This window comes from Botryllus schlosseri, chromosome 11 (assembly GCF_051294905.1).
Source record: "Botryllus schlosseri isolate E-star chromosome 11, Bs_hap1, whole genome shotgun sequence".
NCBI lineage: Eukaryota > Metazoa > Chordata > Ascidiacea > Stolidobranchia > Styelidae > Botryllus > Botryllus schlosseri.
Genome location: NC_137246.1, coordinates 19,695,366 through 19,820,485, shown reverse-complemented (window position 1 = coordinate 19,820,485; position 125,120 = coordinate 19,695,366). Strand labels below are relative to the sequence as shown.

Below are 125,120 nucleotides of genomic sequence, written 5' to 3'. Positions count from 1 at the left end.
GATTTGAACCTCCATCATCTAACCAAACTACTGAGAGTCGTTGTCAATTTACATGACGTTCACTGATTACATACTAGAACTATTTGTGCAGCGCACACGATCAGAGAAATTGGACATTTTTCCATTGCCATTCGTCAAAGTAAATGTCGTCACAATAATCAGTCACTAAAAGACCATATACTTGTATGTGATTGAATCGCCGACAATTAACTCGGTAAATCAAACCCCTGAGAAATTTCACTCAGTCATTGGATAGGAAACAGCGTCGCTTAATCGGTGTGAGTCGTTATTTCTAAATACTAATCATATCTGTCCAGCCAAGAACAATTTTCACTCACTTGGGTAACGAAACCAGTGTCCAATATCAATACAAGATATTTTCGTCACACAAAAATAATCAACTTCACTCGATATTCCCGTACTACGAAACTGTACAAAGGTTACATGCTTTTTTATGACATGGAATCAATACCGATCGAAGTAACCGTATTGGAGATAACTTTTAAACAAACACACTCTACGTGGTTAACATTCTCGTCGATTCTATTGTGATTAATGTATACTTCATGTGATCTGGATTCATTTCGATATGGCTAAACATTCAACCTCGACGGATACGAATTGTCACACACTCAAGTAATATCATACCAAATAGTTATTTACAAGACACAGAAATTTGTTTTGGTCGTTTCGACTTTATTACTGGAGATACTCATCACTTCGCTTAATACAAACTAGATTTAAACTCCATCGAACCTTTGGTGTCTATCGTTTTGCTGGATACGAATTATGTTAGTCTAAGAGTACACAATTTTCACTATCTTGGGTTATGAACTCAGTGTGTTAGCGATCATTCAATATTTTGTAGTATCAACTAGCTACTTCGTAGGATACGAATGATCATCCTCACAACTCTTACAAAAGTACGAAGGATATTTACATCACACAAAGTAATCGACTTTACTCGATATCCTCACACTACGAAACTGAATGGTTATGGTTTGACTCTACAAACTGTTCTGATGTCACAAGAACTTTTTCATACGAATGGATACGTATCTAAATATTCAAATAATCCAACACACGACTATAGCACTTACAGAAATATCATAGTTCTTGTAACAAAGTTGTCTAAGTATAATGTTTATCGTAAGTCCTACATAGCCATGATATCCGTCCGAGTTTGACTTTTAGAAAACATTATACCGACATCGCGACATCTTTCAAAATTAAAACCACGGTGACTGCTTCAGAGACCTACCAATGAAATTGCAGTATTACAGTTACTTCCACAAAAGAGTATGTATTCGACTTACTTACCACAAATCTAACGCACAAAACAATTTACTTTACTAACGAGAAGCACCGAGCCTCACATCAAAACAACTAGAAAGTGGAACTATATTAAAAAACGTCGCTAACCTTTGTGCACCAGCTGTAAATCACACAAGCAACATGTTTCAAGATTCTGGTTATTGAAAAACGTTAAAGTGTTTCTCCTGCACCAAGTCGTTATGTTGACGAAAGCGTATATTGTAATACCATGATCGATTTGCATTCGTTGGTCACAAACTGTCACTACTCTAAATAATTATTTTTCACTCAAACACAAAAGCATACTTGTCGCCAATCGTTTTCATCAAGCACGAGTTCAAGAAGCTTACTTACTACGACATGAATTGTTATTTTTATGTTGTGTAAATAGGTAATAAGTTATTTTAGTAACACTACATCAACATCATCGAGTTGTGCGAATAGATTTACATGTGGTTTTAATCGAAGTACACAGCACGGTCTAATGTAGATTCATCTCTATTGTACAGCAACTCGGTAATCGAAATGCATTAACATTTAAACAACGATCTTGGTTCGTCACGCGAAAAATATCTTTACTGTCGCAACACTCTGATACTCTACACAAGATGTGTAAATCCTTTTCACACTCATAACAATACACTAACGGGATACCGACGTCAAGCAACAACGTTTAACAACATCACTGACACTGAACATACGATACCTACCCAAGTAAAAATATCATTTTCACCAGGAGGTCAGCCGTTACTTGTGTACAATTACCATTTCCCTTTGGAGATTTATCGTTTACCCCAGTGTAACAAAACCATTTTCACTTGGAAATATATGTTTTCCCTCAACAACAATCCTTTTTCACTTGGAAATATATTTTTTCCCTGGGTAACAAACCCCTTTTCACTTGGAAATATATTTTTGTCCTGGATAACAAACCTTTTTCACTTGGAAATATATTTTTTCTCTTGGTAACAAACCTTTTTCACTTGGAAATATATTTTTTCTCTGGGTAACAAACCTTTTTCACTTGGGAATATATTTTTTCCCCGAGCAACAAACCATTTTCCCTGAGCAACAAACCCTTTTCTCCCCAGGCAACAAACCCTTTTCGTTTGGAAAACTATCATTTACCTGAGTACCAATACCATTTTCGTTTTGAAAACTGACAACTACACCGGTCAATTTGATATTTTTTGTATATTGTTACAGCAGACAGTGACAAAATATACACCAACAACGACTCCGATACATTTGTGTAATCAAATATTCACTTGCTCTGATGCATCCCATCAAAATCATTGGTTACTCACATACAATAACAATGTGCTGTTGTACATCGACATGTATGTTTTCGGAATTGGCGAATAAAGGGGTTTCTGATATGTCCGTGATGTCCGGGTTCGTGCTTTGGATTTTCCAGAGTCAAAATGTCTGAATAAAACACCTCCTTGACGATGGTTGGTATGTGGATAACGGTGTTCGGAAAACGGTTGGATTTATGTCGCCCATCGCGATAACAACTCCAGGTCGAGTTTTCCTCCCACATGTTTACTATATTGTGTCTTTATTGGTCAATGTATGTCTCGACATTCAGTTTGAAATCGGAAACCCTGATAAAGTACGTAACCGGATCCGGATATCAACTGTGAATCGATAAACCAATGAACAATATTCAAAGTAAACATGTTACACCCTGTGTTTCCACGACAAAATACCATCCAGACATACGTCGCGCTTGTTTGCCCACACCAGTATACGCGTAAATGGAGGTGTGTGACATTGCATGCAATGTGTTGGTATACAAACATCGATCCACAGACATTATCATAGCCGGTAATTTTGATGTAGATCGAATGTCACTCGATAACAACGGTATACCAATAAGCCACATTGCAATGACTCTGAGTCCGCGCTATGACATCGATATTTCGACACCGTTCACTGATTTACTCGATGGTGTTATCGTGTTGTAACATTACAAGATAGTCATGGCCCTATCTCCGGACAGATCACCCAGACCAATTGGATACATCGGTCAATATCCGTCGTGTTGTCGACACCGAAGTTTTCTGCTGAGACTACAGCGTTTGATCTAGGTGAACTATCGAAGTACGGTGCTCGAAATGATTGCGATCAGTCTTTCAGTCACGATCAATGGATGTCGCTACTCCCACATAACGACTCCAGATAAATATCGTGCAAATGTCGGACTGATATTGTGATCCAATAAGGTATGTTTCTGTGGAATGAAGACTGCAATCGTACACCACAATAGAACACTACCTCGTGATTTCACACGCAATCATAAAACACACTTTCGTAAGGGTCTAGCTCGTCCGGCGACATTTCGAAACGGTCATCGCTACAAGAGATCGGGTTGGTCTCGTCATATCGGTAGCATTTTGACACTGTCATCACCACAAGGCTATTGAGGTCGATTCTGTTGGTCATATCGAAGAACATGTCAATCCGTTTTAGAATGTACCGTTTTTCAACTCCCCACACTATAGTGTTACGACACAGACAAGAAGCGTCGGTGGAAATGATAAAACACGGAAGGCATACTTTGGTGTTATTTGATATGGATTTTACACCAGACGAACCTCACATTCGAGCGATGTATTGGAATGGCGATTGTATTATTGATGTCCAGGGAAAAGAAATGTATCGATTTATCGGTTTCGTACATATCCAACAAAAACCAGGGTATATGATTGTGCATGGTTCGCATATTTGACTGTGATCACAATATTGGTATGTACTGTACAGTTCACTTTCACTATCGTGCGAATACCCATGTTACGGTTTCTATGTTTGTGTGTCTGTATGTCATGCTTCAGATTGACTCAGAGTCATTGCAATGTGGCTTATTGGTATACCGTTGTTATCGAGTGACATTCGATCTACATCAAAATTACCGGCTATGATAATGTCTGTGGATCGATGTTTGTATACCAACACATTGCATGCAATGTCACACACCTCCATTTACGCGTATACTGGTGTGGGCAAACAAGCGCGACGTATGTCTGGATGGTATTTTGTCGTGGAAACACAGGGTGTAACATGTTTACTTTGAATATTGTTCATTGGTTTATCGATTCACAGTTGATATCCGGATCCGGTTACGTACTTTATCAGGGTTTCCGATTTCAAACTGAATGTCGAGACATACATTGACCAATAAAGACACAATATAGTAAACATGTGGGAGGAAAACTCGACCTGGAGTTGTTATCGCGATGGGCGACATAAATCCAACCGTTTTCCGAACACCGTTATCCACATACCAACCATCGTCAAGGAGGTGTTTTATTCAGACATTTTGACTCTGGAAAATCCAAAGCACGAACCCGGACATCACGGACATATCAGAAACCCCTTTATTCGCCAATTCCGAAAACATACATGTCGATGTACAACAGCACATTGTTATTGTATGTGAGTAACCAATGATTTTGATGGGATGCATCAGAGCAAGTGAATATTTGATTACACAAATGTATCGGAGTCGTTGTTGGTGTATATTTTGTCACTGTCTGCTGTAACAATATACAAAAAATATCAAATTGACCGGTGTAGTTGTCAGTTTTCAAAACGAAAATGGTATTGGTACTCAGGTAAATGATAGTTTTCCAAACGAAAAGGGTTTGTTGCCTGGGGAGAAAAGGGTTTGTTGCTCAGGGAAAATGGTTTGTTGCTCGGGGAAAAAATATATTCCCAAGTGAAAAAGGTTTGTTACCCAGAGAAAAAATATATTTCCAAGTGAAAAAGGTTTGTTACCAAGAGAAAAAATATATTTCCAAGTGAAAAAGGTTTGTTATCCAGGACAAAAATATATTTCCAAGTGAAAAGGGGTTTGTTACCCAGGGAAAAAATATATTTCCAAGTGAAAAAGGATTGTTGTTGAGGGAAAACATATATTTCCAAGTGAAAATGGTTTTGTTACACTGGGGTAAACGATAAATCTCCAAAGGGAAATGGTAATTGTACACAAGTAACGGCTGACCTCCTGGTGAAAATGATATTTTTACTTGGGTAGGTATCGTATGTTCAGTGTCAGTGATGTTGTTAAACGTTGTTGCTTGACGTCGGTATCCCGTTAGTGTATTGTTATGAGTGTGAAAAGGATTTACACATCTTGTGTAGAGTATCAGAGTGTTGCGACAGTAAAGATATTTTTCGCGTGACGAACCAAGATCGTTGTTTAAATGTTAATGCATTTCGATTACCGAGTTGCTGTACAATAGAGATGAATCTACATTAGACCGTGCTGTGTACTTCGATTAAAACCACATGTAAATCTATTCGCACAACTCGATGATGTTGATGTAGTGTTACTAAAATAACTTATTACCTATTTACACAACATAAAAATAACAATTCATGTCGTAGTAAGTAAGCTTCTTGAACTCGTGCTTGATGAAAACGATTGGCGACAAGTATGCTTTTGTGTTTGAGTGAAAAATAATTATTTAGAGTAGTGACAGTTTGTGACCAACGAATGCAAATCGATCATGGTATTACAATATACGCTTTCGTCAACATAACGACTTGGTGCAGGAGAAACACTTTAACGTTTTTCAATAACCAGAATCTTGAAACATGTTGCTTGTGTGATTTACAGCTGGTGCACAAAGGTTAGCGACGTTTTTTAATATAGTTCCACTTTCTAGTTGTTTTGATGTGAGGCTCGGTGCTTCTCGTTAGTAAAGTAAATTGTTTTGTGCGTTAGATTTGTGGTAAGTAAGTCGAATACATACTCTTTTGTGGAAGTAACTGTAATACTGCAATTTCATTGGTAGGTCTCTGAAGCAGTCACCGTGGTTTTAATTTTGAAAGATGTCGCGATGTCGGTATAATGTTTTCTAAAAGTCAAACTCGGACGGATATCATGGCTATGTAGGACTTACGATAAACATTATACTTAGACAACTTTGTTACAAGAACTATGATATTTCTGTAAGTGCTATAGTCGTGTGTTGGATTATTTGAATATTTAGATACGTATCCATTCGTATGAAAAAGTTCTTGTGACATCAGAACAGTTTGTAGAGTCAAACCATAACCATTCAGTTTCGTAGTGTGAGGATATCGAGTAAAGTCGATTACTTTGTGTGATGTAAATATCCTTCGTACTTTTGTAAGAGTTGTGAGGATGATCATTCGTATCCTACGAAGTAGCTAGTTGATACTACAAAATATTGAATGATCGCTAACACACTGAGTTCATAACCCAAGATAGTGAAAATTGTGTACTCTTAGACTAACATAATTCGTATCCAGCAAAACGATAGACACCAAAGGTTCGATGGAGTTTAAATCTAGTTTGTATTAAGCGAAGTGATGAGTATCTCCAGTAATAAAGTCGAAACGACCAAAACAAATTTCTGTGTCTTGTAAATAACTATTTGGTATGATATTACTTGAGTGTGTGACAATTCGTATCCGTCGAGGTTGAATGTTTAGCCATATCGAAATGAATCCAGATCACATGAAGTATACATTAATCACAATAGAATCGACGAGAATGTTAACCACGTAGAGTGTGTTTGTTTAAAAGTTATCTCCAATACGGTTACTTCGATCGGTATTGATTCCATGTCATAAAAAAGCATGTAACCTTTGTACAGTTTCGTAGTACGGGAATATCGAGTGAAGTTGATTATTTTTGTGTGACGAAAATATCTTGTATTGATATTGGACACTGGTTTCGTTACCCAAGTGAGTGAAAATTGTTCTTGGCTGGACAGATATGATTAGTATTTAGAAATAACGACTCACACCGATTAAGCGACGCTGTTTCCTATCCAATGACTGAGTGAAATTTCTCAGGGGTTTGATTTACCGAGTTAATTGTCGGCGATTCAATCACATACAAGTATATGGTCTTTTAGTGACTGATTATTGTGACGACATTTACTTTGACGAATGGCAATGGAAAAATGTCCAATTTCTCTGATCGTGTGCGCTGCACAAATAGTTCTAGTATGTAATCAGTGAACGTCATGTAAATTGACAACGACTCTCAGTAGTTTGGTTAGATGATGGAGGTTCAAATCGATATCGCTACTACGAACAGCAATACAAACACATTTTGTAGATTTCAGTGTAGCGCACATTTCGATTTTATTAATGCTGAGAGGTTTCTGTATTACTCAAGTATAGTTGAATAGGTGGTGCCTAGCAAACATATTCCAATTTACTTTTGTAATGATCAAAGTGAGTGTGAAATGATGCGAACGGATTAAGCATTAATCAAATGGTGGTATGTCAATTCACCTAGTGTGATATCTTGACACCAGGTAATGCGCGAAAGTGTTTCAATTCTCACCGACAATAAAGTATTGCCCCGGTTATTGTTCAACAAAGGAAATTGTTGTTTCATCTTTAGTCTTGTTTAATGCAGACATTTGTAAAATATTTCCTGATATCCACAATACTCTGCGTGGTTTGTACCAAGGCTGAATAATTTTCCAATCGAGAACATTTTAGACACACATAGTTTACAACTCAATATGTTAATAACAATGGTACTGAAAAGTTTGTTGCTGTCACAATAATCTTTACCACAACGCCGGGTCTAATTAACGCAAATAATTTAATAGTCAAGTCATGATCAACTATTACATATGTCAAATCAATGTGTCAATCCTTATGTTTACATCATGATAATTTTCAATATAACACCTGCGTTCGATTGTGAGAAATGAATTCTCAACATGTTGGGCAGACTTTCAAATCTCGCATACTCAAACATATTATGTTAATCTCAAGTCGCGGGCACCGAGAAGTAATTACTTTTATCTTACAAAATATACTGCATAGTAATTACTTTGTCTTACAGAATAGTAACGACTTTTCAAGTTGAATAAAAAAGACATGTAGGGATATGAATACAACCAGGCTTGTTATGGATTTTAGGTTTTAGTGCTTGTATGGATTCGTGTATGTTTGGCTGTTTTTCATATTGATACTGTTGAGTTGGTCGGTTAACGGATTTACTTGACAATGTTTTCGTGGTTGATTCTTTTAATATGGTAAGATGGTCAGATGTCGAGACGTAATACTATTTCCGTGAACTCAATTACAACAAAACATAACCAGCATTCAAATAATCCGTAAGCTACAAGTGGATTTAAAACTTGATGCTGTTTTGTGGTTAACTCAAGTCAGTGGTCATATTTGTGTTGATTTCAGGAATGATCATGACGAGTTGGTCGGGTAAATTAGTGGTAGTAACTATGACCGTACAGAGTTGCTGACATTCAAACATCTTTTACGCTGTAATATACGGATTTTATTGTGATAAATTATTTCTCAGTTATTGTTCAGACATTCAAATCTCGTATACTCAAAATATAATATGTTTATGTCAAGTCATTTATGTGTCGATTAGTAAATAGCTTACTTTGTCTTCAGAATAGTAACGACCTTTACAATTGAATAAAAAAGACCGATCATACGAATACAACCAGGATGAATTAATTCAAATTTGTGGGTTGCAGCGATATAATCAAGTAAGTGAAAACTAGATTTTGAACACTTGTTAATGTTGTAAATAATTCTTTTGAGTATGGTAAGATGTTAAAATGTCGCTTTGACAAACGAAAAGTCGGATCGCGAATAGAGTTGCAATGTTCCATTACTTGTTTCAAATCAATGTGCGTATAATATCAATATGGGACTGTGGGAAAGTTGATAGTCATGTTTGTCAATCCTATTTCAATTCACACTACACCAAAGTCAAAATATTTCGTTTCGGATTATCTCAATTTACCTATAGAACATCTCGCGAATGGATTCCGACACCGTACTATAATTAGATCGCTATGTCTGATGCATTATCGCGTCACCGACGTAGGATTTTACAATTATTTCACACCTTTTCGAATAAGCGTCAACTTCGCAAAGGATTAGGGTGGGATCAGAAATAAGTGAGAATTTGTCGGTATTCGAATCATAGTCTGTGACGGCTCTGTTATTCGTTACTTATTAAATCTTACGAGTGAAATCAAGCTCTGTCCCAAACTGCTTACGAAAATTTCACCGCGTGAGTGATCGATATGCCTGTAACATCAAGTCGCGTATGTCTGAGGCATTATCTTGTCAGCGATCGCAGGGTTTGCAAACTATTTCACACCTATTTGGAGTGTTAATATGTGAACGCGGCTATTGTTGGTATTGGAATCGCCGTCTACGCCGGCTCCGTGGTAAACTAATTACCAAGCGACTGATTCCTAGATTTAGCAAACTATTTCACACCCTTTTTGGTGAAAGTACGACATACCGCTAGCATTCTATCAACGAAAGTACGAATCATCGCCGCGCCCATAAGAATAACGATATATCGAAGTCGCATTCACCGCAAACGTTGGGATTAACTCGAATCGGTCATATTTAATAATTTGTAATATACACATTAACTAAGAATCCATCACGTGACTATTTACTATTCCTGATACTTCTTCAACACAGCGCGAGAGTTGACTATACCCGAAAGGGCGAATCACGGCCGCACCCATAAGAACACATGGCGAATCACCAGAGAACACGTAAGAATGCATGACAGGCGAATCACCGCCACAGCCTATATCCACAACGTTAGTTCACTACCAAACAATCCATGGCAGGTCATCGCCGCGGCGTATACCCGAAAGGGTGGTGTCACCAGAGATCCCTATACCCGTAACGTTATCAGACAGGTCATCGACACAACGTATACCTGAAAGAGTGGTATCACCAACGATACGACAGGTCATCAGCGATAGGGACTCGAAAAGGGTGGAGTCACCAACACGAGTTTTCACGGCAGGTCATGAGCGAGCCCTATACCCGAAAGGGTGGGGTCACCAGAGATCCCATAAGAACACATGGCAGGTCACCAGCGGAAGGGGGGGGGGTCAAAAGGGTGGGGTCACCAACACGAGTTTCGCGGCAGGTCACCAGCGGGCCCATAAGAACCCCATAGCCCGTCACGACCGATCTACTATACTACTAGCCACTCCATATTTTTTATTCAAAGTATTTTATTCGTATTAGTTTTAGGTTGCTTTCAAAAGCACTACTTTTACTCGTACACTGGAGTAGATTTTTACGTCGCTACTCCAACTTCTACCACTTGAGCAGCTTTCATGACTATGCTTTGACAACCTCTGGGTGTATAAGCGAACTATAATGCCCTAGAAATTGTCCCACGCAACCGCTCTATTTTAGATGTAGCCTAATAAATACAACTATTACTCGATTGCTTATCCTCATAAGAAAAAATATTTTGCAAGTGCCCGATGTCATATATAAACGTGATGAAGTTGGGTTACCACATTTTGGAATCAGGGAAAGGAGGACACTTTTTCAAACTTTTCAAACTTTGAATACCGGAGGAAAATTTTGAAAAAATGGTACATTTTTCCCACTTCGTGATCGCAAAATAAAAAAAAAGTTAAGCTTTCCGGCTCAGCTCCCGAAATAGCCGCCGGAGCGTTACTTCAGTGCTGATTTACTGTATATCAATCGAATTTGCCCTACATTTCTCAAAAATGAGGACAAAATCTCAAAAAGGAGGACATTTAGGCGTCCTCTGAGGACATTTTCAAAAACCTGAAAAAGGAGGACAAATCATCATAAAGGAGGACGTATGGTAAGCCTAGATTAAGTTTGTTTCATTGACACAGCAACAGTGGCGCTTCTCGCCTATCAAAGTCATGAGCGATTGAGCGCCACACCAGTAAAATGTGTAATGTTCATCTAGCGGGAGACTTTTCACACTCGCACTCTTTCACAATAAGTCTTACTCGTTTTTCATGCCCCCGTATCTTCGTCTCTACTTCCGGATTTTTGACTCGGCTCACTTTCGCTCTGGGCTCGGCTCTGGGCCAGAAATTAGGCTGGGGTTCGAAGTTCGAACTTACTTCCACTGGTGTCGTGACCAACTGCCCCACTCGCTTCGCCACTTTAAACGTGATAGTGAATCTATTAGCGAGATGCACATTTGTTATATTTGTTTATCGTTACCTGTGTTGTTATAAAACCTATTCGTGGTGCGTTTGTCATCTGTACGAATTTGTCGTGTGCGAAATACCTGTAGAATCCTGTGTACACTAATCATTACGTACGTGGATGCGAAAGACCTAATCGGTCATAAGCGCTACTATCCTAATAATAATAATCTGTATGAATTCATTGATTTATTAGGCCAAGCGAAGAAGGTGTGTATTCGAACAGACATAGATATAAAACTGATGCGTTCATTGATCATAATCGATCCACCACAACAAAATTATGTCATGCCAGGCGAGACGTGCAACGTTTGCAGGATGTAGCAATTATCCGTTCTCAATATAAATGATCCCCTCAGTCAACAGTATACTACACAAGTTAGAAATAGTTCGAATAAGAAGAGACTAGCAGACTGAACGATCGTATTGTTATCGGCATCCATCGATTCGATCAGCAATCAAACTGCATGGTCTCTATCGCAAACGCGCGGTATCTCGTTTTCTCGTGGGTTCTATCGATTAAAACACTTTCAGATACTAATGCATTTTGCATTTACATAAAGTTATTTGAAATGTCAATGCGTGGGTATTTGAAAGTCTCGGTCCAACTATTCTTGGTCCTTTTCAAGGTGGCAATCTGCAATATTTATTGGTTCTTTTAGCAAAGTAACAGCAGCAACCCAGCCATAAATGTTACGCGAATGGTGTGATATATACTGAACAGGTGCGTCAACACTAATTTCCCCTCTGCAAGTTTTGATTTCCTGTAGAATTGTAGATGGTGCCTAATCAGAATTCGTAAGTTTGTAATCGAGTTTATTTTGGGTAATGATATAAATGTGGAGCAGCGTATATAGGCTATTGCCATAGGCTATCGACAAGTATTCTATATACTTTCCCTCAGGATTGTAACCAAGTCACAAGGCGCCGAGTCACAGGTCAATCTCATTTTTATAGTTTTGACTCGAGTCAAGTCGAGTCATCAATTCACCACCGAATCAAGTCTAATTCCAAGTCAGCGATTACAAGGTCGAGTCCGAGTCATGGTATTATGACTGCTCAGTTTCCAGTTAAAGTCTTGTTAAACCACCCTTTTATAACTCATTTTGGTGATATCGAATGGTTCGCATCTAATTTCCTCACTTTTAGCAGTTGCCGGTCGCATTTTCAAGTACAGGTAACAATAAACGAAATCCCGATAGTGTGGTTACTTTACTATTCTTCGGAATTACAATGAAACGTAGGTCTTGGTCGTCTGAGTGTCGAGTCAAATGACTCGAGTCCAAGTCGAGTCATAACACAGATTGACACGAATCATTTCCATATTTTGAGGAAATGACTCGAATCAATTCGAGTCTTCAGAAAATCGTTACTCGAGTCGGACTCGAGTCGAGTCATGACTCGAGTCATTACAACCCTGCTTTCCCTATAGGAATAAAAAGCTAGCTCACACATGCTTATACTCTCAGACGATTAATTAATTGTTTAGTTACGGTTTGGGGAATATTCTGGATGAAGATAGATGCATCGTGTGATATCGCCTGTTGCATTGCAGTTCGCTAAATTACGATGCAGGATATTTATGAAAAATTATGTTGCAGCATCCACAATACCTGTAAGTACAGCCGATATTCATTCTTGCATTTTTAACATATTATTTCAATTAATTATCATATGTCATATGAAAGTCATGAAATAGAGTTGAATCTTCTTTGATGACAAATGAGCTTGATTAATAGCAGTTACTGGTAATTTTTTGCAAATGCACATCATACTCCAGTTAGCCCTATATATATCTGGACCTTAAAACTATAATGAGCTCTTACATCCACGTGTCTTTCACTGTTCTTCTAATTTGGTGTCCCTGCTTACCATCTAAAGATTGATAGCTGCAGCTTGTATTACTCAACTGTGACAAGAGCTCACTGTTTATCCATCGCTTTATTGAAACATCTTCGCCATTCATTCTCAGGGGCTGATCGATGATGGTAATCATGACAAGCCACAATATCATGGTTTCAAGACGGATTACATTAATAAGTTGGAGTTTTTGGAGCCAGATGTAAAAAAGGGCATTCCAGTGTATCGTGTCCTTAATAGAGATGGAAAATTGATTGATGAATCTCAAGATCCGAAGGTTTGTATTCATTATATTTCTCAACTGCATCGAATATTTAAATGACTTCTTTACCCCGGAAACAAAAGCGCACAAGTGCGACACACGCGCGTCCTCGTCGTCCAATTATCATATGATCGACCTAAAAGATCATCGGTCTATCAAATATGGAACAGTATCCGACAGTCGACGGGCATGTCCACTGTCCAGTTGTTCACATTCAAATCGCAATACAAGCAATTTCTACTAAATGAATACTAGACCTACGGTTGCATTTAAAACAAAAATCAATTTAAAACAAACATGTTTAAAACAAGACCCTAATTTAAAACATGTTTTTTTTTTAGCCATGACGCCACGAATATTCGATTGTGACGTCATAGTGAATTGGCATTACCAATTGAAAATATAGGGTAAATGTTGCTCGTTTGACGAAATATCTGTACTATTGATGTTGAACCGACTATTTTAAGGGTTTCAACCATCCCATATCGATATACGTCGGCTATATCGGGTTGTAATTGTCCGCATGCTCATACAACAAGTTTTATGGAACGTATTTACACAATTCTGGCATTATTTTACAACTTGAAAAAAACCATTTTTTTAAAGGCCTTTGTTCAAAACACTGTTTAAAACATGTTTCAAACAAATTGTTTTAAAACACCGTTTGTTTTAAATGCAACCCTATAACTAGACCGTCCTCAAGATTACCGGACCATGATCAGACCAATCGATCTCGCCTTCCGTGACATGCCATCTCATTTTTGGCGCTTGCTTTTTTATACTGTCTTCTTTTACTTGTCATCCAGTCTGCATGCCTCCTCTTTACATCGCCTAGGCCAAGGTGGGTGTCTGATTTCAAACATTACTCCAAGTCGATTCGACACCTTCCTATCTTTTCATTGTATCGCAATTTTTGTGGTGTATCGAACTGATGAAAATTGCTAGTAAACTGAACCGAATACTCTACAATGGTTTCCAACGTGGGCGATATCGCCCCCGGTAGGCGATTTTGAAAAACAAGAGCGCAAAAATACCAAATGAGGCGATTGGGAGGCGATACGGGGCGGAAATGTTAGATATCTTAAGATATCTTAGATATCTACACGGCCAAAAAAACGCACGATGAGACAGCTTATTCTGCATATGACGCGGAGGTTGACTAAAAAAAGGTCAAATCAACGGAAAACTACTTGGAAAAATGACCCTTTTTCCAATAGTCATGTTCAATATATTGACATGGAGCTGATCCATCACATATTGTCGTGGATAAAAATACAACATTTCAGCTACTAGCTAGATTACACTTTCGAGTGGGAGTCGGCGTGGCCCAGCGCCATCAACCAAGGTTTGTTTGTTTTTATTCACAACATTGGCGCTTATCGCCTAGATGGTTATTTGCGCCCAGCCCATGAATTGCATTAATCTTCTGCGTTCTTGCTTCGTTTTTCTGGTCTTTAGCTGCCATCTTTCCAGAGTTCGGCTCTCTCTTCTTCTGGGCTTTTCGAGGCGCTGTATTTACAGCGGGATCGGCGATGAGGAGCCCAGATAAACCTCCGACACATAGAAACCTGGCAGAGCCGAGGCTCGAACCATCAACCATCGATGTCGTGACTGCAGTGTTTAACCAACTGCGCCACTCGCTTCCCAATCAACCAAGGTGAATCCGGTTGGTTTCAGCAGTAGCACGGAGGTTTATCTGGATTCCCTTTTACAACGACTTACATAAAGGCCCACGGAAAGACCCGATAAGTCTTTTAAGAAAGCAAATGCAAAATAGCGATAAATGCCGGCCGGCTGACCGACCGACAGCCGAAAAATTTCAAGATTGAACACTTGTTAGGCTACTATGGGCAATAGATCGAGGTGGATGTTGGATTAAAACAGTTTTCGATCGACTCGTGTCATCGTGACAAAAAGACTTGATTAACTCAGACTCGGTTTTCAGAAATGAGGATTGACTCGCGACATTAGGGAATTTTCCGAGTCCATTTCAAGTCGACTAAATCGATGTAAAATGTACAATTACATGTAGGTACATATAGGGCAGGGGCGGCCAACCCGTGGCCCGCGGAAGGTTTTGAGTGGCGCGCGAGGTACATCTCGAAATTAGTTACAATAAAAAAAAATTATGCAGGTAATTTATTGTGAAATTGCAAGGCCTGCTTGCAAGGGATCTTGATTACTTAAATATCAGTTCCGACGCATTGGCGTCGACAAGGGCCAGACACATTTTCGTAGATCTTCGTATATGTCCAATTGCCAATTAATTTTTGAAAGGTTCTGTGTGAACACTGAACACGAACGTGAACCTCATGACGTCACGTGACGTCATATTGCTAATTCCAACCCTATCTTTCAATGAAGTGATAGCCTAATGTACACGATACCTAGTGACGACTCGGGCCACACAATGCCGAAATACATATTGGTGTTTTAAACGTCGCTGAGGGCGGAGATAATTAAGTGTGCTGATCCGGGAGAATGCTAACCGTGTGATTAAATACTGCTAATCGCGACGCATGAAGGTGAAGAGGGTTACGCGCGACGGTTAGTCGCGGTGTCCCGAGTTTTCAATCAAGTGGCGTTATCTGTTGCATCATAATGCGGAAATGCGTTATATATTGGCTGCTAGTTGGTGAATAAAACTAGAGATCCCACAATCTCCATAATGAAATAGCAGCCTGCTGACGACGATACTGCCACTGTGATAGGTAGAATTATCATCGTCGCGAAATGAAAGTCGTGTCCAATTCGTACGGTACAGCTAAGAAACGGATATCGCTTTGCAATGGTGGGTAGTCCTACATAATTCGGTGATTGTTGTTTAGTGAAGCCATAACCTAGGAGCAGGGCCGTAACAGCACTTCGTCAGCCCCCCCCCAAAACGTTGGCCGTGGGCCCCCCATAGGGTGGTAAACCTAACTTCTGGGGGGCTTCGCCCCCCAGACCCCCCTTTGGCTGTCCGCTTTTTGACGCTATTTCACATCTGCATTGGGGGACCGTTTGGTGAATCAGCTTTTCCCGCCTAGACGCGCGAAGCGCGAAAAATTTCAGTAAATCATGATTGAATCAGGCAATATGATCGGGAATTACATATATATTGCTATCAATTTTGATCCTCTCCCTGCTCACGTAATCAGATTTACCGGTAGAGCTGAGCGAGGTATGTTTTAAAACGTAGGACCGCCCAATAATAATTAGACAACTTCGGGAGTATACCCATTGGCAGGAACGAAACAGCACTTCGTCAGCCTCGCCCCCCCACAAAAACTTGGGTTTGGGGGTCTCATAGGGTGATAAACCGACCCCCTCATCACAGTGTTCGCTTTTGCCACGAAATTAGCTGCACTGTTTAGTGAGCCAGCTCGAAGCGCGAAAATTTTCGATAATTCATGATACAATCGGTCAATAAGATCGGGAATTGCTAATATATTGCTATCAATATCTTGTCCTCTCTGCTCACGTTATCAGATTTACCTGAAACTGTAGGGCCCGTAAATAATAATTAAACATCTTCGGACGGACCCGTTGGTATGACTTCGTTACATGATTTTATTTCGTGACCTCCTGTCTGCTATATCAAAAATATAGAATCGCTCAACCGTACTAAACTGAAAGACGCACACGATTTCAAATTGGTATTTCTTCACAGGCATATATTTTTTTCCTGCTGGATGGTATTTGTCTTCTGAGGTTCAGATTGCCAAGACAGGAAGCAACATATGGCGCCAGTCATTTAGGCGCCTATGGACAATTAAACCTATTGTTTTGTATATATAACGAAGTTTTCGGTCTGCGTAAGGGCAGTCTGTTTCGGCCAAGCTTTTCGTGCTGCCGATCGTTCTGGCACACTTCTTGGAGTCGCATGTAATAAGTCCTAAATCGTTATATATCTTGGTGCGTAGTGGCGTATTAATGGCCAACGCCGATATGTCCATTTCTATAAATCTTGCGTGTTTTTTCTTGGGGGAAGAGTACCAAATAATCAAGATATTTGGCAACTTTAAATCGCGCGCAGCGCGAAAAATTTTCGAAAATATTGCATAAATTTTCAAAAAATACTCTATAATTTATGCTAATTCACGAAATAATTTGGGGCCCCCTTCGAGCTCGGCCCCCCCCCAATTGGGGGGTTTGGGGTGCGGCAGTTACGGTGCTGCCTAGGAGACAATCGGCACGGTAATTATCGGGAATAATTAGACGTAGGAATGGTACGCAGTTTATATACATAACTAGAAATCTATAGTTGTTCCAGTTTGTTAAATCATGAGATTAACACTAACTTTATGCGCCGCGATCAACCGGTTTCCTTAATCCTGGGTTGATAAATCCTGACGAACGCGCTAATCGACTTTATTGCTAATCCAACTTTATTATCTTCGCCCTAAATGTATCAACTGAGGCAATTAAAGGATATAATACTCCCATAAAATAAATATTTTCCGTCGCTTTGCCAACAATTTCGACGAGGACTTACCAGGGAACATAAACTTACGCCTTAACGGTCGAGACCAGACCGGACAATGTATTCGGCGTCTGAGTATCGCTACATTGATATTGAGCTGAGTGTAAAATAGGTTTCTATACTTGCTACAAATATTACCCCATTAAGAAGTTATACACTATACAGCAGTGGCCAACACTTCAATCGCACGGATTTGGTTTTAATGATGCAGTAAAGATACGAAGTCAAGATTGACCCCGTACGCCTGCTAGATTTTTTTCATCAGAAAACGATATCAATTTCATTGATTGGCTGAATAAGCATCATTCGCTGACTACGTATTTTGCTCATGATGTTTTTGATTGCGGGCCAAACTCACAACAGAGAGTCACAAACGGAAACCTGGATATTTCGAGCAAACTTTTGTAACAAAGCAAGTAAAACATTTGAGATGGTCAAGGTGCATGCTCGTTTAGTGTTGATTTTTAATGCTGCCAGCGCCATGCATGGAGTGGCCCGCAGTTGAAATGCAATAAATATGAACCAAAGATGTTGTAATGAAGTGAAAATTGTAATATATGAAAAAGGTTCACTGTGTAGAACCTACCAAGGTTCTGTTGTGAACGCGAACCTCTAAATTTCCGAGGTTCACACACAGAACGCGAACGTGAACCTCGCGTTCACACCATCCCTATTGGTAACCCTTCCTGAAAATTAAAAAATACGACCATTTACAGATTTGAGTCTGACTATATTCGCAATTATGAGAGAACTTGTCGTTAAACATACGACTCCGCGTCTGCACTCGCAGAAAGATCGTCGGGGATGAAAGCATTGTACAAAATGATATACGCATCTTCGATATTTATATGTCCATTTGTCCAAGGGCCGATCAATCATGTCCTTTCCCAGCGGCGTACAGAGGCGACTCGCAACATATGCAAGTGACATAATCATTGACCGAATTCAATTATCTTTGTAATTTTTTCGCGCATCGCGCGGTTATGACAGTGATGTATGTACGTCGTACATTGACTTTTCGTGACATAATTGTTATCGATTTTGATGCGTAGTGACAGAAGTCTTGTTTTTACCGTCGCCTAACCAGGTTCGCTCCTATCGTACGGAAAAAAAGGTCATCAGTATCCATGTAATACAAGAAAACGCATGGCTCTATCAAGTATGCCGGACCCACATTGCGGAACAGCATCTCGCCTCGCCGGCTATCCGACAGTCGTCGAGCATGTTCACATTTAAGTCGAAAACAAGCAATTTCTTCTAAATGAATACTAGTCAGCCTTCAGGATCACCGGACCACAACCTAACATCGATCTCGCCTTTCGCCACATACCACCTCATTTTGTCGCTTGCATTTTAGATTCTCTGCTTTACTTTTCATTCAGTGTGCACTGTGCACTCCTCTTCTTCACTTTGCGTAGGCCAAGGTGTGTATCTGATCCCAAAGACTACTCCAAGTCGTTTTGACATGTTTTTATCTTTTCATTGTATCGCAGTTTTGTGGTGTTTTGAAATGATGAAAATATTATTAAAAACTGATTGATGTGGCCCGTACAATGGTGCGTAAATCTCATGTGGCCCTTTGGCCCAAAAGGTTGGCCGCTCCTAATATAGGGTAACATTAGAGGTGGTCGCGGCCCTGAGTAGCCTATCACACGCATCTAATACATCGTGCTGGTGCACAAAATGAATTGTGCTTCAGCCGCAATGTTAAAAGAGCAAAATCAATAAAACATGATTTCCAAACAAAACGAAAAGATTGTAATGGCTATTTAGGCCTACTTCAAACACGTTTTGACTTTTGCTGTTCCGTTTTCCGAGACTAGTTCAGAAACGTGAAGCTTCGATAGTTTTGATTCGAGTCAAGTCGAGTCACGACCGAGTAAAGTCTAAGTCAGGGTTCAAACGTTCGAGTCCGAGTTCTCCAAGACATGGTGTTCACTGCATTTTCGAGTTCAATCCTGTTCATAACCCTTTTTTTTACAACTCGATCTGTTTGGGTGAAATTGAATGACTCGTATTCATTATATGGTAATTTTCCTAACTTAACACAGTTTCTGGTCATATTTTACAAGCACTAGTAGGCCCGACTGACTGACGAAATACCAATAGGATATTATCATACTATTCTTTGAAGTTACAACGAGATACGTCTTGGCCGTCCTAGAGTGTCGAGTCATATGACTCGGTCAAGTCATGCGCAATGACCGAGTACAAGTCCAGTCAATACACAAATTGCCTCGAGTCGAGTCGAGTCATTTTACCATATTTTAGAAAATGACTCCAGTCAAGTCGAGTCACCAAAAAATCGCGACTCGAGTCATTACAACTATGGATTAGAGCTTGTTGTCGTAGACTGGTAGCAATTTATAACAGCGGTTCGCAAAGTGTGGTTCGGGAAGGGTATGAATTAGAGTCGCAACCGCGTCTGAGAGATCGTTTAACGGGTAAAATCGGGCAGTCGAACAAAAAACTTATGAAAGTCCTGATCCAAACCACACTAACATTTCGCACGCCCGGGAGACACGTTGTATACTTTGTTTTGTAAAATCAATCGCCACTTTCGATGATTTAGGAGTCCGTGAGCTTGAAAATTTTCTGCAATCGAGTTCATGACTAGAAAACGGGCTGACGAAACCATTGATCTAAGCATAGTGCGCACGCAGAGAGTCATGCAATAAAAATACAATGAAAGAGAAATTTCAGTGACATCAACCGTACTGAATCAATGACATTTTGCAAAGAATCATGTCTCATAAAACTGCGTAGCTTGCACCTGGTTTTCTGCCCCTTTATTTCATATATGCCCGTCCCAGGCCCAATAACAGCTTAGCTTAGCCTACTAATATTAGATATGCGCATTGCGCATGCGCACTTCTTTCGATGTGAGGATTGGGTCGCGAAATGGTAATAAAACTCAGATTTGGGTCGCCATCTAAAACTTTCTCATGCCTTTAGCTCAATATCCGTTACTCGATTCAGAATATTCAGCGACTCATTAGTCATTATGTGCTTCAATCGTCTCGCAAAATACAACCTAATGACTTGAATAGAATAGTAATGTGGAATGACTCGATATGATTTGTGTTTCGAAGGCAGTACTGGGTTGAAAGACCGCGTGGTCCTACGACCACCTTCTGTCCGTTCATCATTACATCGCATTGCGTTTGGTGTATCGCAGTATGCATTGCTTATGTTATGTGGATGGAAAATAATAGACCCAGCCGATTGATTGATTGATTGATTCCAGCCTCGACAATATATTTTTACCATGTTGGGCTACATAGTAATAACTGCTAATACATAGGCCTATTACCATTTTTGATTATCATTCATATTTCCTTTCATCAAATATGTTGCAGCTTGACACAGACACTCTGCTAAGGATGTACAGAAGTATGACAATGCTCGAAGTAATGGATGAAATCTTGTACGACGCTCAGAGTCAGGGTAGAATTAGCTTCTACATGACAAATTATGGTGAAGAAGGTACGCATATAGGAAGTGCTGCAGCACTGGATGATAGAGATCTCGTATTTGGACAGTACCGTGAAGCAGGTAAGAAATATTGTAGCCTACTCGTCTTTCGAGATAATTATAAATATTTGAAAGGAACCATCAATCATATCGGGTCTCCCAGTCTATACCGTGCAAATTATAGTGAGGAAAAAATTTAAAAAATGTATACTATTGGACGTGAATGTTTGTGGACATTGCCTTTACTATATTTCATGGTTGACGAATAAAAGAACTCTCTCTCTCTCTCTCTCTCTCTCAATCTTTGAATTAGGATTTTCTATACGTAGGTGTGCTTATGTGGAGGGGTTTTCAGTTGTCTGAATTTATGGACCAGTGTTACTCAAATGCGAATGATCCCGCAAAAGGAAGACAGTTGCCAGTGCATTATGGTTCAAAAGATTTGAACTATTACACCATTAGTTCTACCATAGCTACTCAAATGCCCCAGGTAAGGCATCCATTTACCCATAGATCTGTTTAGCACCAATCTTTGACCACAGGCCTCAGGTGCTGCATACGCTCTGAAGCTTAGCGATGATCCAGACAGGTGTGTTATCTGCTACTTTGGCGATGGGGCTGCTTCTGAAGGTGATGCTCATGCGGCTTTGAATTTTGCTGCCACTCTTGATGCACCATGTATTTTCTTTTGGTGAGTCTGGTGTTTTCAGTTTTCATGCAGTCATTGCATTTCACAATTGGAAATATGTTTCACCATGCTTATAATAAGTTGAAAATTGGCACCGGAATAGATAATGTCAATAGTTTTCAATGGTGGATTTTGCTACATTACAGCAGGGGGCATGGTCAAACTAGTCAGCATTGAAAAGCAGTTACTAAAAGTGAATTTGGTCGAAGAGTTGCATACTTTTAGCCGGTATTAGGTTGCCACTTTTGAAATTCTAGTGTGCGTCTTCGCGACTATCGCAATATATGACCAATGCCACTACAAATATAAAGGTGCAATTTTCGGAAATATATTTAGTTGTAGTTACAGGGGTACTTTCAACCATATGTCATGAAAATTTCTCTCAATAAAATGATGCAAGTATATCGCAAAACTATACTTTCTACTTTGAAAAATCCAAAATGTAAAAAGTAAGTATTTTTGCCTAAAATCTATGAAGTGGATGCAAGTAAGTAGGACATGTAGGGGAAAAATCTGCTTGAGTTGCTCGAAATCCTTCATTGCTGACCATCTCTGCATATTTAGCCCTTCCAAAATACTACTTGGCCTGTAATTTCCTAATTACAAGACTGGCATCATAGCCTTGCTATTCTATGATTTAATAATAGTCCTTTCCTATTTGTCATCGATATTTTCTGTAGCTGATAAGATAAGTTTTGTTAATGAATCTGCATGATGTCAAATATCGTTTGTAATCTTGCGATCACGTATGTTAATATCCATTAGCTACTCGTTGTGACGGAAATGCTCCAATACCTTTTACTCACACAGGTATTAACAATACTTACAATATGCAACTACCGTCTTGGGCAGGGCGGTCAACATACGGCCAGGTATCAGTATTAAAAAATTAAACGCCGCATCAGTTAGCAAGTACCTCAGAACTGTTGAAGAAAAGGATAGATCATCAGATGTTCAAAACCGGTTTATGTTTACATCCCGAGGCTTGGAATCGTAATGAAACCTGTATCAAGATCGCTGCCGGCTCGTCTATCCACATTGAGTACTGGGGGGGGGGGGGCAAAATAACCCCAATGCCCTCCATTTATTGCGTGACATTTCACGGGATGCTTTTTAAGGAAGTGTTGTTGACGGTCTTGCTTCTGCGCACTCTTCTGTTGGTTTTCATATTTTTTTTTTGGGGGGGGGGGGGGTATTCACGGTGTTTGTCGACTACTATGGTCATTTACATTATTCTTCTTATTTTCCGATACTGCCGACTTATAGCACGGCCCACCTCTAGGCTTTTGTAAGACACCGCTGACGCGGATGAGGTGGCGAGGATGAGCCTAGGTAAACCTCCAACACTTAGGTATCGGAATTCGGAAGTCGACCTCGGTCGGACTCGAACCCGCACCCATTGGTGTTGCAACTGCGCTATCTCGCCACTCATAAATTTTGTAAAATCTGCCTTTGGAACTCAACGGACCATTTTGCCCCAGCAAAATTGTACTAATGTGCCTCACCCACTTCTTCAGAGCAAAATTCCCCATAAAATCTAAATATCGCAATAAGCTACTGCACCTAGAATAACATAGGAGTGCGAATACAAAAGGCTCTGACTAAGTTGTGTCCAAATTACAAGATCAACAAACGAGACATACCCAACCCACCGAAAACCAGAGGTGGTTAGTAACGAAGTACTTCTACTTTTTCGAAGTACTCATGTAGTTTTCCTCTGCTTCTGGTACTCACTCAAGTAGATATGATTTTCGCTACTTCTACTTTTACTTCCTAATATTTTGTGATCTACTCACTTACTTTTCGCTATTTTCAGTTTGTCAAGTAGAAATAGTCTAACCCCCCAATAAGAAAGATAGCCTGAGGAATTTCAGGGCTGTTTCACGGAATACCAACATTTAATTTTCATAAAAGTCAAGTAAATCTCAGAACTTTCGTTGCGCTTCGCGCACAGTATAGTTACGTTATGACAAATTTTCACGAAAGTATCGGTGAATATAATTTAGGTAGCGGGTTGCGTGGTTCTGTTCCCACCGCATTGTCGCCCATGTGAAATAATTCATCGCAGTATATATGGCCATTTTGGCCAATCATGTGTGAAACTGATGTTTCGCAATCCAGCATTTACTTATCATATCGTAATCTAGCAGTCCATGGCGTGTAATAATCTAGAAAGTGGACTTTGATATTTTTTAGCTTTAGACCTGTTTAAGCATACCACCTTGAAACTTTCTGGAGTAAAGACATGAAATTCATTCTCCGCTTTTAGAAGTAGTATTTATATTTCACTTTTAATTTCCAGTATCATACTTTGAGTTCTAATTAGTACCAGTTCTTTTGTCTGGAGAACATACATGTTGAAGGATACAAGCAAGTGTAGTAATGCATTCGATTTCCGGAAATAAAGCTGCACAATATGGCATTTTTACTATCCAGCATATTTTTTATCGCGCAAAGTGTTTACACCGTATCCGAAACAACTTCTCTGTATTGCTCTTCGACTAGACTAGGGGCCTTATAATATGGGGGAGGGCGCCATACCATGATATTTTCTAAAACGGGTTGTTCGAGTAAACAGAGGATTAGAGTCGCATTTCCATATCAATACTATTATTTCATCTCATAATGCGGACAAATGCTTATGCTGTCGAAAATTGGATACCTCCTGGTATGCATCAATATGAATCAAGCTCTGCACCTTTCGCATAGCTTAATTTGCAGCTTTTGACAATCTATGCGAACGAATCACGCTCGTTTTCACAACTACTTACTTACTTGAGTAGATTTAAAGTCAGTCAATTCTACTTCTACTTTAAGTAGTTTTAGGTGGCTTATGGAAGAAGTACTTCCACTCGTACTGGAGTCGAATTTTTCGTCGCTACTTCTACTTCTACTTGAGTAGCTTTCTTGGCTTCTTTGACAACCTCTGCCGAAAACACAATCGAAAGGTAGCGATGTAGCCTAAATTTACGCAGGTTAGCAGCATTAGGCAACTCGTCAATTTCTCACAAAGGCAGCGAACCTGGCGAAATCAAACTGCATCAGGATTGCGGCTGATATGACACTACTAAATCATCGAAGTGAAATGTCGGGTTTTAAAAATATTCACGATGTACCATCGTGCCCGTATATCCATTGTGCCCCACATTGCCCTAATTCTCTAACAGATGCCAGCGTAGGGTCAAAATATCAGAATAGTTCCGGATAATGAACGGAAGTACAATGATGTGGCAGTTTACTCTATAGTAATGGCATAGTAACGCCATTATCTCAGGCATGCGCAATATGCATAAATATCAGAGATAAGCGGATTCGGAATTTCTATGTCCTAATCCAATCAAAATCCGAAGCTGCTAATCCGAAACCAAATCCTAATCCAGGACTTTTGTTTATTCAAATCCATATCCAATCCTAATCCGATTCTAATTTGAAAAAAGAATGCTACTTTATGCAAGGGATGAATTAGAAATTATTCTTTCACAACCAAAAATTCTCTCTATTCAAGATAACTTAGCATAGGGCTGCACCTTTCATGTCCATTGGCACCGAGTGTGTAGTGTGGTGTAGTGTGTGGTGTAGTGTAGTGTACCATAAGTACATTATTAACTTATCTTAATAAAGTTTGTCGCCATGCGCCACACAACATATCAATCTCCCAGAAAATCGGTAAATCCAATCCAAATCTTAATCCGTTCAGAAAAAATCTCCAATTCTAATCCAATCCAAATCTGACAAAATTTCATAAATCCGTTTATTTCAAATCTATATTCTAATCCAGGGGTTCTCAACTTTCCTTGCATAACGGCCGCATCTTAACAGAGAGAGAGAGAGAGATGATATTCTCTTTCGTCGGCACCAGTGCTTTTCAACCTTTTTGAGCTCCGTTCGCACTTTTTTTGTAAAATAAATTTCATTCGCACAAACTAATCGAAAATTGTTATAACAAAGAGAAGATGAAGATAAGCCTACTTAACAATATGTTGTTCAGATGTGCAACAAATTGGCTGCTATGTAGCTTAAGCTACCAAGTGTCTCATTAAAAAGGCAACTTTTTTTTTGCTCGTTTTGCTTTCAATTATTTCATTAAAACCCTTCCCGGCCAAATAATGTTGTTGGGAATTTGTGTTACAAGAACGTCTACTAGTGCTTGGATGGCCAGGTCTTAAAATCTGTTCTGCACTCCTATCCAAAATATAGCGTATTTTTCGCGAGTGAAAAATGCTTGCGGGCGGAAATCGTTTTTGAGAGCTGACACAAAGGTTCCGCGAGGCTCCAGTTTGTAGAAAGAATGAAAAACACACATGTTTCTGTTGAGGCTTTTGCCTTATGTCTTTGAGACATAAGGTGCAAAACGATCAAGGAGAGTAGGCACAATAGAGCTCGCTACCTGATGATATGTTGCTCCAACTTCTGTCTCGCAAGTTTATGAGAAGAGCAAATAACTCACGATACTTTGTCTTTTACTCTACTCTATCTAACTTGAGAATTCATGACAGTTTAATAACGGCAAAGCAGCTTTTAGACTACCACCAAAATCTGAGTTTTTGTGGCATCTCGCGACCCGAACCTCACCCATGAAAAGGAATTTATTTTTAATATTACAGTAGTATGCTACGACTTTACGGGCATGTATGACATAAAGAACGCGCACACCACAATTCTACCCAACACAGCTCTACAAAAGATGCATGACGCACGCTATTCCAAATTAGGGCGATTTAAATTCCTCTGCGTATCGCAGTTGTACTGCTGTCTACTCAGATTGCAAGAACGCGACTATTCCGTGCCGACAACGGAGCATCATATCCAGTTCATCTCAAAACGTTTGGCCATCCAGCATCGGTCATTTTTTAGCCGAGGTTTTGCTGCCGCTTATGGTTTTGGCACCGCATTTTATCAGCGGTTTGTTCGCCAATACTTTACGTCTTCATGTGCCCCGACGCAAAAGGGGTTGGCCTCGAAATGAATGAGTCTCATAGGTCTGATCTCGCTCGTTGCACACCCCTACACTAGTTCATCCCAACGGTCTTCGACCATGTTTTCAAGAAAAAAACAGTCGAACAAATCTTATCATGAATTCTCATGATAAAGCCATATTTAATGCGTGTCTCGCTTATTGGCTACAGTACCCAACACAGTGATCTTGGATATGTAAAAACGATCGCAGGATTTTTTGCAATAAATTCAAAAAATATTACATAGATATTAACAGATAGCTCTGGAGCCGTGTCGACCCAAAATGATACCCTCTGCGGTCCATTCTTTAATAACCCTTAAAGGGGTAAAGATTTGCGTTACAGCAACTTGCCAATGTCAGTCTGTAATGATGGTATTTACTACTACCCTCGTGCATCGCGCTAATCGAACAGTTATTACGAAAATATGATGACTGTTTAGCGAAAGAAAGCAGAAAGTCAATTTGATGTCATTTTTCCAGCCTGTCACAGGCTCAGACGGGCTGATATATACTGTATGACTGCCACTATAGAGATTGTAGAGATCTTTATACTGCCACACCAGCTTCCAAACCCGGCTTTTGGTTACGTAATAAATTTAATTTTATTTCTAATATTAATTCACTTCGGCTTATGAGAGCTACGATTAGTGGTGCACCGTGTTAAGTTTTTACAATTGTGTCGCAACTACAAATGTTACACTGATCTTAAATTTCCTATTAGGTTTATTTGAATTATTCCACGTTAGAAAAGTTAACAATTAATCACGATTTTCATTCGCACTTGATCCGGATTTTCATTCGCACTATTCGCACCACCTTCGTCATTCGCACTGAAATTTTTTTCATTCGCACTAATGCGAACCGTCACACAGGTTGAAAAGCACTGGTCTGCACCATCGAGATGCTTTGACGACGGAGTTGCGATACGGCCATGAGGTCCTAGTCTGCGCCCCCGTTTATTTTCTCCTCCATGCTATCCGTGATTGCTGAGCGCCTAGCAGGATAGCTGCGGATACCAATTTTCGAGTCTTAGGTATGACCCGGCCGGGGATCGAACCCACGACCTACCGCACGAGAAGCCGGACGCATAACCATTACACTATCTCGCAGCAAAAATCGCTACGGGCCGCAGGACATTGTTACCGTATATTTGTGGACTACACTTATATTTAGGCTAATATAGCCTATTTACCAGTCGTATATGGTAATTTAGTACATTTGTATGCATTCTACAGCATTAATGGACAGCGTTCGTAAGCTTTCAGTTGCTGTTTCTAGTGAGATTATGTCATCTTCTGACGGAACAAGTTAATCCCTTCATGAAGCGTGCATTGCATTCGTTCCCAAGTCGGTATGTGCAGTGTGCCCCTTCAAACCCTTGTACCAGAGAACTAAACTCTCTCTTTCAATGCGTGAGCGAGCAAGTATAAAATTACGGTAACTTTTTCGTTACAGAGTCCATTGTCACTTTGAGCTCCAAGTGATATGAGAAGACGTCTCATGTTCGGGGTAATTTTTGAGCAAACCAATCAACCCTTCTCCTTTCCTTCCATGGCTGATGCCCTGCACCAATAGTTTCAGTAGTCAGCTTTGTCAAGTTGATGTTGTTTGCTAGTCCCCTCCCCCCACGTGTGCCCGGCCAGCATTACGTCTACAAATATATCCATTCCGATAGAATACTCCAATACAATTAACGTTGCAATGTCCGTGGATTTTGTCCAATGCTATAGGTTAAAGCAGTGTTGGGATGACTCGAGTCATGACTTGACTCGAGTCAGACTCGAGTCAACTTTTTCGTATGACTTGACTTGACTCGAGTCACTTTGGAAAAATGACTTGACTTGACTTGACTCGAGGCTTTAAAAATGCGCATTGACTCGTGACTCGGAGCAAAATTTACGAGTCAATTTCAAGTCATCAAGTAAACGGTGTCGAATAAATCACTGTATCTTGTGTAGGCCTATGTTCGGATTGTTCGAGATCAGTGTTGGGATGACTCGAGTCATGACTTGACTCGAGTCAGACTCGAGTCACCTTTTTCGTATGACTTGACTTGACTCGAGTCACTTTGCTAAAATGACTCGACTTGACTTGACTTGGCGTGTAGAAAATGTGGATTGACTCGTGACTCGGAGCAAATTTCACGAGTCAATTTCAAGTCATCAAGTAATTGGTGTCGATAAAAATCACGGTATCTTGCATATGGTCGGATTGTACGCGAAACGTGGTGTAACCCGTGAGAGTTACCAATCATTCATTGATCTCGCGTTTTCCTGAGCCTCCATTGTTCTCTCACAAATAAGTTGACCGCAAACGAAGTAATCGAAGCTTACACCTTACGGTATTGTAAACCATTATAGTGTAGTAATTTAATAGTAAAATGTATATTTCTGTTGTCTGTTCTTACCTGAACCCAACCTCTTGTTCTATTGAAATTGAATTCGAATATAGTTTATATAGTCCTCAGCCATTGGCGTAGGCTCGAATTGTATCATATCAATTTGTAAATGGGTAATGTATTGCCTCTTATCAATTCGTTTCTCTATTCTTTATTTTGGCTGGTAACTATAAACTGTGGCGATGCGATTACTTTTAGTTTAGCAGTTCTACGTTCATGTGAGCAATACAGCGCCTTCTTGCGTGTATCTTGAACTCTATATTCGTTCATTGCTTCAGAATCAATGACCACGCAATCTGTATTCCAGAGAGCTAGCAAAATGCAATGACGTAATAATGCCTCATACATCGAAAAGGCAACTTGACTTGAATCGTGACTTGACGCGTGACTTGACTTGACTTGACTCGACTTGACTCGAGTCACCTCCAAAAATCGAGTGACTTGACTTGACTCGAGTCACCTTCGAAAATCAATTGACTTGACTTGACTCGAGTCAAAATGTGCAATGACTCGAAATGACTCGTGACTCGAAGGTAGTGACTTGATCCCAACACTGGGTTAAAGTAGTCTACGCGGCAACGTGTTTCAAAACATGCGACAAAAGATCAACTAACATTGCTGTTACTCTACTTGTCACGGTTGAATCAGACAACTGCAGCTTCGAAATTTGTTAGGTGAAGTTGTCCTTGCTGCTAAATTCCGGAAACAGCGGAGATTCGCACAGTAAAGTAACGTTTTGTTGAAAACACACATTTTCTAGCAGAATTCATGGATTTAGCGATATACCAAGCAATTTTGAACCATGCGTCTTTAACGTCGTCGGCTATCTCGACAATGCCTCAAAATATGGATTGCTGGGCATGAGACCTAGCTAGCAACGCTTTTTCTAAGATCAGGTGATATGTATAACTCCAGCTGGAACTGTCCGAAGACCTATTCAAAACAATAAGAATCTAAACTCGACCATATATCAAGAAACCAGAAGACATTGAAGAATGAGAATAAATCAAACGAAACAGAGACGGTGCGATAAGAGATAAATTAATATGTAACAACACTGTGCCGGTAGTAATTGCGATCATATTGAAAGATCTCGTGGGCCGCAGAACAAGCGTCTGCGGGCCGCGGGTTGAGAACCCCTGTCCTAATCCATGCTCATTGCTCATCTCTGATAAATATTTTGTTACAGTAGAAACAATGGATACGCCATATTTACGCCAACCTGCGACCAATACAGAGGGGACGGAATCAGCGCTAGGGGACCTGGCTATGGCATAATTACCGTGAGGGTTGACGGTAATGATGTTATTGCAGTATATAACGCCACCAAGAAGGCAAGACAAATTGCTATCGAAGAAAGCCGACCCGTCTTGATCGAGGCTATGACTTACAGGTGAACTTGGTGCATGTCAACTAAAATAAGTGGTTCTGATGAAGATGCTTTCATAATATGGAAATACAACGGAATTGATCAATTCTGTATTGTCCGGCTATAATTTGAAGGATATCTATTTATCCAAGTCTTGCTTTATCTTATAATACTTATATTGAAGCAGTGTTGGGATCAAGTCACTACCTTCGAGTAACGAGTCATCTCGAGTCATTGCACATTTTGGCTCGAGTCAAGTCAAGTCAATCGATTTTTGAAGGTGACTCAAGTCAAGTCAAGTCACTCGTTTTTTGGATGTGACTCGAGTCAAGTCAAGTCAAGTCAAGTCGAGTCACGAGTCAAGTCACAATTCAAGTCAAATTGAATTTTTGAAGTATCAGTGACGATTCAAAGTCATTACATTTTGCTAGCTGATGTGTGAAAGACAGAATAATTTGCCATTTATCTTACATCAAATAACTAATATAAAGTTCAATATGCATGCAAGAAGGCGTCTATCACGCACACGTAGAACCGCAAATAAAATACGCGACTAACTATATAGCTATGCTCCAGTCTGTTTTTATATCAGCCAATAGGATCGAAGTGGTTCTCAACCTTTTCGGCTTCGCGGACCCTTTTTGACCGTCACGGACACTCGCGGACCCCCTCAAGTTTTAGTTCAATTTTAGCTCTATTATGGTGTAACCTTCATCTGTCTTGTGCAAATATGAACTGTGGGCTTGTGATAAACGGCAAAATAATGGTTTTCTTGAAGATAACATCATACTATTTATGTAGAAATTGGTGGACTTTTATTATTTCAAAGCTAATTTTGCTGCTGTATTTCCTGAAGTACGTTGTCGTGTCTTGAAAATCCGCGTCTTCGTTTTGATATGAACGAGGAGTGCCGAAAATCATTTCCGCAAAGAATGATGGAGGTTAATGCAATATTAACGCATAACGCTTTCGACGATACTTTTGGTGTGATCGCACCATTCATGGCACCAAAATGAAGAAACACATATTTTATGAACATATCACGTCCAGCATCTAGCGCAGGGACGGGCAACAAACGGCCCGCGATGGCATTTTGATCGGCCCGCAGAGAGTTTCTACCGTCAAAGTAACATCCTAATATAAAAGTATAGACAAATTTTATGCTCCAAAGAATGGATCCAAATTCTCCAACCGGAGAAACACTGTCATGAAACGACTTGTTCTGTTCGGGTTTAGATATTTATTTACGAGCAAACATTTTCGACCATGAACAATCGAACATTAAGACAAGGCTGCATACCAATATAACTGGTGATATGAATTTCAGGGTTGGAGCGTAATGCTTTGATAGCAACAAAACACTCCTTGTTCATCAAAAAACCAGCCTTGTCGATAGGGCATCCGCAATAAGAATGCGCCAAATCTGATAGCCGAGCTTTAAGAGCAGGTATATCATTGTCCCATTTATGACGAGTGTCAGTCAAAAATATTCGGGTTCATTTCCATATGAATATACTATTGAATTGTATATTAAAGTTCTGTACCTCCAAGAAGCTGTTCCTGCATTTGGGACAATTTATGGAAATACTTCGGAAATTTTTATTTCAAACGACTGTTCGCAACTAATTTGATGAGACTGACAACTTCAAATCGAGAAGGTTTCGCAGACATTACGAAGTCAACCTGATTGACGTTACTATCTCCATATTTTTATTTTTTCCACAAACCCCAACAAAACGTCTCTATACAGCAATATGTTTGTAATTTGTATCAGCAGGTTATTGGAAAACTGGCAATGAAGATGAGTTTCCTCACTACGGTAGTTTATGTCAGACGATTATGATGATGATATTAGTCATGAGGTTTTACAAGTTGTGGCGCGAATCTGCCTCATGCTTTCTCAAATTAAAAAATAAAATAAAAATTAGGTTATTAACCATTTTCAAAATTTTGAGGTCTCGCGGACCCCCTGAAATTGCTTCGCGGACCCCTAGGGGTCCGCGGACCCCCGGTTGAGAACCGCTGGAATAGATAGAAGCCTCGAGAAGTTGTAACAAATTGCTATTGATTTGAATCATACAAGAGGGTTGGTAAAGGTGATCACTGTGCAATGTTAGCACTGAGCCGTCTAAGAAACATAGGTACGGTAATTGGTATTGTTTTCTTCTTCTACTACTACTACTATGACGACGACAACGTAACCTGTGAACATTTCGTTTGTGGTCAATATATTTGTGATGCAATAATAGAGCATCATTCAAACGTACATTCAGTGAATGCGCGGTTACTCTCACGAGTGACACAGGCGTATCGCGAACAATACGAGCATACACAAAATACAGTGATTTGATTGATACCGTTTATACTTGATGACTTGAAAGTGACTCGTAAATTTTGCTCCGAGTCACGAGTCAATCCGCATTTTTGAAGCGCCGAGTCAAGTCAAGTCAAGTCAAGTCATTTTTGCAAAGTGACTCGAGTCAAGTCAAGTCATACGAAAAAGTTGACTCGAGTCATCCCAACACTGTATTGAAGTGTTGAATCTACTGAAAAGCAAGTCAGAGTGAAACTTGTTTTTTTGGGTATTCATGGTGTTTGTCGACTACTATGGTCATTTACACCAGGCCGATATTCTTCTTATTTTCCGTAGCTGCCGACTTATACCACGGCTTTTGTAAGACACCGCTGACGCGGATGAGGTGGCGAGGAGGAGCCTAGGTAAACCTCCAACACTTAGGTATCGGAATTCGGAAGTCGACCTCGGTCGGACTCGAACCCGCAGCCTGCAGCCGCGGATTATACCACTGCGCTATCTCGCCACCCAAGAGAGTGAGACTTCGTCACCCTTCAATTTCGCCGGGCTAGGCAATTCCGTAAGGTGTTGCATCACATCTGACCTAATTCGAGAACGCGGGCAGTTTCGTGTCCCAGTGAGGCAAATCGATTGCGAGTTATTCCCAGCCTTTCGAGGGTGTTTCTGACGCGGTCATATTCTGTTACGCGCGTTATATTAATATAGTAACGACCGGGCGAATTCGAACGAAAATCACACATCTATAAATAATAATAATCAGAGGTGGTCAAAGTATAGTCAAACAAGCTACTCAAATAGAAGTAGCGACTCAGAAATCTAAAACTATACGAGTATAAGCAGTGATTATCGAAGCAGTCCGAAACTACTTCAAGTGGGAGTAGAATCTACTGTCTTCGATAAGCAGTTTTGAATAGCAGTCATAAATACGATGGCTCATGAAAACTGACATATGAGGACGGATGGCTGAAGTTTGTACATATTTTCAACAGCATAAGGACTCATCCATCATGCGATACATATGATAGCTTTGTTTGTTTGTTTTGGGGTATTCATGGTGTTTGTCGACTACTATGGTCATTTACACCAGGCCGATATGCTTTTTATTTTCCGTAACTGCCGACTTATAGCACGGCCCACCTCTAGGCTTTTGTAAGACACCGCTGACGCGGGTGAGATGACGAGGAGGAGCCTAAGTAAACCTGCAACACTTAGGTATCGAAATTCGGAAGTCGACCTCGGTCGGACTCGAACGCGCACCCATTGATGTTGTAGCCGCGGATTATACCACTGCACTATCTCGACGCTTCATATGATAGACTTGCAATAGAACAGTGGTATAAAAAGACGATGAGCTATGCGGATAAGTTATATAGGATACGATTACCTCTTTGTGCGATCAGGAAGGCAAATGTAAATAGCGTAGATCATATAATTCCAAATGCATTTCCGAGATCTATTTACTTACAAAAATTAATTTAAACAAACATGTTTAAAACAAAGCCCTTGTTTAAAACGTGATTATTATTGTATTTTTTATTTTCTATTTTTTAAAGCCACAACGTCACGAATATTCAATTGTGACGTCCTTGTGGATTGACATTGATAATTGAAAATATAGGGTAAATATAGCTCCTTTGACGAAATATCTGTACTATAGCTGTTGAACCGACTATTTTGTGGGTTCCTCCAACCATCCCATATCGATAAACGTCGGCTATATCGGGTGGTAATTGTCCGTAGGCTCGAATACAACATATTTTTTGAAAAGTATTTACACAAATATTAATTTTACAACTTGAAAAAATATTTCAAAAATCTCAAAGGCCTTTGTTTAAAACACTGTTTAAAACATATTTTAAACAACCATTTGTTTTAAATGCAGCCCAGATGCGACTGTGTAGTAGACGATTATGTAACCTGAATTTGCGCACATGAACCACGCAACCGTTGCATAAAGTATATTGATCGAGATTTTCGTGGAAACAGATTGGTCAAAGGTCACTCTACATTTCGCGTGAAGCATGAAAATTCTGGACTGTACGGCGTGTACGCATTAACAGTCCCTGAATATATCCGTCAAGGTCTCATTCTCTCTCTTATTGGAAGAGCATATATCATATATACTTGACAAACTGTAACTAGCGAAAAGTAAGTTATAGTCAGTCACAAAAATTGACGAAGTATAAGTATGGCGGAAATAAGTATTTAATTGAGTAAGTACTGCAAGTAGGGGAGAACTACTTGAGTTTGAGTACTTCGGAAAATTAGAATCACTTCGTTACTGACCACTATACTGCCCCTAATAATGTATTTTTCCCAATAAATTTGAAGAGTTGGACACCATAGTACGAGCCATGATGGCAACGCTTATCGGACGCCCGATGAGGTCAATTACTGGCAGAACGCCCTTTCGCCGATCGACCGATTCCGACTTTACATCAATAACACGGGGATATGGGACAGTGCCGAAGATGAAGAATGGAAAAAGACAAGCAAGGGGAAGGTGAGTGCATGCATTAAGCGCTTGTTGGCTTTGTCATGCTCTTGCATACCCACTTTTTTCTTTGCATTCTCTACTGCATTTTGCGTTGTGTGTATTGCCGATGCAGCTAAACACGATTCTGATTATATACGTTGCTATTTCCAGAGGTAGTGAAGGTATAGTCAATGTTGGTATACTCAGATAGAATTAATGCCGTATCCTTCTGCTCGACTAGAAGTATAAGCTTCGGTTTTTCAAAGCATGTACCAGTAGGCCTTCTATACCAAGTAGACGAAGAAAACGGAAGCTAGCTTTCATATCCTGTTACAGGTAATGGAAGCCTTTACTAACGCCGAAAAGCGTTTGAAGCCTTCGCCCACGCATTTATTTACGGACGTCTACCACGATGTCCCGACGCATTTGCAGTCACAACTCAACGAACTGAAGGAACACGTGAAAAAATATTCGCAGCACTACCCACTGAGCAGCCACGAGCCATTTTGTTAATGCAGAGGGGCTGCCGCAGGCTATATTGATGGTCAAAGACTCAAAGTAGTATAGAATATGGTCTGGTTGACCAGTGACCACAATATTGCCGGCAATGAACAAGCCTACTTCGTTTTGGGAATATTATACCTGTACGTACGCCTCTCCAATGCTGATGCATGATGTTATGTACTGTAATTATAGGCCTACAACTCTTTCTTGTTATTGCTTGAGCGTGTCGATTCAACAACGCATACATGTACTTTTATTATATATACGTGTTGTGAATATAAATTGAAACATGACGCATAACGCAACCTACTTTTCACTACATCTTCGCGAAAGTCTTCCGGTGCAATAATTTACCCCCTTCCCACCGTGTCATAGACCATAGTAGCCCTATATGTGGATTTAAAATGTGTCAACACCTCGTTTAATACATATCCGCAACGTATCGGGTTTGCTGTGGATTAACATGATGTAAACCCAATTTTCCCTACTTATTCACGAACGGTCTTTCGGTGCAATAATGTTACCCCTTCCCCTCTGGCACAGAACAAAGTAAGTGTAGGCCATTTCGAAGAAATAAAGACAAATGGACAATATTCGACATGAACACGGCGATCAACTCGTTTCAAAGTGTATCGGGATTGGAGCTGATTAACGTTTTTAAATATAAAGGCAAATGATGAAAACCCACTCTTGGCAACATTTTAGCCAAACTAGGTATTTCGGTGCAAATATGTACCCATTCTCATCAGGCTAAAGCAGGGATATATCACTGGGATACAGATCAAAAGTAGGCCTGCGCGTATTTCGAATAGATGGACAATTGGACACGATATGGTTAATCCAAATGGTGTCGGGTTCGGTGCTGGTCGACGGGTTGAAGATGTAAATTGAACCAACTTTTAAACTGCGTCTTTCGGTACAATGGTTTAACCCCGTCAGTAGGCTACCAATGTTCCCGAGTTTTGAAAGTAGATTGCTGACAGTTTTTGCATATCTGCAGGTTCAAATTTACATTCGTATGACTACTGAGACTGATTTTGAGGGGTTGCAGCAGTGTTGGGATCAAGTCATTATAACCTTCGAGTCACGAGTCATTTCGAGTCATTGCACATTTTGACTCGAGTCAAGTCAAGTCAGGTCAATCGATTTTCTAAGGTGACTCGAGTGAAGTCAAGTCACTCGAATCTTGGAGGTGACTCGAGTCAAGTCAAGTCACGAGACAAGTCACAATTCAAGTCAAGTTGCCTTTTCGAAGTATATGATTCATGCTTACGTCATTGCATTTTGCTAGCTGTCTGAAATACAGATTGAGTGTTTTTGACTCTGGACCTGCGTGAACGAATATTAGAGTTAAATATAAATGCAACATATGGCGCTTTATTGCTCACATATACGTAGAAATGCTTAACTACGTAAGTAATTGGATAGCCTCGGATTATAGTTACCCTGCAAAACCGTGCGATACGGTTGATCTCATCTGTACCTTTACGTACCAAACTATCGCCTTACTACCGTAAGCACCGAATTTTGCAAGTTGACGACCTATATCGCTTCGAAGTATCAAAAGTCATTCACAAATATTTTTCCAATAGTTTGCCTCCTGTGTTTGATGACTTTTTCATGCCTGCAAAAAATGTCCACTCCCATTACATGAGATCCTCGTCTAAAGGAAATATCTACTTACCCCCACCCAATAGCAACTTAACTAAGAGGTCCATCGACTAGGCCTACTCGGGACCTATCATCTGGAATGCATTACCACCACATATCCGTGAATTGCCCTATAATAGATTCAAAAAAGCCCTACTTGATCACCTCTTATCGTTACACTAACACTGTTGCCCTACCTCGCCCAAACATTGCTTCATTGATCATTTGCTACCATCGTTTAATTTTTCTTCTATTTTTTTTTCAACTACTGTAACATTTTTTACAGCCAGACTGTTTAGAGTCAAGTGTACCTGTTTGATGATGGTGTGATCAGACTAGATGACCCTCACGGTCTTATCGATCATTCCTATCTAATACCGAATACTGTGCATGCATATCTTCTGTACCACCACCACTGCCGTGTGTTATGTATTTTGGTTTGATGAAAAATAAAGACTCTCTCTATCTCTCTCACCAGTCTGCGCCAATGGTTGAGGACTATATAAACCATGTTGGAATCCAATTTCATTAAAACAAGAGGTTTGGTTAAGTTAAGAACAGAGAAAAGAAATATACATTTTGCTATTAGATTACTTTACTATATAGTTTACGCCAACGTTAGCCGTGCGCTTCGATCACTTCGTTTGCGATCAATTTATTTGTGAGAGTACAATGGAGGCTCAGTAAAACGCACGGTCAATGGACATTGAATGATTGGTCGCTCTCGCGGGTTAACACCAACGTTTTACGTACAATCCGAACATAAGATACAATGATTTTTATCGACATCGATTGCTTGATGACTCGAAATTGACTCGTGAATTTTGCTCCGAGTCACGAGTTAATCCACATTTCTGATACGCCGAGTCAAGTCAAGTCATACGAAAAAAGTGACTCGAGTCAGCCCAACACTGGGTTCCAGGACCATGAATTGTGATGAACGGATCCCCGGTTAATTCGGCACTTTAGATGTAGGATATGTATTTTAATATATTCGGATTAGGGGCCGCCAAGCTCCGAATTTACTGGGAACCATCGGCCTCCCATAAAGGCCGTGAATAGGTCTGGGCGAGATAGTGTAATGGTGATGTGTCCGGCTTCTCGATATGTAGGTCGTGGATTCGATATACGGCCGGGTCATACGGGTCATACTCGAAAATTGGTGTCCGCACCTATCTTGCTCAGCAACTACAGATAGCTTGGAGGAGGAAAAGTACAGGGGTGCAGACTAGATAACCTTACGGTCGTATCGCATCTCCGTCGTCAAAGCACCTCAATGGTGAAGGCGAAAAATAATATCATATCTCTCTCTCTCTCCCTCTAGTACTCAGCTTACCGAATTTATAGGTGGGCCACATTTTCAAAAGGGAAATTTGGTCGCTGACCAATTCAATTCATTGTTAACAATTCCATCATTTCAATACACCAAAACACTGCGATATAATGAAAGATAAGAAGGTGTCGAAACTACTTGGAGTAGTCTTCGAAACCCACCTATCCTATAGCCTAGGCCAGTGCTTTTCAACCTGTGTGACGGTTCGCACTTGTGCGAATGAAAAAATTTGCAGTGCGAATGACGAACATGGTGCGAACGGTGCGAATGAAAATCCCGGATGAGTGCGAATGACGAAGGTGGTGCGAACGGTGCGAATAAAAATCGCGGATGAGTGCGAATGAAAATCGTGAATAATAATTGCTTTTCAAATAAACATAATACGAAATTCAAGGGCAGTGTAACTTTAGTTGTTGCGACGCAATTGTAAAAACTTGTTTAACTTACGACGCACCACTACTCCACTAGTCGTAGCTCTCACAAGCTGTAGTCAATTGATATTTTCGCACTATAATTATTACGTAACCAAAACCCTGGTTTGGAAGCTGGTGAAGTGACAGACATATATAGCAGCCCGTCAGAGGCTGGAAAAATGACGGTAAATTAACTTTCTGCTTATACTTTCGCTAAACAATCATCAATACTTCCGTAATACCTGTTCGATTAATGCTAGGCACAAGGACATTAGTAAATACTATCATTACAGCCTGCCATTTGCAAGTTACAGTAACGCAAAGTTTACCCTTTCAGGGGTTATTAAAGTATAGACCGCAAAGGGTATAATTTTGGGTCGACACGGTGCCAGGACTATCTGTCTGCTCGGCGTAGCCAGCCGAAAAAAGGGGAGGGTGGTTGAAGCAAAAGGGCGGGTTCGATTTTTACCGAATTTAGTAATATACAGGGCCGTAACAGCACTTCGTCAGTCCTCCAAAACGTTGGTCCTGGGCCCCCATATGGTGATAAACCGAACTTCAGTGAGCCAGCGCTAAGCGCGAAAATTCTCGATATTTCATGATAAAATCGGTCAATAAGATCGGGAATTGCATATATATATTGCTATCAATGTCTTGTCCTCTCTGCTCACGTAATGAGTTTTTTTGAGATAATTTTTTCCTGCAAGATAGTATTTGTCTTGTGTGTTTGTCTCGCTGCGATCGTTCTGGCACACTTATTGGAGTCGCATGTTTCACGGCCTGAAACGTTATATGTCTTTGTGCTTCGTGCCGCGGTAATGGCCAACGCCGATATGCCCATTTCTATAAATCTTGCGTATTTTTTCTTGGGGGAAGAGCAGCCAATAATTAAGATATTTGGCGACTTGAAATTGCGCCTAGCGCGAAATATTTTTGAAAAGATTACATACATTGAGTTTCGGGTGCGGCAGTTACGGCCCTGGTAATTTAGCATCAATTCATTAGGGTTAAGTACATGCGTAAATAACGATTATACAACATCCTCGCGTTGACGATTATACGCGTATGATAAGCTTGTCGACGAGTCCGAAAGAGCTGTTAATTAGCGACTTCCTGATCCGTCGTGAACAATTGAATACCCGCGCTTATCAAGGCATCGAACAATAAAATACGCACACTGACCAATGCGTCTTACGTAGCCCCGGCCAAAGTATGGTAGGCCCAAGACGTGGTAGTTAGGCTAGCGATATCTTTCGTATACTAGGCCTATTGCAGATGCAGATTGCAGATTGTGCAGGCCAGCGATGATTTCGTGGGCACCAAGCCAATGAAGATGCGATTGTGTGGACCAGCGATGATATCGTGCACACACGGCCAATTGCAGATGCGATTATTCAAGCCAGTGGAACTAGGCTTGTTGGAGACGCGATAAATCAGGCTAGCAACGATTGCCGAGCGCGCGGCAATCAATGAACTGATCTCGCAATTATTTCAGCGGGAGATCGTGTCACTCGTGTCACGTTACATTTGCAGTGCAATGCGCAATGACGAAAACTAGCTAGTTGGTAACACGCCTTCCGTTATTTGGCCGCGCGCAACACTGATAATTCGACTTATCGAATTGCAACCGAGTATTAGGGTCTGAAGGGCCATTTCAAAAGGATGGGGTTTCACGTTTAAGGAGGGGGCTTCGCGTGTCTAAAGGGAGAATAGCACATTCAGAACAACGTCGACGATATTTTTAAACAGAAATGAATTTCAGTACTGGGCGTTCTTCTGAAAACAGATCCCGGGCCGCAAAAGATGATATCGCGGGCCGCATGCGACCCGCGGGCCGCGTGTTAGTGACCCCTGCTTTAAGACCTGACCATCCAAGCACTAGTTAACTAGTAGAAGGGTTTTAGTGAAATAGCTGAAATCAAAACGAGCGAAAATAGTAGCATTTTTCATGAGACACTTGATAGCTTAAGATACATAGTAGCCAATTTGCTGCACATCTGAGCAAATAAATGTTGTATGTTCATCTTCTTTTTGTATATCTATATTCGGTTAGTTTGTGCGAATGAAATTTATTTTACAAAAAAAGTGCGAATGAAGCTCAAAAAGGTTGAAAAGCACTGGCCTAGGCGATGTAAAACGGAGGCATGCTCACTGAATGAAAAGAAAAAGAAGATAATATTAATGGAGAGGCGACAAACATAGGTGGCATGTGTCGGAAGGCGAGATCGATATGTCAGGTCGTGGTCCGTTAAACTAGAGCAGAGGTCTCAAACACGCGGCCCGCGAGTTCATTCTGCGCGGCCCGCGTCGGCATTTGGATTTTGTAATATTCGGCAATATTTAACCGTCCTAAAACCACTCCAAAAACCGGAAACTATACTCAATTAACGTCAGTATCACATCACCTTCAAAACTTGGCCTGCATTGGAAGATCAACTATTACGTCACATTACCTGTTTATAATGGTAAAACTTGACCCGTTGATGATTTGCGACTGAAAATTGTGATTTGAACTTATGCATTACCTTTTGTAGAATTAGCCTATCGAGCTCGGACTGAATGGGTGATAAAATAAAAATGACTCGAGTTGAGTCGGGTTAAACGTTACAATCAAATAAGGACTTGTGACTCGTATTGCGAGCGTAGCGTATTTAACTAGCTAAGTAGGCCGGTATGAAGGCCGATATTTTATATATAAAAAAATTCAAAAATATTGGAAATTCAATGCGCCGTGTTTCAATCTCAAGAAATCGGCGACTCAAACGACGATACGTGACAGATTTATCATCATTGGTATATTAGCAATTTTATCAGTTCAATACACCACAGAAATGCGATACAATGAAAGATAGGAAGGTGTCGAAGCGATACTTGGAGTAGTCTATGAAATCGGACACCCACCTTGGCCTAGGCGATGTAAAGAGGAGGCATGCACAGTTGCACACTGAATGAAAAGTAAAGAAGATAGTATAGAAAAAGGCAAGCGACAAAAATGGGGTGGCATGTCATGGAAGGCGAGATCGATAGGTCAGTCGTGGTCCGGTAATCTTGAGGATGGACTAGTATTCATAGTAGTAATTGCTTGCATTTCGACTTGAATATGGACATGCTCGTCGACTGTCGGATAGCCGGTGGGATACTGTTCCACACATCAGGTCCGGCATATTTGATGGAGCGATGATCTTTTCGGTCGATCATATGATATTTAGACCAGTGGTTCTCAACCTTTTTCACCTCGCGGACCGGTAAAATTTCAAAAGATATTTGGCGGACCTTGAAACCTTAAAAAATTGAAATCAACACCAAATGTAATGTATCCAGCCGATTTTCTGCAAGTATGGTACTAGAGCAGGGGTGGCCAACCTTTTTGCTATTCACGGCCGCATTTCGATTACTTATACGGCCTACGGCTGCATCCAGGACATAGTCGCAATGAACTAACTGGACACCATACCCATTTTAAAGTGTGCACGTCCAAGTCCATGTCACTTACTGGGGAACAACAGACTAATCTACTTTTTCATGTAGTCTTACAATAGTCATCGAAATCGCGACATAGTGGTAATGTTATGAATAACAACGGGGATCGGTTATGGTCGCGCCATGCGCGGAAATGTTTTCAGATTCACGAATGAATTTCGTCATTAAAATTCGTAGTTTCACATATTACTATGAAATATTGATCCTTTCTCAACCAAAGTGATCAGATCCATCGGTAGAGTTGATGGAGGGGGTGTTTTCGAAAATTTAGAGCAAATGGATGCATCTTTGGGTGGACCAATTGTTAATATAGTTACTTTGGGCCGTGTTGTCATTTCGTGAGGAGCGCATGATTCCAGATTGTTATTTCTATATGGGGTGCATCATTTTCCTCCGCTCTTCCCATCTGTACTGTGGGGCTCAGATTGCAACCGGCCCTACGACTAAAATCGAAAAATGAAGTCGTACTGAATCGCGCGTAGCGCGATGAAAATTTAAATATCAAATAAAATATCTCAAAAGTTCGAGAGTAAATTCGTAAATTCAATTTTCATGTTTACGGCCGCCGACACATGCTAATTTAAGTGCGTGTCCACGGCCGCGCAAATTTCCTTCTATACGACGGCAGGTTGGCCACCCCTGTACTAGAGAGTGAAATTGTGAGGATTTTGTTCGTAATTAAATATGTTTATGATGGTATTCATTTGATTTTACGGTAGTGTCTGTTGAGTGCTGAGTCGAGGTAAAATTGACTTGCCCCGATAAACATGGCTAATTTTGAGCCACCGGCCGTGCATGAACCGACCGGGCAAATTGGAATAACATTCTTATTTCTGACAATATCCAGAGATGAAGCGTTTTGGAGTAGAACCAAGCACCTTGTCGAGCTATCTTGCTGATTTCCCACTACTACCAGACGTAGCCTGTTACGAGTCCAATGCCCTGCAAGAGAACGCCTGATTACAGCGATACCTGGCAACCCACAAAATTAATGAATCGAGAACGAATGATCGTTCGTATGGATTGCGCGGTTAGCGAGTCAGCTCTTAGTTAGCGAGTCGCTCACATCTCGTCACCGGAGACAGCTTGAACTTTAAGTCAAATCGAACATGTTTCCGGGCCTAATTTACCTCACTAAGTTCTGCATCAGTTTAAAATTTGACGTTTCATTTATTTTTTCAATGGACAAGCCTTCAACATCTTGCATCTTGAAATTAAGGTATGAAATCTAAATATACCTCGCGGACCGGCGGTTGAGAGCCACTGATTTAGACGACGTGAACGTTACCCTTGGAGGACGAGTTTACTGAGTGAGCATGCAGAGAAACTATATGCTTCCTGCATAACAATCTACATCTACTGGACTAATCTGCAACTCTGCATCACGTTTATCTTTCTGAGTCTAACTCTACTTCAAATGTCCATAGCTGCAAAATTATAACGCGACGGCTTTAACGATGTCGTGATGCATTTATACGATCACACATTTATACGACACACTATACCAAGTAGGCTAACAATAATAATTTTATTCAAATATATAAAAAGGTATTTTTTTTCGTGCTGGGCGTGAATTCACAATAGTAAATCACATTTTCATGATGTATATGAAATGCTAGTCTACAAGGCCTCGTTAAATAGCGCCTATTCGGAAATACATTGAATACCGCTATTATTACCGCCATCAAAATCCAGGAAATTGACCCGCGATCACATTTGAGACCTCTGAACTAGAGGGTGGACTAGTATTTATTCAGTAGAGGTTGTTTGCATTTCGACTCGAATGTGGGCATGCTCGACGACTGTTGGATAGCCGGTGATACACTGGTCTATACAGAGGTGGTCAGTAACGAAGTACTTCTACTTTTTCGAAGTACTCAAGTAGTTTTCCTCTACTTCTGGTACTTACTCAAGTAGATCTGATTTTCGCTACTTCTACTTCTACTTCATAATATTTTGTGATCTACTTACTTACTTTTCGCTATTTTCAGTTTGTCAAGTAGAAATAGTTCAATCTTCCAATCACGAAGAGAGCCTGAGAAATTTCGGGGATGTTTTCACAGAGCATCAACATTTAATTTTCATAAAAGTTGAGTAAAGCCCAGAATTTTCGTCGCGCTTCGCGCGCAGTGGATACGGAGTCACCAGTATGATTTCACGAAAGTATCGATGAATATAATTTAGGTAGCGGGTTGGTGTGATTCCGTTCACACAGGGATATCTAGAACTAGATATTCCTGCGTTCACACCACATTGTCGCCCTTCGCCCATATGAAATAATTCATCACAGTATATATGGCTCATCATATCGTTTTAAACTGATGTTTCGCAATCTATCATTTACTTGTCATGTCGTAATCTAGCATGTCCATGGCACGTCCTAACCTGGAAAAGTGGACTCTGACTTTTTTGTTAGTTTTAGTACTGTTTTAGCATAACGCCTTTGAAACTTTCTGGACTGAAGGCAATGAAAAACGTGTTCCGCTTTTAGAAGTAGTATTTATGTTTTATTTTCAATTCCCAGTATCACATACTTTGAGTTATGATTAATATCAGTTCTTTTGTCTGGATAAAATACATGTTGAAGTATAAAAGCAAGTGAAGTAATGCCTTTAATTTCCGGAAATAAAACTGCACAATATGGCATTTTTACGGTCCCCCATATTTTTATTAACGTCTTTTAATCGCGCAAAGTGTTTACACCGTATCCTATACAACTTCTCCGTATTGCTCTTCGACTAAACTACGGACCTTATAATATGGGAGATGGCGCCATACCATGCTATTTTCTAAAACGTGCTGTTCGAGAAAACGGACGATAAGTATCGCATTTCCATAATAATACTATCATTTCCATCCTATGATGTGGACGAATGCTTATGCTATCGAAAATTGGATACCTGCTGGTATGCATCAATATGAATCAAGCTCGTCACCTTTCGCATAGCTCAATTTGCACCTTTTTACAATCCATGTGAGCGAATTAAGATCGTTTTCACAACTACTTACTTACTTGAGTACTTTTAAAGTCAGTACTTGAGTAGATTTTTTCGTCGCTACTTCTACTTCTACTTGAGTAGCTTTCTTGACTACTTTGACCACCTCTGAGCCTTCGATGAGTTGCAGCAGCATTTAATCTCATCAAAACTTCCAGCATTTTGAGTTGAGTCGGACACTTGTAAACCAGTCAACACACAATGATATCTAAATTATATTCTAAAAAGATATGGTGGAACGCCCCGCGCCCTCTCACGTTTCATAGCCTACACATTGTAAGATGTTAAATCATTATGGTACATCGCCCATATCTGTATATCACGTGACTTACACCTTTCTTCTCGTACCACGTGACTTCCCTGTTTCAGCCCGTGCATTTGAATTATACGCGAGACTCATTTGCGATATCCTACGGCAGGGGTTCTCAACTTCCCTTGTACAACGGGCCGCATTTTTACAAATAAAGACGCTGCGGGCCGCAGAATATTATTATCATGTATTTGTGGGCTACTATTAAATTTAGGCTACTATAGCCTATTTACCAGTCGTATAATGGCATTTAGTACATTTTCATGCATTCTAAAGCATCAATGGACAGCGTTCGTAAGTTTACATTGGCTGTTTTTTTTTGGTGAGAATATGTATCTTCCAGCGGCGCAAGTAAATCCCCATATGGAGCCTGCATTGCATTCGTTTCTAAGTAGGTATATGCACCGCAAACCCTTCCAACTGAGAACTGAACTCCATGTTTCAATGCGTGAGTGAGCATTGAGCAAGTATGAAATAACGGTCACTCCTTCGTTACAGAGGCCATTATCATGAATTTCAGCTCTCAGTGATATGAGAAGAAGTCTGTTGTTCGGGGTCATTTCTGAGCAAACCATTCAACCCTTCCCCATTCCTTCCATGGCTGATGGAGCCCTGCACCAATAATGATGATGAGTCAGCTTTGTAAATTTGTTGTTTTTCGAATTTCCTCTGCAAATATGTCTAAAATGCACCCAGATAATTAGCTATGCCATGTCTGTGGAGTCGGCGGATTCGTCCAATGCTAGGCTAAAGTAGTCTACGCGGCAACATGGTTCAGAAAATGCGATAAAAGATCGACTGGCATTGCTGTTACTCTTCTTGTCACGGTTGAATCAGACAACTGTAGCTGCGAAATTTGTCAGGTCATGTTGGCCTCGCTACTAAGTTCTGGAAACACCGAATATTCGCACAGTATGTTGAAGTCTTATTGAAATCACACCCTCTCTACCAGATTTCTTGGGTTTAGCGATATTCTAAGCAATTTTGAAAGATGCGGCTGTAGCGTCGCTGCCAATTTTAACAATGCCCGACATATGGATTGCCGGGCTTGCCACCAAGCTAGCTTCGTTTTTTCTAAGATCAGGCGATATGTGAAACTCCAGAAGGAACATGCGTAGGCTAGTATCATTTCAAGCTTCGACACTTCGGTACGACAACTGTTCTTTGACAAATATGACACATCGATTTTCCATTTATATCTGGGAAAACAAATTCATTGCTCGACGCAGAGTTACAAACCCAGCTTTCGACGTTCTCGTTTCTAGTACTTGTTTCTGCTCAAACCATTCACGGTGTGTTTTTAAAAGTGTTCTACGCAGCGGGATTCTCTTGAAGCAGAGTGCAGCCGAATACCGATTCAAAAGAATAACAATCTAAACTTCAGCCTAGGCCTATATCAAGAAACCAGAACACATCAAAGAATGAGTAATCAAACGAAACAGACAGTGCGATAAGAAAGCTAAGTAGCTAAATTAATATGTAACAATTCTGTGCCAGTATAGTAATTGCTTCCGTAATGAAAGATGTCGCGGGCCGCAAAATAAACGTCTGCGGGCCGCATGCGGCCCGCGGGTTGAGAACCCCTGTCCTACTGTATATTCCATACATATTCGACCAATATATCTATCTGAGGAAATACTGTCGTTGCATTCACGTTAAAGTTGTCAGATCAAGGACTAACGCAAGGAACGTGCGTCTACCACTGCGAGCTAAAGTAATATCTACCCTGCCACACACTACGTGGAAATCAGGTTACCAGAGGACACACGCCTTCTTTAATACATCTACATGATTAGGGTTGCATTTAAAACAAAAATGTTTGAAACAATAAGGCCGTTGTTTAAAGCCATGAATATTCAATAGTGACGTCATAGTGGACTGACATTGACAATTGAAATTTTAGGGTAACATAGCTTCATTGACGAAATATCAACCTACTATAGCTGTTGAACCGACCATTTGAGGGTTGCAATAATCCAATCCAATATCGTATGGGTCGGCAATATCCCGTGGGAATTGTCCGTAGGCTCATAAAACATCATTTTGGAAAGTATTTACACAATTATGGCATGATATCACAACTTGAAACAACACAATTTTGTTTATTTTAAAAAGGTCTTTGTTTGAAACATGTTTTGAAAGAAGTGTTTTAAACAGCCATTTGTTTTAAATGCAACCCTATACAGCAGGGGTTCTCAACCCGCAGACGCTTATTCTGCGGCCCGCGAGATCTTCAATATGATCGCAATTACTACTGGCACAATCTTATTACATATTAATTTAGCTACTTGAGCTCTCTTATCGCACCGTCTCTGTTTCGTTTGATTTATTCTCATTCTTCAATGTGTTCTGGTGTCTTGATATATGGTCGAGTTTAGATTCTTGTTTTGAATAAGTCTTCGGACAGTTCCATCTGGAGTTATACATATCACCTCATCATCATCATTTCATCATCATCACCTGATCTTACAAAAAAGCGTTGCTAGCTAGGTCTCATGCCCAGCAATCCATATTTTGAGGCATTGTTGAGATTGCCGACGACGTTAAAGACGCATGGTTCAAAATTGCTTGGTATATCGCTAAACCCATGAAATCTGCTAGAAAAAGTGTGTTTTCAACAAAACGTTACTATGCTGTGCGAATCTCCGCTGTTTCCGGAATTTAGCAGCAAGGACAACTTCACCTAACAAATTTCGAAGCTGCAGTTGTCTGATTCAACCGTGACCAGAGTAACAGCAATGTTAGTTGATCTTTCGACGCATGTTTTGAAACACGTTGCCGCGTAGACTACTTCAACCTAGCATTGGACAATATCCACGGACATTGCAACGCTAATTGTATTGGAGTATTCTATCGGAGTGGATATATTTGTAGACGTGATGCGGGCCCCGGGCAAACGTGGGGGAGGGGACTAGCAAACAATATCAACTTGACAAAGCTGACTTCTGTAACTATTGGTGCAAGACATCAGCCATGGAAGGAAAGGAGAAGGGTTGATTGGTTTGCTCAGAAATTACCTCGAACATGAGTCTTCTTCTCATATCACTGAGAGCTCAAAGTGACAATGGCCTCTGTAACGAAAAAGTTACCGTAATTTTATACTTGCTCGCTCACGCATTGAAACAGAGTTCAGTTCTCTGGTGCAAGGGTTTGAAGGTGCACACTGCACATACCGACTTGGGACCGAATGAAATGCACGCTTCAGAAGGGATTTACTTGTTCCGTCGGAAGATGACATAATCTCAGTATAGAAACAGCAACTGAAAGCTTACGAACGCTGTCCATTAATGCTGTAGAATGCATACAAATGCACTAAATGCCCATATACGACCGGTAAATAGGCTATATTAGCCTAAATATAAGAGTAGTCCACAAATATACGGTAATAATGTTCTGCGGCCCGCAGCGGTTTTTGCTGTTAAGATGCGGGCCGTTCTGCAAGGAAAGTTGAGAACCCCTGCTATACAGGATGCTCTGAGAGGTTGTATATACGACATAATCATGAATTTGCTTCAGTATAACTTGATCCTGGGTGACCCTGAACCCAAGCCGGTTACCTGCCATATCCTGCACTTCACATCAAAGTCCTCGCGCTACTCATATGAAAACAAATTGTTACTCTTACAATAGGGTTACCATATTTTGGAAATCTAAAAAGAGGACACTTTTTCAGAATTTTCAGACTTGCAAAACCGGAAGAGAACTCTGTGGTCGGTTGACTAAAAAAAAGGTCAACTTTCCGCTCAGCTCCCGAAATACCCGCCAGAGCGTCGCTTCGGTGCTGATCTACGGCATCTCAGTCGGATTTTGCTATATATAATATATGGCCAAAACTCTCAAAAAAGAGGACAAAATCTCAAAAAATAGGACAAAAGGGCGTCCTCCGGGGACACTTTCAAAAAAGAGGACAAATCCTCTAAAAGAGGACGCATGATAGCCCTATCTTACAAATCATGCATGGCTTTATGTTTTGTATTAAATCAGTAGCAAATACACAAAAAATTGAAATAAGAAGTAAAAAAGCACTTGGCAAGACCGCAACGAAAAATGAAGAACATGGTAAATGGAAGTCGGTGGCCCAACAATATGCTGCATAAGCAGAAGAAACTGTATTGGGGTCCACCTTGGCCCCCTTTTTGTTACCGTACTAACCATGTTGCTGTGTATTTAGCAGCAGAGAAGTCACACGCTCATAGCTGCACCCGATGATACTGACTGCTGAGGGACCCATTTGATAGTTTTCACTTAATCATTCAATTGAGCCAGAGCAGTAGTATGAACGGGCTCTCGGAGCTGGAGCTAATTTATGATGCAAGAGAAATCCAAAGCAATTAGACCTTTGCGCCTACTCCAAAGCCCTGATGATGACAGGCTTGCTTTCGCATTCTTCTTTATCATCATCCTATAACATGAATGCGTAGATTACTACAATTAATGAGTATAGTGACATAGTCATCTTGAGTCATATTCACCAAGATTTCAGACCCTCTTTCAAAAGCAGAAAGATCAGTCAAAGACAAATTTTACCATTCGCACTGAAGTTATTATGAAGTCAAAGTGTGAAACCAGAGCGTGTTCAATAAGGCTTGCTTTAATCGTATGCGTTTTTCATGCCATTGATGTCAAAAAGTAGTGCTGCGAGAAATGGATTTCAAAACCTAGTTAGGACATGGGGTGAAGATTGTTCTTTATTAATATGTTGATAGTTGGTTGTGAGAGGCTGGTGTGCTAGCTCATTCCATTATACAGCGTTTCGAAGATGAATCGGTAGCCACAAGTCACTTAAGGGCAGGCCACACGTACAATATTCACTAGCGACGCCACTCGCGACAATCTCACTTTTTCACTAAGACGAGTGTTACGTCAACATGGGGTGGGGAAAGGTTAAATGAGTAGGCTACCGTACGTCTTTATGGGAGCGAGAAACTGCGCCGGTACGGTACTTATTACAAGGCTTCAACATTCGGCATCTTTCGAAAGGGTATTCTATCGTACAAGATATGTTAGCCGACCGGATGATACGGTAGAAGTTGAAGACAACAATAAAATGCTATATGCAGTATGCACATTGCACAGTGCACACACAGTCCAAGGCATTACTGACAGCTATTTGTAGAGGCAATACTTTCATTGGCAGTGGCATTCAATAAATGAACACTTATTTCAGCAGTAGGCCTATAATGCGGTATCATAGTGATTTATTTATCTGCGATTGGCTTGGTGTTGGTAGGTTGCGGAGAACTTTGTAGGGCACAACAGCTGCTTGATGAACGAAGTGACCACGATAATCAAATCGGAAAATCGGCGTAATATAATATCCAGTAGCCCTGATCCCTTCATATCAAGCATGGGTTGGGTAACAGTGATAGTTTTCAACAGATTTTGTTATCTCCTCGTCCATCATTGCACGGCCCGTGTCGTTATCGTTTTATATACCTTGTGTTCTAATTTAAACATTAGAATTCTTGTGGTTGCAAGAACCAACATTTGCACCTATTTGAATATCATAAGATTCGTTTTTATTATTACAAATGCCATACAAGTCTATATGCTACAATGTATAACATACTAGGCAAGCTCCGTACACGGCGGAGGTCTCCGAACAACTGACTGATTCATATTTCACAATAATTTTTTTCTCGGCTGTGACGTAATACTGTCACAACAAGATTCACTAGCGATGTCGCGAGTGAAACGCATCGGTAGCGACTTCACTAGTGACCTCGCTAGCGAAGGAGTGGAGCAAAGAAAGAAACGAAGTCGCTAGCGAATTTCGGTACCGTGCGGCCTGCCTATAACAGTCCAGATTATATAATAAAGCATCAAACTTGACAAAATTACCTTGCGAGATCCAATCACAGTTAGATATCGTGCTACGTGATCTTTAATTTTTTGATCTGGATGCTCAATGCCAGGATGAGCCAATCTGCATGCTCCTGGAAGGAGAATATAATTAGAAGATATGTCCAGTGATGGTATTACAAGGCTTCTTAAAAATATTGTTAGACACTCTTGGAGGTACAGCACTTCAATGTACAATTGAATAATATATTCATATCGAAATAAACCTGAATATTTCCGGCTGAAACTCGTCAGTCACTGGTAGTGATCTCAAAAGAACTTGTATGTCTGCAGTCATATCACCAAATATGACATCGCCACAATATGTTAGAATAATTGAGTCGAACAGATAGCTTGAGCTCAACGTGCTATATTTAGATACACACAAACTCCTTCTGTTGACACAAACTGGACCTGGGTTGGTGGCAGGGTTGTAATGACTCGAGTCATGACTCGACTCGAGTCAGACTCGAGTCACGTTTTTTTTGTGACTCGACTTGACTCGAGTCATTTTCTTGAAATGTGAAAATGACTCGACTTGTACTCGAGTCATTACGCATGACTCGACCCAAGTCAATGACTCGGCTTATTTTATATGACTTGAGGATGAATAAATTTGCGAATCGTAATGGCTAGTTCAACACAGCTGACGAATTCTGCCGACATCGCTATTTGTCACCACTGCTTTCGTTGCACTCGTCTGATATCAGATATACCGCCCCAAAAACAACGGACAATGGTACCATAGTGTCCTATATTATAGATAACTAACCTACGTAGGTTAGTTATCTATACCTATATGGTGTCGACACAACCAAATCTCACGTCTCAGAAATTGATTCACGTCACAATTTCGATTTGGCTACAGGCAATTTGAAGGTCATTTTTGACCGGCTTGGCGAGCATTGCATATGGTAAAACAAGTATCAATCGAAAGCTGACTCTGCACTGATTACGAAAATATAAATGTTATTCCGCTCGTGGCCCTGGAACCCCCACAATCAGCCTCGAATTTTTCATTGTTATGGAGATCGGCATTGGGACGCAATAATGCTGTCTGGCTCTATTGCTCTTGAGCTACTCTCTCGTTTCGCCAGACAGCATTGTTGCGTCCCAATGCCAATCAGGGTAGTACCAACTACCAACCCTGCTCTCCCTCTCACTCTACAACCATGCAATTAGGCACACTATCACTGTCAATTACTTGCGCGCATTAGTGGAAGCATTGAAAAATTCTATTTTAAAGCGTTTTGCAGGAGTGTTTGTAAATGTGAACATGATCACAACTGATGAGTCTTTGGATTGGCCTATCAGTAGGCTAATCCCAATCCGTTTGGTGAAACCATCTTCTTCACATCATGCGTGTTCGATCCGAAATTTGCTTTCCATTAGCTTATGGATCTAAATTGCTCAGAACAATCCCGAATTGCACTGCGGCAGAAAATAATCGAGTTGATGATGACTGAGGCTGACACTCATTCATACAGGATCACCAGCCAAGGTACAAAATAATCCGAGGAAGAGGTACTAGATCCTCCGCAATCAAAGTATTTAAGACTTTTCAATTATACAAGCAAACAATCGAAGCAAAGTTCAATTAGAGCCAACGCAATGACTCAGATAGTCAAGTACTTGGAAGAGACTGATACACGTGTGTAGATTTGATGATGATAGATCTGTAGATTTGAAAGCGATGATTCTTTGCATTTTTGGGCGACTCGAAAGAATGAGTATCCTATGCTCTTCAGTGCGGTTCAAAAATGCTTATCAATTCCTGCATCTAGTGCACCATGTGGAACGTGTATTCAGTAGAGGTGGATTTATTCTAAGGCCATGCCGCTCTAATATATCTGAGGATCTCCTTTCCACTTTGGTATTTTTAAATTGTAACTTATCATTGATGTGATCTGCTGTCTGTGAAAACACACAATACCCTCTGTCTATTTGAGGTTTTGTTAGGTATGTGCATTGTGCACGTGAGTAATAATGAATGGCTAATGCTGCGTGATGTTTGTAGAATAGGACTGTTCAAAAGTAACTTCTTTTTTATTTTAATCGGTGGCTACTTGATGAAATTGTTACGTTGCTTAAAGAGAACATTGAATCTGGCTCAATTTTAAAAAGTAGAATCAATGATATGATAGGAGAAAATTTTGGATTTGAAAATAAATGAAGTCTTTTTAGTGAGAAATTCTTTCATATAATATAATTACATACTAGTAGTAAGCCGACTATTTTTCATGTCCAAAATATTCTACTCTAATAACTTCATTTCTTCTAGTTGGAATTTGCTATGAATCATATTTTTACACAATGTAACAATATCATGAGATAGCCGGTAAAATTCGAAAATCTCTATTTGTAATTAATCTAAAATTTTCTTTCATAGGATTGCTTTCTACTGGTTGGAATTGAGCCAAATTTGATTTTTTTAGGCAATCTAACAATTTTAAGAAGTAGCCGGAAAACTTGAAAAATGTTTTTGAACAGCCCCATTGTACAATTATTTCTCCCATGCTGTAACTGCGATGAAGTCTGTAATGCAATTGGGAAAACCTTAAGTAATATCAAAAGGTATCTGTTTTTTGTCACTGCACAATGCACACAGCTGCATGCACCCTTTTACAGCATTCTGGCTTGGTGTAAAGACCTCTACATAAGCATGCATCTGTTGATTCTCTATCAGCTGGTATCTTGACGTGAGCTCGTTGGTTCTCTATCAGCAATTTATGAGCTATCGTCGACGTGCTTATCATAAAAACTGAATGCTTGAATTGGTGATGTATCAGACTGACAAGACAGATATTTGATTTTACGTTCTAACTTAGTGAAGTTATCTGTAGCATCGGTAAATGAGGCCAGGACCTGTCCGTTAACTGCCTAAATAAACACGTCCCAAAACTCTGATAGGAACAAAATGAGCATGTTTGGCAAGCTAGGAATTCGATATCACCCAAGCAGGATTGAAAACATGAGCTGAACATGACTTCAATACTGTGACTTGGACTCGACTCGAGTCATAACACTATGACTCGGACTTGACCCTTTAAACGGTGACTTGGACTCGGACTCGAGTCGGTGATGAATTGAAAATGACTCGACTTGACTCGAGTCAAAACCACAAAAGTAAGATTGACTCGTGACTCGTAACCATGTGACTTGGTTACAACCCTGGTTGGTGGATATTGCTGAAAGTAGACGACAAGGTAAATAGGTGAAAGAACGAACAGCCTCTCACGACGACACGAAATCTGTCGTCTCGATAATTTTTTCGCATAAATATAATTATACATCAAGTGTAATTTGCCAATGGCAGCTAGTTCATAGGCGTTGCCAGTTCTGATTCAAGCTTCAGGCGGGTGTTTAGCCACTCCGAGTATAATCAATTAGAACAGATCTTGTAGAATGCCATTCCCAAGAAGATCGATTCGTCGCAGCCCAACAGTATCATAAATGAATTATTCTCTTGCCGAACGAACACATGCTACCGGTTGAGAAAAAAACACACTACGCGTTGGGATTGCAAACATTCCGGTTGTCCTTTTGCAGATTTTTTTGATATGACAATAAGGGGGGCGCTAAATATTTTACTGTCATCAAGGAGGGAGGGGGTGTCTAAAAAAGTTTGAGCACCGCTGGGGTAGATGGATGTAGACAACCTTAGTTCGTTCCATAGGCTCCGACTATTGTGCGTTGATTGCGTTTATTTCCGCTCGATAGATAGGATGATGACGTGTTCAGGGCAAACCTAATCAAGTAAGACTATACGGAAAATGTTGTTAGTAACTTACGTCTTATAGTCTTGTAGAGAGTCAAATTATGGAAACTCATTTTCTGGCCATTCTTGCTCTTTTGACCCTTAAGGCTGTAGAACTTCCATACTTTATTCATGGCTATGCGGGTCATGATATTTCTGACTGTTTGTGGCAATTGTGCACCTGCAACCCCCTTTAAAGCAGATACCTGTAACAATTGTAAATAAGTGATATGCAATACAGATCATGTTGGCTCACTTTAGTGGTTTGTGCCCAGAATGAACGATAACTTTTGACGTGCCTTCTAGGTAAAACCTAACTAACACCGTAATTATAGAAATTAAACATGGAACGGCAACGACCGATTTTGCAGCTTCGTTCCGCTTCGCTGAGGCTGAAGTGGAGAATTGTTTTGCGTAAGCGACTGTAGGATTTTTGGCAACCCAAAAGCTATCTTCCCGAGCGCAGAGATTACTGAATCTGGTCTTGATCGAAAGCTACTGTTGCACCGATTCCGAAAATATAAATTAAGATATTGATCAGGCACTGATCCACCTAGAATCTGTCCTCCAAGTCTCAAATATCGGCATTGTTCAGAACAATCGGGTAACCGCAACACAATGGTCATAACAATGACCCGTTGCGACTCTCTGATTGTTCGAACAATGCCGATATTTCAGACTTGGACTAGGTGGATCAGTGCCTGATCATTATTTTAATTTATATTTTCGGAATCGGTGCAACAGTAGCTTTCGATCAAGACCAGATTCAATAATTTCTGCGCACGGGAAGATAGCTTTTGGATTGCCAGAAATCCTACAGTCGCCTACGCAAAACAATTCTCCACTCCAGCCTCGGCGAAGCCGAACGAAGCTGCAAAATCGGTCGTTGTCGTTCCATGTATAATTTCTATACCGTAACGCTAGCACTTACCAAGCTTGAATATAGGACTCGACTCCTGATACTTGATTCAGAATCAAGTTGAATCAAGTCACTCAGGTACTCGATTTTGTGGAGGCAAAAAGTGCAGAGTTTCATGGAAAAATTGACCAAAACCTACTTATTCACATAAGTGAACAGGCCAATTGGAAACCGTCATATGTGGTGAATATAATAGTTACAGAGAAACCTGATTCAAATATCTGTGGGAACACTGCTACATCACTTCCGACTCAAAAGGTCCCCGGCCTCATCGTGAGAAACTCGAATCTGCCGTTTCACTTAAATATGTTTGCATTCCTAAAAATGCATATAGTACGTAGGGTTGACACCAGTATACAACTAAAACAAAGGAGCATAGAAATATGCCAACTTATATCATCATATCACAATTTAATTTATTATTGTGTATATAGGCTTGATAATATAGGCTAAGCCTTCAAATGAAAAACAAGGGCATGAGTTAATATTTTTAAATAATTTGACTGGTGCGGCCCACGAATTATCTGAAGTTTAAATCCGGCCCGCTAGGCAAGTTCAGTTTGACGCCCCCTGCTCTAATCATTCCATCACACATGAATTCTCAGTAAGTGTAGACAATCTCAAAAAACTTCCTTGATGTTGGCGGCACCCCTAATCTACAATGTCAAGCGATTTGTTCAGATGAGGAAAGAAACATACCAGATCAGACTTCTTGCAATCGCTGTCGTTCAGCTCTTTTTCGAGGTGCTGCAGCTGTGATATGGTTTCACATGGGTCTTCAATAATATCTTCCAGCAAGATTGAGCCACTACTATGGTGTCTTTCGGAGTCATTGTTGATATGTCCTTGCTCTTGCATCGGATTCAGAAACTGGTTCAGCAGTAGCCGAATCTCATTCAGCTGCAACTTCATGTCTTTAAGCAGTGAACAGGTACAGTGACAAATGTGTACGGCTGAACTAGAAGATTTGTCGTGCTTTGCTGGGGATGATGTACGAGGAGCAGCTAAAAAAGAATTGGATTAGAAGCAATCCATTTTGACCATATGCGATAAGCTTACGGTTACTCTGTAATAGGCTGCCACATTGGTGACCGTCAGAACTTAGAAGTTTAACGTTGCTTTCAAATGAAGGAACATCTTAAATACGGAGTGACTCTATTACTCATATTCTGGAACGAATCAAAGCGCTAGGAACTTACTGCCTGGGGTAGCTTCCTGCGACTGGCTTCTACATTCAATGTTGGGATCTTGCTGAACACTCTCCTCACTTAGTGATGGCAAACTTGCATTGCCATCATCATGAGATGACCGCAATCTTGGCATAGCCGTTCCTTGTTTCTGCATACTTTGATTACATTTCTTCTTCGCAGGAGAGGCACCATCTAGAAAGCATAAAAATTTTGCGTGTGTATATTCTGTGTATAACATACCAATCACAGTAAAAGGTGATACCTTGACCATTAGTCTTGTTGTGCGGACGTTTTCGCTTGGGCTGTTCTGCCGCGTCTCGAGACACGGAAGAGAGCGAGCCACTAGTCTCCGCAATTTGTAACATATTATTATAAGCCACACTCCATTCATCTGAAACAGACAGATAATATAGATCAGGGCTTCTCAAACTGGGATCCAAGGCATGGACATCTTAGGTGTCTGCAAACTAATTTTAGGGGGTTTGTGTAAAGGCAATATGTCATCCAGAAATTACAAAAACAGATTTATCCTTTGAGAATGACGTCCGCGAGTGCGACAGTGACTACCTTGTCTAGTCATCAGATATCATATTGGAGTAGCCTAAATACAGTTAAGCTTGATATATTGAACTTCCAGTCATCAGCTTCTGAAATTTTGGGGGTATGCGCAACTGTCCACAAAACTTCAAAGGGTCCGCGATCAAAAAAGTTCAAGAACCCGTGATATAGATTGGCTTATTAAAATGATGTGATATACTCCTCAAAATCATTGAGAACATCCAAGCCAAAATTTGATACCAGGACTTTTCAAGTGCAGCATGGTGGTCACATTGAGCAGGGTTGGTTCGATTATGTTTTCAATAAGAACAGTCTCATGTTCACAATAAGAATGAGACTGTTCGTATTGTGAACATGAGACTGTTCTTATTGTGAACATGACTGTTCTTATTGTGAACATGAGACTGTTCTTATTTTGAACAAAACTGTTATTGTGAACATATCACTGTCCTTATTGTGAACATGAGGCCAACCTTATTTTAAATATCACTGAACTTATTGTGAAATGGCAACACAGTACGATCATACCTCAGACATCATGTCGGGGGTGTCTCCGCACTGCGTTGCCAATCAGAAATTGTGTTCGGACATCATGTCTGGGGGCCCGGGCTGTGTTCAGACATCATGTCTGGGGTGTGTTCAGAAAATCATGTCTGGGGTGTCTCCGGACTGCGTTGACACTCGTACATCGTGTGTGGGGTGTGGCGTGTTCGGACATCATTTCCGTGGAGTGTTTGCACATCGTGTCTGGGGGGTGTTCAGACATCATGTCTGGGGTGTGTTCTGACTGTGTTGCCAATCGGACATTAGGTCTGGGGCGTGTTCAGACTATGTTGCCACTCGGACATCATGTCTGAGGGATATGTTGGTGCTGCGACTGACGTTATTGTGAATATAACGACTGTTCTTATTGTGAAAGGAAAGCACATAGTTTATTTTTGTCCTTGATGTTTTTTGCGGCATATAAACCGACTCATGATACACATACACACGATCTGTGCATATGCATACCATGAGTGCATGATGTGCATATGCAGCTGGACAAGGAACTGCAGATATAGCCTTTGTGGCTTTCTAGGTCATGCACCACCCCTCCATGCTATCCCAGTAATGCATGAGCGCCAAGCAGGAAAGTCGTGGATACCAGTGTCACTAATCAGGTCTTTGGTCTGACCCGGCCGGGGATCGGACCCACGACCTACCGATCAAGAAGCCGGACGCTTCACCATTACGCTATCTTGTCGGCAAGAACATGAGACTGTTCTTATTTTGAACAAAACTGTTCTTATTGTGAACATAATCAAAGCAACCCTGTAGGTCACATTGACACTCGGAGGGCCGAGGGGGGAGTTAGTTTTTTCTGTTGCTTCCCTGCCAGACAACAATGGCGGCGAAGACTTAGAAATCATTTCAAGGCTGTTTCTGCATCTCCCTCGTCCATTTGCATATGCACATTATAGGCTACACACATGATATGCAAATACAAATAATATTGTGTGAGTGTGCATTATTATGACATTGCTAGGCCACTAGGGTCGATGTAAATGCCGCTATGCAAGATTCATCAAGGGCGAAATGCATGTGTCTTATTCCGGGTCTGGTCTACTTTCCTACCCACAAAGAAAAGTGGGCACTTCTTCAATGGCAGTCAGAGATCGTAAAGTATTCACCATGATCACCAACGAATGTTTTCCATGAACACGAACAAAAATTTATAAACGTCAAAATATATTGTTTTTGCGTTTGGAGAGGGTTTGGGTCAAAGTTGGGTTTAGGGTATCCCAAGATTAGGGTTGGAGTATTAGGATGGGAGGGGGGATATTAGGGTTGTGGGAGGGAAGATATTAGGGTTGTGGGAGGGGGATATTAGGGTTGGGGTTAGGGGGATATTAGGGTTACGGGAGGGGGATATTAGGGTTGGGGTTAGGTGGATATCAGGGTCGCGGAAGGGGGGATATTAGGGTTGCGAGAGGGAGATATTAGGGTTGTGGGGGGGGGGAAGGGGGTATTAGGGTTGGGGTAAGTGGGATATTAGGGTTGTGGGAGGGGGGATATTAAGGTTGCGGGAGGGGGTATTAGGGCTGGGGTTAGGGGATATTTAAGTTACGGGCGGGGATGTTGGGGTTAGGGGGATATTAGGGTTGCGGGAGGGGGATATTAGGGTCGGGGGTTGGTTAGGTTCAACGTTGGGGTTAGATTACCCCTAACCGGGTTTTAACTCACCTCCAATCTTCCTCTCCCCCAACCCTAATATCCCCTCTCCCACAGCCGTAATATTCCCCTAACCCCAACCCTAATATCCCCCCTCCCGCAACCCTAATATCCCCCTCCCGCAACCCTAATATCCCCCCTCCCGCAGCTCTAACATCCCCCTCCCGCAACCCTAATATCCCCCTTCCCGCAACCCTAATATCTCCCCTCCCGCAACCCTAATATTCCCCCTCCCGCAACCCTAATATCCCCCCTCCCGCAACCCTAATATCTCCCCTCCCGCAACCCTAATATCCCCCCTCCCGCAACCCTAATATCCCCCCTCCCTAATCTTGGGAAAACTAACTCCAACTTTGACCCTGACCCAATCTCCCTTTCCCCCCACCCCAACCCTAATATCCGTCTCTCTAAAGGCACAAAAAAAAATTTATTTTGGCGTTTATAAATTTTTGTTCGTGTTCATTGTAAACATTTCTTGGTGTCCATGGGGAACACTTTTCTTTGTGGGTAGGAAAGTAGACCAGACCCCTTATTCCAGTGGTTCCTAACGTGGGCGATATCGCCCCCCAGGGGGCGATTTGTCGGTCCAGGGGGGCGAAAATAGCCAAGGGGGCGATAGGGGGGCGAAAACGGACGAAGGGGGCGATAGGGGGGCGATGACGCGTTGAAATGGCTATATTGGCGTCCATGACCGTAACTGCCACACCCGATCCCCCAATTGAGATGGGGGGCCCGAGCTCCAAGGGGGCCCACAATTTTTTCGTGAATTAACATATTATTTTGGAAATTTAGGCAACTTTTTCAAAAAAAATTCGCGCTGCGCGTCATTTCGTGGTCACATGTTTATTGCTTATTGGATACCCTTCCTGGCTTCCCCCAAGAAATAATACGCATGAGGTATGGAGATGGGCTTCTCGGCGTCAGCCATTATCACACCGTGACGCACCAAGACATATGAAGTTTCAGGCCATGTAACAAGCGACTCCATATGTGCCAGAACGAGAAAACCTTGGCGGAACAGGACTGCCTTTATGCTGACCGACTTCGATATATATACGATATACATATATATTTAATTGTCCATAGGCGCCTAAATGGCTGGCGCCAAATGTTCCTATTCTGTCCAATCAGAACCCCACAAATAAATGCCATTTCGCAGAGAAAAATTAGTTGCCAGTGCATAAATACCAATTTGAAATCGTGTGCGTCTTTTAGTTTTAGTACGTATGGGCAATTTGAATATCTTTTGACATAGCAGACAGGCCACGAAATGTCATTACGTAACGAAGTCATTATACCCACGGGTCCGCCCGAATATGTTCAATTATTATTTACGGGCCCTACATTTTCCAAGACACCTCACTCAGCTTTACCGGTAAATCTGAATACATGAGCAGAGAGAGGATAAAAATTGACAGCAATACTATGCAATTCCCGATCGCATTGAACGATTCAATCATGAATAATAGAAATTTTTCGCGCTTCGCGCGAATTAAGGCGACTAACTGAAGAGTCCAACAATTTGTGCTGGGAAGTAGCGGTAAAGAGGTATCGGGGGAGTTGGGTCTGGGGGGTGCAGAAGTATGCTTTATCGCCCTATGGAGGGGGTCAAGATCAACGTATAGGGGGGGGGCTGACGAAGTGCTGTTACGGTCCTTTGGGAATCAAGTCGGAGAAATCACCTTTTTTGTTCGTCAACTCACCAAAATTTAGCTGGAAAAGTGTAATTTCGAGGTCGAGCCGGAAAGTTGGCCTTTTTCTTATTCAACTCGCCGGTGATGTCAGTCTGTATGCCCATTTTTGTGTTCCCACTATTTGGGGGGCGATGATCGGTGTGGAGTTTGAAAAGGGGGCGATGAGTCGAAAAAGGTTGGGAACCACTGCCTTATTCCTAAGGTTATGTTAATATAGCAATTAGCAGATATCTCATGCTATGTCTGTCTTAAGAGACGGATATAATATTCACATATTATATCCGTTTCTTTCATGGTGCTATGCAAACATTAGTGAATTTGAGTTTACCTGCTGAGCATTTGATCTCTACTTTGTACAGAGACCAATCATATTTTGGAGGCTTCTTATCCTTGGCCTTAGCGTTGGCACTCGTCTTCGGACACCAACAATGCAATACACCCTATAAGGAATTTTACGCAATTCGCCAATTCACAATTCATACGATGTAAGTCAAGAATGAAAGATCTCACATCTACACTGGCTTTCCAGCTTTCATGTATTACAGCAAATGCTGGATGCTCCTTCTCGACAAACCGTACAACAGCGTATTCATCTTCGTCAGACATCATGTTACTACAGAAAAAGAAAAACGAAGCAGGAGACGAATATTACCGTAGTGATCTGATAGGATCTGCTGATACAAATAAAACTTATCGCAAATTCAATTGTGGGTAGTGAAAATTTCAGTAGTAGCCTACATAGGAAGGTAGCAGATGCACACACTTTCATTCCATATCTGTTTACAATCAATTATCTACTATTTGAAATATACAAAAACGAAACACCCGACCATCACATTATGAAGTGGCACACAAGGCAAAGGCTGGCAGATGCAGGCAGATGGAGCAACAATAACAAATCAACAAAGTCATTCAAGCGCGAGCGACATTTCCAGTGTCCACGCCACCTTTGAGTACGCGATTGTCTCATGCTACAATGCTCATTGCTCATAATGTCCACGGACCGATTATCTCGCATGATGGGCCTTGGGACTGTCATTTTCCCAATCGTGGCGTAAGTAGTGTTTTACGGAACAAAAGTGGGAAGTGCTCTGAATCGACAGTTCAGGAGTCGGCCTGCTGTAGGAACTACTAATTGACCAGACCATTGATGTCACAACACTTTGACTTCCAAAACTACAACAATCGTATTTGAGCATAGATAACTAACCTACGGAGGTTAGTTATCTATAATTTGAGTTCGAGTACATCGTCTCTTTACGATTAATATTTTTGTCAACTAACTCATTTGTCACTAAAGGGTTAAGAGAACGTTATGTGGAACTGTTAACACTGCAACAAATCTATTTGCTGCAACTGTACAGACTGTACGACAGTAATCCCACGTTTATTGACGGTATTGGATTGGAAGTAATCTGGATACGACAGATTGCAGATGCATCGTGTGATATCGTCCGCTGCATTGCAGTTCGCTAGAATAAGATGTGGAGTGTTTGTGGGAAATTCTATGACCGCGTCCACAATACGTGTAAGTATTATAGAACTGATATTAATTCTTGACTTTTCAACATATTTGGCCAATATAGGTATAGGTCAAATTGTTAGCCAATACATTATCATTGTGTATCAAGATCGTAAACTGCAATGCTATGACTTCTACTTATGTGGTGTCGATGCTTACAGTCAAATTTAAATATTGATCAAGCTGCTGCTGCTGGACTTGTAACCTGACAAAGTAAACCCATTATTTATCGAACACTTTGAAACGCCTTTACAATTTTCAGAGGCTGCATGATGATGGTAAAGATGACAAGCCACAATATCCTGGTTTCAAGACGGAGTACATTAATAAGTTGGAGTTTTTGGAGCCGGATATAAATGAAGGCATTCCAGTGTATCGTGTACTGAACAGAGATGGAAAATTGCTTGATGAATCTCAAGATCCCAAGGTTTGTACACATTCTAATGCTCCACTGCACTGTGTATGAGGAGCAGTATTCCTGTAGGCCCATTTTGTCAGCCTGTGTCGTTTTCTCAAATGCGGAATGGCATATAGTAATATCCATCGATATTCCTGTATAATAATGATAAGGAACTGATCTGCTACCAAGCATTTTCCTGGATATGAGTATCAGAGGCCAATATGGAATCGGTGTCTCGTGCACACCGAAGATTCTACTGACTACACACAGGTGTGACGCTGAGAACCTTCTTGGCACACCAAATATATTACGCTAAACGTACCGGGATTCCAACCCGGATCAGAGGCACCGTTATAGTAGCAAGATCAAACCTACTAGCTTAGACTTCATTTTTACATGTGCATTAACTGTCAATTGGGATTATCATTTATATTTGTTTCTATCAATTGTGTTGCAGCTTGACACGGATACTTTGCTAAAGATGTACAGAAGTATGACCATGCTCAAATCCATGGATGAAATCATGTACGAGTCGCAAAGGCAGGGTAGAATTAGCTTCTACATGACAAATTATGGAGAAGAAGGCACACATATAGGAAGTGCTGCAGGACTAGATGATAGAGATCTCGTATTTGGACAGTATCGTGAAGCAGGTAATAAATTTTTATGCATCAATCTAGATCAATATTATATAGCCTAGGCCTGTGACATATATATGGTTATTGGTCTTTGAATGAGAATATTTTATGTAGGTGTGCTTATGTGGAGAGGTTTTCAGCTATCTGAATTTATGGACCAGTGTTACGCTAATGTGAATGATCCTGCAAAAGGAAGACAGATGCCAGTGCATTATGGTTCAAAAGATTTGAACTATTACACTATTAGTTCCCCTCTAGCCACTCAAATGCCCCAGGTAAGATATCTTTCTAAACCAGTGGTTCCCAACGTGGGCGATATCGCCCCCCAGGGGGCGGTCTAGGGGGGCGAAAATAACGAAGGGGGCGATAGGGGGGCGAAAACAGACGAAGGGGGCGAAAACAACGAAGGGGGAGATAGGGGGGCGATGACGAGTTAAAACGGCTATATTGGAGTCAGGACCATAACTGCCACACCCCAAACCCCCAATTGGGGGTGGGGGGCCGAAATCGAATAAGGCCCAAAATTATTTCGTGAATTAACATAAATTATAGAGTAATTTTTTAGAAATTCATGCAACTTTTTCAAAAAGTTTTCGCGCTGCGCGCGATTTCATTATTTTCATATATTTCGGGGTACCCGTCACCCAACATAAATACGCATGATTTATGGAAATGGGAGGCCTCGGATGCGGTCATTACTGCGCCATGACGCACCAAGATATATGAAGTTATAGGCCATGTAACATGGGACTCCGAGAAGTGTGCCAGAACGATCAGCAGCTAGAAGACCTTGGCCGAAAACGAATGCCCTTGTGCTGACCGAAAACTTCGATATATATACATATATATATTTATTTGTCCATAGGCGCCTCAATGGCAGGCGTCGAATGTTCCTTTCCTGGCGATCTGAACCCTACAGGACAAATGCCATCCCGCAGGGAAAAATTCTTTGCCAGTAAAGAAATACCAATTTGAAATCATGTGCGTCTTTTAGTTTTGTACGTTTTGGCGATTTCCATATCTTCCGACATGGCAGATGTAGGAGGTCACGAAATAGCTTCATGTAACGAAGTCAATATAACAACGGGTCCGCCCGAAGATGTTTAATTATTATTTAGGGGTCCTACCTTTTCCAACACACCACACTTAGCTCTACCGGTAAATCTGATTACGTGAGCAGAGAGAGGATAAATAATTGATAGCAATATATATGCAATTCCCGACCATATTGACCGATTTAAACATGAATGATATAAATTGGTCGCGCTTCACGCGTTTAGGCGAATTACGGTGACCCATCAAACAGTACATGAAATAGGGTATAGCTTATACGTAGCAACAAAAAACCCACTAGCTGAGGGGTCTGGGGTTTGGTTTATCACCCTATGGGGGCTTAATAGCAATGTTTTGGGGGTGCCTGATGAAGTGCTGTTACGGTCCTGATTGGCGTCAAGTCGGAGAAATTACCTTTTGTTTAGACAATTCACGGAAATTTAGCTGTCAAAGTGTAATTTTGAGGTCGGGCCGAAAAGCTGACCTTTTTTCATTAGTCAACTCGCCAATGATCCCAGTTTGTATGTCCATTTTTCGGTTCCCAATATTTGGGGGCGATGATCGGTGTGGAGCTTCAAAAGGGGGCGATGAGTCGAAAAAGGTTGGGAACCACTGTTCTAAACATATAGATCTGCATAGCACTAAACTTTAAATATAGGCATCAGGTGCTGCATACGCTTTGAAGCTTAGCGATGATCCAGACAGATGTGTTATCTGCTACTTTGGGGAGGGGGCTGCTTCTGAAGGTGATGCACATGCGGCTTTGAATTTTGCTGCCACTCTTGATGCACCATGTATTTTCTTCTGGTGAGTTTGGTTTATTGGGTACGATTTTACATTTGCCAATTGAAAATAGATCACAAAATCAAATGCACATTGCACTGATGTAAAATGTTACTGAATTGACTTTTGTCATGTTATCCCTATTGCAAATCTTCTTCAGCCTGTTCGTTTCCTAGCGTTGCTCCTTATTGTTGTTACCGTATTCCTAAATACTAGCCAGGGGTTCTCAGCTCGTCTTCCCCCGTGGTCCATTTTCCGGTTTGAAAATGTTCTGTGGCCCACCTCTTATCCTAAAGTCATAGTCCCGTTCAAGGCGTGGTCATCGCTGGCGCCGATATGCATGTTTCTCCAAAATATGCGCATTTTCTCTTACTGATCATTAGAAATGTACACTTTCATATAGATGAAATCGCGCGAAGCGCAACAAAAATTTTCAAGTAGGATAAATCTCCTCCAACAAACAAACGACCAACCAACGAAATTTGGGCCCCTTTGAGCTCCCCCCAATGGGGAGTTTTAGGTGCGGCAGTTACGGCCCTGGTAGATCGTATAACTCTTGTGTACATAAATATGGGTGCTGTTCCAATTATCTAATCCCCGCCTCCACTAGGTGATTGGGGTTTTAGTTCCACTATGGTGGGTATTTTGGGCTGGTCCAGCTTCAAACAATTCTTCGGTGAAAGGGATACTGCAGAGATGTGAAGAAAGAATATTTTAATGTTCAAGCTGTACAATGTAGTCCTACATATAGTATGTCCTGTATCTACTGAAGTTGTGAGGTCAGAACATCCAATACACTGATACAATCATGTCATGTGAATCTTCCATTATGTACAAGGATTTCAAGGCCGGAAACTTTAAACCAACTCCAAACATTAATGCGCTGCGCCAAATCCTCAATACATTACGATTCGTTGCGGTGGTGTCGTTTACTTCGATAGGAAGTTGATAATTGATAATAAATTACGATTATGGCTATTTTGATATTACAATAATACGCTTGGCACCGTAAATCTACTTCAAATACACTTCTGTCCCAATTTAATGCACACCCTTTTAAACGACATACGACACACGACCCTGCTGCAATACTTGGTCACTTCAGCACTAACTTCAATCGAAATTATTTTCGTTGCCGTCAGCCGTAGGTTGTCGTAGTCGACTTGTACATTATGACTCCGTACGTGCCACTACGCCCCATTAGAGTCGGATGGAAAACTTGAGGTAGCCTACGTATAATTTGATAATATGAATACATTTTAGAGCGAATAACATAACAAATACAACCAAATTTTCATCAGTTCTACAATATTCCTAATAGCTCTTTGGCCCACCTCAGATGCTCCTGTGGCCCACCAGTGGGCCATGGCCCACCCTTTGAGGACCCCTATACTAGACTTACTTGTAGATAGTCTTGCTATTGAATGAATAAAATGGCTCTCCTCTCTATGATAGATATTTTCTGTAGTTTCATCCTGAGTTATGAAATATTTTGAGAAATATTATTTTACTGATTTGTAAAGTTATCCTGTAAGGTACCGTATAGAAATTTGGATTGAAAAACCTGTTGATGTTTAATAGTGACTTAACTGTGATGCAAATGCTCCAATGCCCTGTTTTACTCGCAGTTGAACAATCAAGGTATCAATTATTTTTCATTTTTCTTCCAGAGCCCCTACCATGAATCTCCACAGGGTCTCAAAACATCAATATTGTTGATAGAATGTATGGAATTGAAACCCTGGGCCAGTTTCTGCTAGCTCTGGACATTTGTTCGTAATTTCCAAAAATATGTATTTTTTCTATTTTGCCCTCTCATGTATAAGCACTTGCTTGTACTAGATGCAATGTGCATAAATATTATTTTACAGTAGAAACAATGGATACGCCATATCTACGCCCACATCCGACCAATATAGAGGGGATGGAATCGGTGCGAGGGGACCTGGTTATGGTATGATCACTGTGAGAGTCGACGGTAATGATGTTTTCGCTGTGTATAATGCCACCAAGAAGGCAAGACAAATTGCTGTCCAAGAAAGCCGACCAGTCTTGATCGAAGCTATGACTTACAGGTAACCTTATTTATGCATGCGGATTTGATAATGTCAGAAATAAGTTGTTCTCATTAAGATAATCTTTTTAATTGTGGCAATGCGGAATTGATCAATCCTGTGTAATTATCAGACTATAATCTAAAGAGTATGCCTCATACATCAGATGTTCTGGAAAAATCGTTTACTCCCAGTCAGGGTTGTAACCAAGTCACAAGGCCCCGAGTCACAAGCCAATCTCATCTCACTTTTATAATTTTGACTCGAGTCAAGTTGAGTCATTTTTAATTCACCACCGAGTCAAGTCCGGGTCCAAGTCAGCGAGCAGAGGGTCAAGTCCGAGTCATGATATTATGACTCGAGTCTGAGTCCAAGTCATTTTGTTGACTGCTCAGTTTCCAATTAAAGTTCTGTTAAACCCGCATTTTATAACTCTGTTTGTGATATCGAATGGTGTGCATTTATAATTAATTTTCCTCACTTTTAGCAGTTACTGATCGCATTTTCAAGTACTAGTACCAATAGACGAAATCCCAATAGTGTGATTAATTTACTATTCTTCGAAATTACAATGAAATGTCGGTCTTGGCCGTCTGCGTCTCGAGTCATGTGACGTGGTTCGAGTTATGCGCAATGACTCGAGTCCAGGTCGAGTCAATACACAGTTTGACTGGATGTGTATTGACTCGACTCGAGTTGAGTCATTTCGATAATTTGAGAAAATGACTCGAGTCATTACAACCCTGCTCCACGCCGTTCAATGGGTCTTGGATTTTGATTCCGACCAGGGTTGACTTGACTCCATAATTAATTTCCGATTGTTGTGGGTTTGTCTGGGCTCCTTATCATCGCCCGACCAGCGTAGCCAAGAGCAAAAGTGGGCCGTACTATAAGTCACCAGCTCGGGGATCATTACAAAAAATAACGGGCTGGATTCAAAGCGTCATGAATACCAAACATCGTTATCTATTACGACGGCATGTGACGAGAATTTGTATCTAACTCACAACTCAATTTACGTCTTTTTACCGTTGTATTTGAAGAGTCGGACACCATAGTACGAGCGATGACAGCAGCGCTTATCGGTCTGTCGATGAAGTCAATTACTGGCAGAGCGCTGATTCGCCCATCAACAGATTCAGGCATTACATCACCAACAAGGGGATATGGGACAGTGCCAAGGATAAGGAATTGAAAAAGACGAATAAGAAGCAGGTGAGAGCACTTCATGGCATTTCAAACCTGGCTTTGTGCAATAGCCACAGTCTGTTTTAAATACAATTGAACTTTCCAGACTCATTTTTAGACTACCACTTACGCTCTCAGGTTTTTAGACAAAACTAGGCCAAGAATACTTCTTTTTTACTTACTTGGAAATCACTACTTCTACATGAGTAGCAGAGATGAGCGAATTTGAAATTTCTATGTCCTAATCCAGTCCAAATCCGAACCTTCAAATCCAAATCCTAATCAATAACTTTTTCATATTCAAGTCCATGTCCAATCCTAATCCGATTCCAACTGGAAATTCAGAAAAAATACCAATTTATGCTATGGAGGGATTCGAAAATTTTCTTTCACAACCAACGATTCACTTGATTCAAGATAACTTAGTAACCATAAGTACAATAATAAATGATCTGAATAAGTTTGTCGCCATTAGCCACACGACATTTCAATCTCCCAGAAAATAGGTAAATCCAAATCCTAATCCGTTCTGAAAAAAATGTCTAATCCAAATCCGACAAAATTTCACAGATCCTGTTTTTTCAAAACCTAATCCTAATCCATGCTCATCTCTGATGAGTAGAGATTTTTAATGTTACTTGTACGTTATTACTAACAATAACTGCTTGAACACCTCTGGTGCCCAAGTATAAGTAGCAGAAATAAAGAAGCACATATTTTCAAGGCACACCAAAAGTTGTCTCGAAAACAAGAACAAAAATGTCTCAATAAGCTAGATGTCCTGTGTTCTTATCTCAGGACGAGTTTCTGATCTGATCTTTAGGACCACAGACCATGATGTTATTTGATTACCAAAATTGGGTTTAAAAACAAGATCGAAAAACCAAAGCATCAAAAATTGTCTCTGGAACCTAATTATGTCTTGTCTTCTTATACCATGACGACTTCCCGGTCTTATTTTTAATCCCACAGACCAGTGGTTCTCAAATTTTGATGACTTGACTGGACTCGAGTAATTTTTTCAAATGCGTAAAAGGACCAAGTCGTACGACTCGAGACTAGGACGTCCAAGACAGCCCATTTCATTCTAACTTCGAAGAATAGTAAAGTTTCCATATTATTGGTATTTCATCTATCAGTCTGATACTTGGAAAATAGGGCAAGAAACTGTTTCAAGACTGAGGAAAATACTTGCGAATCGGAACCGTGTGACGTATTTACAACCCTGGCTTGAGCCCTTTCGCTTCGATTGTTCGAAATTTCATGCCGGTGACGTCATATTTTGTGATACGATTGTTGATATTCGATGTTCTTTCCGAATCAATGTTCTTCCCGATGCTCTACTGGTTACTGACGATTCCCCCTGACGAGTGTCAGTCGAAGATATTCTGGCATATTCCAATATGGATATAGTATTGAAAACGATAGTAGTGCAAGTGGATACAACCCACTGAAGTACTTTGTCACTGACCACTGCTCGTGCTTGTATTGGGTACAAGTCAAAATGGGTTTGCCATTTCACCGATTCAACTTCCATATTCTGTTACAGGTAATGGAGGCGTTTACCATGGCTGAAAAGCGTCTGAAGCCGTCGCCCACGCATTTATTTACGGACGTCTATCACGATTTGCCGGCGCATTTGCAAAAACAACTGAACGAACTAAAGGAACATGTAAAGAAATATCCGCAGCACTACCCACTGAGCAGCCATGAGCCATTTTGCTAATGCAGGCCGGCAACAGGCGTAGATTGGTGGTAAAACATATGGAAATGACCTGTGAGTTGCTTGAACAAAATAAGCTAGGTGCTTGCCCCTGATGGACCTTGCACATGTCCCCATACTGTGATTGCACAGACACACATACATACATAGTCATGTCAAATTATGAGCCTATTTTGAGTTTGGAATTATTACCTAGATCTCTCTAATAGCTGATATTTTATGCACTGTTACTTGCTACAAATTGACGAGAACACATCTGTTACACAATCGATGACATCACAATCGATGACATTCTTATTCCAATTTCCTATTTTATGTAGGAATAGGGCCGCGAGGTCTATTCATTGCTGAGAAAATCCCCGACCTCATTGCGTAGCCTGAAAATTATATTTACTGGCGCAATTATGGACGCGATTGGTCCGAGCTTCACTCGCATCCTGCAATGTCAGTTCAATTAATTGATTACATATCATTATCAAGTCATTGGAATTGGCAATTTGTTCCAAGTCATTATTGCAAAGGACTTCTGTACTATGTGAACGGAATAAAAGATATGAATCGATCATGGAAAGATCAAAATTGATGCATCGTGAAATAATGTGTGGACTGTAGACATTGGTTGCAGATGCAGTCGTGGCATTTTTACACCGGCGAACGCCGTTACGTCTAGAAGTCAATATACAGCACATGCTTGCGAAAAGGCAGTGATAACACTTGAAATCAAGTGATGGCAGTAGCGCTTTGTAGCGTCGGTTGTACTTCCTCATTTGACTACGAAACCAGTCTTGAATGGATCATCGGCTTCCGTCACATATACGTTCTTGCCGGTGTAATAGGCATTACCGGACACCTCCACGGTTACAGCGTCGAACCTTCCGCTTTGGACTTCATTTATTGCACGAGCAGAGAACCTGGAAATTTCGATACCGGCTCATAGCCGTGGGTCTCCAATCAATAGGCAGTGATACCGTTTCCCTACATGCATGGACAGTAGGCTATTCTTCGACCACTTAACTACGGGGTGCCATCAATCATCCAATTTCAGCTTGGAATTCTTACTTTTTCACTTACTTGGAAGTCGCTATGGTTGTACTTGAATAGAAAATTTCCCTTATTATACTGGATAGTCACATCTATGAGTATACTTCGACCACATGTGCAATTACCAACCTGCTCTTTGTCACTGCACTCTCGAACTCCACGGTCTGGTTCATTTTCATCCTATCTCCCGCTACCAACAACGCCACATGAGCAGAGGTTCCCGAGCCTGTAGGGCTTCGATCCAGCTGTAACACGGCGTCAAAATTAACTTAAGCGAGCTGGGATAAGACCAGATAGATTCACAGACCTCGCAGTCAGCAAATACCGTCATTTGACGGATCAAACCGTCCGATTCCAACGTGGAGGTGTCCACGATTATTGTGCCGTACAAAAAGGCGAGGTCTTCGCTATCGGGATGTTCCACTTTAACCTGACGATGAATGGATACGTTCTGTTAATCTAAATCTAAAACGTTCACTATAATCGAATGACTCCGTTTTCAAGATCGGAAATGTCCTATCCTTTTTGACAATTCGTCCTCCTTTATAGCATTGACCGCCAGGCTGCAGTGCAGGCACAACTAAAAAACGCCACAAACGAAATGTGGAATCTGGACGTTCGAGCGGGTCTTTCGCGAGTCGAGTTGTAAAAATTACCTTTTTTAATAAACACAACAGTGAATAATATAACTTTTGTGATTTGTAAAAAGTGCCCTCTTTCGGATCTCAGAATATGGTAACCCGAGTGAGCAGGGATCAGAAACATGAAACGAGGACGTAGCCTATTACTGAGGTCTCCTAAATAAGTTGCGTATTATAGTAAACCAAGCGTTACGGTTATAATATAATAACAGCGATATCCGAGACTTACAGGCGTTATGTAGCTATAACACCCAAGTTCCGATTAATGGTAAACACACTGTTGAGTTGGAAATTTTTCGAATACTCCATACCGTATTCTTCGCCGCGTTAGTTATAGCTTGTCCCATCTCAGTAGATTTCTTCTTCGGACTTTCAAAAGAAATGTCGATGCCCAGCTCTTGTGCTGACACGAAAACATAGAACGCCCCCCCGTAGGCAACATCCACAGTGATGCTACGATCCAACTCCGGGATGAATACTTTCAGTCCTGCATGCCGGAAAAACAAATTGGCGCACAGGATTAGGAAAATGCGGTGAAAGTATGCGTTAAATGGGATATTGCTATACTCAAGGAGAACTACTGCTTCAACATTTTGCGTTGTGTCGTGTTTTATATCAAAAGTTGTATAGGCCTAATTATGCAATAATTGTTGCAATACTTCCGAGAAAAAACTGTAGTATGAGCCAATACGGACAATCTTCACCCGATATAGTCGACGTACAGTCGTACACGATATGAAATGGCTGAAACCCCCGAAATCATCGCCGGTTCAACAGTTCTAGCAAGTAGATAGATAGATCATGGTTCTGACGATGATGACCGCCGACCGTAAAAATACTGCATAACAATATATAGTCTTGGTCAAAAATATTCTTGGTTGATTCAAGACCGGGGTGGCCAGCCTTTTGCGCCAAAGGGCCACATGTGGGTTTCCAGACCATTGCGCGGGCCACTTGAGTATGAATGATCTTTTGTTTGAGCAGGATTAGGTAACGGTGCATGCAAAGATATAGCCTGTCATATTGGTTGTATTGCGGGTCACATTCATACCAATGAGCGCAGATTGCGATGATAGAATTCGGCGCCTGGACACTGGACGGACGCTGACGAGATTTGATCCTTCCGGGAGCTCACTTGCAGAGTCGCAACTTTCGACATTATATATATCGTGCTGTGTCTTGGCTCTGAGATGGCTGGCGCCGAAATGCCGGTCCCGCGTGCTGCACAACACTTGAAACATCCCACCGGCGAATAAAGAGTAACATCGAAAAAACTGTGACATCAGACATTAGGCCGAGGTGGATGCCAGACAGCAACTGGGTCGTTTCGGCATCCTCCTATATCTGTTTATCGCATCGTATATTGTGTGTGTTTTGATCGATGTAATCTGACGATTATTCAGATTTAGATAATTACCGCGAGGGCCATTCAAAACCTTCTCGCGGGTCACGGGTTTGCCACCCCCGGCTTAAGACATGGGTCGGAAGCCTTTTTCGGGAAAGAAGCCATATTTACCAGATATCTTCTATTGTCGATGACTACCCACAATTAATGATTCGTGACGTCATGACTAACAAATAATAAAAATCATGTTTTAAACATGTTTGTTTTAAATATAGTTTTGTATTAAATGCAACGCTACGGACAATTGGACGTTCGCGGTTAACGCAGGGCAGATGAACTGTGTTAACGTTAGCGAAGAAACATGTACCACGTCGTATTGTCATTCCGTAATGACGATACTGCTTATGATTACTCCTGTGAGCTATGTCGATTACACATAGGGAATGCATCGAATCTATCCAAAAAGATATACTTTCTATTCGTCAACACGAGATTTGGCTTCGAAAGATGCGGAAGTGTACGTTATCGTTAAATTTAAACCACTTTAGTACAGTTAGTGCTATTGTTTAAAACAAAAATCAGTTTAAAACAAACATGTTTAAATCAAGGTCCTTGTATAAAACCTGTATTTTATTGTTTTTTTTTTTCAGGCTATGGCGTCACGCATATTATTCAATTGTCCCGTCATAGGGTATTGATATTAGCAATTGAAAATATAGGGTAAATGTAGCTCCTTTGACGAAATAGGCTTCCAACCCCTGTCATATACGGACCAAAATATCTTCAACCAGGACTACGCCGTCTTGCAGCATTTTTACGGCCGGCGGTCATCGTCATCAGAACATTCATTGTGTATACCAATGATCTATATACCAGTGGTTCTCAACCGGTGTGCCATTTACGTCTCGCAAGTGTGCCGTGAGAGATTTATTCGAAATTTTTTGAAATTATGCGCTAAATAATTCTAGTCTATAGCAAACGATCAATAATCAAAGATGGGCTCGACCTGAAGTTTATACAGTGCATTTGACAAATCAAAATTGCTGTCAGACCCGCAATTAATATCCCCGCGAATTCGCTTTACCCGACGTATAGCCTGCCATGAAGGTTCAATTCAGTTTCGCACATTGCGTTCGTTGAACGCAGAGAAGAGCAAACATGGCGGCGCCTGTATGGCAATGCAGTTTTCAAATCCTTATCGTCTTCCTAATCACCAACGAGAAATGAATTGCCTTGGAAGTGATGCTCCCGTTAACAAATTCGAAATACAAACACTATTATACATCCACATTGCGATTCTTAGGCAACGTGTCGGCACTGCCATTAAATGTAGGCTCGGAGCGCAACGTTATGTTACCGGCGACGAATTTGAGAACTGAGAAGTAAAGTTGATCAAAATACACCGGCTAACAAATTTTTCGGCGCTGCGGTCATTATCCCGGTTTGTTGGAACTACAATTAATTGAACTGCGGGTGGCTGCCCTGCCAGTAGAACTATTGAGGTATTGCTATCATCACGCGTGATACACGATCTGCGTGGAAATGCGTTTGGCATCCTTGTATACGCCTGTAAGCCTCCGTATTCGTTCGTGGCGATCGTGCTTGGCCTGTTCGATGCTGTGGTTATATCGACAATGCGGTAGTGGGCAGGGTTTGTTGTCAAACAAATCCCATGAAATATGGTTATAAGCGTAGACCAAAGTTCCAACGAGATCGCGGCAGCAGGCTAGTTATGTGGGCGCAGAAGTAATAGCTAAAAATTCAAATCCTGACACCGCAGCGGAAGAATTGAAAATGATTTCCGTGTCAAATAATACCATTTGTAGGCGTATTTGTGACATGTCCGCAGACATAAAAGATACCATAATCTCTTCTTTGAAGCTGAGCGAATCCTACTTAAGTGCTGCGAAAAGGTAGAAGTACGTCGTCAGAGACTCCCTCTGTACGACTGTGGGTGCTGCTAAGTATTCTGGTAGTTTTCAGGTGCCGTAAGCCAAAAAAAGTTGAGAACCTAGTGTGCCGCGAACTATTTCTCATTCTCAAAGAGTGCCGCGATGTCAAAAGGTTGAGAACCACTGATCTATATCTACGTACTACAGCTGTTGAACCGACTATTTCGAGGGTTTAAACCATCCCATATCGTATGCGTCGGCTTTATCGGGTGGTAATCGTCGTCCGTACTCTCATACAGCTTGGTTTTTGAAAAGTTTACGCAATTATGGCATAATTATATAACTTATATTAAACACATTTTTTAAAGAAGGCTTTTGTTTAAAACATGTTTTAAACAACCATTTGTTTTAAATGCAACCCTAGTGCTAGTAAGAGAACCCTCTGACCACCCCTGTGATCAGAAAGAATACGGGTGCCTAACATAATTACCCGTGCAAAATACGAAAGATGGAACACTGTGGAATCGAACGCTTCCGGATTTTCCATTTTTGTATGAGACGTACACGGGCACCAATCCGCAAGGACACTGTATATTCACCAATGTTTCCGGCTCTTTAGGCTGCACGATCCCAGTGTCGAGGCAATACCTTGGTGGATGAATTATGAATCATCAATATATTTTCATTGATATCAGCAATTTTGCATTCACTCGTTTCCGATGCACAATCCTATACTTGTATTGGTTGACGATCCGCAGATCGTACGAAATTGATGGCAATTATAATAATGGCTTGAGGCTCTTCGCTACAGCATATCCAATATATTCCAAGTTCATGATCCATTCGCAGACCTAAGATTTCCAAGTTATAGATGACGTGACATTTATCGCAATCGTGTAATTGAATGTCGTCACCCGTGATCAAATGCACAAAGTGCATGAGTGGACGTCCCATAATAGCCTTCGGGTCAATCACTCAAACCACAACTATCGAAGGTGTGCGGTCTGTTTCGCCACCTTAGCTACACTCTGCCAGTTAGGGTTCTGTTGATACTCTTCAACACTCTATTCCTATCAAAGTTACAATACGGAATTCTCTGTTGGGGTGCTGCCTGAAAGAATAAGATTGACCCACTGCAAAAATTTCAACATCGGATCATCCGCATCATGGTCAAAGCACCACGGGGGCCTGGATGAGCAATTGATAAATCGCTCCTCAAAAGATTTGGTGTTCTAAACATAGAAGATATGAGGAAGCTAGAAATTGCCAAGTATATATATCAGTTCCATTGCAGTCAATGTCCCTCAAATTTCAACTACTTCACCTCGGAGTCAAAAGCGCATAAGTACGGTGCACGCACGGTCGCACGTCAACGAAGAACAACTGCCATATGATCACTAATCAGGACGGAATACAAGAAAACGCATTCCGACAGTCGTCGAGCATGTCCGCTTCAAGTCGAAAACAAGCAATTTCTTCTAAATGAATACTAGTCAGCCTTCAGGATTGCCGGACCACGACCTAACATCGATCTCGCGTTCCGCCACATGCCACCTCATTTTGTCGCTTGCGTCTTATATTCTCTGCATTACTTTTCATTCAGTGTGCAACTGTGCAGTGCATGCCTCTTCTTTACTTCGCCTAGGCCAAGGTGGGCGTCTGATCTCAAAGACTAGTCCAAGTTGTTTCGACACCTTCCTATCTTTTCATTGTATCGCAGTTTTGTGGTGTTTTGAAATGATGAAAATATTAATAATACTGATTGATTGATTGATCGGCAACTTGGCAAGGCAGTTTTCTTTATATGTATTGTACAGGGTGCAGTCTGTGCACTAGGGCTGTTAAAAAAAACTTTTCCTTCAGATTTCACTGGCTACTTGATAAAATTGTTAGGTTGGTTAAAAAAAACGCTGTACACCAACTTTGGCTCCATTCCAACCAGTAGAAGCGAGATTCGTGCAGTAGAAAGTTTTGAATTTATCATTAAAAAATAAAAACAAAAAATTTCAAAGTTTTTCAGCCGACCCCATAAAATTGTTAGGCTGTCAGTAGAGATGATGCACACCAAATTTGGCTCAATTCCAACCACTAGAAGCGAAGTTATTGCAGTAGAAAAATTTGGATTTGAATAAAATAGTATTTACGGTGACTAACTCTTTATATATTTATTATAAAATCAAGGAATTAGAAACTTTTCTACTGCAATAACTTCGCTTCTAGTGGTTGGAATTGAGCCAAATTTGGTGCGCATCATCTCTACTGACAGCCTAACAATTTTATGGGGCCGGCAGAAAAATTTTGAAATTTTATTTTTTTGTTTTTTAATGCTAAATTCAAAACTGTCTACTGCACGAATCTCGCTTCTACAGGTTGGAATGGAGCCAAAGTTGGCGTGCAGCGTTTTTTTAACTAATCTAACAATTTAATTAAGTAGCCAGTGAAATCAGAAGGAAAAGTTTTTTTTTGAACAGCCCTACGTGTGCACGCACGTCATGTCATATTGTTATTTGCATCGCCTTCCTGCCCAGTGCCCATGACGACGGTAATGATTAGATCACCCGATGAAGGACGAGCTCAGATTGGGGTCCTTACTCCTTACCACCCCGGAATTTAGTACTTAGAGATTATGACGTAATGTCGCTTCGCCAAAGTATACTATCTCTGGAGTCACTTCACTTACAAGATGGGATTAGTAATTCAAGTACCTTCCCAAGGCGATCACAGCGTGACCACACATCGTACTGTAACCTTCGTTGTGCATAAAGAGAAAAGCAACGTCTGCTCCATCACAATCCGGCGCGACCCTCGCAGCTCCGTACATGTCATAATGTCCTCTTGGCTCACGCATCAGTGCCCTATTTCCAAGTACATTAACAACTCCAATATCCCAATTTTCACAATGCTAATTTTTGGTACATACTTTCTTATGTGATCGTGGTTACGCCGAAAATCTTTCCTTTTTTCCAAAATAGTGTTCCCGACAAGATTAGGACCGCCGATTTCCAGTATGCGCAACGGTTCCCCGCCTGTGTGCATCTCACAGGTGGTGATTGCCGCGCCCACCGTATCCAAATTTCGTATATCCATAGCCATTGACAACCCACGCGTTCGGCAGACCTCAAATGCGTCTCTTGTTTTCGTAGTAAGTCTCGAATCACACGTATGAAGTGAACTCATGAAACTCGTTTGCTCATTATGTTATGGGCCAGTGATTTGGGAATTTACATATCAAAACAACGTCGTTTTTCGGGCCCGAAAGATTTTTGATTTTTCATCCAGTCAGGTTGAAAGGATAGATTTTAGTACTATCCACAATTGTAAACGGAAAGCTTGAGCACACAAATTATTGAAGTAGTTTTGAATTTTGCTGCTCATCTCCATCACTGCGCAAAATCAAAACACCACTCTGCGGTCGGCATGATCTGTTCCTTACTGGCGCTAGTAGTCTCACCATACGGCATCGGTTTTTCGGCTGCGGAGAGCGAGCAGGGTAAATTTTATGCGCGATTAAATTACCATTATAGTAATGTATTTTGACTGTGTTTAGTAATTACTGACTTTGTGGTAGTTCGTGGATTTTACTAGTTTACGTTGCGATAATATGCTACCTGAATCAGCTTAGTTGTGTAATGCTACTGTATGCTTTATGACTAGTCACATTGTAGTCTGACTGTAACCGCTGTTCATTCAATACATGTGTTGTGTACCTAGACGTCATTGTTTGTTGCTAACCGGTCGATATAGATTGTGACATACGGTGCATGATGTCAGATATAACATTACTCTTACGGGTCAGGGTTTGCTCGTCTTACATTGCCCTTATCACGTGCGGTTGATTGAACAAATTACCCAGTATGTTTAGATGTTTGCAGTTGTGTTCTATATACCGGAAATTTCTAATGTTCAAGTTTCAATGTAAATGCTATTTTCTTGTGTGGGATATTTGGAGGTTCAAACATGTTTTGACTCAACGACCTTAATCATATTTAGGGTAGCTGTTTCGTTCTGGTTGACGTTATATATCACACAACTTCTATTTGTTACCAATATGCAAGATCTAATATCAGATTTTATCATTTTTATGAGTCTTATAGTTATTGCTGAATGTTGATAAGCACAACTTATCTGTTTCACAAATTTTATACAACCTACATCCTATGATTTTGCAGTCTGCTAGAGTCGCTTGTTGACAAGCTCAACTTAACGGTGCCAAATTTTATTATAACCTACACCCAGTGACCCAATGATGCTGCAGTTCACCCTATCCACTTGCAAGCTTGATCCAAACTTGGGTATCAGATTTCTTATTGCTTTTATTGACTGTTTCTGCTCCAAAACCCGTAAACTTGATTTGACGTGTTAACTGAGTTTGGTTGAATATACCTTGTCATCTGAAAAAATTACTATTTACTTTTGCAACTGTAGTTGATGGAATGCATAAATAGTACCGTAATCATTTTTGTGGGAGCCTTTATCCAAGAAAAGTAGGCTACTGTACAGCCATTTTTGAGTGTTGGAGATTGAATTTGCTATTTTTTCATTTAAGCATCACGTAAGCACATTGACAGATAAAGAATTCATTTCTTGTGGATCATGTATAGTTTGTTCATACTACATTTGTAGTTGTTCTCTTGGATTTTGAATATTCGGTTGCTAATCTTGTACTTGGTGAAGACTATCCCATTGTATTATAATAGCACCCTTTATGACATTCTTGTCATCAAAAGCTCCCCTTATTAATTCCACCCAATCAATTATGCACCCTAACTTCAAGGAAAATTTGTCAATTGACTTGAATGACATCTCATCAATTCCCTCCCTTTGTTGCCATGTAAAAATATTCATAGCTATTGATCCATTCTTACCAAGGATATGTCATGTGTAATCCGCTTGTGATGCCTGGCCATGATTCCCTATTATCCTTGTGAATGGAGGAGTCTTAATTTGTATCATATTAATAATTCATCAATTCATATATGCAGCCTAGAAATGGTAGGATATTCGACCGCATTAATTGCATATAGTCCAAAAATATCCCTATCGCTAAGAGCATAGCCATGTACATCCGTCCTATTTCTGAAGACATGCAAAGGATTTCATTCAACATATTTTGTGATAATTTCAATAATATTGTAATAACTCAACAAGCCAAGTTGTTTACCTAATCTAATATTTTCAATTCACTTATTTATGTGTGTTACGACGTTGATCACAGACCCTGTAGTTCTAGCGTTTCGAATGCTACGATGAACATGACCATGGAGCCGTACAGCACGCGGCTGCAGCCCAAGCGGTAACGGACAAACAAATGCCTTGAGACACACGCAATCGATATATCGAACATACCCAAGTGCTGACTTCGGCAAAAAGCACTGTACGTAGCGACGTCTGCTCAGCGGGATCAGGAAGTGACGTCGGCTCGATGATGTCCGTTAACCAGTTGGAAGTCACGTCACGCACTAGCGAGAGATGCACACTCGGCAACGGTGGTGATGGAATTTGTTTTGAGCGTGATTCACAGAAAACAGCAGGTACCTTACAGGGTGCCTTGTAGGTTACGTGGGGACTGTGATTTTTCGAGCATGTAAATTCGAGAGCTTCGAATTGTCAGTTGCAGTTATGCAACTGTGAGATGACTATTGTTAACTCGCTATTCAGGAAGTTACTGGTGATGTCGACAATATCATCATACGTTGCGAGCGCAACAAACCGATATCGTATCAGGATTTAACGCACAGTTGGCCGTAGTGAAAGCTCCATTGTGTTTACGCGATGCGTGTACGTGTCAAACCCCGAGATAGTTGAGATCAGATTTTTCCACTTGACTAAGGTGAAATATCGTCAATTCAATAGCGGCCGAGTCGGGTTTTCGACGCCGTGCCTACCTTTGAAATTCTTTTAGACTGCTTACGCTGCGTTTAACGCTGGTGCGTTAGCTGTTACGGGTGAAACCGCGTTTACGGGTGAAACCGCGTATGCTGTATCATTGTGCTAAGGATTCTTTGCGTCGGCTATTACGAATTAAATAGCGCATAACGGCGGCAGCCTGACACATTATTGTGATATAACGTACGATAATTAGACTATTACGCCGATTCAATCGGGCATTAGTGCGTAATGAGAATTCTTGCAAACAGACCTTTACTAATAATAGTCGAGTTTTATGAATGGACCGTGCGAGATCAAAATCACGAATTAATACTGCGTGCTGTTGTCCGCAGTAATAGCTGTCTGTCAGAACCGGGAATGAGGCTGAGACGCCAGCTGGAATTCGATATTAGTCTGTAGATACGAGAAGTCGTGAACTTGCTGAACGCTAAAATGCTGATTCTGTATATTACGGCGAGTGAAGTGACAGCAATATCGCGTAGCATTGGTTGATTTTTTTTGGCCTGTGGTCATCGTTATCCCTCGATATCTTCGGGGTCGAATTCATGGCGTTCATGAATTATGAAATGTGATTTGCGTATTGTGCAATTCTTGATGTCTTCTTAATTGGGGAAAGCGGAAAATTTTCTAGTGGTCTGCAGATGCCCGTCGATTTTCTTAATAACAAAACAACTTTATGAGCAGATGTCACGCGCGTTATCCGACACACTTGTATTTGCCCACATCGCTTTGACAAGCGCGTTCATGTTTCGAATTGTATGTATGTTTGCAGACTCGATCGGTAACAGGTCGTCGAACGCTAAGAGCTTCACGCGAAATGTAGACGGGCCCGTTGCGGATTGCAAAACCACGCCGAACCATCCAGATTCATCCAAGAACGCCATCAATCACGCCCGTATTGAGAAACGGGTCTCGGGCGCAGGCGATTTGGTAGATACACGGCAAACGGGTATCGCAAACTCGCCCCGTTGTGAATCTGCGGTTGTTTGTCGATTTCGTACGAGTACTCATCGCGATAACGGGCAGATTTTCGACAAAGGACCGTGTCAGGACAGCGGCTCGTTAATAAGTGACAGACTGCCGTCGCTGGACCGCATTTCGGAAAGGGATTCCGGTAAACATACTGCGTCAGTTCGCGTGAATGCTAGTACTGCCACGCGCAATAACAATATCGTAAATTCGCCGGTTACGGTAGTATTAGCAGCTTCACAGAAATCTCCCAGGGACTGTAGTAGCGCAGAAGTGGCGCGCAGCGACGAGGGTGATATCCCGGCGGCTGGCTGTCGTGCGCATGAGCGATTGGTGACGGGTGACGGTTTTCGCTGTAGCTCAAAGCAAACGGGAGACTGTGCAAAGCCAACAGTTCGCGTTTTTAGCGCGGAAAGGTCTTTTGATACGGGCGGCGGCATGGGGAATACTCAGCCGAGGCGGCCGGACACTGCGAAAAGCACAAAGGCGGAGGTAAAAGACAAACATTTGGCAACTACGCCTTCGGCTAACTCGGACGCGGCGGAAGAGCGTAAGTCCCGAGCGATACCAGAGGTGATCATTAGCGATGCGAGTATGGAGACGGACTTGGGGATGTTCTCTGTGCATCAAACAGTGGATACCCCCGCCGACGAAACAGACGAGTTGAACACTGGGGCGAAAGACGCGGCGCTAGGACGGTCGCTGAAGAGTAGCGACAGCGCATACAGCTCGGATTCGAGGTGTACTTCGATGGACAGTGGGACTTACGGCGGATCGCGCGCGGACGAAGGCTGTTTCGCGGATCAGCAGTTGTCCCCGCCGGTGATACCGGGCGATGCGAAATCGTTGGGGTCGTCCTCCTCGTCTTCGTCGTCGCCGGCGCATTCGGTAGTGGCCGCCGCGTCGAACTTGCCCTCCGATCAGACGCTGCGGGTGATTAGCGATTACGGACTGCAGCGGAAACTGTCGTCGTCTTCGGGGTCTTCGTATAGGTGAGTACTGTTTGTGATATTCGCTTTAATGGCGGGTGCCTCTCGGTAGCCGATTTTCAACGAGGTTTTGTAGTTTTTCTAGAGGTTGTTTTCGTATGTACGCCTTGAAAATTGGTGCTTCTACACTTAGCGGTACATTACTGATTACGCACGACTTTCATTTCGATAATGATAATTCTATCAATTCCAGTCGCAGTGTCTTTATCAGCAGCCTGCCGTTTCATTCAACAACTGACAGCCAAAACCGCGTCTTCGCATTATGATGCAATATATAACACTGGTCACTTAATTAAAAACTCGGGACACCTAGATTAATCGTCGCGCGTAGCCTTATCCAAGCTTATGCGTCGAGATTAGCAGTTTTTAATCGCACGATCAGCATTCTTCCGGTTCAGCTAAGTTTATGATCTCCGCCCGAAAATAATAAAAGCCTGAGCAATGAGTAAGCAGCGCAAGTAACAGCAAAACCTACTTCGGTACTTCAAATATGTAGATGTAGCCTACATAGCGATTCCAAGTAAAAGTATTCTAGCCCTAGTTTTGCCAAAAAAACTGAAGACAGTGCAAGCAGGCAAAAGCTACTTGAGTACTATGAAAAGTATTAGTACTTCGTTGCTGACCACCTCTGTTTTCAAGCTCGGTGCGACGCGATGTGCCGACAGATCCGCACGATTTAATGGCGGGTTTGCGCGGGTTCGTGCGTTTCGCATCATCGAACAATGCTACGCTTGCACGGGCGACCGGCCGTTGTAATTCGCGTAGGCGTCGTGAGTAAACTGATATAATCTCGAGAGCTCGCTTCGTCCGAAATAGTATGCCGCTGCAGTTCGGGCGTGATTAATAAAACGCGGTATTAAACGGATGAATCAACAACCTTCGATGATGCCGTGGAAATTCCATGATGACTTACGAGCTTTTTACAGTTAACATTGTTCAATGTGCATGCAGGATTGCACAATTCCCGCTTAAAATGCGCGGTTTATGTGATTATCCTTTCCGACTGGAGTCCGAGGCTATCGCCGGGCGAATACAGCTCGTGTATCTTGGAATTTCGATGAATTCGTTATCAAATATAGATGAGTGTACTGCGTATGCGCTACAATTGTGGGTGTATTTGAAACGGATTTACATGGTTGCTTGTACAGCACCCCAGCCACAAAAACGTGTAACCTTAGGAAACAGTGTGATCGGCATGATCTCCGATAAAAGAATTGATACGTGCCGTGCCAATGAAATGTCACAATCCATGATGTTTGAAGTAATCCCGGATTGGTTGATGATGTTATTCAACTGAAAAATATTTTAGCACATGGGTTCTTAACCGGTGTCCCCGGGAAGTGAATACACACATGATGATTTGTGTGATGACACGCCCGTCTCGGCCGTCATTGATTGCAGGCAATTACGCCCGATCTGCAGTCGAACTGTGACTGAATTGAAACCACGTCCTGCTGAAATGCAAATTATATGCCCATATCTCATGCCCCGCTTTTGTGTTTCGACTGAACAATACGATGGCACTTCCCAAGGTGAATCCTCGCTTTTCTGGACCGGTCTCCGAAAGGGAACGGCAGAAGTAGCGCCGATTTGCAATAAATATTCATTGTTTTAAGTTTTGTGTGAAAATCATACTTTAGTGGTTTGGTTTTTCTACCGTTATGTTGTTAAACAGTTCAATCTGTGTACCGGTAATGTATAGTAATGTACCGCACTAGAAGTGAACCTAAATTTGTGTTGTGGTTGATTTGGGTGTCCGAAGGCTTGCAGATAGACGTAAGTGTTCCCCTGTTCAGTAAAGGTTAAGAATTGCACTCTTAGCACCAGCAGCTTTAAACGCATAGTACAACACTACTGCAATATTGAACGGAGAGAATTATTTGGATATCACATAATTACAATGAACAACTACGCGGTCCAGCAGGACAGGACCGTTATTACGGTCATTGTGTCTTGATGCCCATAATTTATTGTAACGTAGGGCATGAGAAAGAAACAGCACACGATAAGGCTTTTGGAGAACTATGCGAATCGGGCGTCCTCAAGATAACGGGTACGCCCTGAGGCAGCGCAATAATTACTTCAACAATGAATAATGATTGCAAACTATCTCAACCATAACTGTCAATGGTTGTGTGCTGCCTTGAGTATTCCGATGATGGAGGGATTGTGATTACTAGGGCAAGTTTTTGTTACAGTCAAATCCGTGGAAAGTTGAATTTATTTTTTGCGAAAGCTGCAGTAAAAAGTTGCATTTATGAACAATTTCCTTGAAATTATTAGGGTATAAGATACTAAAATCGATCTGAATCCCAGGCACGGTAGCAAAAGTTTCATGAAAAAATGTAAAAAGTTTCAAAAACTTTCGTGACAAAAAATTGGAGAAAAGATGCAGTATAAGAGTCCTCCAAACAGCTTAAAACACCATACTACATAATTTTTGAGTATTTAGGAAGCTGCCGGAAGCTGTAAAAAGGTTGTAAAAGTTGCAAAACTTGCTCTAGTGGTTACCGATGACACATATTGATAAGTTGCAGAGTCCACGGTCGACATCGGATTTTTTGTGACCTAATATAATTACCGAACATTCTCCCGCGCGTTTATGTACTACGCGCAATTGGATTAACAAGGCACGTCTTGTCGACGTAGTTCGATCACTCCATTTTCTACCTGTATAGTGGTGGTCAATATTTAATTACTTTTCGAACCCGCCTCTGAAATATACAGTTCGTGAAAATGCGGCTGCGATTACTCGGTTTCGGCCGCGCGTCTTTTTACTCCCATAAGAAGAACCACATCGATTTTTGCTCTCCTAAAATCTGACGAGGCGCCAGCGCACGCATCAGATCAGAACCTGGCCGCCACCCGCCTATGCGCTGTATCGCTCTATGGGCCGAGTTTAGGATTCTCGCGAGCTTACGAAAACCGCGGAACGAGTCGGCATCTAGCGTGGAAGGTATCATCCCGTATGATCGCGATGAATGGGATAGGCTCGCGTTGCGTTTACAGGTCAGGACAGATCGATGTGTTAGTTATAATCAACGTCACCGCAAGGGAATCTTAGCTCTCTATCTGTGTCTGTGTTTAACTATTCTGTCAAAAGTTTAATAACATCTCGGATCATTCCAGAGCGCGGTAATGGGCGGTCTGATGTAGGCATTTCAAACATGTTATCGATTCTAACTTCGCGCTACATTCGTAATGGTGCATACTTGTACAGTACAAACAACTATCAATCTGGTAAGTGTAGGTAGGGTTGCGAATTTTCAAAAGTTAGTAGTTCCAGCTCTAGTTTTGGGGGACGAACCCCCTCCGATTTAAAACTCGAAACCCCGTCTTAGCTATTGTTATGCAAAGTCGATCCAATTCCGAGTTGAATTCGGTTGTTCGCATTTTAGTTAGGTGCGTTAGTTCTAGTTCTAGTTGCGCGCTTTGAAAATCCAGTGGTTTGTACAGGCCTGTATAGCTGCGATTTCGCGAGAAAAATCGTCGCTTTCAAAATATTCCGGTCATTCCCGTTTTCCGGGGTTTTATCGACTCTGCGCGGTAAAATCGCTCGATTCCTTCCGCCGTGAGCAGTTTTCTTTCGTTCCCAGGTCGTCGCTGTCGTTCGAAGAGTCGGAAGACGACATGCTGGGCAGCGACAATGAAGTACAACGGAAAGCGGTTAGTAGTTTGGTTTTGTGATTACGTTCTGGCGAATAATATTGCAACACTTATTCATGTGGTTGCTATTTTTGACTTCTTCCACTTTAGTTGACAGCTTTCATATTTTTGAGCAGCACTACTCCTTGAATATACGCTATCTTTTACATATTTGGAAATCGTTATTCCTATGTTCAAAGGTTTATTGCATATAAAGGCCCAGTGCAGCAATGCAGTGCTGTGCTGATACGGTCCCAGGCCCTCCTTAACACACCATGCAAATGTAATGCAGATCTAAGCTCGTCTTATTCGCTTTGGTTCTGCAATAGCAAGGGCGAAGCTTAACCCATGAATCGCGTCGAAGACCACGGGGCTTCGTCACCCTTTCGGGCAATTCATAGTCTATATCGTGGCCTTCGAGCAATACTTGAGTACCGACTGTGACTTCTCTCACCACCACGGATGGTCGATTGCGTATACATAGCGGACAGAAGTCGATCGGCGACTTCGGCCGGTCTTTGTCCAAAACTGGCCGTAACATGTCCCGAACCCCGGTACTCGTGATAATTGAGTCGGACAAACTGTCAGGGACCATACAATGACCCGGCTAGCCGTCAACCCTAGATATTTTCGATTTACAGCAACGCTCATCCAGTCTTTGGCTCTTGATATCACCTCTGAACGACTTGTACTGAATTTATCGCAGAGTAGACGGGCTGTTTCCGCAGTAGTGTGTATGTATTTTGTATAGCCCTAGTTTGCTAGTTTCGTAAAGGATCAGAAAAACGGCGTGCGCACGCTTCTTGCTACGAAAGTTGTTTCGTGTGACAGTCTTTGACGACTTTGCCTGTGTAGGCCAATCGCGTTTTGCGACGCCGGTCAACACCAGATCTGTTCTAGTGAAGTTTCAGAGTTTTCTCCTTCAGTTTCATTACGACTCCCTTCAGATATCGATGATGATGATGATGATGATGATGGCATTGTCATATTACGCGGGACGGACCTAGCTCGTATAGGTATTATTTCAAGAAAACTGCGTTTTCGGGGTTGTCAACAGATTTATAGCCAGTCTCGTAGCACGAAATCTCGTTACTTGTGTGCGATTTGTTGCGGTTATAGTGTAAGGCGACAATAGCGTTACATCGTTACAATGCCACATCGGCGCTGCGTGCATTCAATAGCGTGCGTCAGTGTTACGCTTCCTGTTGCACGCAGCGTCTTCTATGGGAGGTCGAATCTGCATTTTTTGCAAAAACTTGAAATAGGACTTGGCGTGACTGCGTACGGTGTCGGTTAGCGTAACCGCAAATGCGCCATTCTTCTCCTTGTACCGCACTGGACCGCTTTTCACCACCTCTCTGACGACTGCTGTGATGTCGGGTTGCCAGATTCCTGAAATTATGCGTATGAACGCCACGGATCACGAAAGTGATAACGATGAGTGCGCTTTTTATTTTTGTTTTCGCGACTGCATTAAGTGCGGAGTTGGCGAATCGTAGATGAGCACGAGATCACAGTTGCGGTCTTATAGGTCTTCGATTTCGTTGTGCCATTTATTAATATCGCTCATCACTCGCCATTACAGAACCCTATGTTATCCCGAGAGCTGCATTGTCGTAAATTATCTCGATATCTTCACTTTACGATTGGTCGTTGTAGCAAGAGATGCACTAGTCATTGAAAGAATTGCGGGTGCCATTAGACCACTCGGATATCCATAGCATGTGCTCCGCTTTGTATTTGGTTACTCTTCGTCACGAACGTGGTTCTTGTACGGTTATAATGTAGGACATCATGGTTTGAATCACGATTTCAATGAATGCAATTATGCGACCGCGTCGCTACGAAGAAGACGCCATGGTTTTACGCACGATATGAATGAATGCAGTTTAACGACCGCGTAGCTACGAAGAACCGCGTTGACATTGTTTCTTTGATACTCGGGCTAAATACGATTTTCAAACCCTACGCGTCAACTTCGCTGGTTAAACAATGCAGTTACAGACTTGCTGCATTACAATAAGTGCTTCAAATTTGACGTTTCTACAATGCTTCTAGTGTAGGGTTCACAGCTGTTATTTGAGAAGAATAACCCTGTTTTTAATACGGATGTATGGAGTATTTTCGACAGAAACGACCGTGTTCGTCCTGGTCTCGGTATCGGTACATGCATCCACGTACACTATGAAAGGTCACGGCATATACGAAAATCTATCAATAGTCATGAGTCGCGTTGTCAGCTATACGCATGGCTTCCACATCCTTCCCCCGAGTGCCCGGTTTTGGTGATTCTTGCAACTAAAAATACTATTGCAGACGCAAAACGCCGCGATGCCGTCAGCGCAAGATGCAAAGTTTGTTTATCGTTCCTCTGACAATGTTGCGATATGGAATCTTTTACATATGCTGCGCGTCACTCTCTACTTTTTCGGTCTCTTTACGCTTTCAACGTCATTCGGCGTAGCGTTAGCCATTCGTAACGATTCCGAGAGTTAGCCACACGTAACGCGTCCGAGAGTATTTTGCGTCAAAGTATCACTGTCGCATTAATACAGTGTATACTTGTAAGAAAAACTGATACTTATACTAACGTTATCGATGAACGGGTCTAGTCGCTTTTCGGGAAAACGACACCGTCTATTGTACACACAAGTCGCGGTATGCGGTATAGCGATTTGAGCGGAAGCTACGTGAAGCACAGTGTACTGCGCGCGGAGAAGCCCACAGGTTTAGTCAATAGCCGGATATAATCGCTACTGTTGCTTGAGAAGCGCTTTTGCACCTACCGCACAATGGCAAAATGTGCTAGGATATCACACGGAGACGTAGCAAATATGGACAAGATACAAACAAAAGGTGTTGATTATTCGGTAAGATGTTTGCGCGTATCAATCGGAGTAGTATAACGCAAGCACATTATGACGTCTGCGTTAATCCCTCATGGATAACAATGCGGGAAGCGTACGCCATCATCTAAACGCCAGTTGTTTAAGCTGTAAGTGACTGCGTGCTGACTGTGTCGGGTATGGCGTTTGATTTTCTGGCTGTGTTGAGAATTCGTTTGTGTCTGTTGTCCGCTGTAATGTAATGGCTTCGCTTATCCATATGTAACTAGACATTGTACTCTTATGTAGCTTGTAGTACACTTATTGCACTTTGAAATAGCCATTGACTTCTCGTTGAGGTTCATTGAATCTCTCAGAGACGGGGGTGTTGAGGATTGGTCACAGTTTTTTCTGCCATAGTCAGGGTTAAGTGAGAACGCTTTTATCTGATTCTTTTATGGAGCCTGTATTATTGTCCTTAAATTGTGGTAAAACTGTAACGTATACATGACTGATCGGTTAGGATTTGTTTGTTCCGAGCACCGAGCTCGTTTTGAGAGCAGAACGTGCAGTAGGACATGCGGAAATCTAAAATTAGTTGCTGTATCCGACACTAGAATCGCATTCATCTTAAAATTGTGCGGCGTTCGCCACACTCAGCAAAGTTCTATAGATTTGATGATGAGGAATATGACCGATCCTTCATAATTGCGCGGGATCTCGTTTGGTTACATTGGCTATAGAACGAACAGGATACCTGGCCAATTTCTGTTTGATAGTCCTAGTTAAATTAGACGAGTTATTTCGACCCGTAAATGGCACAAACTAATGCAATTTACTACTTCATGATTGCAATATTTCAACACGATTATAGCAATATTTCAACACCCTTGAACCTATTTTAGTAGTGTGGCGAGCTGGTGCGTAAGTTAATGTGTCAGTCTTTGTTTACAGAGTGGTTCAAGCTAGCGGCTACACGATATATTGATGCATTAAAATCGCTCCACGACAAATGAGTCGTGGAACGATTTTCACTGTCTGTGATTTATTTAATATCAGTCAATATTCTAGTATTTTGCTCGACTGCGTTGCCGTTATTTTGCTCGACTGCGTTGCCGTTAACTCATTTTTATAGGATTGTTATCCGGCAAGATTGTGGTTATATTATATGTTAGGAATCGTTGCGGCTTCAGCGCTGCATCAAATAACTGGCGCACCGACTTGGTTTTCACCGCTTTGTCTTCTTTGTAGTGGTAACGCGCAACTCAAGCAATAGAAGGTAGAAGTGTATTTATATCCTGTATCGTGCGTGAGAGCGTAGGAAATTAGGCAACCCATAATATACTCCCTTCAATAACTGCCATGCCACAATGTAAGATACCAAATCCGTTGCTAAAATTACGGCAGTGCACTGTTAGCTCGCGTAATGAGACATGGTTTACGCAAGATTGCGTGGCTTTTGCGTGCTGGAGTTGTTTGCCAAAGCCATTGTTATTGCTCGGCCGCCTGAAAAGGTGTTCCACTACGTCTTCACTATGTGTTTTCGTACACACTTGTGAGGAGCTGGAACTTTGTCTGTACCGTGTGGTGTAGTTGAGCTTTTCATGAGGGTAATGCTTTGATTGATGCAGTAAACTTTGATTCCGTCAACGACAATTTGAGGACTTTTGGATACTTACCCCCTTGTGTACGACAGTGTCAGTCCTATTTATACGATTTCATCAATATGTTGTTGAGTGTCTTAAGATGTCTCAAAGCCTGCTAAGGTCTTTAACGCATGCCTTACGGCGATTTGTCTCTTATTGTGAATGTGATATTACGCTCCAGATGGTCGTTATCTGGTGAAATGGAATGATAATCCACTTAGCACGTTAGTGCGTGGAAGATAGTTTGCAAGTGTAATCTGGTTGCAATCTATTTGTCTTCATCAACATGAAAATGTGTGCACTCGTCAGTTTTCGATATGTAGCAGAATCGGCCTCCCGGCGAGGTAGTATTGGCCCGGGCGTGGGAAGTATTTGGAAAAACCTGCTTCAAAGTATAAGATTTCTTGTACCATTATATGATGAAACGATATTTAATAATGGGCCGTGGGCTAATTTGCGTTAACTGGCCGGTGGCCGATATTGCCAATTATGTATCAACGTATGACATATCCTGCCTTTCGTTGATTGGTCGGTAGATAAAATGTGAGCAAACTGCTGTTGTTGCGTCAGTGTGTCGGATGGCATATGGCGACATTTGTCTCGTTGATGTGTTTCTTTGACATGAATTTCAATTAATTCCCAATGGTTGACGGCGACGGCTGGTGTTTAGGTGTGATGTTTGCTTTGACCCTGTCTGCCAAAGTTCACCTCTTTGTCCGTATTAGATAGGCCTACGCATAATTTTTATCGCCAGTCTGAGGCTCTTGGAACAGACATAAAAGTCCCAATATCATGAGGTCACGACACGAATAGTGCAGTGCAGTATACAGTATATATACGGTTTGCCTAAGCTACAATCACATTGTCTTACAGTCTCGTCATCAGAGATCAAAAAGTCTGATCCGACTACTATAACTTGGACTTCTTCCGCGATAGTGTCTTGAATCATTCGAATTCGTACCCGTGCTCTTTCTACATGCATTCGTAACTAGCCAGCGACCTCGCCAGTCAACGACAACGGCTACTAGTGATGGTAAATAACTTCTGATGGGAGAACTCGAGTCGATACACACGATTGCTCGTAGTGTCACTGGAGTACAGTGCTTCCCTACCAGTGGGTGGTGACCCATTGGTGGGTCGCAAAGCTATTTGAAGTGGGTCGCAAAGCACGTTTCGATGTTACAATTTTCTATGTAATATGTCATAGAGGGTTGCTTTTAACTGCTATTTAATATCAGCAATCTACTAATTGATATAAGAGCAGTTATACACAAATTTTGGAATACTGACGATCTGACATGTGGCGCGTTGGTCGAAAATAGGTGTACCTCTATATTAGGTATTCTGGATATTTTCTGAGTACGTAAATCTAGCCAATAAAGCGTAGACTTTATCCGATAATATCTATTATATAATATGCAAACTCCATTTTCTCACTAATATCTCATTGTGGATCCCACTATAAAACTTGCATTAGTAGTGGGTCGCGAATAGAAAAAGGTAGGGAAGCACTGCACTAGAATGATTGGGGAAAGTGGCATACGACCCAGTATTTTTACCTTCAAAGGGGTGGTTCGTTGTGTATTTTACTGCGTTGCTTCAATTTCGAGCCTTATGTATGCAGTTGGTATTCATTGTAACCAACGAGCCATGCCGCTGTCGCCCTCGTTTAAATATTCGAGATTATCAAGCTACGCATACACGTAACGCCTCTAGCCCCGGCCCCTTGGATTGGAAGCGCTATCAATATTGCATGCGTATAAAGAAGCATTAATGAAGGGAACGGGTTCAAATAGAATCCGCTTGCTATTGAAAATGTACGCAGTGGAAACGTAGAATTCCGCTAGTCTAATCTTCAAGTGTCAAGTACGAAACTATTGCCTTGTGATCTCATGAATTATGCAGGTTCTAAATTTGGCCGGGCCTTGGAATAATTACGACCGTTTGAACTTTGGCGTGTTTCTCCGCGGAATATACAAGACTGTGTAATGTGCGTTACGATTGGAACTGAATCAATGTTTTTATATGCGAATTGCTGCCGGTAATGGCTCCACTTCTGACATCTTTGTCTTTAATGGTCATGAAGTATACTGGGTATCTGTCAATTCTATGTTCAATTTGTTCGGATCCTACGAAATTCCATACAGAAAATTGTGCTTAGATCGCACTATAAGGTGCTTCGTCGCCTGACCTAATGCTACTATTTCTTTTGTCTACCCCTTGCATATATCTATCGATGAACATCACTCGGCTAATATGTTGCGTAAGCCCAGCGAGGGTGTGCCGTATGATATTAAATTGGATTGTGGGGTGAATATGCTATACATACAGGTATAATTAGATACTTTATCGACTCTTGTAACTATGAAATAATATGTTATATTATATATGTTTTTGAAATATTATCCGTCATCTGTAAATATGATCCATGTCATCACCAATGCCGATGGACCGACTATTAATACAGATAAAATTGATTGGAGTACCTTGTATCACTACTAACAAATACAATAAATTTTAAGAGTGAATGCTCACCGTCGCAATACCCGACCGTTCGAGTATATAGACTCAATGACGCGATACTGATCTGTAATATGACTGCATTGCCGTACGGCATCACAAGTTTTTTGTAGTTTACTGGCTCGTTTTGTGTTCCCAGTTAATATTTAACGTCAGCTTGCGTATATTAAAGCTGCTTACTCTGCACGGGCAGCATTCGGCCGAAATTCCTTTGTACAGTAAGTTTGTTTGTGAGCCTCCGCAGTGCTTTGGTGCCAGAATCTGGGGAAGGTTATTAAACGTCGGCCTCAACCTCTCGCTGCAGTAGATTTTAGATCTTTTTCGCGGCTGGATTTCATTTGTCGGATACTAACTTTGTCTGTTTTATTGCGAATATTGTAATTTTTCGTGCTCAAATGTCACCAGATTCGTGTGCACTGTGCAATGCATGTCTCCGCTTGACGGGCCAAACTTACTAATTGATTTTTCTGTAGTTGTCAAAGGATTTTACTGCGGCGAACAGTCATTGAAATTGCTTGTTATAATGCTGGTTTACTGTGTTACTGGACCTTATGGGAAGCATAGCTACTACAGCCTGTTGAAGTGGCAGTTATGTAACTGGAGCTATATTTTATTTTGGTAACTGGAGCTATATTTTATTTTGGAGAAGTTGTGCAGAAACATTGAGATACTATTTCTGACGCAGATGTCTGTAGGTTGGGAATAATTGCGGTGAAATCTACGGGACCTTTGTCTGCGAACGTAACAGTGTTTTGTCCCGGTTGGGAACGTAGACAATATCGTATTTGTTGGCATTGTTCTGCGTTATTATCACCCAACCTTCCTTCCGTCGATTTGACCGCGAGCAATCACCGACGGTCGTGATGTCTTGGTAACCAAGTCGCTTGGAACCGAACAGATTCAGGGTTAGACGTTGTATACTAAACTAATTGGGTTGTGGTATATAATAGTGGTCGTAGTGACTGCTGTTTGCTCTGTAATACTTCTATTTGCCTAATACGACGTAGTGCCCGAGATTCATATGTCTAACAAGCCGTGACGCAGTGCTCGCGGATCGGCTGTGTTTTTTCGGTACGCTTTCCTGAACGCGGCTCTATTATTTACAGCAAAGTTCTTGGACCAAAATAAGGCGGATGGTAATCTGGTCGCCCTTTATGCAGTCTTTCAAAAAGAAGTATCCATGGGTGCAGCTCGCTGGACATGCAGGTAAAGGGGGTACTATCCTGAGACGATCTGCTTGATGTTGTTAACGGTGCCTTGATTATGAGTCGACTGTGCGAGTGACCAGATGTGAAAGTGTGGCACTGAGAAATAGATAAATAGATAAGATTCTCGGCGAGGGCAGCGTGGCAAATCGCTCACTAGTATCCCATGTAAAAATTGTCGCGCATAGTCCTACAAACACGGCAAGCGCAAATCCATCACGAAAATACTGTGAAGGACCCTACGTCCCTCCTCATCAGTTTCGACTAATGTGGATATGATCGTTGTCGGCAACGGTAAATAGGTAATTTGATTTGTTGTTTACACGTAAACTTATGTCATAGCCCAGGGGTGGCCAACTTGCGGCCGTAGAAGGAAATTTGTGCGGCCGTCAACACGTAATTCAAGTAATATGTGATGGCGGCCGTCGAGATGCAAATTTAATTTGACTCCCGATTTTTCGAGTTAATTTTAATTAATCTTGAAGTTTTTTTTCGCGCTACGCCTACAGAGGCGACCTTTTCGATCTGAGCCCTACAATACACATGCGAGCAACAGAGAAAACGATGCACCCCTCATAGAAATAACCGCTTAGAATCGTGTGCTCCTCACGAATGAAATTTGTTTGTGGTATAAGTTTGGGCGATTCCAACACATTTCCACTATACCGGCAATCCTGACGAGAGGTCAAAAAATAACAGAATGCAACTAATGACTTGAATAATAACAATTTGCCCACTCGAACACGCATCATCACATTTACAACTTGCTCAAAATTTTCGAAAATACTCCCTCCATCAACTCTACACCGGTGAATATGATCACATGGGCTGAGAAAGGATAAATGAGTGATAGTAGTATGTAAAACTACTGATATTAATGACGAAATTATTTCGTGAATCTGAAAAAATTTCGCGCTTCGTACGATCTTAACGGTTTTTAGTGACTATTCATAACATGACCACTTGGGATTTCGGTGCGTATAGTAATCCTATATGAAAAGTAGATTACCAGAGAGTTCACCAGAAAGGGACATATACAATTTAACATGGGTATTTGGCGTGCAGTTAGTTCATTACGGCTATGCCCTGGAATGCGGCCGTGGGCTACGTAAGTAATCGAAATGCGACCGTGAATAGCAAAAAGGTTGCCTAAAGGCCTCTGCACACTGACCTCGCGACGCAACATCGCGAGTTGCGCGTTGCGAGTTGCGAGTCGTAAGTCGCGAAGCAATGCACACTGGTCCCGGCAGTGCCCACAAGCGGCAACTACAGCTCTTGCGCGTTCTGTCCGAAGTCTCGCAATGGATACACATTGCACAGCTCCCGATAGATCGCAAAATGAATATTTCGATGGGTATACATGGGTTTGTCAATGAATAAGATGACGTCTTATATGCACACACGAACCAATATCATATTTCAATGCTGAAAACGCATAATCTGGGTGACCCAGTTAAAGGCGCTATTTCCGGTTGCCGATCCAAATTTCTAGAGTACTAGCTGTAGCCTATTATGGCTACAAACACCAAGCCTTTCTGTATTCCACTGCCTCAGTGACTGCATCAACTGTCAAGCACTCATACATTAATTTCTCGATATGATAGAGAACAACATTCAAACGCATTATAATTTTATTGTAAATGAATTGAGTCTTGACAATATTCAAATATAACTCTGGGATTCTTTCCTTTTCAATCTTCGATTCGCCCTCAGTTATCAAGCATGGAAACTGATCCGTAGGCCTGGTTGATTCATTCTCCATAATGATGCATAGTCCATTTCTGACTTATAATATTAGCCATTACAATTCGTACCGAAGTCTGATAAAGAGGAGAATAGACGAAATCTAACATCAAGAGTTACACTGCTGCTACCTAGTCAACAAAAAGATTTTCAGACGTCGTGTTCTGAGATGTACCGATATCTGAAATATACATCAGTGAACCCATGACATACCACGATTATATGTACCTGCTTAACCCAGTTTCCAACCAATGTACATTGTACAGTCTGTACAGGTTAAAATGAACCAGACAGGGTATATATATAATAAATCCACCTGTAGACATACAATGACTGAGAGATTCGCGGTATCGGTACTGCTGGAGCTGGTTGGCATTTGGTAATTACCAAGTACCGGTACTGCGTACATACAGTAGAATGCGCTCTTGCAGTTAAGCTTCAAGTTTTAAAATGACCTCAAATCAGTCTAAATTCAATGAGGAAACAATTATAGATGCCAAAACACGCAATACCCGGACAAACTATTGCGGTGACATAGAGCTAACAATCAGTAACTGCTGACCAGTCGCTCGCAACTCGCGACAAAGTTGAAAATTTTCAACTTTGTCGCGGAGTTGCGCAACCCTGTCGCAGACGGCATGTTGCGAGTTGCCAGCGACTCCGGTCTGCATGGTCCAGTCGTAGACAGGCGCGATTCTCTCGTTTTATCGGGTCGCGAGCTCAGTGTGCAGAGGCCTTAATGCCCACCCCTGTGACATAGCCGCAAGGTGACATCGACATGATATTTCGTGTCTTGTGTAATGTGTACAGCAAGCCAACTTTGATCTGACGTTCCACATCTAACATACCGTATTGTCAATTGTCGCATGAATCGAAATAACACGCGACTCTACGAGCATTTCCCTTGCCGAGAAAATGGTTCGGTGAATTATCATCAGCAGAGCCTGTCAATGACGAAGTGCTTGTACTTTTTCGGAGTACGTATATTGGTTGTGCGTACTTCTAGTGCTCAAGTAGTTATGACTTTAGGCTATTAATTTTACGTGACAGTTGTCAGTTTTTGTATTTGGTGTAAGTTTAGGACGTTACTACTACTTAGTACCAAGCCAACGACAAGCCTGTGTTCTGTGTATTTCACAGCGATGCGATTGGGTCGACTTTGTTGATATGGAGTATATGACCCCAGGGAGAGCGTCATACGCGGGCGCTACGCGCGCTTCTCTGTACGTTGAACAACTTTGAATCTTGAACATTTCTCAGCACGTGTGGCCTCTATTCCTCTGCGCACTTGCGCTAAAAGTAGTCCGCGCTTGCGTCGATTCCAGGCTTGGACAACTTGATGATTCAATCCATTTGAAAGTTTTTCCGAATTCAGTAATTCTGATTTTACTCTAATTTGGCAAAATGCTCTGTAGATATAATTCTAATTCTTATCTATTCTGGAAATGCTGAACGTTTGCTAGTTTAACTCTGGTTTACGCGTCCAAGACCAGCCATGCCTAGCCTGTATTTTCATGGAGCCTTTTCGGTCGCAGGTAACTTCCAGCCCGGCGAAGAAGGGTGCATATTGAAGAAGTATTGCCACCGCGAGGCCGAGTGCCTGAGTCAGCTTGCGCGCGACGAACACTTGCGGCCCTACGCCCCGGATTATCACGGAGTCGTGGACAAAGACGGCGAAAGGTACACGAGAATGCAGGACCTGCTGCTGGCGTTCGACTGTCCGAGCGTTATGGACTGCAAAATGGGACTGAGGTCGGTTGAAACGGTTTACATTCTTGTGTACTAGTCTGCTCTGTTTTCGCCCGCGATGGCGGGTATTGCCCGAGGCGGTGTTCGGGCCAACTATAGATGACTAACCTACGGATAGATACGCAACACCCGTCGTCACGCTTGCTTGACCGGAGGAAATCACTGCTCGGCAATCTGAACGCAACATAACTGCTAATTCCATAGCTGACGACCCGCGCGCTTCAATTCAATATAGTTGATCTCATGCGAAAGCTACTGCCGCACTGATTCCGAAAATATACATTTAAATCCAATCACGACAATGGAACTCCCTTGAAATACACCTCAAAGTCTGAAAATCGGCATTGTTCTAAACAATCGCAGCGACTCAGCACAATGACCATAACAATGGCCCTCGCGTGGTTGCGATTGTTCAGAACAATGCCGATTTTCAAACTTTTCGGTGTATTTCAAAGGGGTTCCATTGCCCTGATTAGATTTTAATGTATATTTTCGGAATCAGCGCGACAGTGGCTTTCTAATAAGGTCAACTTTATTGAATTTAAGCACGCGGGTCGTCAGCTATGGGATTAGCAATTATGTTGAGTTCAGGTTGCTGAGCAGTAATTCCCTCCCGGCAAGCAAGCGTGACGACGGTTTTGCGTATCTATCCGTACGTTAGTTATCTATAGGCTAACCGAACAGAAGGGTACAATTTTTACGCAGCTTAACAGAGTATCGAACAGTTGTCGCCGATATATAATTATGTAGTGACGACGTGTGCGTGTCTTTGTGTTTTCGTCGCCATGATATGTTGTGGGTTGAAGATGATGCTGTCGTAGTGTCGTTGTTAATTCGATCCCTTGGTCTTCGTGGAGTCTCGAAGTTTCCGTCCGATTTCAAACGTCCATAGTTGATGGTAGGATTGAAGACATTACCAGCTGATTATATTATGTACGCAGAATTTCAATTTTGGAATTTTAAGTTCTTGATGAATAATTTTAAATAAGTTTGGTTCTTCGCCTTGGGACTTAAATTTCACACCTGCGCACGACGTGAATTGTAGCTATCAGTCACTCTTTCATAATATAGTGACAGTCTTTATTAGCCGTGGTAGTGATACTACAATACATTGGATTAAATGCTACTCGTGACCTTAGATAGTTTTCTACGACGTCGGATATTTGCGTGCTGATGACGTAATCCGGTGATCGCAAAATGACAATGCTACGATATTTCGTGATGGAAAGTGTGGAAATAGAGTGACGTAGTTCTAGTTACTATAACGAGGCTCGAAGTTTCGCAATATCATTGTATTTTATGATATGTACGGTACGTTGTACGATGTCGACAGTCTTCGTGCATGTGTGATGGTGTGGCTCCAGTGGCTGATTCACTGTTGACATGGCAAACTCAGAATAGATATTCGTTGGTAAATATAGACCAACACAAAATCCGACGGCTGCCTTACGTCACGTCCGTGTATTCGTGCCATTGAACTGCGGCGATCGGCGTCTCTGATTATATTATCCGTTCCTGGAGTGTCCGCCTCTGTTTGATTTGTCGTGCCAATCCCTCGCTGTCGTGCGACGCTCGTCTTGTCAACCCGGGATGTGTTTTCACAGCGGAGGCGCCGAATACCGATAAATCGATTTGAGAGAGTCGAATCGGTGATTGGATTAGTGGAATTTGAATGACTTCTCGCGGTGTTGTCGGATTTTATTTGTAAGTGTCCGTTCCGGTTCGCTTGGATATAATTTATTGATCCAATCCTAGAGTTGGCAGAGAATACTCTTGGTCGGCTATGTCGCAGTAGACATTTGTTGGATTTAATCTAGTAGCCTCGAACAATCGGTAATCGTATAATTTCTCTATTACAGTAATTATATTCTGCCATGTGTAACTTACTGACGGTTTGCAATAACTATTTGTAGTGCTGACATTATCCGTCGACAATTTTACAAGTGCGGAAATGACATTGCTATGCCTCAGATATATGTGGCAGTGGAGAGGAGACGCCATTAGCGCAGGGGTCTGGGTGGAATCAGTTTATCGGCCTACGCCTACTTTGTTTTGACACCCCGAGTGGATAACTTTACTACTATACTCATGTATTACTATACTATACTGCAAACTCACACGGTATTGTCGTTTGTCAGCTCTGTCAATATATGTGATCAAATCTGGGTAGTGACTGGATATATGTCACGTTTTAGGAAATCCTTTTGATCGTGGATTCACCGTTACTTGATTCCACATTTCACGGGAATGTTTAAATCTAAATTTAGGATGCGCAGCCATTATCGGTGTGTTCGTCCTTGTTCTATTACTTGCGACTTCACGACACTTTGATTGTTTTGTTAGGCGTTTGAAAACGACGCGTAAAATGTGAACTTGACACGTGTTCATATTGACGTGTCCCGTCGTTAAGATACGTACGTATCGTAGATCAAAGGAACGGCAAAGGTGTTACGGAGGTAGGCGTAGATCGCTCTAGAACTATGGCATGGGTGCGATGCTTTCTTTTCTGCACGTTTTTCTTCAGGTATACAATTCAACCTTCGGTACTTGCGTGCTAGATGATAATAGCTACGCGCCGTGCAATCACAGGCCGCATTTTTTAACAATGTTTTCAAACTGTAGATATAGATGCATAACATGGATTTATAATATTATATTTGATTTAAGTCTCAACATTCCATTAAATCAATCCTTTATGGGTGATAGATGTGATCACTGATCAGTCATATAGTAATCGCGAGCACTGATTGACTTGTTTTACGAATTAGGGATTTTGAAATACATCACGTAACAAATGGAAACACATACCGTCATGGCCATGATACCGTATAATGCGTAATGCGATAATGGCGAAAAGGAAGGTTTAAACTAAACTATATATGGAAAGAGTGATTTCTTGTGGTTAAAATTGCTACCCATACTTTCCCACATTGCCTTTATTTTGAATCTAGATTACGCATGCCAGGTACGTAGGCAGCGTAATCGTGGTATATTAATGAACAGGCTTTAACGTAAACGAATTTCCTGTTCATTTGATACAGGTTTTAGTCATTTAAAAAACAAGTTTTATGTTTTCAATTCTAAGCAACGTTTCGCGGGCAGCATTTGGCCGGCGGGCCGCACTTTGCCCAGGTCTGCATTAAATGGTAACGGCAGAGATTGACCAATCGAATTCGACCTGGAATGACCGCATCACAATAGGCTCTCCGTCGCAATTTCCACGAAGCGCGAAAAAGTCTTCACGTATGTCGTTCAACTTTTAGGAAATAATTTTGTCGGCCGACTAAGTCATTTCCTTGTCTTTACCATACACACTAATATTGTCTCAAGCTATTTTGCAATTTTGTTGTTTACTTGCTGCATACATACACAACATAGTAAAGGCACACGCAATCATACAAAGGTTCAATTGCTTTTCAGACGCTGTTGTTTGTTTGTTTGTGGCATTCATGGTGTTTGTCGACTACTATGGTCATTTACACCAGCCCGGTACTCTTCTTCATTTTTTATTCCGTAACTGCCGACTTATAGCACGGCTCATTTCTAGGCGTTTGAAATACACCGCTTACGCGGATGAGGTGGCGAGTATAGGAGCCTAGGTAAACCTCCTACACTTAGGTACCGGTAGAGGAATTCTGAAGTCGACCGAGGTCGGACTCGAACCCGGAACCCATTGGTGTTGCAGCCGCGGATTATACCACTGCGTTAACTCGCCACTCTTCAGACGCCGTAATACTCTGTATACAGCTGGGGCTCGTATTATGTTCCCATGGATCATATTTCGTATATATTAAGATATTCACGTTTGATTTATTTGTTATAGAATATATGCATTCTGATTAGAATTCGCAACATCTGAAAGAACGAATATGATCCCAAAATTAACGCTTTTATGTTAACCGCACAGTGCAAATGTTCAACGGTGGGCACAAAAAATGTCTTAATGGCGGTACCAACATCATTAGTACTAATGCAGATTTCTAATTGTTATCTCACTATTGATATTACGTCTATCAGTACTGGTACTAAGAAATGCTACCAAAACTGTTAAAAGTGAGGAAAATTAGTATATTATGAATGCGAAGCTATCGATATCACCGAGCCGAGCTGTAAAAAGTGGGTTTCACATGACATTATCTCGGACTCGACCCTCTACTCCGTGACTTGGACTCGGACTCACTCGTTGGTGAATTGAAAATGACTCGACTTGACTCGAGTCAAAACTATAAAAGTGAGATTGACTTGTGATTCGGAACCTCGTGACTTGGTTACAACCCTGGTCATAAGTCTCATCTGTCTCTCAAATTGTCAGCTATTGGTGTTCATACTGCATAATATATGTGTACCGACTAAACATATCATCTTGCTGCCAAATATTGGTCCATTACAGAGGCAGATTACTGAAATTACGTCGACGAATTCATGAGTTTCTCCCGCGGGATATAAACCATTGATCACGAGTGCAATGTTTCTCCTGCACCTCTGTTGTGCACCCTTTTGTACTGGTGGACCCGTGCAGATTTTTATGCGCCCTAGGGTGCGCCTGCACCGAGCACACTGGTTTAAGAGCTCTGGTCTAAGTTGCTCTATTGAAAATGCATGGAGTCTTACTCGGTCGTAAAGTGAACCGACCCCAAAGCCATGGTTTCAATGACCGGGGATTCGTTATGTGAGGTAGACTGAGCATTGTGTTTGGTGGTGGTGAAGTAATAAAAGATCATGCCAATGCTGCTATATCCGTTTTATAAGCCACAGAACACTCCTTGGTGATATAAGTTTATTGCGCCATTCGCTGCTATCGCGGCCAGTGAATTCCGGATCAATTATATATATATCGTGTTTGGTTTGAGCCACTTGGGTCAATATTGAATTTGGCGTCATTGGCCTCAATCGGTGTATTTACTGCGTTATTTTGAATGCGACCAACTGTGTGCATAGTACATGGCGCGCGCGTAGTGCATTTGCGTCACGTAAACTTTACCTAAATATCGCCGTGTTCTTGTGGCATTCCGCGTTTTCCCCGAAATTTTCGTTTTGCACGCCCGGCAAATGTCGGCGCGTGTCAGTAATATGGCACGGTTTGGCTGTCGCCGGTCTTTGAAGTGCTTGTTTTGATGCGTTCGTGCGGGTGGACCTCATTGATTTTATTGTCATTGATTACGGTAGTTGTAAATTGAATAGGGCGGTGCTGCAGGACTTGTAAGTCTGCAGCGAAAAGAGATGCGGCGCATTTCATTGGCGGTGTCAAAATCCCTTTTGGGCTTTTTGCGCAGCATACGAATTGCGCATTGATCATACTTGTACATTAGGGCTGTTCAAAAATAACTTTTTTTCGGATTCCAGCCATTCACTGATTAAATTGTCAGGTCACCCTAAAAAACGCTGCACACAAAATTTGGTTCAATTCTACCAAGTATAAGACTCCGCAGATCCAATTAAAATTTTCAATTCATTATGGAAAATTTGAAGAAAAAATTTTTCAAATTTTTCTGCCAACCCCGTGGAATTGTTGAGCTGTCTTCAAAGACGTTGCAAAATAACGATCAAGGATAATCCGAGGATTATCATCGAAAAACTCACATGACTCCGCTTCTACTGGTCGGAATTGAGTCAAATTTGTTTTGCAACGTCTTTGAAGACAGCTCAGCAATTTCATGGAGTTAGCAGAAAAATTTAAAAAGAATTTTACCTTCAATTTTCCATAATAAATTGAAAATTTTAATTGGATCTGCGGAATCCTATACTTGTTAGATTTGAACCAAATTTGGTGTGTAGCGTTTTTTAGGGTAACCTGACAATTTAATCAGTGAATGGCTGGAATCCGGTGAAAAAAAGTTATTTTTGAACAGCCCTATTTATTGTACATGTACAAACTATTGGATTTTCGAAATTCGCTACTAAAACTAGAACTAATCATTTTAAGAAGTCCCAACTAGAACGGGAGCAAACCGCCTTTGAAAACCACTTGCTGCGCCACTGTTGGTAGAGATGTCTCTGAGCTAGCAATGGCTGCAAGAACATTACACGACTTAACAACCAGTATCACGATTTACCCCAAACGTTCTCTAGTTGTTCGGCAACTAATTTTTATCAATGCGCAACTAGAACTACTCTATTTTCGAAATACAGAACTAGAACTACAATTACCGGTACCCCCTTTTCAAAATTCGCAACCAGAACTAGAAATACTCAAGAACACGGGAGGTAGTTGACCGCCAACTGGTGCCCCGCGCCAACTAATTAGATTGGTAAGTTCGTAGCAGTTTGGCGTTGATCGTGTAACAAAGTTCTCGTCGGTTTGCTGAACATCGTTATTCATTATCGCACACTGTGTTGATTGGTTAATGTGCGGAATTCGCTGATGCCTTGTTATTGTATACAGTACTTCAAAATAGTTCATCATATCATGATCAGATGTCGCTAATTCACGCCAAGTATCCAACCAGTATGAGCAATGTAGTATGAGAATTTATCGGAATCAGCTGGTAATTTGAATGTTCATTGCTCGCCCGTTGCTGGCAATGCGCCAAGGATGTTTGAGTATGATCTTCCTCGGTGAATTATTTGTACAGCATTTTGACCCGGTGGAAAGCCAAGAAAATGTCGCGTCCGTTTTCCGTTCTCTGACGACAAAGTTTGTGTGTTCTCTCTTTTGTTCTGGTATCCCGGCATCACGGTATATCAATACAAATTCCAAGCTCCATTTGCGCGTCATTACATACGGCGGCGCCTGTAAAGTAAGAAACTCAACCTTGACTGTGCCGATCACTTAGCCCTCGCAAATATTCGGCGTGACGCGAGCGTGCGTAAGGTCGCACCGAAGACGCCTAAAATGACAACGCGTTGTTTCTGTAGACGAGCCCATCGCGATTTTGCATGGCAACGCGGTGTTGTTTTCAATTCGCAAGCTGAAAAAAAAACGGCATATTTCGCGATTTTTCTTCAGTTCATCCGCCGGAAGGGTTTATAAATAGCTGCAGTCTTTTCATCCGGTTCAAAATCGAAGCGCTCATCAAAAGCGACTTGAATGCGAGCTATTCGCGCGTTATATCGTAACCTTCGAAATGACGCGACACGCATCACTACCGTCGCATAATTATGTCGTCATCAGGCGTTATTTTAGGAGAATTCGCGGTTTGGAAGAGCTGCATTACGCGGCCCTTTGAGACGCGTCGCAAATGTCAGCACTGTTATAAATGAATTCGGATCAATCGCTTTCTTTTTAGTACGGCGTTCAATCCGTGTTACGCGCTAAAATAATTCCCTGTCCACCCGGACGCATTATTTATGTGGAGCTTGTCGGCAATATGCTATAGCTGTAACAGCCACGTGTCGTAATTTCCCTGCCCGAAAAATTGGGTCGATAATTTAATCATCGTTGTTCTTCCATTTTGTAAGTGCGGGATCAATGAGGTCGCAGGGTATATTTGAATCGGACTTTTTTGTTCATTGCTTTGTAGTGATTTGTTCTTTCCTTCGTGAATCATTCGCGTTTCCCGCATTCTGCAGCGATAGGTAGGAAATGACGTACGGTGGCTTGGATCTTTATGTGTCTAAAGGCGGTCGGCTACACATTGTACCTAATAATAATATACGGCTTACCGGTTTCGTTGATCTCCGGTCCTACCCTGCTCCTAAATCTCTGGGATGCGTGACGAGTGCTGTTACATACCGAGGTGCTTGGCCATTTTTGAAATATCTCTCAAGTTGGTTAAATGCTCATGCGTTTCTGCTGGTTTTATGATGATTCGATTTCCTATGTTTCAATATATCGGTATAGCTGTGGAAATAGCTGCCTTGAGTCTTTGGGATGAATATGAGAATTACTGAAAATACCGACGTTTTCGCATTAGGTTTTGCATGCATCAGCCGATCTTTGGAAAGTTTCGGTGACGCTGCGGATTCACGGTCCGTCTATTCCATGCTGAATCATCCATTTAACCTTGGCTGAAGATGCGGCCTATGAGTTATAATAGTTATTGCGAAGCGCAAGGGCCTTACCGCACGCTCAAGGATCGAGTTTATTCAGGCCCGCTCTTTGGAGGCGACCGCGTAAATGCACTTGCTTATAGTTTGTTTTCTTTGCTCGCTACTATTGTCACCGACAGTGCTACATTTTCCCCCGCTGCGCCGGATAGTCGAGAAAAGGTCCGACAACTAATAAACAATTCCATTGAAAACCTCGCCGTTTCATCCATTAAGATTCTTTGCTTAGAAACTTCACAGTTTCCAGCAAGAGACCGCACGACTTCCCTATTAGACCCATGTTTGTATTTCTAGAAGTCGCCGCTTGATATTATAGTAATGATTATACAATTGTATAGCATATTCACATATTGAAAATACCTGAATATATTCGGCTGACACTCGTGTCAGGGGTAATCATCAGCAACGAGTAGAGAATTGGAAAGAACACTGTGTATCAACAATCGTATCACAAAACATATTTGCCGTTACCAGTTGCTGACGATTACACCTGACGAATGTCAGCCAAAAGTATTCTGGTTTATATCAATATGAATTATGAATATGCTATCCTACTGTACATTGAACTTTGTGCCTCCAAGAGTATGTGATTATGTATGGAATATTTTGGTTTAACAATCTTCTCTAAACTGGCTTCGCGTATTCACAGAACGTATCTCGAAGACGAATTGGTCAAAGCCAAGATAAAGCCAAGGCTACGGCATGTGAGTTTTCATTGTATATTGGACCGTTGCTACATGCTACATGCCAGTGACCGTAACTTTAAACATATCCACGAGATTGTCACGAATTCCCATCGTCAACATGCCTCGGTACATAGCTATGTTCTATTTATATCGACACGAAGTTTTGCTTCTACTGTGACGTGCTCTGAATTGTACAATGGCAGTCGGCTGTAGTATATTTATCAATGGGTTATCGCTTTGGTTGCGCCTCGCCAGCATTTTGAAGGCGCTCGCCCGAGGTCAAAGGTGCGTTGTGTCTGCAGGATATGTACAAAAAGATGACCGAGATCTCGCCGGAGGAGCCGACCGCCGAGGAACATCAGCAAAAGGCCGTCACCAAACCGCGTTATATGCAATGGCGGGAACACGTCAGCTCGTCGTCGAATCTCGGGTTCCGCATCGAGGGAATCAAGGCAAGTATACCCAGGCTTGAATTAGCTGCCGGCCTACGAATTGTTGTCTTCTTGTTGTTGGAGACTTGATGCTTCTTTTCATGATAACTTCTAATCAGGCCTCAGGGTGTTCCTGCGCCGCGTAACCTAAAATGGTGGACAAATACGCGCCTTTTCGCCCATTATTTAAAGCATTGTGATGTCATATCGATTGATTGCGTCGTCACTTAGTTGTTGCAGAGATTGCCCCCCCTATGAATATTCATTTTGGATGTGCCTCCGCGCGTCCTCGTGGATTCAGTTGGACTGTTCGAAATAATCTTGAGTTGTCTATATACCAGCCCAGCGGTTCTTAACCTAGCGAACCACAAAATTTTCACCGAGTCATAAAAACAAAAATCTGGCTCATTGCATATTATAGTCATCGCATGGTAATGCTCGAACCTCCGCCGAACCACTGGGACTGGCTCAGCGAACCCCTGTTGTTCGTTTGAACTCCGGTTAAAAGTCGCTGCACTAGACCACGGCAAATTCGAATTGTACTGTATATACTCCAAACATGATTGGGAGGGCTTCATCAAACTAAACTTCCCACGGTTGACTGCGGGTCTCCATCCGCTAATATTCGATAAGTAAAAACTTTTTACTGTGTCGTAGATACGAAGCAGCGAAATATATTCTTACAGTAGGAGCAAAAGCGTTCCGTCTTTTCACTTCTTATCACGCGATTCTGATAAGCGCAGCGCCTTTGAAATCATGTTTGCAGGCGCGCGTCTCGCTTTAGCACCGGCCTGCTACAATAACGATGCAAAGGGTTAGGGTTAGGGACTTCAGACGACGCCAAGCGTCAAATGCCTCGTTTTTCGTATTTATAAACATCTGACGCGCTGTAACATGTCAGCGGTCGCGAACTGCAGTATCTTCTCGTCCCCGCTGCTGTCTATTTTCGGCGTGAGACATCGGGTCTTGCCCGTGGATATATGATCATGCGACACTTGGACATAAGACACTTGAAAATGTGGGCTAGATTTAAGGTTCGAAATGGGTTAGGACAGTGTTATTTACCGCTTTTTAGCGCAGACCCCTGTATTTCTGTAGGCGGTGGCGTGAACCCCCTACCCGCGAAATTTTGTAAGCTGATGATTAAAACAGTCATCGCTTTCCCTTGTGACCTGTGGTGAGCGCAGAACAGGCCACAAAAAAGACGTAAATCACAAAAAAGGACAACTGTTATGAGGGACAATGTAGTTTTATAGTTGTAGTTCAAACATTGACCTTTCATGGACTCCTTAGAGGTAGCCAGCGGACCCCCAGTGGGTCCGTGGACCTCTTTCAAGAACCCTTGGGTTAGGGTTTTGTAAGGATTAATTTCGGGGTTTGGTTAGGGTTAGTTTTTGAATTCTAAACTATAGTTATAGCATGAAGCATGATAAAGTGTCGCATGCTCAATTGTCGGCAACATTACGCACCGGTCTTAAACTTTGTGCCCGCCGCGCGTTCAAGTCGGCAATATCCGGTCACGCGCAAGTCTTCCGTCGATTTCCGTAGAAATGGCATTGTGCTACGCGCGTTGCGGTGCCGTTAATTTTTTTTCTTCTGCGCACACAGAAAGGAGACAAAGAGCCCAGCAAGGATTACAAGCTAACAAAAACGATGGACCAAGTCAAAAGTGCGTTCAAATATTTTATAGACGACAAAATCGAGGTCTTGGTGAGTTCTACCGTTTGGCGTTGAGTTAAAACGCTGGTGATGACGTGCCCGTTCTTTTGTTCTGTGCGCGCAGGAAAAGTATATCGCGCGGTTGAAGGAAATTCGCAGCGCGGCCGAAAAGTCTGAATTCTTCATGTCGCACGAGGTCGGTTTCCCGGTATTGCTGTGCGTGATGACGTTGGTTTTGATTCCTGCCGCTCTGTGTTTCAGGTCATCGGCAGTTCCCTCTTGTTTGTTCACGATCAGACGGGCCAGGCCTCGTCGTGGATGATCGATTTCGGAAAAACCACCAAACTGCCCGGCGAGGACCGGCTTACTCACCGCGAAAACTGGGTGGAGGGTAACAGGTGGGAATTTGTTTGTGCGCTTTAGGGTGTTGCGTTGGTGGTATCACGTACTATAGTATGGCTGGGTAGAGTGGTTCGTTTCTGAATGAGTATTAGGTCAAGTACGCGAGCATCACTCATTATGACGTCAAACCAGTATGAATGATGTTAACAGTTGAAATAGGTACATTTTATGCGACCACAAAAAATCTGGTCAGTGTCAGTCTGCAATCTACATCACGTTAAGAATTCGGGTATTTATGACCGTACATATTTCATTGCGCTTTGGGAACATCATATAGACGACACTCGTTTGTTGCTATGAATAGTTATTGTCAATTTTCGTATATGAATGCTGAAATGAGGGATATTAGTTGTTTTTAAAGCCGTCCAAGGTCGATTCTGAGAACTTGGAACGAGAATTCTTGCAGACTTGCGTCGAATGCGTAATACAAGGATATATTTTGATTTCTGCTGGTCACAGTACTTTATATATCGTCTCAGTAAAGAGTATATTTCGACACAACTTTAGTAGCATCAAAATAACGGCTCGTAGTGCACAATAAATCAACAACAAGTCCAATATTGCTCAGCGTGTAATCCCCCGCGAACTTGTGCATCAAGTGCTGGAATGTATGAAGAGCTATCCCATAACGACACAATAGTATGTTGTAGTATTGATATGAATTTTCTGTTTATTTCAATGTATAGCACTCGCCAATTTTTGTTTATCAATGCTAAAATAACCGATATAGAAGTATATGTGCATGATTTTGAATTAGCCGGATGGTGAGATCTAGAGGTAGGCTAGCTACGTTTAAATTTTCGTTATAAGTAGCCTGCACGAGTGTCTTCATGCGGCTCCATACGTACTCTGAGGTTTGAAATGCGGCTCCGACATCCAAAAAGGCTGGGGTCCACTGCTGACTGCTCTATTCGGTTCGATGAAGTATGAAATCGGGTTGGGAAGTAAACCGTTTTATATTTAAAGCATCCTCGGCGCCTTATCGATAATTAAGCCTTAAGGCGTTGTTTAAATTTGAATTAAATATTAATTGACCGCCGAAAGGTGGATGCATCACAAACTCCCTGCCATAAGGTGTTGTGTCGGAAGTGTGAAGGTAGCCGGGTAGAGAAAGCCACATTCCGGAGGGAAATGCGTGGTGACCGTATCCGGATCTTTCTACCAAGAAGCCATCTGCTCGTTATTCCGCTGCTCAAAAACACGCTCAAAGACGTCAGCTGAGTTCTAATTCCAAATTATGCACACTATCACGTCAGAACGATGGCTTGCTGTCGTCAGACTTGCGAAATGTTTAGCGTCCGGGTTTCCCGGCGTCATGGTGTGACGAGTAGGGCTGGGCACAATGATTCGAGTCGAGTAGTAAAAGACAATTTTTTCGAGTACTGAAATTATACGCTCCTCGCAACTGAAAAGTTAATTTACTAACGAGAATTATAACTTTGATACTATTTTCCACTGAGAAAGGCTTGAAGCCTTGATTGGCCGTGTCGCAGCCAACGAGACATAGTACAAACTACAACCTACGAACGTTACTGGAAATAACACATTTCCGAAGTCATGATCACCCCACAACATTGTCAACAAGTGCAATGAAATCGACATGGTCGATAAAATACCAAAGTACCTTTAACGTGACGGATAACAGCTAGGCATTATGTTCGTTGTGGTGGCTTTATAAGGTGCAATGGTACAAATTTGCACTTTGACATAATACATTCCGTTGTGACGTCATAATGAGGGATACTCGACTCGAAGCGCAATACGTAGTTCAGAATCGAATCACTCAGGTACTCGATTTTGCCCAGCCCTAGTGACGAGAGACTACATATATTTCCATAGCGCTTTGACGGCGGTATCGTGCGCCCGAGTTAGCGTGTCTAAATAAAGGTGAAGATGGTATAATCGTTCTGATTGGATGTTGGATGCACTACGAATTTTGTGTTGTTTATAGCCAAGTTGCGGAACACCTGTGGGTCTATTACTCCCCGTTCGCGCAGTAAGACGCTGAAATAGTGAAAAACAAGAAGTTTAGCGTAGCGTTCCGGAATGTATGGGATTTATCGGCTTATGCGTGGGTGTAGTCCCCAAATCTGTATTAAACTAGCTACTAGAACAACACGCGAGTGAACCGCGTATAAAGGTAAACTATTGTGCAGGCTGTTGATCTACGTAAACTTGGAAATGCGAACTCTCGCGATATGTCATTTGCGCGGTGGCAGTAGCGTTGTAAATATTATTGTTCAATGGCGTGGCGGCTGTAAGAAATCGAACTGTTGTTCATGCGGATGCAAACGAGGTATTCAGTTTATTGTAAGAGTCATCCGTTTCCCGTTACTCAAACGCATAGTTGCCACACACGTAATTCGAATGAAACATCCGAATCGTGTTTGACTATACATTCTGAAGCGGATCAAGTGCGATGTTAACGTAGTGCGAGAGCAGTTTTATACGCAAAATTACTTACTTTATACCAGTGATTCTTAGCCTTTTTTCCTTCAGCGCCCCTTTTCAAAAATTGGTCAGGTCTGGCGCCCCCTCCCCGCCCTAAATATTAAGGACTGCAGTAAAAAATATGGGTAAGAGGTCGAAGTCTGGACGATCCTTTCAGGTTGGGCATATACCATTGGAAATATATCACGCCTTATACCACTCGATTAATTAACGATATAATAATTGCATCCGTCAAAACTCGAAATTATTCGTCGTGCTGGGAGCGAAATATATGCCGATGAGATGATGTTTGCGATGTGTTTCCATGAATGCAGTTGTTTATTATAATTCACATAAAATGAATTGCGTGTACTTAACGATCGCCCATTCCCCGTTAAAACAACCCTGTCACGCTGACTCCCGAGGGTTATTTTCCACAAAATGTTTTAGAATTAGGCGTTGCATCCTGCAGCGCACAGCGTGTCGAAATCGAAGAGGCACTCTACCACTTTTGTATTAAAGATGCCTTGAAGCTTTTTGGCCAAAACGATTAACTAAATACATATATGTCCCTACTGCACCATCTATTCCGGCGCAATTTCTCTTCAACTGCTAAACGCATGCTACTCCTGTACTTCTAAAAGCCTACTTGATTCTCCATCCGTTTCAACCTGCCTGTTTCTTACAGAGAGGACGGATACCTCCTCGGAATGGACAATCTCATCTCGATATTCGAAGAAATCGCCTCAGAACTCCAGGAACAAAGCACTTCCGGTGCGACCGTAACGATCTCAAACCCCACGGACAACAACATGGCCGCCGCGTGGGCGCTGTCCAGCCAGTCCTCGGGCGAGAGTTACGAACAGTGCCCGCCGGACAGCCCGTCTTTGACGCCGTCGGACTCGAAGCGTAACTGCGGCGGCAGCCCGCGAGGATCGCTCCTCAAAAGGCAGGCCGCCACGACAGAGACGGACAAGCCCGTAGCCAGCAACGGCGACGTGAACGTCACAAACGCTGGCGTCGTAAACGTCACAAACGTCACAAACGTCGTTTGCGCGTCGTCCGAAAAAACGTAACGCGTCCGTTATACAGTAGTCAGCACGCAGGTACAAATCGGGGCTTTCGTGGGTAGGCGGATTCTGTCTATACCCAACGCCCGTAGCGCGATGGCACTGCCTGTGGCTTGAGGCTTCGCTCGCCACTGCGTCACACGGACGTATTCTATCAATGCCGGTACTAGGTTTTAATATATACAGGACAAGTTAGCGGTGGAAGACGCATATCCGCGCGAGTGTAACTACCCGAAAGGATGTGAGCCTTGACGCATGGCGTTATCCGAATTGAGAGCTGTGAACGCGAGTATGATTGCGTTCGTTACGATCTGAAGTTTTAATGCGTTTGCAGATACCAGTTGCGTATACGTACGACTTGCATATCATCCTCGTCCGTCAACCCGGACGTACAACAACAGTGGTACTACGCACCCACGGTACAGTGGCACCAGTCTATTTTAACTGGCGGCGTGTATATCGGATACAGGTCGCCTCCTCGTCGCGGATTTCGCGATCGCAATTGAGCAAATTTTATTTTGTCTGCTACGATATCCCCCGGCCGGGCGCCGGCTCTTGCAATCGATGTTTCAAAATACATGACATGCAGGACGTCGCGTTCTTTTTCGAATTTTCAACATTGTTTGATCCCAAAACGCGTGGGATATGGCCTGTTCGACGCCCTCGCGCGTACTACCGCTATTATCCATTGCGTACGCTCGTTCAGCCCGTTGAGATGCGGTCTCTGTTATTTCTTCAATTGCATCTTTACGACGTACCATACCATGCCATTATTGCTAATCGATTTTACTACTAAGTTCTGTCCGACGTCGGTATGTTATCTAGTGGTAAGCGTAGTTTTATCTCTTTATGATTATCTTAAAGTAGCTCACCTATAGATCAGCCGCTGTCTCGTATTTTATCACCTTGTCGTTTTGATGATAATTGTATTTGTTGATTATTTTACCCATTGCCGCTTTTTTCTCTTTTCTTGCACTCGCTAGCGTGTCTCGCGACACGCGTAGATTTTGCGAAGAAAATACTCACTTGAAATGTAGAGACTCGGCCGTTTCGCGAGGGCTGTTGAGGTAGTTAGCGACTGGATAGGCTTCTGACTCTCAGTGGTGAAATCTGAATGACGTCGACATAGCGACGTCTCAGTATATTTTGAGCATATGATTTTTGTTTCCCTCCAAGTCTATGTATCAGGTAGTGGAGTGATCGAATTTGTTTTGGAAAAGGAAGATATGCAGCACGCTTGAAACGAAGTTGAAAAGGGTCAAAGCCATATTGCCTAGGATGCCAGGGCTAGGTACTGTAGTGGAAGTGATATGCTGTCAAAATTACATCGCAACGTGAACGGAGTTGCTCATGATCCAGCCCTGGAGCTGGAGCAGTAGGCCTACCGGATTTCGAATGGATTTTGGGCAACCTGCTTGGATCCGATAGTTACATATATGCCTTAAACGTTGAGCCCCTAGTCATCTCCAGCCCTAACAGAATAGATTAGGGTTGGAATATCTGGGAATCACTGAGACGTCTAGAAAGGTGAAAGTAGCCACATCGAGAATTTGGTCGTGACCTTCTCGAGAGAATAGTAGGGGGAAGCCAATGCAATTTCCTCTGTAAGCCATGCGCCACTATCACAATTGGTCTCGTCTATAGTGCATGGCGTTGCCATTGGACCCACGCCGTCGCATTTCAGGCTCGTCTGGCTTTTGTACAGTGGTGAAATTGATGAAAAATATTTTTGAATATGTCAACCCTGAACACTGTTATATTAAGTATGTGATTTTCAAACAAACGACCGGAAGACACGCACAGATAGAGTTACCGTACGTCCTTCTTTAGGATGATTTGTCCTCCTTTTTGAGAATTTGTCCTCTTTTTTGAGAAATTTGGTTAAATATAGGGAAAAATTCGACTGAGATACAGTAAATCAGCACTTAAGTAACGTTCCGGTGGCTATGTCGGTAGCTGACCCGGAACGTTGACCTTTTTTTAGTCAACCTACCGCGAAGTAGGAAAAATCTACCATTTTTACAAGATTTTCCTCCGGTATTCTAAGTTTGAACATTTTGAGAAAGGGTCCTCCTTTCCCGATTCCAAAATATGGTAACACTTCGGAGAGTCACTCGTCTCAGTTCAAAGCTATATTTACCCAACTGTCACGTTCAAAGTTATATTTTTTCCAGGACACAAGAAAAAATCTCAATCACAACCTCTTCTCGCGCACAGGCTCAGGGCGTGATGAGCCGCTTCAACACCCTTGTCGGCGGCGAAGCGTAGGAGTCTTTCAGGCTCTCTAAAAAGAAACAATATTGATAATGATCGTCAGACTATATTCTCATAGGCCCGGCACACTCGCACAATGTACCTTGCGATATACAAGACACGATGCAATGTAATGAACAGATAGGAGGATGCCGAAACGACCAGTCGCGGTCTCCTGATCAGGCATCCACCTCGGCCTAGTGTCCGATGTTAATCTTTTTGATATTAATATCGTTATTCGTCGATCCTTTTATAGTCGCTCTTTCTTGGTTTTGTCTTTCTTTATTGGGTATTTTTCTGGGCTTTTTTGTTGCCGTAAGAACAGCGACACGGGGGGACGAGGACCCCAGAATAACCTCCGACTGCGGGACTTGAACCCGGACCGCCTGCGTAAGTGGCTTCGTCGTTCCCTCGGTATATTGGAATCCTATTGATGGGCTTTCCCTTTTAACGAAGCTCATTCTAAAAAGTAACAGTCTGGTATTATCAAATTTACCCTTTACGCAGCTCTGTCTTTGAACCGTGCATGTGACCGACAGCCAGATTGAAACTAGCCTCCGGATGCCCCTGATCAGCCGCCGCTCTAGATATATAATTCGAAATTTCAGGAGATAGCGAAGCATGCTAATAACAATACTTGTTAGACGACAAAGTGTCTATAACGTTGTTAAGATTGCATTTGTGTAACTGAGACAGGCTAAGCACCAACAGATTGGGTTCAGGTTCACGGTGCCGTCGCGAGGGCTTGGATTTCCCCACGCACAGTCGCCGAAACTATTATATCCTACAGCCAGTTCATGGTATATATGTATGAAAGTATACCTGAACCATTGCATTGCCATGGTGTCGTTTTTCTCGGTTCCTTTTCCCACAAGGTATCTCTGTCCTACTACATGTTGTGCTGATGGATATCCGAGGTGCGCGTAACCATGAGAAACATGGAAATGGAGATGGTCGAAGTAATAGTATGAATAATACATCAGACCAAACGCAGTCAATAGTCCGACGACCTTAAAATTATAATCGATTGTGAATATATGCAAAAACGTCCGTAATCGTAATTCAGGTCCAACCAATTACAAATTGCGACCAATCATCATCACGATACGTTCACATAGGCCTACCCACTAGGAAGCAACGGTAAAGTTCCAAATGTCGGCAATGTACAATACACTTGCACAATAGTGTGGCAAGATATCGCAGTGCATGGTATAATCCACAGCTGCAACACCAATGGGTTGCGGGTTCGAGTCCACCCGAGGTCGACTCCAGAATTCCTGTTTAAGGGTTGGAGGTTTATCTAGGCTCCTCCTCGCAATATCATCCGTGTAAGCTGGGCCTAGTGTAAATGACCAATGACCATAGTAGTCAACAAACACCATGAATAGCCTACCACAAATAGCAACAACAACTTGCACAATAATGCCAAATTTTTCGCTAGTCTGAATGAAGACCACACAATTTAACACTGGAGATCGCCTCTATACAAGCCCGGATCCTGTATTTTACATTTAGTCATCTATATAGTCCTCTAAAATAGCCAAGTGTTGGCGAATCCTGGTCTAATTGGGAGGGATGAATACAGTATTATTGTAGAGAAGTTGTTAGAACTATTCTCGTTCAAATTCTAATAAAGTTTCGTTTTCTTGAAATCTGGTTATACTCCTATACTTTTCAGTTCTAATTTTAATCAACAATATTCTCTACGTGGTTCGACAATTCCTGCTCATGATTTTACATTCAACTTTATCGAGTGGTTGTGCTTGATGATTTATTAGGGTTGATTTAAAGATGTTTTCTATCAATTAGATAATAGGTAGACGCTATCACATTCAAAATCCAACGCTATTAAATTCACTGAATTTTTAATTATAACACAAAAGTCTCATCGTTACCTCGAGAACGGTGATCCACAACGGATCTCTACGCGGAGCGTGAAGCTGAAACACAGATCGTCCCAATTTGACGTAACGTTCCGAATCCGAATTAGATGACATGGCATGAACGGCATATTCGCTGTCTTCGTGATTCGAGCATTTTTCATTGAAATTCTGGCTGCGCCTTCTGCGAAGAGTCCTACCTGGCATCCTTTCTGTGACCAGTAGAACAATAGGCCTATCGCTAAATTGTCGCATAAATTTTCGAAATTAAACCATAGCATAGCATAGCTCTAGGTGCATCCCAACCTTGGCGCCAGTAAACGGACTGAAGTCATGTGCCGCGGGTCCAATGGTGTCGGGAGCAGCCTATACATATATCACAGAACAGATTAACAAAAGTTGGTTATGCCAGCAAATTTCCCGACTACGACATAGAAGAGTCAATCAAACTCGTTCACAACTACAAAATGGTCGGAGATTTTGATGGTTCCGCGTTCAGCCTACTACCTTTACAGACCTTCCACTCGAGCAATAGCCAATGAAAAATTTGATCTATAACACGTACATTGAAGGTTATGAATAATTGATTAATGTTTTTGAATAGTCTATATTTGTCTCGATGTAGCCAGAACATTGTCCGTCAATTTATGAATTTACGGCACGGTAATATTGTGAAATTACAATAGTGAGTAAGATAAATGGAACATCAACTTACACAATTTGTGCTGGTATTGAATATCGTAATAACCAGCAAAACGGCCATTTGCATAACCGCCGAGGGATTCCGAAAGATAGTGGCAATGACACGTCATTGTTACATCGTTATCAACTTTTCAGACAATCCAACAATTTCATGGGGTATAGCCAGTAAACTTTGAGAAAAAAATTATATATATTTTTATTAAATAAATCCAAAACTTTTTTCTTATAGCAATGCCACTATAGGTTGGAATTTGGCCAAAATTGGCGTGCAGCATTTTTTTAGATAACCTAAAATTTTTATCAAGTATCCAGTACAATTTGAACAGAAAAATTATTTTTGAACACCACTTCCTGCGACAAGTCGGCGAAAGCCAACACTGCAGATACCTCTTTACGAGTAGAAAGGGAGACGCTGCATGCCTATTCCAGTTTACAGTCGCTGTCACAGTCCGGTTCATACATGAAACCCGTGGTGCCTCTATCCCCATCATTGTCGTTCGTTACGATTGTTTATTTTTCCGTTGGAATTCATCGAGCAACCGAAATCTCTCTCATCAAACACTTCTGCATAAATTTTTCTTCTCTTTGGAGATAGGCCTACCTCACTTCGTCCTTAAATTTGTATCGGGAGCAGTGGTGAGTCGTTGGCGAAATTTGCTCATAATATGAAAATACCCCCTGCACCAAAATAATATGGTCAAGTGATCCCAGACGCCCCAGTAGATCGGCTTTCGTTCGATTTGATTTTGCTCTTCATCGATTTCAGAGTCGATCTCGTCTTTATCAGTTATACTTCATCAGATGTCGGGAGCATATGGCTCGCGAACCATATATATCACTTTTGTGTATAAGATATGGCTCTTTGCCTAATTTTTATTTTTGTACTGAATTGATCATTATAGCAGCAACTTGTCGGTAAATTTTCATCGCGGTCAGAGTAATTATTATTCTCGTGGTATAGTATAAGCAGGATGTAGTTGAGAGGTAAAGACAATGTCTGCATATTCAGGGGCAGTGGCTCGGACCCTCATTTTAAAAATCCTGAACTTTAAATCGCTGTCGCGCCGGGGACCAATATCACTCGCGAATTTGAGATACCCAACTCGAAATCTTGGATTGTACGATACGATGATTGATCGAAGAGAATAGCAGACCCGATTCCACCCGCAGAAGCGGAGTTATTTGATTTTTTCATTAAAAATCCTGGGATTATCCACCACCAATGCTATTTTTACAAATCCAGAACTTTCAACTGCAATAACTCCACTTCTACAGGTTGGAATTGAATCAAATTCGTTTTGCATCGTTTTGAAGACAAGTCAACGTATTTATGGGGTTGACAGAAAAATTTGAAATCTGTCAGATAATCCGATTTGTGTGAATAATTATCGAAATGACAGATTTTGCGTCGTTGGGGGGGGGGCGTTCACACTTTCATTTGTGTGCCTTGGAGTCGACTTTTATCAAACTACACCAACCCAAACTCTGTCAACAAAAAGAGTTCGTGTACCACCTAAAAATAGTACATTGAACGCTCTCTCTGTCATGTAGGTGACGTCATATTTTGTAATACGATTGTTGATATACAATGTTCTTTCCAATTCTCTAATAGTTGCTGACGATTACCCCTGACGAGTGTCAGCCGAAAATATTCGGGTTTATTTCAATATGAATATACTATTCAATTGTATATTGAAGTTCTGTACCTCCAAGAAGTTTTTCACAAATTACTTCATCAAACCAAGTTTTATGTGCAGCGGTGGAATGATGATCTTCTCCCCAGCAACTTAAGGTTCATTTATGATGTTAGCTTCACCTACTCTCATGGAATCTCTAACTGGTGACCCTTTCTTCATCCAGTGATCAGTGCACGCTCAGCTATCCCAAAAGCAGATAAAACATGGCTATTTTGTATAGTCACTGTGCTGGCCAAGCAACACATTTACCCATTTTCAAGTCTACACAGATTAATCATTGGTGAGAGTCATAATCCAGTTTCTGTAATACCGTTTTAATGTAATTGTACCCTTCTTTTAGTTTTGTTGAGTGCCCAATTGGAAGAGATGCATATCAGTGTTCAAACTCTTTTTCAAACTGTCTATGAATAAGCGCCACTCTTGAGGTCTATATTGTGGCACTCCCATTTTATGCAGAAGCCCTTCGATGCAGTTTTTGTCTGTGAGTCGAGTATACTTCTTTAGAGTGAGGCAAGGATCGCCGAGCAAATCCAAAATCTGCATAGTTCCAAGTATTCTGCTTACGACGATTAAATAAAATAAATATTAATTAAATTAATTGAAAAAATATCGATATCTCAAAAACCAGAGCCAATTCAAAAAAAAGGGTGTCATTTTCGAACTCAGCAGCCCAAACATATATGTTTACCTAGAAACCATTGAAATATCTTTGGCACTAAAAAAAGTTATTTTGTTGGCAAGTGTTATCTACGTCTGTTGGAAATGTTAATTGTCCTAAGCTTCGAAAAATATCGTATGGCTCTCACTGTAATAGGATTAGAAAGATGTAATGTGCAAAAGATCTATTTATCTCAAGTTTCGCATGTTCAAATACGGCAGCCAGCATGATTAGTACGAGTTTTTACAAATAGGCCTACATGTGGCACAGACAACGAATCCCATGTAGAATGTAGATAGCTCGAATCAGTGATACCACGACGTCACGAATTTTCAATTGTGACGTAACCGTTGATTTAAATGTATGGCTCTTTGACAGTTAAAATGGAAAAAATAGGGCCAATATGGCTCTTCGGGTTAAAAAGGTTCCCGACCCCTGCTTTATACAATTTACATAAAATATTAGTCGGCCAGTTTGTTGATTGCGTAGCACGAGGTCACGGTACTGGCATTGGTTCACGACAAACCTTGTGACATTCCCCCTAATTAATAATTATCATCCAATCAGACTTCCATGCCCTACACTCTACAGCAGTGGTTCCCAAACTTTTTCGGTGTGAGGGCCAAATTTAGAATTTCAGAGTACGGTCGGGGCCGCACGAATACTACGGCTATGAAACGGACCGAAACAGTCATAATGGCTATTTCGGAGTAGTTTTATTGCCCTGGCGAGGTTTCAAAACTGTACACCGTTTACGGCTACTTATCTGCTGCATTGGGTGTCTGTTGAGTGAATCAGCTTTTCTCGTCTAAACGCGCGAGGCGCGAAAAATTTCTTTAGTAGTTTCATGACTGAATCGGTCAATATGATCGGGAATTGCATGTATTGCTATCAATTTTCATCTTGTCTCTGTTAACGTAATCTGATTTACCGGTAGAGTTGAGTGAGGTGTGTTTGTAAAGGTATAGGCCCCCTCAATAGGAATTAAACATATCCGGGGGTACCCGTTGGCAGGAACGTAACGGCACTTCGTCAGGACCCCGGGCTCCCATAGGGTGATAAACTGACCCCGCATGACGTTGTTCGCTTTTCCCACGAAATTAAAGTTGTACTGTCTATTGAGACAGCGCGACGCCCGAATATTTCGATAATTCATGATAAATTCGGTGAATAAGATCGGGAATTGCGTGGTTGTCGTCTTTGCCCACGTAATCCAATTTACCGGTAGAGCTGAGTGTCTTTGAAACTGCAGACCCCATAAAATTAAACATCTTCGGGCGGGCAGACCCCTAGGTATGACTTCTTCACATGATGTTATTCCGTGACATCCTGTCTGCTATATCAAAAAATGTAGAATTGCCCAAACCTACTATACTGGAAGATCACACGATTTCAGATCAATTGGTATTTCTTCGCTGGCATGTAATTTTCTTTCCTGCGGGATGGTATTTATCTTGATAGGTTCAGATTGCCAAGACAAGAACATTTGTCGCCAGTCATTTAGGCGCCTATATGGACAAATAAACCTATATGTATTTTGTATATATAACGAAGTTTTTGGTATTTCGAAGTTTTTGGTCAGCATAAAAGCAGTCCTTTACGGCCATGGCTTTCTCGCTGCCGATCGTTCACACTTATTGGAGTCACATGTTACATGGCCTAAAACTTTAAATGTCTTGGTGCGTTGTGGTGCGGTCATGGCCAACGCTGATATGCCCATTTCTACAAATCTTGCGTATTTTTTCTTGGGGAAGAGTACCCAATAATCAAGATATGCGGCTAATTGAAATCGCGCCCAGCGCGAAAATTTTTTTAAGAAGTTGCATAAATTTTCAAAAAATACTCTTTAATTTATGCCAATTCACGAAATAATTTTGGGCCCATTCGAGCTCGGCCCCCTCATTTGGGGGGTTTGGGGTGCGACAGTTACGGCCCTGAATATAGGACTACCAATTATGCTGCTTTTAGCCGACTAAGCAGTATGCATCTCGGCGTATTCAACCGTGAGTCACGGGTTGCACATCTAGTTATCATAGGGTTACCATACGGCCTCTTTTAAGATGATTTGTCCTCTTTTTTGATTTTTTTAAAGTGTCCTCGGAGGACGCCCAAATGTCTTCTTTTTTGAGGATTTTGGTTACATAGGGCCAAATTCGACTGACATACATTAAGTCAGCACTGTAGGAACGCTACGGCGGCTATTTCGGAGCTGGACCTGGAAGTTTTTTTTCAGTCAACCACCTATGTGAAAGAAAAACTGTATTTTCCGGGAGTTGAGCCTCTTTCTTTTTTAGTCAAGCGACCACGAGGGAGAGATTTTCCTCCGGTTTTGAAAGTTATCAATACCTATTTATATCTATAGCTACTGCTACTGCTCGTTCAACTGGAAAGTTGGGGCACATTGCATTGAAACAGCAGTGACATAACGTTAGCAGTCGATACTCACAATTCACAACTTTCCTGCAATTCTATAATTAAAAACCACATAGGTCAAGCCAAGTAAGAGTATTTTACAAATATAAATTTTATTTTTGTCATAAATCGATTTCTTAATATATGTTGGGGGCCGCAAGAAGGCTATCTGGGGGCCGCACTTGGCAATCACTGCTCTACAGACTACATCAGACCTGGGCGGCCCACGAATGGTTGCGTGAAATTCAAAACATAAAACTTGCTTTTTGAATGACTAAAATCATAAGCTGTATCAAGTGAACAGGAAATTCGTTTACTTTGAAGCCTATTCATTAATATGCCACGATTACGCTGCCTACGTACCTCGTATGCATAATCCAGATTTAAAATAAAGGCAACGTTATAATTGATGAGTATGGGTAGCAATTAAAGTCACAAGAAATCTCTTTCCATATAGTTTAGTTCAAACCTTCTTTGTTGCCATTGTCACATCACGCATTGTGCAGTATATGTTAAAATTGTAACGGGATACGATTCCAAATTGCTAACTTGTAAGACAAGTCAATTAGTGCTCGCGAATAGGGCTGGGCACAATGATTCGAGTACTCGAATCTGAATCGAGTATTAATTTTAATGATTCGAGTCGAGTAGTAAAAGACGATTTTTTTCGAGTACTGAAATTATGCGCTCCTCACAACTGAAGGGTAATTTATCAATGAGAATTATAGTTTCGATACTAATTTCCACTTTGTAGCCTTGAAACATTGATTGGCGGTCTCGTAGCATACGAAGCATATGATACAAAGCTATGAAGGTTGCTGGACGTAGCACATTTCCGAAGTCATGATTATCCCACAACATTGTCTCCCAGAGGAATGAAATCGCTATGGTCGAAAAAATGCCAAAGTATCTTTGTGAGATGGATAACAGGCATTATATTTATTATTGTGGCATAAACTGTACATA

General features: G+C 41.7%; 6 protein-coding genes and 1 long non-coding RNA gene across 11 annotated transcripts; 4 read left to right on the top strand and 3 right to left on the bottom strand.

The window, feature by feature from the left end:
- The first annotated feature begins 12,085 nt into the window (after positions 1–12,085).
- LOC145449779 (2-oxoisovalerate dehydrogenase subunit alpha, mitochondrial-like) lies at positions 12,086–37,554 on the top strand. Its single transcript, XM_080328205.1, has 8 exons — positions 12,086–12,924; positions 13,282–13,446; positions 21,256–21,451; positions 21,700–21,860; positions 21,913–22,061; positions 30,603–30,806; positions 35,428–35,599; positions 35,909–37,554. The coding sequence occupies exons 1-8, from the start codon at positions 12,832–12,834 to the stop codon at positions 36,083–36,085; spliced, it is 1,317 nt and encodes a 438-aa protein (XP_080184331.1). The 5' UTR covers positions 12,086–12,831; the 3' UTR covers positions 36,086–37,554.
- An 8,802-nt stretch (positions 37,555–46,356) lies between these two features.
- LOC145449799 (uncharacterized) lies at positions 46,357–47,892 on the top strand. Its single transcript, XR_013918354.1, has 2 exons — positions 46,357–47,550; positions 47,648–47,892. It is a non-coding gene; the product is annotated as an uncharacterized LOC145449799 (long non-coding RNA).
- A 2,322-nt stretch (positions 47,893–50,214) lies between these two features.
- On the bottom strand, positions 50,215–63,511 carry LOC145449783 (uncharacterized). Of its 4 annotated transcripts, none has more exons than XM_080328211.1 (10): positions 63,167–63,511; positions 62,939–63,102; positions 62,757–62,868; positions 58,228–58,356; positions 57,975–58,157; positions 57,835–57,912; positions 57,475–57,779; positions 55,891–56,062; positions 52,100–52,194; positions 50,215–50,660 (listed from the first exon to the last, which is right to left on the bottom strand). In XM_080328211.1, the coding sequence occupies exons 2-10, from the start codon at positions 63,035–63,037 to the stop codon at positions 50,604–50,606; spliced, it is 1,230 nt and encodes a 409-aa protein (XP_080184337.1). In that variant the 5' UTR covers positions 63,038–63,102; positions 63,167–63,511; the 3' UTR covers positions 50,215–50,603. The 4 variants fall into 4 exon arrangements, with proteins under 4 accessions (XP_080184337.1, XP_080184336.1, XP_080184334.1 ...); XM_080328210.1 differs by having other exon boundaries at positions 62,939–63,099; XM_080328208.1 differs by having other exon boundaries at positions 62,939–63,511.
- Positions 63,512–63,714: 203 nt separating this feature from the next.
- LOC145449778 (2-oxoisovalerate dehydrogenase subunit alpha, mitochondrial-like) lies at positions 63,715–72,369 on the top strand. Its single transcript, XM_080328204.1, has 8 exons — positions 63,715–63,956; positions 64,213–64,377; positions 64,808–65,003; positions 65,103–65,263; positions 66,700–66,848; positions 68,696–68,899; positions 69,922–70,093; positions 71,616–72,369. Exons 1-8 carry the CDS (start codon positions 63,864–63,866, stop codon positions 71,790–71,792), a joined length of 1,317 nt encoding a protein of 438 aa, XP_080184330.1. The 5' UTR covers positions 63,715–63,863; the 3' UTR covers positions 71,793–72,369.
- Positions 72,228–79,893, bottom strand: LOC145449784 (trans-L-3-hydroxyproline dehydratase-like). Its single transcript, XM_080328213.1, has 7 exons — positions 79,629–79,893; positions 79,414–79,563; positions 77,199–77,356; positions 73,783–73,958; positions 73,138–73,260; positions 72,960–73,075; positions 72,228–72,700 (listed from the first exon to the last, which is right to left on the bottom strand). Exons 1-7 carry the CDS (start codon positions 79,883–79,885, stop codon positions 72,553–72,555), a joined length of 1,128 nt encoding a protein of 375 aa, XP_080184339.1. The 5' UTR covers positions 79,886–79,893; the 3' UTR covers positions 72,228–72,552.
- A 332-nt stretch (positions 79,894–80,225) lies between these two features.
- Positions 80,226–115,588, top strand: LOC145449769 (uncharacterized). Of its 2 annotated transcripts, none has more exons than XM_080328193.1 (11): positions 80,226–82,239; positions 83,370–84,558; positions 88,152–88,221; positions 96,298–96,397; positions 99,675–99,891; positions 108,524–108,578; positions 108,863–109,016; positions 110,604–110,701; positions 110,775–110,846; positions 110,912–111,048; positions 114,171–115,588. In XM_080328193.1, exons 1-11 carry the CDS (start codon positions 82,131–82,133, stop codon positions 114,556–114,558), a joined length of 2,589 nt encoding a protein of 862 aa, XP_080184319.1. In that variant the 5' UTR covers positions 80,226–82,130; the 3' UTR covers positions 114,559–115,588. The 2 variants fall into 2 exon arrangements, with proteins under 2 accessions (XP_080184319.1, XP_080184318.1); XM_080328192.1 differs by having other exon boundaries at positions 80,229–82,239; positions 108,863–109,012; positions 110,600–110,701.
- Positions 115,589–116,742: 1,154 nt separating this feature from the next.
- LOC145450067 (uncharacterized) lies at positions 116,743–118,892 on the bottom strand. The gene is made up of 4 exons (XM_080328545.1): positions 118,701–118,892; positions 117,628–117,815; positions 117,302–117,388; positions 116,743–116,836 (listed from the first exon to the last, which is right to left on the bottom strand). The coding sequence occupies exons 1-4, from the start codon at positions 118,890–118,892 to the stop codon at positions 116,743–116,745; spliced, it is 561 nt and encodes a 186-aa protein (XP_080184671.1).
- Positions 118,893–125,120: the final 6,228 nt, after the last annotated feature.

Coding starts and splice junctions, on each gene's coding strand:
- LOC145449779 (XM_080328205.1), top strand. CDS start 12,832: ATGCATCGTGTGATATCGCCTGTTGCATTGCAGTTCGCTAAATTACGA. Junction 12,925..13,281: donor TTGCAGCATCCACAATACCT/GTAAGTACAGCC, acceptor ATTCATTCTCAG/GGGCTGATCGATGATGGTAA. Junction 30,807..35,427: donor ATCGAGGCTATGACTTACAG/GTGAACTTGGTG, acceptor ATAAATTTGAAG/AGTTGGACACCATAGTACGA.
- LOC145449783 (XM_080328208.1), bottom strand. CDS start 63,037: ATGATGTCTGACGAAGATGAATACGCTGTTGTACGGTTTGTCGAGAAG. Junction 62,869..62,938: donor GCTGGAAAGCCAGTGTAGAT/GTGAGATCTTTC, acceptor AATTCCTTATAG/GGTGTATTGCATTGTTGGTG. Junction 56,063..57,474: donor ATTGCAAGAAGTCTGATCTG/GTATGTTTCTTT, acceptor CAATTGTTACAG/GTATCTGCTTTAAAGGGGGT.
- LOC145449778 (XM_080328204.1), top strand. CDS start 63,864: ATGCATCGTGTGATATCGTCCGCTGCATTGCAGTTCGCTAGAATAAGA. Junction 63,957..64,212: donor TGACCGCGTCCACAATACGT/GTAAGTATTATA, acceptor TACAATTTTCAG/AGGCTGCATGATGATGGTAA. Junction 70,094..71,615: donor AAAAGACGAATAAGAAGCAG/GTGAGAGCACTT, acceptor ATTCTGTTACAG/GTAATGGAGGCGTTTACCAT.
- LOC145449784 (XM_080328213.1), bottom strand. CDS start 79,885: ATGAGTTCACTTCATACGTGTGATTCGAGACTTACTACGAAAACAAGA. Junction 73,261..73,782: donor CTAACGCGGCGAAGAATACG/GTATGGAGTATT, acceptor ATTCATCGTCAG/GTTAAAGTGGAACATCCCGA. Junction 73,076..73,137: donor CGGTATTTGCTGACTGCGAG/GTCTGTGAATCT, acceptor GCCGTGTTACAG/CTGGATCGAAGCCCTACAGG.
- LOC145449769 (XM_080328193.1), top strand. CDS start 82,131: ATGATGTCCGTTAACCAGTTGGAAGTCACGTCACGCACTAGCGAGAGA. Junction 96,398..99,674: donor GCAGCTCGCTGGACATGCAG/GTAAAGGGGGTA, acceptor TTTCGGTCGCAG/GTAACTTCCAGCCCGGCGAA. Junction 99,892..108,523: donor GACTGCAAAATGGGACTGAG/GTCGGTTGAAAC, acceptor GCGTATTCACAG/AACGTATCTCGAAGACGAAT.
- LOC145450067 (XM_080328545.1), bottom strand. CDS start 118,892: ATGCCAGGTAGGACTCTTCGCAGAAGGCGCAGCCAGAATTTCAATGAA. Junction 117,816..118,700: donor TGTGGATCACCGTTCTCGAG/GTAACGATGAGA, acceptor TATAATTTTAAG/GTCGTCGGACTATTGACTGC. Junction 117,389..117,627: donor ATGGCAATGCAATGGTTCAG/GTATACTTTCAT, acceptor TTATATATCTAG/AGCGGCGGCTGATCAGGGGC.